The 143,633-nt window shown below is 36.4% G+C and overlaps 8 protein-coding genes, 1 long non-coding RNA gene, 2 other non-coding genes and 2 pseudogenes across 18 annotated transcripts; 5 read left to right on the top strand and 8 right to left on the bottom strand.

The window, feature by feature from the left end:
• Positions 1-9,394: 9,394 nt before the first annotated feature.
• Positions 9,395-15,334, top strand: LOC126700417 (F-box protein SKP2B). Of its 2 annotated transcripts, none has more exons than XM_050398572.1 (5): positions 9,395-9,584; positions 10,245-10,577; positions 13,180-13,531; positions 13,617-13,841; positions 14,698-14,821. In XM_050398572.1, exons 2-4 carry the CDS (start codon positions 10,318-10,320, stop codon positions 13,794-13,796), a joined length of 792 nt encoding a protein of 263 aa, XP_050254529.1. In that variant the 5' UTR covers positions 9,395-9,584; positions 10,245-10,317; the 3' UTR covers positions 13,797-13,841; positions 14,698-14,821. The 2 variants fall into 2 exon arrangements, with proteins under 2 accessions (XP_050254529.1, XP_050254528.1); XM_050398571.1 differs by having other exon boundaries at positions 9,398-9,584; positions 13,617-13,758; positions 14,698-15,334.
• A 1,894-nt stretch (positions 15,335-17,228) lies between these two features.
• On the bottom strand, positions 17,229-22,413 carry LOC126700416 (chaperone protein dnaJ 10-like). The gene is made up of 10 exons (XM_050398570.1): positions 22,211-22,413; positions 21,622-21,681; positions 21,417-21,499; positions 20,762-20,915; positions 20,136-20,265; positions 18,773-18,931; positions 18,482-18,660; positions 18,240-18,320; positions 17,698-17,835; positions 17,229-17,606 (listed from the first exon to the last, which is right to left on the bottom strand). Exons 1-10 carry the CDS (start codon positions 22,295-22,297, stop codon positions 17,526-17,528), a joined length of 1,152 nt encoding a protein of 383 aa, XP_050254527.1. The 5' UTR covers positions 22,298-22,413; the 3' UTR covers positions 17,229-17,525.
• Positions 22,414-27,073: 4,660 nt separating this feature from the next.
• TRNAQ-UUG (transfer RNA glutamine (anticodon UUG)) lies at positions 27,074-27,145 on the bottom strand. The gene has a single exon. It is a non-coding gene; the product is annotated as a tRNA-Gln (tRNA).
• Positions 27,146-30,316: 3,171 nt separating this feature from the next.
• Positions 30,317-40,586, bottom strand: LOC126700415 (putative DEAD-box ATP-dependent RNA helicase 29). Of its 2 annotated transcripts, none has more exons than XM_050398568.1 (11): positions 40,105-40,586; positions 38,327-39,488; positions 38,159-38,216; positions 36,990-37,094; positions 36,432-36,474; positions 34,626-34,702; positions 34,387-34,439; positions 33,416-33,497; positions 33,211-33,267; positions 31,985-32,123; positions 30,317-30,765 (listed from the first exon to the last, which is right to left on the bottom strand). In XM_050398568.1, exons 1-11 carry the CDS (start codon positions 40,478-40,480, stop codon positions 30,539-30,541), a joined length of 2,379 nt encoding a protein of 792 aa, XP_050254525.1. In that variant the 5' UTR covers positions 40,481-40,586; the 3' UTR covers positions 30,317-30,538. The 2 variants fall into 2 exon arrangements, with proteins under 2 accessions (XP_050254525.1, XP_050254526.1); XM_050398569.1 differs by having other exon boundaries at positions 34,626-34,699.
• Positions 40,587-43,028: 2,442 nt separating this feature from the next.
• On the bottom strand, positions 43,029-74,972 carry LOC126700411 (ras-related protein RABC1-like). Of its 2 annotated transcripts, XM_050398565.1 has the most exons (7): positions 74,956-74,972; positions 46,288-46,456; positions 46,118-46,186; positions 44,986-45,051; positions 44,619-44,740; positions 44,255-44,383; positions 43,029-43,297 (listed from the first exon to the last, which is right to left on the bottom strand). In XM_050398565.1, the coding sequence occupies exons 2-7, from the start codon at positions 46,436-46,438 to the stop codon at positions 43,184-43,186; spliced, it is 651 nt and encodes a 216-aa protein (XP_050254522.1). In that variant the 5' UTR covers positions 46,439-46,456; positions 74,956-74,972; the 3' UTR covers positions 43,029-43,183. The 2 variants fall into 2 exon arrangements, with proteins under 2 accessions (XP_050254522.1, XP_050254521.1); XM_050398564.1 differs by lacking the exon at positions 74,956-74,972 and having other exon boundaries at positions 46,288-46,748.
• Positions 48,195-48,964, top strand: LOC126700412 (biogenesis of lysosome-related organelles complex 1 subunit 2-like). Its single transcript, XM_050398567.1, has 2 exons — positions 48,195-48,471; positions 48,565-48,964. Exons 1-2 carry the CDS (start codon positions 48,376-48,378, stop codon positions 48,838-48,840), a joined length of 372 nt encoding a protein of 123 aa, XP_050254524.1. The 5' UTR covers positions 48,195-48,375; the 3' UTR covers positions 48,841-48,964.
• LOC126700409 (pentatricopeptide repeat-containing protein At3g29290-like) lies at positions 49,166-55,230 on the bottom strand. 5 transcript variants are annotated; one of them, XM_050398560.1, is made up of 5 exons: positions 55,071-55,230; positions 54,017-54,109; positions 53,658-53,752; positions 50,300-51,949; positions 49,166-49,778 (listed from the first exon to the last, which is right to left on the bottom strand). In XM_050398560.1, the coding sequence occupies exons 3-5, from the start codon at positions 53,667-53,669 to the stop codon at positions 49,551-49,553; spliced, it is 1,890 nt and encodes a 629-aa protein (XP_050254517.1). In that variant the 5' UTR covers positions 53,670-53,752; positions 54,017-54,109; positions 55,071-55,230; the 3' UTR covers positions 49,166-49,550. The 5 variants fall into 5 exon arrangements, with proteins under 5 accessions (XP_050254517.1, XP_050254516.1, XP_050254519.1 ...); XM_050398559.1 differs by having other exon boundaries at positions 54,017-54,106; XM_050398562.1 differs by lacking the exon at positions 53,658-53,752.
• Positions 66,744-74,909, bottom strand: LOC126700943 (uncharacterized). The gene is made up of 4 exons (XM_050399106.1): positions 74,759-74,909; positions 74,599-74,671; positions 67,044-67,803; positions 66,744-66,884 (listed from the first exon to the last, which is right to left on the bottom strand). The coding sequence occupies exons 1-4, from the start codon at positions 74,907-74,909 to the stop codon at positions 66,744-66,746; spliced, it is 1,125 nt and encodes a 374-aa protein (XP_050255063.1).
• Positions 74,973-82,741: 7,769 nt separating the features above from the next.
• Positions 82,742-83,515, top strand: LOC126700413 (biogenesis of lysosome-related organelles complex 1 subunit 2-like; annotated as a pseudogene).
• Positions 83,516-99,649: 16,134 nt separating this feature from the next.
• On the bottom strand, positions 99,650-102,331 carry LOC126700408 (pentatricopeptide repeat-containing protein At3g29290-like; annotated as a pseudogene).
• Positions 102,332-106,069: 3,738 nt separating this feature from the next.
• On the top strand, positions 106,070-107,691 carry LOC126700414 (uncharacterized). The gene is made up of 2 exons (XR_007647130.1): positions 106,070-106,473; positions 107,364-107,691. It is a non-coding gene; the product is annotated as an uncharacterized LOC126700414 (long non-coding RNA).
• Positions 106,643-106,788, top strand: LOC126701330 (small nucleolar RNA snoR111). Its single transcript, XR_007647307.1, has one exon. It is a non-coding gene; the product is annotated as a small nucleolar RNA snoR111 (small nucleolar RNA).
• A 21,642-nt stretch (positions 107,692-129,333) lies between the features above and the next one.
• On the bottom strand, positions 129,334-130,323 carry LOC126700942 (uncharacterized). The gene is made up of 2 exons (XM_050399104.1): positions 129,622-130,323; positions 129,334-129,462 (listed from the first exon to the last, which is right to left on the bottom strand). Exons 1-2 carry the CDS (start codon positions 130,321-130,323, stop codon positions 129,334-129,336), a joined length of 831 nt encoding a protein of 276 aa, XP_050255061.1.
• Positions 130,324-143,633: the final 13,310 nt, after the last annotated feature.

Genomic DNA, 143,633 nt, shown 5'->3' with positions numbered 1-143,633 from the left:
GGCCTCATGTAGTGATTTGCTCACATAGTACACCGGTCGCTGCACCCCATTATCATCCCGTATCAGTACCAGGCTTACGGCGTGGGGAGCTACGGCGATGTAGGCAAACAGCACCTCGTTTGCCTCCAGACTGGACATGATAGGTGGTCGGGACAAGTAGTCTTTAAGCTGTTGGAAAGCCTGAACGCAATCCTCCGACCACTTAAACTCTTTCCACTTGTTTATCAGGAGGTAAAAAGGCCGACATCGATCCGCCGATCACGATATGAACCGGTTTAAAGCCGCAATCATGCCAGTGAGCTTCTGCACCTCCTTCGGGTTCCGAGGAGTCTGTAGACTGTTAATGGCTTTGATTTGGTCGGGACTTACTTCTATTCGCCTATGGGTGACCATGTACCCTAGGAATTTCCCAGACCCGACCCCGAATGAACATTTGAAGGCATTCAGCCGCAACCGGTGCTCCCTTAAGATAGCGAAGACTGTTCCAAGGTCTTTTACGTGCTCGGACTCCCTTTTACTCTTCACAACCATATCGTCTATATACACCTCAATGATCTTGCCCAGTTGTGGCTCGAACATCCGAGTCATCATCCTTTGGTAGGTTGAGCCCGCGTTCTTTAGCCCGAATGGCATCACCTTATAATGATAATTTCCGATGGGCGTCATGAAGGCCGTTTTCTCTTGGTCCTCTAGCGCAAGGGGTATCTGATGATAGCCCTGGAAGGCGTCCAGGAAGCTCATTCGAGGGTGCCCCACGGTTGCATCCACCAATCAATCGATTTTGGGTAGAGGGAATGGGTCCTCGGGGCACGCTTTGTTCAGGTCCGTGAAGTCCACGCAGACCCTCCACTTCCCCGTCTTCTTCCTTACCACCACTGTGTTCGCTAACCATTCAGGATAAAAGACCTCTTTGATAGCCCCTGCTCTTTTCAACTTGGCCACCTTGTCTCTTACGGCACTAGCGTGTTCCTTTGAAGGGCGTCGGGGTGGTTGCTTCCTCGGAGTGGAAGAGGGGTTGACGTTCAGGTGGTGGCAGATGAGGCTGGGATCAACTCCAGGGGCATCGTAGGCGTCCCAAGCGAATACGTCGACATTTTCTCTGAGAAATCTGACCAGTTCCTCCTTTTCTTGAGAGGGCAATTCAGAGCCGACCTGAAAGAACTTCTCCGGGTCATTGCTGACAGCAACCTTATCTAAACCTTCACACCTTATCTCCTCGGCCAGCCCCTCGTCTTGCTTTTCCGAGGAGGTTGGTTGCTATAAGCTCTTTGGGACCGAGGACTCGTCCAAGGGCCGATGTAAAATGGCGGCCACCACACACTTCCTGGCCACGGCCTGATCTCCTCGGATCTCTTCCACTCGTCCTCTGGATGGGTATTTTACTTTTTGGTGAAGTGTGGAGGTCACGGCCTCTAGGCTGTGGATCCATGGCCTTGCAACTATCGCGGTGTAGGGTGAATAAGCGTCGACCACGATAAAATTCACCTCCACCACTTCCGCCCCAGTCTGTACGGGCAGTCGGATTTGCCCCTTTGGCGTAACAATCTTCCCCTCGAAGCTGAGAAGGGGGGAGTCATAAGCTGTCAAATCTTCCGGCTTCAAGTTCAGCCCCTTGTATAGGTCGGGGTACATTATCTCCACCGCACTTCCAGAGTCTACTAACACCCTTTTCACATCGAAACCCCCAATCCACAAGGTGACCACCAAGGCATCATCGTGAGGTTGGATTGTTCCTTTCTTATCCTCATCCGAGAATCCCAGTATCAAAGAGCTTCCCTTTTTTAACTTTTTGGGCTCCCTTTGCCTGCCCTCGGAGGGAAGGCGATCCACGGCTAATACCCTGGGGATGGGTGACCCAGTTCTTCCCGGTGCAGCGAGAATGACATGTATCGTCCCGGTGGGGGGTCTTAAAGACACGTCCCTTCGAGGTTCTTGTGTCGCTTGGCCGGGATGGCCGCTCGATGGGTGCAGCAGGTGACGTAGCTTTCCTTCTCAGACCAATTGATCCAGGTGATTCCACAGATTCCTGCAGTCCTCAGTAGTATGCCCGTGGTCCTGATGATAGTGGCAATACAAGTTCTGATTACGTCTGGCAGGGTCTCCAGCCATCTTTCCCGGCTATCTGAAATAGGGTTCATCCCTTACTTTCTCCAGTACTTGTTGTACCGGCTCTCTGAATACGGCATTCACTGTTTGCGAGTTACTCTGCCCAGCCTTTCACGGGAAATCTCTCCTCAGCTGACCAGGATTGTGACGTTCCGTCCTGAAATCATTTGCTTTAAGGGGGATAACCTTCTCCTTTCCCTTCCCTTGCAGCTGATCCTCCTCCACTCTTTTGTACTTGTCGATCCTATCCATTAGCTGTTGGACGTCAGTAACTGGTTTTCCGGTGAGGGATTTCCTTAAGCCATGCTCGGTGGGGAGGCCGCTTTTGAATGTGCTGATAGCAACATTATCATGGTTGTCATCTAAATCGTTATACACCTCCCAATACCTATCTGAGTATGCTTTCAGGGTTTCTCCTTCATGCATGGATAAGGACAGTAGCGAACTGAGAGGTCGGGGGACTCTGGTGTTTGTAATAAAACGGGAGCAAAAAGCTTGAGTGAGCTGCTTGTAGGAGCCTACGGAGTTTGTCTTCAGGCTGTTGAACCACCTCATTGCCATCGATCCCAAGCTGGATGGGAAGATCTTGCACATTAGGGCTTCGTTTTGCGAATAGATCGCCATTTTTTGGTTGAACTGACTCACGTGCTCTACCGGGTCTGTTCTGCCGGTATAGATGGCGAATACCGGTTGGTTGAAGCGTCTTGGCAGCTTAGCCCCTTCGATTCTGTTCGTGAAGGGTGACCTTGAGACCTGATCCAACGCCTTCTTCATGGCGTCTCTCCCCGAACCTTTGCTGGATGGGCTCTCATACTTCCGTACTGGGCGTGGTTCCTTTTCGTAAGAAAATGTCTCACTTGGGGGGGTCCTTGACCTTCGTCTGTAACTCATGTCCTCCGCATTAGAAGACTCACCTGAGTCAGAGGGAGATCGTCTTCGCTGTACACGTCTTAACTTCCTTTTTAAGTCATCTATCTCTCGCTGCATGGCCTAGTGACTATTTCGCCTCTGAGACACATGGCTTCCTGTCTGAGTGTGACTCTGGCTCGTCCGGATAGTACACTTCCCTCACGATTCCCCCTGCCGCCTGGGTTGGTTGGGTTATTTTGCCTCTAGGACTCGGCGGGTCGTGTCCTTTGGGAGTTAGCTTGGTGAGGATCCTCCTGATGCGGATCTAGTTCTGCCATGCTCGACCGTTGCACTAGCTGATGCCTTAGCTCTCCCCACAGACGGCGCCAATTGTAGTTGCACGATTTTCCTGGCCACAATAATTATTTGTAGAGGATGGGTCAAAGAGCTTAGCCTCAGTGAACTTGTTTGGTTTTATGCATGGACAGTATTGTTTGCCAAAAGAAAATAAAAACACCAGAATGGATCTTTCTCAAGCCTGATTTTATTTCTTTTTGTTCCTGATACAACTCTCCCGTCCCCTTCTTTGAGGGACTCCACTACATTATATATTTCTCCTCTTTTCATCTCAACCTTACACCTGTTGACCATCCAAGCATCCACTTGAGCACCTGTCCCATCAGACGCCCTCATCAGTCCCTTTGTGAGTTGCAGAGGCCAAGGCGGTACTGTTCAGGAGTCTTTTCCTCATTAATGCGGCCAAGAGGGTGGTTGGGGCGCAATTAATGTGGTGGTAGCCTTCCGTGAGATATTTTGGATTTAATTCATTTTATATGTTGGGAAGATGAGCTGAAATGGCTGGGGAAAGTTCCTCGTCTAGGCTTCGTGATGTCCGAGGAGGAGTTACTCCTCGGACAGGTTTCCTTGGCGCTATTGGGGTTGAGTAACGCTTTATATGAGGCTTCTCTTTGGACAGGACGCTCCTCGGACGGGCCTGAATTTGGAATAGCCCATCATTTTTGGGCCGGGCCCCACAATATTTTTTTTTCTACTCAATTTAATAATAATACTAAAAAAATTTGTCAAACCCATGGGTTCAACCCGACCCATGTGGGTTGGGTTGGGTTGGGTTGAACTTATATGATGGGTTGGGTCGGGTTGAATTTTTTTTGACCCACCATGGTGGGTTGGGTCAAAAAATCCCCTCAATCCGACCCAACTCGACCCATGCACACCCCTAAATATATCCGTAAAAAGTGATCAATATTTTTTCCTTCTTTGAATAAGGGAAGTTATTACCATAAATTTTGCCACAATTTTGCTATGCCGGCTATTCATGGATGGTGAAAATAAAATAGTGGGTCCTAGGGGTGTGCAGAAAACCACCGACCCACCAAACTCGACCTGACCCACCGGGTTGGGTCGGTTTTTAAGGCTTGGTGGGTTGGGTTGGGTTACCAAAAAAATTATTATAGTGAGTCGAGTTGGGTTTGGGTCATAAAATTACAAACCCGTCAAACCCGACCCGACCCACCCATATTTAATATATATTTAAAATATATTTTATATTTAATAATTTTTTTTAAAAAAAATCAATTGTAGGGCACTTTTATATATATATATATACATATATATTTAAATATATATTATATATTTAATAATTTGCATTTCCTTAATTCTTTCTACTAATACTAATTTAATATATATATATATATATAAAATATATTATATAATTAATAAATTTTTTTAAATAACCAATTTTTCCTATCCTATATAAAAGCCAATTAGTTCACACAAATTCTAATAAATTACTATTTTTGTTTAGTCATTAGTGTTGAGCCTTCAAGGAGTTACATTGATACTAATCTTTAGGTTTTTTTTATATTTTTTTTTCTACTCAATTTAATAATAAATAAAAAATTGTCAAACCCATGGGTTCAACCCGACCCACGTGGGTTGGGTTGAATTTATGTGATGGGTTGGATTGGGTTGAATTTTTTTTGACCCACCATGGTGGGTTGGGTCAAAAAATTCCCTCAACCCGACCCAACCCGACCCATGCACACCCCTAGTCACCTCTTATCATTAGAATTTGGATATAAAAAAAAAAAATATGAACTTTTGTTTTTGTCTAAATTGTATATTAGAATTTAGTTATTAAAAAATGAACTTAATTATGTTTGGACATTAGAATTTAGATACTAATTATGTTTTTGTTTTTAATTTTAAATTATATATATAAAAGAAATATTTTTTTTATAGAAAATATAAGAAATGAACTTAAGAATTCCTCTAACTAATAGTAGATTATATAACTCTTCGTACACACAATCATAATAAATATAAATATCTAATATTAAAATATCTAATTTCATATACAAACTAAATCATAATAAATATTTATTAATAACAATCATAATTATTAAATTTTATATTTAAATAATAAAAGAATCATAAAAATCATATTATATTAAGCTTTTCCGTGCATTGAATGCACATAGGTTACCCACTTGTTAAGTGGAAAAGGCAAATCCAAATTAGTTACCACTATTTTTTTTTTTTCTCTCTGGGTACAAAACTCACTACTATTTGAGAATACCAATTAAACAATTTAAACCAAAATAGGAAAATATTAAAGAAAAAAATGAATACGAATTCTAGAGCTTTCCTCCTAATAAATGTTGAAAGTTAAAGACAATACTCCCTACCCTAGTAGAGCCCCTTCTTCTTTTTTTTTTTTTTTTTAATACAAAATAGAATTTCTTCTCTAATCTAATTTAAGGGTTCATTTAGTTGAAGGGATAAAAAAGTGGGAGAATAGAAAATGGTGGGAGAATGGAAAAATGGAAGAATAGAAAAGATTTTAATTTCTCTCCTTTTTGTTTGGTTGTAATGAAAAATTTGAGGGATGGAAAAAGTGAGTTTGTATAAATTTACTCATACACCCTTGTTAAAAAATGATGGCCAATTAATACAAAAAAGTGACAAACAACCAAAAAAAAAAAAAAATGGCAATCACCCAATTTATTAAAAAATAAAAATTATGTCCCAAAAAAAAAAGTCTAGTTAAAAAAAAAAAAAAAAAAAAAAAAGAGGCAATGTGCCCACCCACAGCCTAGAAAATCAAAAAAAAAAAAAATGAAAAAGCAACGTTCAGGAAAGAAAGAAAAAAAAAAAAAAATTTGGACGTGGGCATTTTTGTCCATTAAGCAGCTCCATTTTCTCTTTTCAATTTTCTCTCCATTTTGGGGAGAACTTTTTGGTGGATCAAGGGAGAAAACACATGCGCCCCACCATTTATTTTCTTTCCTCCCCACCCAACCAAACACACTCAAAAAAGTTTTTCTTCCCATTTTTTCTCCAAAGTTTTCCATCTATCATATTTCACCTCCAAACAAACATACCTTGAATGTATATGTGTGTGTAAAGTTCCCTCCAGAAAACTTGAACCTTGGTCATTTTCCCCCACACCCCACAAACACTTACACTTGTGGAGTGACTATCGCACCAAAGGTGTGCGGTAGTACCCTAATAGAGCCTTTGACATTGTATTGTTACATAATTGTGATAAGTTTGATGACATTAATTAGTTCCTTTTCATAAACGAAAGGGCCAGTTTTCCATTTAAGCTCGAGACATAAAATTTTGTTTCATTTGACAACTAGTTGAGAGAATGTATTATGCATGAGATGAGAATAGGCAATTATTCCAGAGACAATTCACAATTGACAGGCATAGAGATTTAAAGTGAGGAATGCTTCAATTTTTCCTTTCGACAAATAGCAAATATGATGTGATTTATTGATATTATCATATGATGGTCCACCAAACCAATGTCCTAATACATATCCAAACAACTTGTCCATTCTTCCTACTTAGGCATATGTTTTGTCTGTCATTGTATCTGATGTATTGAGACGAAAGAAAATTAATAGGGAATTAAACGTGTCTAATACGTAAAAAAAAACTTGTGGGTTACTTAGTTGTCTTCCTAATTATAATTGGTCCCTCCAGCTCAAATGCTTGACCTTGATGTCTATAAAACCTAGCGGGGAAATAAATAAAAAATAAAATAAAATGTACGTAATGTCTAGCTTAAGCATTCACATTTAGCTAGCTAGCTAGAATATAATATAACATTAAACTTAATTAATTGTGCAGACACGGCTCTTGAACTGTAAAGATATATTAGGATGGTAAATTAACTAAGTTATTTATGAATAATTTTGTTTATATTCATTTATTTAGAAAACATGTCTCTTGTTATTACCACCGGCTTCTGTGCTTCATTCGTCTTCAAATCTGGTTCTACTTACTAAGTCAAACTCACTGTTTATCACTCTCTGGAAATGTATTGTTATTGTTAGAAGTATGTAATTAAATGATTAAATATACTATATTTCAATAGTTTAAACTTTTGGTATAATCGATAATTTAACATGATATCAAAGCAAAAATGTGAGTTTTTTAAATTAATTTCGCTAAACTTGTGAACGGGCTAAAGCAAAATGTTCTTATATATCACAGGCAGAAAATTATAATTTAAGTGTAGGTTTTATTTACCTCAATTGATAAGTTTTTATCATCAAACAAAGGATTTGAGATCAAATTTGACCTTAAAAAAAAAAAATTCATTAGTGGTAACTTGATAGTATAGAATAATAATTAGGAAGTGTAACTTATTTATTGTAATAATAATAACAACAATAATAATAATAATAATTATTATTATTATTATTTCATGTGGTAAAAACTGTCCCAATCAAACAAAAGTAAATTCCCCCACCCCCCGAAAAAAAAGAAAAAAAAAAAGAAAAAAAAAAGATTAAAGGTAAACTTTTAGCACTGCTTCATGGTACAATGAAGCTGGTGATAAAAGTTAAAAAAGAGGTGGAGTAGTAAACAGAAAGATTTGATAGTACGACCCAAATTCATTCAAAACAGAGAAAAAGCAAACAGTGCATTAATGACACGATCCAAAGGATAAAAAGCAAGTGGCACCACACAAAAAAAGTGGAGCATCCTTGAATTTTCATTTTTGTTGTTGTCATTTGATTGCTTTTTAAGATGCGGCTTCGGTTTTAAACAAAACAAATGGAACCTTCTAGTTCTACCACATACGCCTTTATTATTGAGTTTTTCAACTTATTCTCTTCCTTCGTCATACATCTTCCATTTTTTTTTTTTTTATTATGTTAGTTTAATATTTAAAGCGTTTGCTTCTTGTTTTTAGTAACCTTCTACAAACTTCGATTCCTTTTCTTTCTCTTTATTTATTTACTTACTTCTAGGTTTTTGCTTGCTTCTAGTTTGGTATTAGAAACTTTTTTTTTTATGTATCCTATTTTTCATAAACATTAGACACGTAGTTATTTTTACCACAAAATTACTCATGTATTTTATGTTATATATGAATAAAATTATTCGTGTGTATTAAATAAGATGATTTAATTTAAGTGGATAATTTTATAAGTTGCATCAAATTGAAAGAGATTATTTCAATTTGGAAGAAATTGTCTTTATAATGATTTTTTTTTTCATAATTATTGACACTAATATTAGAACATCATTTTTACTTAACAAAAAGAGAAGAACACTATTTTTTACATGCACGTGTTAATAATATTATTGTTTTGTTAACATAAATCCCAACATAATATTATTATTTTCTTTTCATCTTTAATATTATTATTTTGTTAACATAAAACCAAACATAATTTTTTTTTCATCTTTTCCCTCGAGCTAACTCAGCTGTTCAAATTGCATTAATTCTAAGATCACAAACTATTCCACATACTTTATTATGTGACTGATTGTGACTGATTTTTTATCACTTTTACATAGACTCATTATTTTTTTTTCACGAGTTTAGCTTACCTTTAGTACTTTTTTAATTAAAATCTCATTCTGTTTTAATAAGAAATTGTCACATCACCCACTAACTAAATAAAATATGAAGATTAAAATATACTACCACTTGTTATTGTATATTTAAAATAAAAGAAAATATCTAATTAAAAAAGTACTAGAAGTAAATTAAATCTTTTTTTCATGACTCATAGTCAACCACATAGAAAAGTTATGATAAAATGTGTGAAATAAGTCAATATTAAAAAAAAAAAATCTAATACCACAAATTATTACATAATTTTATCACAACTCTATAAGTGATCAGTACTTCACAACATTTTTTACATTAATTAAGTTGATAAGTTTTTAGTTCATGAGTCTATCCAAAATTTTTTTTTTATTATAAAATTTTCCTAAATTCTTATCAAACTCAAAGGCCACTTTAAGTGGGTCCAACTTCACGGAGGGTCACTAAATTACAGCCACGTGGCACCATACACGTCGCTAATCCTACCATCACGGCACACTCTTCAATCTCCCTCCATTTTTTCTTCTCTCTTTTTTATTTATTTATTAATATATATTTTTTCCTCTCCTTCTCTCACAGACAGTCTTGAAAGATTAAAAGGAAGAAAGTGTATATTTAAGAGAGAGAACTAATCGCTTCTTTCTCTCAAGTACTTGACCATCACACAAAATACCACACATCATCAAAAAAAAAGAAAAAAAAACTGAGCAAAAGTGCAAAAAATTTAGCTCACCTTGTCACCTTAACAAAGGTATATAATCAAACCCCAATTTTTTCATTGGCAGATTGTTCCTTTTGTTGTTGTAAATTTCTGTTATTGTTGTTGTTTTTTCTATTTTTAATCAAGTTGTTTGGTTATTAATTTTGTTAAGAATTTTTGGTTTGCTTCTCAGCCCTGAAGAGGTGAACTTTATCTTTTCTGTATGAAAAAGTTTTTGTTTTAATGTTTTGTTGATGATCATTTCTGTCTAAAAATTGAGCTTGACTTGAACGAATTCGGGATTATTTCTGAGTTTTGAGAAATGGGTATCTTTGTTTTTGTGTAAAAGAGGGCTCTTTGGCTTTCAAATTCATTGCTTTTCAACATTTTCTTCTCTGTTTGCCATTAATTTTCTCTGTTTTAGATAACTGTAGCAGGTAAAATGGTGAGTTTCAAGAAGAAAAAAAATAAAGGGTCTTTTGTAATATGCTTGTTTGTGTATAGGCTAATGGATTGCCAGGTGTTTGGTTGTAAATTGGATTCTTTTACTTTCCGTCAGTCACAGTTTCTTGTCGGTTTACGATATATACATATTTTTAATTCCTCTTGCAGAATTCAAGGTCTTGAAAAATTTTTTTTTTTTGCTTTTTTTTTTTTTTTTGCTTTGTATATGTGAGACTTATCCGTTTGCTCTCTTCTATTTGGTGACAGGACCGAGGAATTTTGCAGTACTTCTTACAGAGGTTGGAGTGAAAGGTGGTGCATCAGTTTTTATGCGAGTGTAATGGTGGGTAAAGACAACTTGAAGACTGAGGACTTGAACTTGTGCTTTGAGAAGCTTATGATGCTTGGAGGAAGTGGTTTTGGTAAAGGAGGAGGGAAAATGGAAGGTGGGGTTATCAATGAGTGGAAGGATATTCCTATGGAGCTCTTGTTGCAAATTTTATCTCTTGTGGATGATCAGACGGTGTTTGTGGCATTTGGAGTGTGTCGTGGCTGGAGAGATGCTATTTTCCTGGGCCTTACCCATCTGTCTCTCATATGGTATATCTTTGTTTTAAAAGTGTTTGTGATTTTTTCTTTTTCCCTGGGTTTTATATGCCATTCATACATGTGATCGATCCTGACTAGTCTGTTAAGGATCAATTGCTGACCCCAAAATTAAGACTTGGTTGTTGTTGTTGTATGCCATGTATAGACTGTGGATTTGTATGGTTTATTGTGTTGGCTTTCAAGTTAGAAGAGATTTTGATAGAATTTTAGTGTTAGCCAATTCCATCACAAAACTTTTGTTCAAATGTTTGGAATTGGTTCTGTATGATTAATTGTAAAAAGGTGTCAGTGTTGCTTTGAAGAAACTGAAGACTTGCTTAGACTTAAAAATAAAATAAAAAATTTATTGCTATTATGTGAGTGAGTATTTCCCCTGTTTAAATTCGACTTTTTTATATTTTCTCCTTTTAATTCTTTATGGATTTAACCAGGTGCCCTTAAAGGGGGAAGAGAATAGAGAAGGATATGATATCTATAAGAACTCAGTGCTGCGCAGTTCTGTTGTGGATTCATTAGCTTTTAAGTGTGTAAAGTCTTATAGCTCTGCACTTCGCTTAAATTTGTATATTATTCTTCTTCTTTTTTTGGTCTTATAATGTGTTACACGGGTGTTTGCAATTTCTATAGGTATCTTATGCTACATGGGGAATTTATGGCTTTTAAGATTAAAGCCATTACAATGAGATGCATTTCTCTTGTCACTATATGCTTTTTTGACAGCTTTGATGCAATGAGTTCCTGTGATGAGTATTATTATTTCATCCTTACAAAGTGAGAGAATTTTCTAAGTGATGGGCATCTCAAAGTAGGAAATAGCTATTAAAGTTCTAAAAATTTGTTTTTGAAGTGATAAAGATCACTTCATTATATTGCTTGATCATGTTGGAGACAATGGAACAGGCCAAGTCTTGCTTCTTTGGAGTTGGTAATCTTTTTCTTTCTTCTTCTTCCTCCCCCTCCACCCCCACCCCCACCCCAAGACTCAATTATATACCACTTTTAACTTTGCCCCTTAAAACCTCATGGAGAACATTGTTCCCCATTTTCTTCACCAACTTGCACGTGCTAAAGCAGCCTACTTTAGAGACATGTGAATGACTTCTTGAAACTAATAAGTTTGTTTTTTCTTTCTTTTGAGTTATGAAACTTTGGGAATGCTAATTTTTGAGTTTTCTAATGCTCTAAGATACTCTTCTTTGCACAGCCCATTGTAGGGCATGCTTTATCATTGCACAAATGTGATTATGCATTTATTTAAATTGATACTAATATATTGTGAATGATGACTGGATTGATCGTGTTTCCATTTCAACTCTTGTTACTGTACAAATTTTCTCGTTTCTGCTGAGTCATAAGGGGTGAATATCATGAACTGAGATGGAAACCTGAATTATGTAGTTGGGTCTGGTGTTTATTAATTGTATAGTTGTGCAACCTTTGAACTATCTCTTGGGATTTATGTGCATTTTGAGTAGAATCCTATTGTACTCCAAAAGATTACGTGTGTTAACTATATATTAATTTCCATTGTCTTTCCTTTTATTTATTATTTGGGATAATCTGGGTACATGTAGGATCAATTGCATTTTACCTTCACGTCTTCCTCTATAATGATGTACATGCATGTGTTCAGATGTAAAGGTACATGTGGAAGACACATGTGAAGAATGTATGAAGTCCTGTCATTGGTTCTTTCTTCAGATCTAAATTAACTTGCTGTCTTGAGAATTTTACAATTCCTTTCCTTCATGAGTTTCAAGATTGTTAGCTAGGGAATATGAGTTTCCTTCTTTGCACAACCTTCGTAAAAGACGAGTGATAGTGCTTGATTGGTGCTATATGTGTAAGAGATGTGGGGAGTCGGTGGATCATCTTCTACTTCATTGCTCTGTAGCTTGGGAGTTGTGGTCGTTGGTTTTCTGCTTGTTTGGCATTCAATGGGTTATGCCTCATTCTGTTCTTGAGTTGTTTGAGGCTTGGCAAGGAAAGTTTGCACGACATCGTCATATTGATGTTTGGAAGTTAGTGCCTCACTGCTTGATTTGGTGCATTTGGCGTGAAAGGAATGCTAGAAGTTTTGAGGGATGTGAACGCTCTTTGCTGGAGATTAAGTCTTTTTTCTTACACACACTCTTTGAATGGAGTGTGGTTTTTTCTTATTTTTCTTGTTCTTCTTTTTCTATTTTTCTTGACCGTTGTTCTTTTGTTTCTTAATTTGTGCCCCCATAGTACATCCCCAATGTACTCGGCTTGGCAATTTTTTTAATAATAATATTCTTACGTTATTTATCAAAAAAAAGATTGTTAGCTAGGGGAGAAAAAATATTTGAACTTTTGATGCTTTAAATAATTGAACCTTCTTAATATAGTTTACACTAGATGAGTTAACTTGATCATATATTTACTTTTCCTTTTCAATTGTCTGAAGTGAGATAACTGAGATATATAGTTCTTTTAGTTTCCATTTATAATATAGTACATAAACAATTGTTAATGATTATATCAAGACATTTTGGTCTTTAATTTCATGAACTAAGTAGTATGATTTCCTTGGATTACCTTGCCTACCGGTTGCCTTGAACTGTTTTTTCAGGTGCAACAAGAACATGAACAACTTGGTCCTATCTCTTGTTCCAAAGTTCACGAAATTGCAGTCTTTGACACTGCGCCAAGAGCAAAAACCACTGCTTGAGGATAATGCTGTTGAAACTATTGCAAATTGCTGTCATGATCTGCAGATCCTGGACCTCAGCAAAAGCTTCAAGCTTATTGACCGCTCACTATATGCCCTGGCTCATGGTTGCCCTAACCTTACGAAACTCAACATCAGTGGGTGTTCAGCATTCAGTGACGATGCTCTTGCATATCTAGTTAGGTTTTGCAGAAGGTTAAAATCATTAAATCTTTGTGGATGTGTCAGAGCTGCATCTGACAGTGCATTGCAGGTATAAATGAGTTACTAATTCATTGTTTGTAATTTAAGGCATAAGAAGTGAGATAATTCTATCAAGTTTACTATATTATATGCAGGCTATTGGACTTTACTGCAGTCAGTTGCAGATTTTAAATCTTGGATGGTGTGAGAATGCAAGTGACGTGGGAGTGATGAGCTTAGCACATGGATGCCCTGATCTCAGAAGTGTTGATTTGTGTGGCTGTGTCCTAATAACAGGTATTCATATCTATGGGCAACTAAATGAAGATATTTGAAATGTCAAAGATTATCAATTGTAAGCTGAGAGAATAAATATACAGGTATAATAGTTGGTTCTGGTGCTCAAATTTCACCAATTTTTTTAGTCTTCTATCCCGGTGTATCAGTATTATCTCAATACTATTTTCCTCATGGTTCCTTCTGAAGGTCAAGTCCATTTCTAAGGATTTTTAATATCTTTGTTCTTGAGAATGTTCCCATTATAACTGGTTTATTATCACCTGGTTCTCTCTTATCTCCAGCTGCCTGTAAACCAAGTCACTTGAAAATAGGTCTGCCTCAGTATACCAAAACTAACAAGGTGGAACCCTTCACTTTTGATTCACATGTTGTCTGTTTCATCAGTTCCAACTACCAGTTGTCGTTGCTAACCCATTGTAGATTTTTCTATGCGTAATAGGCCAACTAATTGCATGATCACTGTGTTCTTCAATTCTCATTATCTCTATAGCTCTAGTCATCTTCCTGATCTGCCGTACTCTCTGCCCTTGCTTCTGAATTCTCACAAGGCAGTGATTGCATTCTGAGTTTATGTATGCTGGCAATCAATGAAACTCTCTTTGGTCTACATGGTTTGGAGATTTTAAGGTCATAGTTGGGAAGTAAAAAATCAAGGCCGACTCTGGTGCATGTTAAAGCCTTCTAAGATGTTTTATGTTTACCTGTTTTTATTTGAAATAATGGAAGAATGTTAATGATTTAGTATTTGTATGAAATTTATGAACAAAACTGCATGTAAATGGTAGTATATTAATCTTCCTCACAACTATTGATTAGTGAGAAATTATGCATGTTTTAAGAGTTTTTATGCCTTTAAGTTAATAATAGCAATGGTAATCTATACTTGGATTGTCTTGATCGTAAAAATGTTGATCCATTCAATACTTATAATTGCAGACGATAGTGTGATTGCTCTTGCAAACAGTTGTCATCATCTGAGATCCCTTGGCTTATACTACTGTCAGAACATTACAGACAGAGCAATGTACTCATTGGCCCACAGCCGAGTGAATAACAAGACTACACTGTGGGAACCCATGAAAGGAATGAATGATGAGGAAGGGCTTAGAACACTTAACATCAGCCAGTGCACGGCACTCACTCCCCCCGCAGTTCAGGCAGTTTGCGATTCATTTCCGTCTCTTCACACTTGCTCAGGAAGGCACTCACTTATCATGAGTGGCTGTTTGAACTTGATGTCTGTGCATTGTGCCTGTGCAGTCCAAGCACACCGCACAGCCACCACTTTTCTTCACCCAGCTCATTGAACAAAGGTTTGAGATAAGAAGTCTACGGGAGCTGTCATGAAGGGCCCAAAGAAGAGTATATCCCCCTTGTATGTATGTATGTATGTATGTATGTATTAAATTTTAGAAAACTTTGGTTGCAAACGTGCAGCCGTTTCTTGTTGAAACCTAGTGACAATGAAAAATGCTTTGAACTTTATGTTTAGGCTTTTATATATGTGAACTCTGCAGCGTATGGACTTTGGGAAGTTAAGTTTGTTGTTGAAACTTAAAAGTTCTGTTGGTTATGGACCCTATGGTACTAATGTTAGGAATATTTATCTTACTACTAAATGTCCCACATTGCCAAAGCAGGAGTTGGAAGTTAGTACCTACCTTGCAAGTTAGAGTATTTCTTTTGGGATGGGTTTGGAGCCTACATCAAGGCCCTCATTGTTTAGCCCTACATTTGTTTTGAATAGATCTTTATTTTAAAGTGCAAATAGGGGAAAATTTCTTTGTTTCTTAGGGCCTAATTCACCCTAATTCACACTTATCACCTTTTTCAAATTACTTAACTACAAAAAAAGAAAAAGAAAAAGAAAAAAAATTCGATTATGGTATTGGCAATCTAGAATGGTCAGGCAGTTTGACCATAATATCCATCTTATTGGACTTCAAATGGAGGCTGATGGGAATCAGAGAAAGAATAGAGAATAGTAGCTTTCCCAGATAGTGGATTTATAATTTAATAATTCTCTAGCATTTGATCCGAGCAATGCACTTTAATGAACAATTGAGCTAGTAATTGGAACTAAAAAGTTGTCACTGGATTAAAATTTAAGTACAATTTTCCAGAAACTTAGGTATAAGAAATCTATGGTTGTTTTGTTTTGTTTTGTTTTTTTTCTCTAAGTAATAGGCATTCTAAAAAATAAAAAAATAAGTTTATTGATTTTATGACCAAAACTGAGCTACTATCCAACTTTGGAAGTGAAACATGATTTAAAAATGAAGTAAATAAAACCTTATTTACGAAGAAAAACATAGATTTCTTCAATTTGAAATTTACAGGTACATTACATGACTTTTATAAAAAAAATAAGAAATTTTTTTTTTTTTTTGGGGGGAGGGGTAATCAGCAAGTCGTACATGAAAGAGATTGAAACGAATGGGGACCTGGAAGTTCTACACCCAGAATTTAATTGTGAGGCTGATAAGGAGATGATATATGACAAAAGGAAGACCGAAGCATCCAAGAGAGAGAGAGAAAGATAGAGACAGAGAGAGTTTAAGAGAACACATCAGCTTAACAGTCAAAAAGGTATTCAATTGCTTACAGAAAAAGCTAACATACTGTTATACTATTCTTTATTGATGCGTCAGTTTTAATGTTCTATTAATATTGACCATTAAATTCTCCACCAATGAGAATCATAAAATAAAAAGTTATTACTTTTTTTTAGGTAAACCAAAAAAAAAAAAAAAAAAAAAGGTTATTACTTAAGCAAGCCACTTTGGCATCCTTTGTCAAAAGGATTTGAACTAGTTTGATCATTGTCGAAGGAAAGAATTATACAATTTCATCTAAATTAATCTAGAGATAAATATGAGAGAAGCACAAATGAGGGGGACATAAAAATGCTAAAATAGCTGAACTAAGGAGAAAAGCTGGTTATATCACCTATTTATTGTTAGTTTTGCTCTGGTCTAGCTTTGTAAACATAGTCACTATATAATTGGTCAGCCATGTTTATAAAGAGCCAAAGAGGTAACAAGGGTGCTCTGAGAAGCTGAATTCCAGTAATCAGTTTTGTAGAACTTTGGTTTGGGAATCTTGTAAAGCTGAGAAAAAAAAAAAAAAAAAAAACTTCTGTTTAGTAGCAACATTATTCCGAGGTTCATCAGATTTGGCCCAGTCCATAAATCGCTTTTGACATCAAGAATCTCCTACTCAGGTGCTTTTTGTGGTCGTAGCTAGTTTTGCATGGTCAATCAATATGTAATTTTCTTGTGTAAGAAATATTGATCTTCTAAGATATCCATTGATTTAGACAGCTTAAAGTGACTTTTAGTAGTGCAGCTACTGATGCATCTTGTTGCATTATTTGGTTGCAGCAGTGTTAGAGGTGGGAACATGCAATCAAAGCTTTCTCTTCCCATGTTTGCCTAACAAAAGATGAACAAGACTAAATAGGAATGTATCCCATTATCATAATACTGTTAATTTTGTAATAGACACAGTCACTTCTACATTGATGCACTTAAGCCACTTAAAAATCAGAGCATATCAAAATGGTGTCAATGATGCGCTCCAATTTAAATACATAATCACACAACTCAAATTCAAGGCTTACACCACTGTCTCCAATGGAACAAAACCCTCTAATCAACAAGCAGCCTTTTTGGTATATTCATGACTTGATACGAGAAAAATCTCAATACTTATCGACATGCACTCAAATTCATTTGTGGACCCTAATTACATGTCATGATTCATCATTTGCTTTTGTAGACAATTTCTTCATCATCCACATCAAATGCTGGGTTACAAAGGCATCTAAATAGTCTACCAATACCCTGTCAGATAAGCAAAATGAACCAATAACGATATATATCATTTATCTAATATAATAAATTAATCACTCTGTTGGAAAATTATCTAACATGCCTGAGTAAGTTGGGGGGTTCGATACGAAAGTGCTCTCGGTGAATCATCCTCAGAACTGGAATCTGAACTGCTTCCATCATCATCTGTGTCAGCAGCATCTTTCTTCTTTGATGTGCCTCCACTTTGTACATGCTTTCCCTGCCGAAAGCACCATCAATTAATAGACATTAACCAGAACATCTTTTCAGCATCATCATCATGATTGTAGCTGCTTTTTTTTTTTCCCCTTTTCCTTTCAAGGACCAAGTTGATCATTAACTTATTTCAATCCAAGATTTTAGCTTATTACTATGTGAGCATCATCTTATCATACATTATGACTGTATGCGAGTCATTTTACATTCTCATAATCTCATTATATCAAATGGATGAACATTCATCCCATGAATGATTTACAGCTTGTCCAATGAAGGTAGTATAAACATAAAAAAATTAATATATTCAAAACATTAAAAAATAAATAAGGCAAATGCAATTTATGAAATTATTTCACAAAAAATACAAACACAAGGTTCTTTGAAAAATTGTAATAATCATTTCACCTGAAATATATTCCCAAGAAGTTTCAAAGCCTTAGCACGAGCTTTAAGTTCTTCCTTCTTAACATGATTTTCCCTTAGCACCTGCAATGAAATTTAAATTCATATAAAGGACCTTAAGTAATTGAGATTTGTACTATTTCTTCAAGTGGTTAATATTTCACGAATTACTCTAACTTAGCAGGAAAGAACAGAAGTCGAACTTGAACAAGTGTTAGTTGATTGGAAGAAACATAGAAACTCACCATTTGGCACACATGTATTAGTGTTACTTCAATGTCTACTACATTCAATTTCCATAATGAATTCATCAGTGTGTCTTTATTCAGGCGTACATGTGATTCAACATCATTTTCAGGGGGAATACCATCCATTTTAAATTGGTGGCGGATGTCTTCTTGAAGTTGCAGTAACTGAAAAGCACCTGAGTATATTTTTACAATGCAATTAGGTAGCAAAGGCTCAAAAGTTCCAAGCAGAAATGTGGTTTTGGGAAGAGAGATAGAAGAGGGGGAGCACAGCTCATATTAACATACCTTTTGCTGCAGTTATCTGTGACTTCCAGAAATGTCCTTTATTCCGAACCCACTCTGCCAAAAATGGGACTCCTAGATAAATGGCTTTCTTTCCAAGCTCTTGTGCTGCTTGTCTAGAATATACGTGGCCAATAGTGTTTAATATATTAACTCCAGAAGCTGCATAGGAAGACAATAGAAATCGTTTAGCAACATCATGTATGTGCACCAGTGGCAGGCTCATGCATTAATATACTGTCAATAAAATTGTAGAATATAATTACAGACATTAATACATTGATCTGTGAAGTAGAAAGATAACTAGAGGGTTCTTAATGACTAATAGTTGCCTATAATCAATTCATACACTGCAGACTATTGGGTTCTCTAAATTGATAGAGAATCCACCTTTCATTCAGCTTGTGTAGGATTCTCATCCCAGAGAATATGTTTCTGTATTTGAGGCATAAATTATGGGTGATATTCAGCCTTAGAATGAAACATCATCTAGACTTCGTCTATATGAAGGTAGTCTTTTGCTTCAAGTGAATCTCAAGAGAGAGGTATAATTGAGGAAAATATTTTTGCACAAAAAAAACATAAGGAAAATTACTTACTTATACATAGATGTTGAACCAAAATATTTTAGGAACCAAGGTGAATCTAAGTTCCAAAAAATATTTTTATTGGGAGTTGAGACTGATTATCTTTCAATATAGAATGTCATATTCCCATTTTCCTTATCCATACTTTCTATTTTCTCTCATCAATTGTCAACTCTCACACTTGGCCAAGCCCTTACAATTTTAGTAACTTTTTAAGGAAATCCTGAAAGACAACATTATCATTATTTAGATTAAAGATTATCGAAAAAGAAAGAATTCAATAAAAATTATCAAAATTACCTGAAAAATATGTCTATACTATGTAAGCTCTTGTTTGGGGTAAATATTACCAAGCAAGAGAAACAAAAAAGGAAAAATAAATCCTGAAATACAACATTATTCATTTTCTCTAAATCAACAACATACTGTCTCTATATCATGAACAACTAAAGCAAGGTTAGAAAGTATTCTAATAAACAAAACAACCAAGACAAAATCATAATAGATAAAGTAGAAATAGCTACTAAAATTGAGAGCAAATGTGACTTTCAAATTTAATTTTGTCAAGATTGTAGAGTAATGCACAACATTAATTAGTCTACCATTCAATATTGGTCGTTAAATTTTGGAGTTAGAGATTCCTTGTACAGTTTAGGAACGAATAACTAACATAGTAAACCGCATAATATATAGGCAAAACACATAACCCTGTCACTATCAAGATTATGTTTGAATGCATAAAAATGTAATTAGAAGAGGCAGGAGGAAGCTTAACTAACCTGCCCCAGAAAGCCGTCTGGCTTCAGATTCTGCATGCCTTACGAATCCCCCTTTGTCTCCTTGAGCGTATTGATTAAGAAAGCTTTTTAGTGATCTTGCTAGCTTTTCTTCTCTTTCTTTCTGGATAGCCTACATTATGTAGTTGCACACCAAGAAGTTGCCAGTAAGGTCAGAGAAATGCATTATAGAAAAAAAATATGATTTGATTATTTTTTGGTGTACTAAAAAACATAAATAACAGTAGCATCCAATAGGATGATAATTTAAGCAATGTGTAAGTTAAAGCTACATCTGGCTGTAACTCATGAGAGTTGAAAATGGCCAAAGGATGTAAAGGTCATATCAGGAGGTAATTTAGCAGATGGTTGTAGCCAGCTAATGCTTTTGATTATATATAAATTTTTGTTTCAGAATTCTAACCACCAGAGCAACCATACATAAGACATTGAATGACATTTATCCGTGTACAATGTGAAAATTTCAAAAATATTCAGATAAAACATCTTGCTACAACTTCATTTTGAGTTTGGATAACTAGCATGGAGGAATATGCTAAACAGACTGTTAATTCGAAAAGAGTTTAATGCTGGCAGAACACAACAGATTTTGGATTAACAGAACTTGCCTTCAATTTATCGTGCATTTTCTCAGGATTGTCACTCTCACCCGCTAATTCAGAAGAAGCCATTGATGCCACAGCTAGATGTCCTATGTAGTCCTCAAATAACTCACTTCCAAAGAGTAGAGCAAAGACAGCCATGGGGTCAAGCATGGCTTCTCTGGAATGGAAAACAAAAAACTATTAGGAGTGTAGGGTAAAATCTTCGAGGAAGAACATTATGCAGAAAAGAATTCTTAATGATATTTCCACGTATCTTTTGAGTGTTAAGTTTGTGTCTCACAACTCGGTAGCTAAAGACAAATAAATGAACTAAGACCTTGTTCTGCTCTAAGTGCTTCGAACCACACTTTTTAATTTGCAACCATAATTAAGTTTATGACAATTCTATGCTATGTTTGACAGCTACATCTAGCGGGATGAGTTGTTTGGTCTGGACTCTGGTATGCAACACATTATGAAATAAACATTACAGAAATGAAGCTAAAATTTGTGTCAAAAAATTCATTCCATAAAACTAAAGTAGAAGAAATGTTATTGAAAATCAAATATTTTTCTGCTAATAGAGTCCTTATTGTTTTTTGATAGTAATGTGAAACTCAACAGAGCATTAATAGGACAACTCACAATAGCTCCATGAACACAAGCATAAAATGATTACCTAGATATGCAATTTTTTCCATTTTGATCATAAGCATCTCTTTGCACTGGATCACTCAAAACTTGATAAGCTTCACCTAATAACTGCAATCATAAAATGTAGAGTATGGACTATGATAAAAGAAAACATCAACAGTAACGCAATGAGCCGACTTTACTTGAATTTTGTTTACAGCAAAAAAATTAGTAAACAGCAATGGACTTACCTGAAATCTCTCAGCAGCCTGAGGGTCATTTGGATTTTTATCTGGATGAACTTGCCTTGCCTGTACCAGAATTAGCAGCTCTTATTCACTATATGATCTCAGATGCAAGGGGGGGGGGGGGGGGGGGGGGGGGGGGGGGGGGGGGGGGTGAACTACTAAATGAAACGCTAATAATGAAAATATTTTCAAGAAAGTCTAATTCCAAAATTTACATGATTATTTCATAAGACATGTAGGTATGTATGACCAATCAAAGAAACAACTATAACAGATGAAATAAGACAACCTCATTTAATAATCCATGTAGATCTAGCAGGGTGATCTAGGATCTAGCTTTACAAATATAACAAAGAACATAGTGAAATATGTCAAATAAAATCAATGGAAACACATCACTTCATTTCTTTGGTATGAAATATGGCACGTGAATTATTAGAAACCAAATTAATAAGGCAACTTCAAAACTCTGATAACATGAGAGAATCAATCAAACATTACACACACACACACACAGACATACATATATGTCCTAGTGAGTAGTGGCACACACATAACACAACACAGCACAAGATTGGGATGTAATCCAGACCTTAAGATAATAAGCCTTGCGAATTTGCTCCTCTGAAGCAGAGGGACTAACTCCAAGAACATCATAGTACTCGCTTTCCTTAACCATTAATTCTGTATCCTAGTCTCCTATATTCTTGGACTTGTTGAGCTTCTAGCTAGAATGCAATAAAGATTATAAAAACACAGAGAATATGAAGAAAAAGAAAGACAGGTTGCTAAGTTTTTGAACCCCACGAGCCTCACTAGTCTTTCCAGTTCTCAAAACTAATAAAATATTACCTGAAACTGCTTTTTCGCGGGAGGAAACACTTTTTTTTAATTGTCACTATGGTGGAGCTTATGATAATGCTTTTTTAGAAATTATAATTTAAACAAAATTTAGAGGTGTGACAATTAACCTCTATAGGCTCAAAAGTAACATATTAAATATAAGGTTTTAAGAAGTAATAAATTAAACCTTATAACAATTTAAACTCTCAATTCATATCAAAGCTCAAACACAATATCGTTCCACTTAGATGGATTAAGGTTTGATTCCCACCTCCCCCCCCCCCCCCCCTTAAAAAAAAAAGGTTTGATTAAAATTATAAAAAAATATTAAAAAAAAAAAAAAAACAAACTCAAGTTTTATTTGTTCCTTTTAAAACCGTATGATTTAGTTTGTTATTTTTTGAAATCTTAGTAATAGCTAGCAACAACTTACCACTTAGGATTAATTGTAAAAATATTGTGAACTTAACATTTCTTATATTTAAATGGTAATTTTTGAAACTATAAGATTTAATTTTGTTACATCCTTGAATTAATTTAAGATTTTTAATCTGTGATTTTCTCTATATTTTGTAAATTGCTTTCCAAGGTTGATGTTGGTTTTCTAAAGCTTCACTAAAAAAAAACAAAGTTGATGTGGGTGAGCTGGGTTTGGGCTTCTATATTATTGGTGGGGGGATCCATGTGGGGTTCTTTTTTGGTGTATCATGTGGTTTTCATTTTAGAGTGGGCTTTTTGAGGGTGGGGTCTATGGGAGATTTTTGTTGGGCTTGATTATGTACCCACCCTGTTTTTAGTAGGATATGTGGATTATGTCCAATTAAAATGTAGTGTGGCTGAAGATTGGGGTGTCAGTTTGTGATTGTGATTATTAATTTCTAGGTTAAATTATATTGTTGATACTTGAAATTTACCTAATGAGTGTTTCTAATCTTTAAAATTTGAAATGATCTTTATTAATTCTTAAAGTTTTAAATTAAGTGTTGTTCGTCTCTCTGTCAACTTTTGTTAGTCTCATTACTTAAATGTCTAATATGGTAATGGGATGACATTTTTTAATGGATAAAGTTTGGCTACAAATTTAGTTGTAGTATCTAAATTATAATTTCACTCAATATCTTTTTATTGGATTTTGGTAAATCTACCATTGGATTACATTTTTTTCTTATATCCCCCATACTTGCAAAATTTCTAAAAAATAAAAAATTAAGTAGTTATTTTATCAATAAATTATTTAAACTACAGACTTTTGTACTCTAAAATTATACATAAAAAATAAGTTTATAGATCATATAGTAAATAACAATTAATTGATACAAAATTTGACATTTGTTAAAAGGGACGTGTGTTAAGAGCATTAAAAACATGCAATGTAACGGTTAGATATTTAAAATATATAGTCATATTAATTTTTTTAAAGAAAGTTGTAACCTTAAACTACCATCAAGTTTGTAATTAAATTTTGTCTTTTTTTAATAACATGGCAACATATTCTATATTAAAAAAATTACACGAAAGCACATAAGAAGTTTGATCTGGCTTCTAGTTGATTTGCCAAACTAAATCAAACCAACTCAAGCTCAGTTTTAATCAATTCATTCCTTCCAAAATCCTCAAGGACAAACCTAGTGAAGGATTCGCCATTGCCATTGTATCCTATTCAGGGCCGGCTCTATAGGTGATGCAATTGATGCAATCGCCTAAGGCCCCAAAATAAAAGAAGGCCCCCACTTGTAAAAAAAAAAAATATATATATATATATATATATAATATATTTATCTATATATTTTAATTAAAAAAAAATTTTAAGCACTTATATTGGTCAATAAAATGCATTAAAAAAAGCCCTATTGTATCCTAAAATGCAAAAGATTAAAAAGGAAAAAATAAATATAGTCACCGATAGCTTTTCTGCCCCAGCAACCCCTCTTTGTACCCTTTTCTGCCATGATAATTGATAGAAGTAGGACACGTTTTTTCTTTAAAACTTAGCCATAGGCATAGGATGATAGGACTTAGAGCATTCACAGCAGTGTAGCTATAATGCTATATTGCTAAAATTTAGCTTCACAAACACAAAAAAAACCCCTGCAGCAGTGGAGCCATAGTTAAAAATTTTAGATGAATGGCTACAGTGCACATCTAAAAATAGATGTGCACTGTAGCTCAAAGCTAAAAAAAAAAAAAGTTTTTTATTACATCTCTCTCTTTCCTCTTTGATTAAAATAGTCCTCTCTCTCTCTCTCTCTCTCTCTCCGACTTCTCTTCATTCTTCTTTCTTCCTCAAAAAATTTTTTCTCTCCAGCTCACCGGCCTCCCTCATCCCTCAGCTCGCCGGCCGCCCTCATCCCTCAGCTCACCGGTCTTTTTTTTTCTCTCTAGCTCTCAGCTCGCCGGTAAATTTTCCTTTCCTCTCTAGCTCTCGCCGGCCTCCGTCATCTCCCTCATCCCTCAGCTCGTCGGCCAGCTCCCTCACCGCCGACCTGTTCCACCGACCCAGCTCGCCGACCCATGCCAAGCCCCATCGCCCAGTCTGCATCCCTCCGCCGGCCTCAACGTCACCGACCCAAGCCCCCAGCCGCCGATCCACGCCTCCGTCCAATCCTCTGATCAAACCCACGCCGCCCAGTCCTCCCCACTTCGCCGATCAACGCCTCCGCCCAGTCCTCCGATCAGACCCACGCCATTCTCTTTGCTGTGATTGAGTTTGTTTGTTTGTTTTTTTTTTTTTTTTTTTAATGTATTTTCATGTGGGAATGATGTTTGATTTTTGTTTTCTTCTATGGGTTTGATGGCTGTGGTGGTGGCGATGGTGGCTGTTGTGGCTATTGTTTGGTGGTACGGTGTTTGGTTTTTTTTTTTTTTTTTTTTGTGAGTTTGGTTGTGTCTGCTGGTGGTGGTGATAGTGGTGGTTGCGGGTGTGGCTGATGGTAGAGGTGGTTGTGCACGGTGCTGGGTTGTTTTTTTGGGTAGTGGGTTATATTATTTTATTGTAGGTGGTATATTATTTTATTGTAGAGATATATTATTTTATTGTGATGTTTATATTATTTTATTGTGTTGATAGCTAAAATAGATCCACTGCTGTAGTATATGTATAGGTATAATAGATAAAGTAACTTTTGGTGGAGCTAAAAAGCTAAATTTTTAGCTCCACTGCTGTGGATGCTCTTAGGAGTAGTGGAGTACAAGCTGTTGGTTTCTCACACTTTTTTTTTTTTATCTGACATTTTATTTATTATTATAAATTATTATACTAATTAATAATTTGATGTGTATCATATCAACATATTTGTATTATAGTGATACAAATTTATTAAACCATGTATTAAATTAATTTTTATTTGTGCAGGTTTAAACTTTAAAGTGGTCACAGTTTTAGAAAAATTGCAATAACTAGGTTCTGTTGTTCTATACTTTAAATTTTATTTTTAGTTAAATTATCATTTTTAATTATAAATTGTGTTTTATTTAATCTTGAAAGTTTACTCAAACATGATGTTTATTATGATATTGATGGCTTAGATTTATGTTTAGAACTAATAGTTTTAAAAGAAGTTGAGCAAATAGATGAAAATACTCCAATTAAAAAAAGACTAGATTCTTTTCCAAAAGCATATATTGCTTATAGAATATTACTAACAATACATGTTATGGTTGCATCTGTAGAAAGAAGTTTTTCAAAATTAAAATTAATAAAACCTTATTTAAGATCTACTATGTCACAAGAAAGATTATATGGATTAGCTATATTATCAATTGAAAAAGAAATGTTAGAGAAACTTAAATACAAAAACTTAATTAGTAATTTTGCATCTCAAAAAGCAAGAAAAATAGATTTTAAATAAAAAAAATCAATATATATATATTATTTGATTAATATTTAATTATAAAAAGGCCCCATTTAAAATTTTCTCTTAAGGCCCCAAAAGTTGTTAAGCTGGCCCTGATCCTATTGGCCATGCCACGACGGCAACAAAATCCAGTGATGCAGCCCCAAAGGAATTCTGAGGTTACAAAAATTATGAGACGATAAATTGACTAAAAAAAATAAGTAATCTTATGCCAATCGATTATGTCACAATAAGATTGAGTGAGTTAGTTATTATCCATTGCAAAAGAGATGAGAGCAAAGTCATTAATACAAAATTTTAATAATACTTTTGCCTCTCAAAAAGCAAGAGGAATGGTTTAAATAAAATAATATATATTTATAATATAAAAAGTTGAACAAATCTTATTTAATTGATATTTAAATATTTAAAAAAACTCCACTTTAAACTGTCTTAAACTTCAAACTATATTGGGTTGGCCCTGATGATCACAGATTGTTTCGTGGTGGTTGTACAGATCAACCACATCACTGATTCGAATCATACAAGCCTCACAAATATGTGAATAATAATGACATGCTTGACAAAAAAAAAGCACAACAAAAATACAAACTTATACAGATAAAAGTAAAACCAAAAACCTTAATTTACTCACTCAGATGACATTCATTTCATCAAACTGAGAAGGTTAGGACTTAGGAGGCATTAAGTTAGTACATGGATTTTACAGAGATAGAGAGAATTTTGATTAGAATAATAAATAATTTTTTTTTAAAAAAAGGTCCTACCGGGAGTCGAACCCAGGTCGCTGGATTCAAAGTCCAGAGTGCTAACCACTACACCATAGAACCACGATCTTGACAAAGGACCGACTTAAAATTATATATCTATTACCTCTGAAAAATGAGCTTCTCGCTGGTCCCCACTCGCATGGGAAAATGGTAAAAACAACGACTTTTGACTTTTCAACTGGTATTTTATTTTGAATAAGTCTTTTTTTTTTTTTTTTTTTTTTTTTTTTTTTTTTTTTTTTTTTTTTTTTAAGGAGGTATTTTGAATAAATCTAATACTACACATTTTGACATAACAAATGTCACAATTCGTAAATGTGGTGAGTTGTGATTGGTGGAAGGGTGATGGTGGGTCTACGTGGAGACACTCCTCTGCGAACCACAAATCACCACATTGGCAAATTGTGATTTATTGTGCCAAAATGTGTGGCAGTAAATTTATTCATTTATTTTGGCTGTGAAGTTGATCACAATTGTTTTCTTTGGTATTTATGACAAGTTCTTTTTTAATACATTTCCCTCCTATTCACATTTTATTTTCCACCCCCAATTTCCCTTAGTCAATATTTTAGTCTTCATCTTCTTTCGCTTTACCAATATTAAACCCACTTTCTTTTACTTTACCAATATCAAAGGGAAGAAGAGATGAAAAAAAAGCACAAATGCTCAATGAAGGATTAAGCAACTATTATACAAGGTACAATATTTCTATTTTATTAAATTCATATTTATCTTTTAAATATATTTGAATATGAGGTTACTCTCTATGTTTAATACATGTTGTATATCATAACACCAATGGATGAGAGTGGAGTTGCAAGTGAAACTCATTAAGTTGTTCAAAGAAGTGTTTTGACTTAAATGAAAGAGTTCAAGAAGTTACTATTATTTTATTTTATTTTATTTGTATCATTTTTTTATTCATTTATCCTAAAATATGATGTTGATTTTTTTTTAATCTTGCCTTAATATAGCACAAATGGATGCCAATTTAGTTGAAAGTGAAACTCATCAACTTGTTCCAATAAATTGCTTTGACTTAAATGAACCACCTCAAGAAGGTAATATTATTTTTATTTTATTTGTAATTCATATTTCATTTATCATAGAATATGATATTGATTTTTTTTTTTTTTTTGTTATTCTTGTTTAACTATAGCACAAATTGATGATGATTTGATTGCAAGTGAAATTCATGGAAGTGTTTCAAGGAATTGTGTTGAGTTAAATGAGTTTTCGAATGATGGAAAAAATAATAACGCTTGTGGAGAGAAAATAATTGATTGGAATGAATGTCCAATAGATGAAACGGAGGTTATTGAAGAATATGAGAATATGAATTCAATAGAAAATGGATTTGAGCCTTTTGTTGGTCAATGTTTTCTTAGCGAAGAAGAAGCTTTTAATTTCTATAAAAATTATGCAAATCGATGTGGTTTTACTATTCGAAAAGGTCGTTCTGAGAAAAAAAATGGAGAAATAGCAAGACGTGATTTCTTTTGTCATCGAGAAGGTAGACAACCACTAAAAATGGTAGATCCATCTAAGGAGCAACGAAATAGGAAGTCTTTAAAATGTGGATGCAAAGCTCATCTAACAATTGTATTGCGAAAGTCGATAGACATTATTCCAAGAAAATGGCATGTCACTATATTTGTTGTAGATCACAATCATGAATTGTTGTCCCCTTTGGGAGTGTGATTTCTACCAGCCAATCGAGTTATCACTGAAGATGATAAAAATTCTATTCTCCTATATAAAGAAGCTAGGCTTTTAGTTGGAGAAATAATACATATTATGGAACTAAAGAAAAATGTGAAACGTGGATATCTTCCTTTTATTTCAATGTGATATTCATAACCTTTACGTGAAAATGAGAAATATGCAAGCAACGAATAATACCATGGATCTCTTACAATTTTATGAAGCTGTTAAAGAAAAGAATTATAAGTTTCAATATGCATTTACAACTGAAGAAGAGAAAAGGTTGGAACATATTTTTTGGTCGCCTCATTGTATTGATTGGTACCAAAAATATGAAGATGTGGTTATTTTTTATACTACTTCAAGGTAAATGCTTGTGATATACCTTTTGGTAGTTTTGTTGGTGTCAATAATTATAGAAAAACAATTCTCTTTGGTTGTACACTTTTTCTAAATGAAAAGAGCTTGTGTTTTTCAATGGTTAATGAAGGTATGTTATTTTATCTTATAAATGTGTACAACTATTTTTCCATTTTATTTAATTAATTAGTAGAATAATATTAATATATTTCCTTTGAAATGTTTCCATATTCTAATAAATTTTGTTTGATTAATATAATTTTGCATATTTACTGAAGAAGCAACTCAAGGCAATTTTGACGAATCAAGATCCATGGATTACAAATACAATATCAAAAGAATTACCAATCACAAAACATGCCTTTTACATATGGAACAGTACCACTAAATTTAGCAGTTGATTTACATCAATTCTTCATAATCAATATTTAAATACTTCATCTCTTATGCACATTCCATATGCACAATATCCACACATTCACACTAGATTTCCACTTTTTAAGAATGTTCACATTTAAAACATTCTATACACACAATATCCACACTTTCACACTAAATTTCCACTTTTTATTAATGTTCACATTTAATACATTTTTAAGAATGTTCACATTTAACAGGAGACATTAAGTTTGCTGTGATGTGCCTTTAATGTGATGCATATTACGATAATGTGACATTAAAATTTTTGATTTATTTTATTTTTTCTAACATTACCATAATTTAAAAATATATCAAATCATTTTAATCTCATCACATTTTTAAACAATGTAATATTGTATTATTGTATTGAGATTACATTAATATAAGATTATAATAACGTAATATTACAGCGTAATGTAAAATCCTAACTTACCAAATAACCCCAATAACGTGTACAAACAACATACAGAATGAGTACACGACAATCAAAGCCCTGATCACTATAACCATTCTAGAGAAGAAGAGCCGCATCCAAAAACAAACTTGGTGCAGAGACAGTTGAGAAATTCAAAATAACTAATGCATTTTTACGAGGTAACTCGTGGTATTTCATAAGGATTTCTTTGAACTTTCTTAGGTTAAAGATAAAGATTTATTTAAGGCACCACGTATATAAGAGTTTCTGTCCAGGCAAAGCGTGAATAAAAAGAAGCCAAAATAACAGAGATGTTTCATCCAAGATGTGGGCAAAAGAAAGATGTGCACTTAGATAAATGCATTTTACTAATTATATTTAAAGGGTAGTTTTTGAGCCACAAGGTCAAAAATATAAACCTACAGAACATAAATTGGCTGTCAAAATTTTCCGGGCCCCTATCCAGGCTCTGCTTGCTATATGTGTATGTAAAATCATCATCTGAAAGCACTGTGATTTTCAAAACACACAAAATAATCACCCTCAGCAACTCTTTAGTTCCTCCCCTTTCCTCTTTTTCCTTTTCCTTTTCCATTTCCATTAAATTTCTTACCCTTACTAGATTTGCTCTTCATGAAGGAGATCTTGTTTGCCTTTTTCTGCCTCTCCTTCCGAACTTGTTCTAGATCTTTAATTTCTGAACGTACATGAGCATTAGGCACATGATGCTGCTTCTTGCCTCCTCTAAAGTTCCTATTATTTCCTTGTGATCTACGATCTCCTGAAAATAGAAGCAAGTTTAAGAAGAAAGGAATATATAAGACACATCAAATCATATCCTTTGACATTGAATGGAGGGACAACAAATTCCCGTTATAATCAATATTCACACACACACACACAAGTGATGAATTGTAGACAGACAATAACAGAGCAAATAGAATGGAAATTTTTCTTCATGTGATTATTTAGTAAGATTTACTAAAATCTTGGGTTTGTGTTTGTGTGCACTAACTAGTCCATGTATTTCTGCATTGTGTAGCCTCATCTCATTGAACAGTTGGGCTGAAGACTCAAGAAAGTACTCGTCAGTATATCAACTAGCATAAGACATTTAGCAGGACCATGTGATCCATAAGTTGGAGGTAGCACCAGTTAGAGAAAGAGTATAAAAAGCCAAGTGATGCAAAATGGGGATGTATGACAGAGACCAATGACTGCATTATGTCAATAATTACTTTCAGACTGGTTATATACAGTACATGCTCCATTTGATTATGAGAAAATTGAACAAAATGAGTTGCAAAATTTTCAAATTGTACTAATATACTGCAGTGTTTTATTCATTAAATGAAAAAAAAGAAGGGAAAAGAATCAAATGGCTTGAGGGAGAGAAGGGGGGAGGGGGGACCTGGGTCTATGAGAAATCAAAAAACATGCACAAAAGATGGAAGGGTGATAATACATTCTCACAATTCATTTCCTTGCACCTTGCTTTTTTTTTTTTTTTTAAGTAAATAAAAAATCTATTGAAAAAAAAAATGAAGATTTTATGTATACAGGTATAAACACAAACATTTCCCTACTATTTGTTTCAGGTTAAAAAGGAGGATTAATTTTAATTGTGATCATAAAAAGACAAAGAAAGACCAAGAAAAAGCCAAGCCAAGCAACCAAATATCCATAAGATGAAGCATAAAAGCACAAAAAGAGGGCCCATGTTGTGAGGAAGAAATGGTCTGAATGGAGAACAAGAGAATAACAAGTGCATCAGTATCATCAAATGGGGACCCAGGGGAAGAAAAACCCATTGAGAATTCTAATGCGATTCTTGCCTCTTTTTTTTTTTTTTTTTTGAAAACACAGACACAATCCGAAGCAATTATTAACTGCACATTACTGAAAACTGGACAAAACTCAGTAAACATTCAACCAACTTCAAGAGAGAGAGTCAGTGTAGATAAAGCAAGCAACAAGGAGCTTCCAATTCATTGAATTACCTGACATGCTTGTGGATCCCTCAGCGTTCCCTTCACTATTGGCTCCTCTAAGAGATACTTTATTGTGCGACTGTTGCTTCCATTTTTTGTATATCCCAGTTTTATTAGCTTTAACTTTAGCACCACTCTCTGTCTTTATCTACACCATAAACAAACAGAAAACATTCATTCTCTCAGATGGGAATATAAGCAATTACAATTTTTTTTTCTGAATATAACAATAAATGATTTATTTATAAACACATGTTACAGCATTAATATCAGACAGACAAATAGCATAAGACCCTAATAGTACTAGCTACTATATAATTGCATATTCTAAGATGCACCAAGAAGGATTCATCAACCTTGATATTTTACTTGTATGCCATTTGAGGGAATATTATATATGGAAGATAATTCAAAAATGAGAAAGGAGACTGAAACAGTCTTCTTTCTTTTGTGATCGTCACTAAACACATGACATGCAAAAATAACACATTTTCAATTTATGCCGACAGGTAAAAAAATGTTTAGGTATAAAAGCAGTGGAAGAGAAATCAAACGGCATTATTCAAATATATAGCCCTAGAGTTAACCTACATATGGCCATTCAAATGCTAAAATCACAAATTCTGTGTCTCGAAAAGTTCTATCAAGAATGACCAAAACATTCTTCCAGCAACTGCAAAAACAGTCACTGAATGGCCATGTAGGCAACTTCCATTCCTTGCAGAAGTAGGGTTTCTAAACATGACATGTTTCTCCACTGGCATGATCCGAAAATTCAGTTATTTATCCTTTTTATGAGGGATAGAACCATTGGCTTTTGTGGATGCTCAGAACAGTACTGTACTTTGTTACTTCATTATACATGTGTTAGACAGTTGACTAGTCCTTTGGTGCAAGAAACACAAGGAAAATTGAGATAATCCCAGTGGCAACATGGGGCAACAAGTTTGAAAGGAAGTAGGAAGGCATAGTATATCAAACTTAGGTCTAACTTAAGATCTGGCAACCATTTAATGCTTGCCCCAACAAATGAAGACTTATTTTGAACGAAATACTACCAGCAAGTTCAATACTATGAATTGAAAACAGAGCACGCACCATCTTATTCACCCTCACAAAAATCAGATGCATAATAATATACATGTTTCTTCTAAATGCCAAATATGTTATACACGTAGATAAGTAATTTGCCAATGGAGCCAAAAAAAAGGAAAATAATTTCAAAGAATAAATACCTTTCCACTAGCTGTAACACGATCACCATTGTTTAGCTTGATATACTTTTTACTCCTCTGCCACCAAACAGATTGATAAGGTTAAGAAGAAAAATAATTTAAATAAATATAATCTCTTTTTTTTTCTTTCTTTTTTTTTCTGAGAATCATATAATCAATATTTTGATAAGTATAAATATAATCAATATTTAACGGCTTAAAGTACCTTGTCCCAATGATACTGAGATTTCTGTTTCTTCATTCCCGCACCATCATCAGCAACTAGATCTAGGACAGCAGATTCCAACCTAAAATTATAAATGATGTCAATAGACAACCAATCAGTAAGAAAATACAGGACTCTATATCTAATCTCAAATAACACAATACATAATCATGTCAAATCAATTTATACAAAAAATTTCAGCTGTGAAATTGTAAAGTTCAATATTGCCCACACATGGGGAGGAGAGAGATGGGGTATAGAGATGAATGCAGAATTGATGAAGAAGGTGCTAAATGCAATTGCAAAACATAAAACAGTAAAGCCAATAGCATCACTTTAAATAAACAAGTACAGATATGAAGTTGTAAAGCTAAACATTGCCCACATACATGGGGAGGGGAGAGTGGAGCACATAATTGATGAAGCAGGTGCAATATGCAATTGCAAATATAGTAACGCTAATAGCTGGGCATATCTGCATATGTGGTAGATAAGTTCACTAGCATCTGCAGACAGTTGCATGCCAGAAATGACATAACATCAGTCATTAAATTTCCCCCGTGTGCATATGCATGTGTGTGTGTCATTGTTTTTCATACATTGTTGGTATTTTGAACCAAAAAAAAAACTTAGATATATCCAAGCATATACACAGACACAAGCTGCTCACTAAATGTTTTATAATAAGCAGCTCTCTAAATATGAAAATAAGAAAATGAAAATCATGTTTTATGTTTTCTCACATTAACGTTTTTCAAGTCACATGAAATAAGTCTTTAATCTAACCATATTCAGTTTCCAATTTTCAATTTTTCACTTCCAGGCTATTTAAGATTGATACTCTTTTTTTAAAATGGACAAGTAATAGATTTTATTGCAATGAAACTTAAGATTGATACACTCTGGGCTCATCACAATGGTAGATAAAAACTCATCATGCAAAATGAGCTCAGATAATATAAGAGATTTACCTATTTGATCCAAAGTCCTGGTTAGCTCTCACTGCAAGTCCTGCTTCCATATGCTGAGAATGACATGAGGTCACAAATCTAATGGTCAGCCACCTTCTCAATGTTAAGAGCCAATTTAAAGCTCACATTATAACACATTAGCATATTGTAACATAAAATTGGAACAAGCAATCAAGATGAGGAATATTAGGAGTTATTGCAAAGCTAACATTAGAAGATACAAAAGATGTATAACCTACATGATTTGTTGGTACCGAACTGATAAAGTACTCCTCATCTTTGAAGCTCTTTGCCTTTCTCTTAGACCCACAGACTTCTAACATCAAAGAGTATACATCAAAATATTTTCATTATATATGTGTGTGTGTGTGTGTGTGTGTGTAGCAAGAAACAGGTTTACTCAAAGATCTCTCACTACCATACACATCTTTTATTTATATTAAAAAAACATAAAAAAAAAAAAAAACCAATTCAATGAAATTGGTTTTTTGTTAGTGGTGAATTGCTATTCTTTCTTTCTTTTCTCCCTTTCTTTAACTTCATATCTTGCTCTACAAGGAAAAATGGGTAATAGCAAAATAACAACCCTAAACATCACCCAATTTACAATATATCCCATGAACGTTATAAGCAATCAACCCCCTAACTTCACTCAAAATTGCAAAGAGCCCTACTGTTATTAATATCCTTCATATTGAAATATTTAACACAAATATTTTTAATCTTGAAAGAATTTTTTTAGGGAAGCTAGGGGCTTTTTTATTGAAATTATCTTTTTGTTAAGTAGGGGGTTATTTGCAATATTGAATAAAGTTAGAGGGTTGATTGCTTAGTTTTAAAGTTTAGGAGGCACATGATAAATCAAGTGATAGTGTAAGATGAATTTTTTGTAATTTACCTAATAGAAATATGAAAGAAAATGGCTAAGTAAATCCGGACAATAAGGGGGAAAATAGAACTTGTCCTATTCAGTTTAATACTCTTTTTTTCCCCTTTTTATTTTTATTTTTTTAATATTCTTTCTTCAAAATAAATTCTTATATTAATTAATTATAAATGAAAAAAATTTCACCTAGAACCAATTAGTTCCAGCAGATTATTTACAAATCATTATCCAAGCTGAGTCTTAATAAGTTCAAAATTTGGAAAACTGATTCTCAAAGTTCAACCTCTAAAACAAGTATTGCACTTTGGTCTAAATATGTTCTGCATTGTTTCTCATTTCCGTATTTTGTTAACACAATGACCTTCGTGAGAAGCAGCAATCCTCCACATGGGGGAAGACTCCTCCTTGCCCCAAATAAAAATCTCCTATTTAAGGATCTTACAGGAAACCCATATTCTAAAAAGGTCAACTACTTCATCCAGTTGTCAAAAGCTAAAAAACACTTACAACCAACTGATTTACTCAAGCAGATTTTTAGCAGGACCTGCCTCACAGTATCATCACCAAAGCTTGGGGACCATACAAAGAGTCTTTGTAAGGCAGATACCTTGTAAATGCACTCCTCAATCTCTTTCATAAGACTCCTATAAAACTTTTGCCCTTGGAAAATTCTGCTGAATTAATAATGGTTGTGAACAAAATGAAAGATCTTAGTGCCCATTTGGGAGAGTGATTTAAAACTGCACTTTTTCTAAGTACAACTTTTTAAAACCAAACACCTTTTTCAAACAACCAATTTTGAAAATTTTGAAAAATGAGTTGTATCAAATGGGTTAATTCCATTAGCTGCATACCAGGGCCCCCCCTTTTTTTTAGGTAACTACATGCAGGGTTCCTAGAAGTGGATTCAAATTTTACAAGGAACAAGTAATCAAAGAAAGTTTTAAGAATCTGCTATGGCAGAAAAAATTTATTTTGATTTAGCAAAAGAAAAGATTCAAAGAGTGAAAAAAGGTCTAATTTGTAATTTATAAAAATATGATATATGTAGAAGGAAGCATGCGAAGATATAAAACATGTATACATATATTCACACAGATAGATGTATGTGTGTAGAGAGAAAGAGAGAGAGAGAGAGCAAACTATAAACACTGGATACCTTTTTTCTCCTCCTTGGAAGAAGTGATTTCAGGATCAAATTCCTGCAAATACAAAAAAACTTTACAGTTCAGAAAGACCAGGAAACTAGGGAAACTTTGTTAACAATTATTATTGATCAGTATGAAGCAAGCATATATCATAGACCTTTAAAAATTTTCAGCTGTCTCATCCAGTTAAGTGAAGTGTTTGGACCTACCATAAAGGTTCACAGGACCAGGCCTGAATTTTTTTTTTTTTCTCCAGTTTATCTTTCTGGCCAAGTGTGCATAGTAGAGACTCAAGCCCAACCATAAACATAAAAGGGAAATTTGAAAAATATTCATGACCAGAAAAATTGCCTACCAAAATATGATCACAATACATTATCACTACAACAGATTCTCTCTCTCTCTCTCTCTCTCTCATGTGAATGACTAATAATAGTCATGGCAGTAAAATTAACAAAGAAATATGTCATGAATAAGTAAGTTGATCAAGTGCTAACTGCTAAAGCCGTATCCCTATTTGCATCAAAAAGAAACTTCAAAAGCATAATTTACTACTTTGACAGATTTACCTCGTCCACATGATTGGTAGAATGTTTCTGATGTACCAAATTAATGATCTCTTCATGAATAGCTCTTTTTTTCTTCATTACATCAACCCATTGTCTAGAAGGACCCTGCAGTCAAGTCATAACCTTAATATAATAAATTCTAATTTTTAACATTGATAGAAAATGTGCAACCAAAAAAATGTGGAAGATGTACATAGAATATAAAAAAGGACCACATCATAACAAAAATAATTTTTAGCAATTCTTGATTTAGGAAAATTAAATAAGTGATAAGAAGAGAAAGGAAAAGATTGATTATATTGTTCAGTTGTTTGGTCATGTGGAGAAGATCGAAGGAAAATAAAGAGAAGAAAAGAAGATCTAGGAAAATTTTGTTCTTGCTACCAACTTTCTCCCCAAATCTAGCCTGATTATTAAAGAGAATTCCGGTGAGGCTAAGAGGAAAATTTCTGAATTATTCTCATCCCTCTTTCTTCTTCTTTTTTCCCTTCTCATTTACTGACCAGACAATGAAAAAGAAGAGAAATTAAAAACGAAAAAAATAAAAACCTTCTTTTTTTTTCCTTTCTCTAGTGTTGAACCAAACATAGCTAAGAAATTAAAGAGGTAACAACTCATTTTTTATGTACATTTATGCATTCTCAAAGATGATAAATGCAACTAACAAAATAACAACAGATAGAAGTCGTTCTCAAAGATGATAAAGATACTACAACTTCACAAAGTAAATCCGAGCTTTTACCAATTACTACATAAGCAATTTTGCAAATATACACACATTAATAAGATCAAGGGGCTAGAATTTGATCATTAATAGAACTATAATTTAAACTTTTTTTTTTTTTTTTTTATTGGCAAGTGAAGGACATGCCATTTGAATTAGAACTCATTGTCAAAACAATATTTTCCTTTTTAATTGGTAAGTCAGACATAAACCTGTGGATTTTTAACCTATGACTTCATCCTACCCCTTGCTTTTACAATGGGAGGAGGTGCCATTTGAGCTAGAGCTCATTGGCAAAACTTTATAGTAGAAATATGAACATTGAAAGCTTTCTAAATAAGATGAGGAGGATATGAAGGATGAAATTTTTCTATAAGAGATGAGAAGCATGTATTATTAATTAAAACAATCTTCCTCAGGCCAAATTGCATAAGTGGAGAGTTACCTGCAGACGCTTTGATTTAGCAGCTTCGCCTTCAGCTTCCAAAATGGTTTGCTTGGGTCTAGCATAAATCAAACATTTTTAACAGTTACAAATTTACAGCTTTAAACTATCAGGAAATCCTATATAAAGATGGACAGGAAGGAAGAAAGAAATCATTCAAGCACTCACCTGAACATTTTCAAGCGTTCAGAAAATGCCAATGCCATTAAGTCTCCACCTCCCAGCACGTTTCTGAATATTGGGTGCAATCCTTCCCGGGGTAAATCCTTTGCTCTTTTAATGGACTCCTTTGAAGGTAAGGGTTTTGTCTTGGAATACAAGCGAAAAGCATTTGTACATGTTTTCTGCATGGCATACAGGTCTGCTGAAGAATCAATTATTTCCCTAACTCTGTCTGAAACAAGATCAATAACTGTCTGAGGGAAACGCCCATAGATGGTTTCTCCATTTGCAACTGCTTGATCAATCTTGGATATTACTCCATCCATATCTCGCAAAACCTCCTCTTCTGAGGGTGCAGGTCTGACAGGTTTTGAGAGAAATAGATGAAGATCTAAAAGGTATGGCATATCCTCAGATGTCAAAAAAGAAAATGCAGTACCAGTCCGACCGGCTCTTGCAGCTCGTCCTACTCTATGGACAAAAATTTTAGGTTTTGGAGGAAAATCCCAGTTAATGACATTGTCAAGCAACGGAATGTCAATGCCCCTAGCAGCAACATCTGTCACAATCAGCAACATAGTCTTTCTTGCCCTAAACCTTGATATGTGAATTTTGCGAGCATCTTGATCCATATCACCATAACATACAGAAGGCTCGATTCCCTCTTCTCTAAACAAAGTATTGAGAAACTCCACATGATGTTTTGTGGACACAAATATCAATGTCTGCTGATCGGAAGTAATTTGCTCTCTTATCAAATACAATAATGCTGCATGTTTTTCTTCGTGTCGTACCGTGAAAAAGGCAAGCTTGAGGTCAGGGCTAATTTTAGTTTCCAAATCAAGTCGCACAAGCTGAGGGTCTCGCAGACCAGCCTTGGCAAACTCAGCAAGGGCACTAGGTAATGTGGCACTGAAAAGCAAAGTCTGGCGGTTCTCACTCAGCTGCACAAGAATCTGATGCAACTGCTCAGCGAAACCCATACCAAAAAGAGAATCCGCTTCATCAAAAACAACATATTCCACTGTACGCAATGACATGTCGTCAACCTCAGACAGATGATGCATGAGCCTGCCGGGAGTTGCAATTATGATATCAGGACTCTGTGATAATTCTTCAAATTGGCTCTCCATGCTATCACCACCAACTAGTAAACTAATACGAAGATCTGAAAAGAAAGCCCAAATTTTAAACAGGGCACTCTTTTTTGTACAATCAAGATAAGATACTATACTACTTCAATGTAAGAGAAAAAACAATAGACAAAATTTCACAATCATTCAAGGAACTAATGATGGTCGTAGTAAATATCACCCCAAATTACAGTTCCTCTTTCGACTTCTAGTTACAATTCTGCTCCTTTTTTTAAAATTTTTTTAGAGCAAAATACTATACTACCAAGACTTTTTAAAAATAACAAATTTGCTCCCTCAGCACAAACAACACTTAACAAGTCCCATATTTCGCCAAGAGCCTTGTAGCTCGTTAGGTTGGCACCTCCTGGTATTTCCAACGGAGACATCAGAGGGTTCAAATCCCCCATCCCCATTGTAACTATCGAATTATCAATCTTGATTGCACAGAGTCTCACAGTGACTACATTATCACAATTATTTGGGTTTCGCCCTAATTGTTAATCTAATGATAACAGAGAATCAGTTGGTTCTCACAATTTCTTATAATAGGAAATTATTTGCTACAAATCCAACAACAAAATATAAAGTAAACAAACCCTAAATTATTCAATTTTCAGAGCAATCAAAAACAAATTAGGATGAACAAACCGGTGAAGCGGCCGAGTTCCTGGGCGAACTTCAAGGTCTGGAGCGCCAAGTCTCTGGTGGGAGACAAGATGAGAGCCCTGACTCCGCCCTGGGGAACGTGTTGCCGGAGACGCTCGAGCATGGGGACGAGGAAGGCTGCGGTTTTGCCCGAACCGGTTCGGGCCATAGCAACGACATCGGAGCCGGAGAGAATGATAGGCATGGTCTTGCGCTGAATTGGGGTGGGGACTTTGTAGCCCTTGCGCTTGATTCCTCTGTAGACATCGGGACTGAGATTCAAGGACTCGAAGCCACCGGACTTGGCCTTCTTCTTCTGCTTCTCTATGCGTTTCTGCTCTGCCTTCGAGCTCCCCAGTACTCTCTCCAAACCACCCATTTTGGTTTTGGTTTTGGTTTTTTTTCACCCTTTGTGGGTTTAGGGTTTTGTGATTGGGGTAAGCTTTGCTTGGTTGTTTACCCTGGTGGGTACTAGGGTGCCGTTTGTGTTTAGTGTAAATCTTTTTTTCTTTTTTTTTGGGGAAAATGTTTTCCTAATTTTCAGGTGTTTGGAATAGTTGGAAAACTTTTAGGGTCCGTTTGGATGGAGGAGTGGAAAAATGGGAGGATAGAAAATTGTGGAAGAATGGAAAAGTGGGAGGATGGAAAATATTTATTTTTCCCTCTTGTATGTTTGGTTGGAGGGGTAGAAAAGTGGGAGGGTGGAAAACTCTTTTGTTTGGTTAGAGAGAAAAAGGGAAGGATGAAAAATGTAATTTATATAAATTGACTATTATACCCTTGTTGCATAACATGTAAGAAATAAATTTATTTATACTTATTACATAATATTAAATTTATCACATCATATATATAAATTTATATTATTATTTTTATTATTATAATGTAAAAATTAGATCAGGTCACATTTGAAAAAAAAAAAAAAAAAAAAAAAACGTTCAGGTCACGTTGAAGAAAAAAATGTTCAGGTCACGTGAAAAAAAAAAAAAAAAAAAAAAAAGAAGGAGAACGTTTCAGCTCTCGTTTAAAAAAAAAAAAAAAAAAAAAAAAAAAAAGAGGGCATTACCGTAAAACTGCACTAAGGCAGGTTTCCCCCCTTGCTTTTCCTCCCAATTTGGGAGGAAAAAATTTGTGGGCCCAGGGAGAAAATTTTCTCCCTAATTTTCCACTCCCCCTATTTTCTTCTCATTCCCAAACAGTGGAAAACTGAGTTTTCCACCCCATTTTCCCTCTTATATTTTCCATCCTCCCTATATTCCACCCATCCAAACAAAGCCTTAGAGAAATTGTATTTACTCTATGATAAAGATTAAAGTATTCTAAAAAAAATTAAGATTAAAGTATACAAAAAATAAAACAAAATGATTCACAATATGATTAATGCTTTGACTATCGTCCAAAAAAAAAAAAAAAAAACAATGTTTACTACTAACAACTCAGGTTGGGTCCAATTTTCAGTTATACTAGATCCATTCAGATGATGATACGTGTCAATTGTTGGACACAGATCATCATTTGGATGGGTCAAGCACAACTGGACATTAGATCCAATCTTTACCCTATTACTAATAATATTTAATTGTTTGGTTCTATAAATAAGTACAAAAAAAAAAAAAAAAAAAAAAAAACTACACATGAGTGAGTGATGATTATACATAAAATGAACTAATCTCAATCATTGACCAAACATAACTAATAAATTATGATTAGAAGATATTTCATGTATCGGATATATGTATCCTCTTTCTCAAAGTGTGTTGACGCATTGTAAGAAAGATGATGCATGTATCTGATTCATGAGATAATTATTGTAGTGATGATCCATTTGTTGGAGATCATTGTTCAAATGTTGGCACATTCATTCTCATCCCATCCCATTCATTGATTTGTTTTAATTATTAATTGCCCACACTTTTGAAATTGATAAAAGACTATAAAACAAGAAAAGGTAGGAGGTTGAAAAAAATTGGATATAAGAATAGGTGAGATCTAAATTTAGAAATTTATCAGACTTGTTTGGCAACCATTGTGGGCGACTTCAGCATCTAAAGACAATTTTTCTCAGAATTATTGAGGTGAAATATTGTAATTAATGCATAACAAAACTTGTATATGTTAAACTCATGTAAAAATGATGTTATCCTCGCCACTACTTACCATTTTTAACATTTGACCAAAAGTTGTCTCCAAGCAATTCTAAAGAGTTCAGCTCCAGTTCTTTAAACAATTATTTTTTTTAAAAGGAAAATTCTCTAAACAAATTGAAAAGAGAAACAACAGAGACTACTTAAGGACTAAGTTGGTTAGTTTTAAAATGTTTTAAGCAATTATAAAGAGTTCAGCTCCAGTTCTTTAAACAATTTTTTTTTTTTGAAGGAAAATTCTCTAAACAAATTGAAAAGAGAAACAACAGAGACTACTTAAGGACTAAGTTGGTTAGTTTTAAAATGCTTTAAACCTGTTTGGCATTAGTCCAATCCTCAAGATCGTTAGTATATTTTACCAGTAAATGTCTCTCAATGAAAATATTTTCGGCTAAAACAATCCGTCTTAACAAAAAGAGGAGGGGCATTAGACAAACTCTGCTACAACAAACGGACAACAAATTCTGACGAAGCACTCATTCTAAAAAAAAAAGAGTTCTGAGATTGTGCTGAACCGTATTATCAACTAGTTGTAAACAATCTTCCAATTTGTTGGCTTGTTGCTGTTGTTTAATAGTTATATCAGGTCCAACACAATGATAGAGGCATGACAGCAGCCCATAACTGCGAATGGAAACATCATCTTCCCTAAAGCAGAACTGGGGAAGATGATATAGCTCGGATTTTGAAGACTTAAATCAGAGCAAATGGCAGATTAAAGCATCTGCAAAAGGACTAAATATGCACTTGCTACTTTGAATGGGAGATGGGGTACATTAGAACTTCAAAAGGGAAGACAACGCACATCAAACATTACTATTTGAACTTCATATACGGTTTTCCACCAAATTGGATTAACATGTGAACAATTTATATCAAACTAGAGAAGTAAATGAAATGCTAATTGGGAGTGTGTGAGAGAAACACAATGAGTACAATCACCAAGAGCAACATCCGCTGGTTGATGCATCAGATTGTGGGGGTATCTCTTTGAAGATGTTCTTTTTCACTCCAGTTGAGCCCTCAGTCAAGAGACTAGGTGTATCCAAAATCTGCAGATCAACATGGTACCATTGCATCATCAACACAAGTCATGGATTATTTGTCAAGTTCAAGAAAATATTGACGTAATAAAACAAACTAACCAGTGAATATATTCTTTTTCATACATTATACAACCACTGTTATTCTGTTAAGAATTATCTCTTTCACCACCTTATGTTTATTTATACATACATACAAAATAAAAGTGGTGTCAGCAGGGCACCTGGGCAATGAAGGTTCAAGACTTTTAGCAGTATGCTTGAAAAAATAAACAAAAAAGAAAATTTATTGTCACTATGCCCAACTATTAAACATGCCAATGTTATGACATGTGTGCAAATCACTTTTTGTTATTTGTTGACATGCTAAGCCATCTTAAACAAATGTCTTCTGAACCAATACTCTTTTTGCTTAGACATCCTAACAAAAAACATGTCCCCAAATGTGCCGTGCTATATGCCTTAAAAAAAAAATGTTCTTTATATGCTTCCTCGAAACCCTTAGAAGTTAGAACCTTATTACTTATCTAATCATGAACTTAAACTAAATGGTGCATTTTGCTTCTGTGTTGTCCTCGCACCACTTCTAAAGGCTGATGTATAGGAGGCTTAGAGAATTATTGATGTCGAGTGCTGAGTTAAACTAAAAAAATCAGAAAATAATATCTACCCCAAGAGCTATGCTGACCGGGCACCACATGGGAATAAGCATGGATCCAAGATGATACTGCTACTATTAGAAAAAGTTTTATTATTAAACAGCATCTGGATGTGAACAAAGTATATTAAAAAATTATGATAACACCTATAGTCATTTCCAAGTTTCATAAAAGTATGGGATTAAGTTTTCCACCTGGATCCAAATCCATATTGAACTGGTAACCATCCTAGTAATCACAACTGGAAGTGCATTTGATAAAAACATAAAAACAATGTAGGGCAAAAGGATTTTAGTATTTTACATACCTTTAACACAAGCTCCTCAAAGCATTGTTCCACATTGACTCGAGTTTTTGCACTACACTCCAAATATAGGCATCCATATTCTCTAGCAAAGTCAATGCCCTCTTTTTTGCTGACAACCCTTTCACTTTCCTGAAAAGAAAGGTAACTTCAATATGCATGATACATTTGATTTAAGTAATTGAAACTTGAAAGAACATGACATCCCAAGAATCCTACAACTAATAAGCTCATAAGACAAGGCAAAGTTGAAAATAACTGAGTATAATAATATGATCACAATAAAAGTACTAGTTTATCAAGAAAAGGATGCTCTCGAGAGTCAAAATAGTTATAAGAGCAAGTTCGTTAAAGAATAAAGACATACCTTATCAACTTTGTTGCCAACAAGCATCTTGATGCAATCTTGATTTGTTGAGTACAAGTCAATCTCCTTAGCCCATATATCAGATAGATTTGTGAAAGTTTCTCGCCGTGTTACATCATACACTACAACAGAAAGATTTGTTAGCTTTAGCAATGCTAAGAACCAATGAAGGAGAAAATTTTCAAAACTCACACAACATTGATGATTCTTAAGGATACAAGTCAATCTGCAGAAGCAGATTCTATAACATCAAACACGATCTTTCAGATTCATTGATTCCCAAGCGACAACATAGCATGAATTTCTTATTAACCAAACAAAGAGAGAATAGATAACTGAGAGGAATAAAGGAGGTGAATCAACATACCCATTATTATCCCTTGAGCTCCTCTGTAATATGAGCCAGTCAGTGTTCTAAATCTTTCTTGTCCAGCTTCATGATACAAAAATAGAAAAATTATGTCAGAAACAACGCCCCAACAACTCTTTTCATAACTTCATGTGAACTTGGGAAAAAAAGCATGGGAACAAGATATGATAATAACATCCCGTCCTTACCAAGAAAGCATGTATAAGGGTTTATTTAGTAGTGTGTTTTAGGAAATGAATTACATTAACAATTGTAAGAACATTGAAGATACACTATGACCAGAAGAAATTGGAATTCATGACCCACTTATATCATAATTCTTTTAGTTGAAACTTCTCATATATGTAGAAAATGCAAAATTCTTAAATTAATTAATATTGTTTGTTTCTGAAAGGTGTGATCTACTCTACTATTGGAACCTTTACTGCAGAAGTTAAACAACAGCAGAAACAACAAAAAATTAGTTAGGGTCAGCCATATGTATTCTTTTCCGCTAATCTATTATATATAAAGTCATACTCTTGTTATTTCCTAAATTAACATGTCCTTTCTCAGTACACCAAACATTTTTTTTTCCATTCCCTCAACTTGAATCAACTCACTCTTTCTCAGTCGTGCATTAATCACTCTCCTCTAAACATGACCAACCATCACAAGCGACTCTCCAACATCATTTTTATTTCACTCTTTCTTGCTGCAGAAGTGTAAGTCAATCATAATGTACACGCACACCCAAACTCTTAAATCATTCACATGATTGGGATCTTTAAAACTAGATCATTATCCACAGAACCATTAACAAAGATCGGCCCAATATTTCCAAGATTTAAGTACTACAGATCACCAAATTCAATTGTATTGTGCATTGAAAATTTAAACATACCTCTGAAACTTAAACAGAAATTTCATTAATAAATCAATGCCAGTGATTAACGTTTTACTTACTAAACCAATAATTCATAAAAAATGATGATGCATGAATCCAAGGTTTTGTTCTTCCAACATGTATATATAGCATAGAAGAACAGAGACATCACATCACACCACATCAAATAATACTAAAACAGAGTCTTAAAACACATTAAACTTCTTTTTTTTTTTTTTAAGAGTTATATATAGAGTTACCAACCTGTGTCCCAAATTGCAAGCTTCAACTTCTTCCCACCAAGAGTAACATGTTTCACCTTAAAATCAACACCTATATAAAAAAAAAAAACAAACATATATGAATTTTTTTTAATAATAATAATTTTCTTTTTAAAAAAAGAGAGGAGTAGAGGGGGGAAATGATAAGCAGACCGATGGTAGGAGAGAGATCCTCGAAGGTATTGGAAGTGAAGCTCAAGAGAAGCGTGCTTTTCCCAACTCCAGAGTCTCCGATCAGCAACAACTTGAACAGGTAATCGAACTCCGCCATGGTCGAATTTGAAGAAGACGACGCCGTATCCATTGTTATAATATATATATATATATATATATATATATATATATATCAACTCAACCAATCACCACCACCATCAAAATAAAGAAGAACAAAGAATTTTGAGAAGGAATTGTTGATAGGGAAAAGAGAGAGGAATAAACAGAATTGGATCTGAGAATATTTATTTTATTTGGATGGTGGTGTGGTGTGGTGTGGTGTAGTGTAGTGTAGGGAAAGTAAAAGGATTGCAGAGAGAGAGAGAGAGAGAGAGAGAGAAGAAAACAGTGTAAAAGAAAGCAGAAAGGTCTACTTCTACTTGAAGCTACTAAAGTCTTCTTTTCCTCTCCTACTTCTTCTTTTTTCCACCGATTCATTGCTTTTTTTAAATAAGTTTTTATCCACTGCAGTGCGTCTGCAGTCTGCACTGTTTCTATCCAACCCACCATACCGACACCGACTAGACCCAACTTCTCAAATTGGTTTTTGTGGGGGTTAGGTTGAAATTTTATTTTAAATATCTTTAGGTTTGGATTGATTGGTTTTTCCAATCCATTTGACTCACCATAAACTTGAATTTCTTTTATTACTTTTTTTAATAATTAGTTTTTTAATGAATTTAGCAATTTGTAGTATTATTTATGCGAACTATGATATTATAATAATTTATTAAAAAAAAAGTCTTATGTAGTTGATGAAAGCCCACTTTATTATTAAGACATGATACAAGTGTAACCCACTCAACTCAGTACATATAGGGTTTTTTTTGTTGAATGAAAAAAGGGGGTCTCCGATGTGGGTTCATCGACCTCACACCACGTGACGACAATAAGTAATACCACATGTACCACATAAGCCTTGCTAAAATTATTGCTCGAACCACTCTTTTCTAAGTACATATGGATTGGATTGTATTAATTTCTACACGTGATAAGTTGGGTTGGGAATTTTCCAACCCAACCTAGGTATACTTACTAATTTTTATTAGGACTACGGGTGCCTGCTTGGCTTTGAATGCAAAGGCCTTTACCTCACTTGTGAACTAAACGAGGGTTAGGTTATTCATTTGTAATGAGCTCAACCAACTCGATTATATTAAAAAGGAAAAAATAATTATATATATATATATATATATATATTGATTTTTCTCTCTCTCTCTCTCTCTCTCTACAATTGTTGTGCCTCCGTCACTAACCCTCCGTTAATATTGTCTTTTGTCAAATAACTTTTAATTATTGCTATAATGGCAATTTTTTTTTTGATAAAGTATTATTCGACAAAAAATACTATTAAAAATAACTTGTTAGAACCATTTGGTCCATTCAATTATACATACATACACACATATATATATAGTTGTATAATTTATTTAAAATTCATACTTTTTTCTTTTTGAGAGAGATTTAAAATTCATACTTGTTTTATTACCATCTTAAAAATCTATCGGTCCTCTGTCATTTTAACTCATAACTATTTAAATCCATTTATCCATTCAAATTGACCCCTTATAATTGAGTAAAAATTCAATCATTTATTCCGGTCATAATGTATAGTGATCCAATAATAATAATAAATAAATGCGCACTTAATTAGTACTTCGAGAATACAATATCAATTAGCGTCTTCCGAAATTTCCAATGAATTTTTTTAAAGTTTCCAAAATAAATAGGATCCAATTATGATTCTCAAAAAGAGAAGAGGAAGAAAAAAAAAAAAAATAGCGAGCCAATTATACTCCATTGATTCAAGATAATAATAAGTAAATAAATGGTTGGTAATTGTGTTACTCATTATTGACTAGCCAACGAAGTAGGAAAGAAGAGCCATTCAGGTTTTCTCCCTTGTCCACTTTGGCTGTTCATTTCATTTTTCCATCAGTAATCCTCCCCAAACTCCAAACAATCATCGACATCAAGCTTCGTTTCTCTTCATCCCCCACAAAGCCACACAAACACAACGACACCCTCATGGCCCAGAAGGATGAGGCTGTTCATGACCAACTCGCCGACTCACTCAACGATCTCTTCACCAGCGTCTCCACCATGATCAAATCCCAGCTCCAAGTACTCTCTCTTTCTCCTTCTCTCTCTAATTACTCTTTTCTTTAATAAAATTTCTGGGATTTGTGTAATTTTGGGTTCTGATTTTGAAATAAGGGGACGAATAATGAGCTAGAAGTGTTGGAGAAAATGAATGAGAGAGTGGGTGAAGAATACAAAGGGATGGGTGGCGTGGCATCTGGGCTGAGGGTATTCGTGGAGCAGTTGAAGTCAAAGGGTGGTAACTTCGACCAATATGTGCAGCAGATTGATGCAATAGAGCAACAAGTGACTGAGTTTGAAGCTGTTGTGTCAATGCTCGATAAGCATGTTTCCCTTTTAGAATCCAAAGTTCTTTCTGTTTACCCTCATCCTCCACATCCCACTTCCTAATTTTCTACACTTGTTGTTGGGTCTATTTTATTATTCCAATCTTTGTTTTTTTAATGTTACTTTCTATTGATTTAATGTATCTCACGAGACAGTCTTATAAAGCGCTCTTCTCACATTTGATCAATTCTACACATACGTGACATCTATATTTTTGTAGAGTTAGCAAAAACACAAGTCAAAATAAGAGGTGTTTATGAGAATTCTGCACCAAGAAGATTTGAATCCCCATTCTCACCCACCAACTCATACTCAAGGGGCCCAATTGGAAGTTCCTTTAATTTTATCTGGCACTAAATTTGATAATGGCAATGAAATTTGAATGTACTTGAACCATAAAACTTAAGCTAAAATTTTATTTATGAAGCCTTTAAAAAGAAATCCATGTCTCCAAAACAACAAACTTGTCCGATATCACACACTTGTATCACAGTACTATGGGATAATTACTGCTTTCATTTTAAATTAAAAAAAAAAAAATCTATACAGTGAAAATCAAGAGGTGTTTCCAAAAAAAAAAAAACCCCAGAGGGAAACAGAGAAGAGACAGAACAGAAAACAATTACAGAGGGCAAAATTAGGCCTGTATTGTTGCTCTGTTATACATTCAACTTATACATCTTATCAATCTATATAATCACAATGTAGTTAGCCCAACTAATTTGTTGGTAATCTCTTTTTTTCTTTTTTTGAGGGAAAGTAATCTCTTTTTCTCATTTCATCTTTTGTCGATGACGTCCTCTGTAACCAAGAGACCAACTCCTTCTATGTCTAGCTGAATTTTTTGACAAGTTTTGAAGCATCATAGCACGTGTTTTACCATCTGGTTGAAGACCATGCTCACGCATTTTGGTGTACAGATTCTTTGCAGAATCAATCTTGCCCCTTAAGTACATTCCTTGAATGACAGCATTATAAAGAGATACATTTGGTGCAGCCCACTGCAAAGGAAACAAAAATCAGTACGCCAGCACACTCAGTTTCAAAGGTCCATTTCTCAACACACACACACACACACACACAAAAAAAAAAAAAAAAAAAAATCAAAGGTCCAAACAAATTATAAATGCAGTAGCATTAACAAAAAATTCACAGGTTTATAACCCAAAAGGATGAGCATTTATCACAATAAATGCAACATAGTGTGTCTTTAATAATTGCGCTGAAGAGGCACCACTCAACAAAATCATTTATGTCACAAGCTTTCTTCAAATGGACATTAGAGTGAAAAAAGAAAGAGACCCGGGGGGGGGGGGGGGGGGGGGGGGTGGGGGGTTGTGTGTGGGAAGAAGTGACTGCATTTTGGACAATTCAGCAATGTAAAATTTGTGGTTGATATGAAATTTTGAAAAGATAAAATATTTTCACCTCCCATTTTGTTTGTTAATTCCATATCACAATAAATTGAATTCAACTGAGATAAAGTTAAATGGCCAAAACATGTCAACAAAATAAAACTTACATTTAGGATTTCCTCCACTTCATCCCAGAGTGATCCCCATATGCAAGCTCTTAACAATGACAAATGAGTAAATGTGTCCGGATTGCATTTTTGGTGAACCATGTGCTCATACACTTGCAATGCAACTTTTGGCTTCCTTGCAATCTCACAAGCACTAATGACAAGATTATATGATGCAGTTGGAATTGAGAGCCCAAAAGCTTCCATTTGCCACAAAAGCTGCAGTGCTCTATCCCATGAACCAAGCTTTGAGCAAGACATTAAAGCAGTGTTGTACAAATGTAAATTCAATTGAGAGTCTTGATCTCTCTTAATGCTGTCAAAGAGCTGAAGAACATCGTCATGTCGATCTGCATTATATAGAGCACCAAGTAGAGCATTCCATGTGTATGCATCTGGTGAATGACCCAAAGATGTTGTGATATCATAAACCTCAAATGCTAGTTTGACCTCCCCAGCTTTCGCAAGAGAGTTAATTAATGCATTACAAGCAACTAGGTTTGGCTTCAAGCCAGCCTTCAACATATCTTGAAAGACACTAAGTGCCAAATTCCACTTTCCCTCCTTTGTGCACGCACTAATTATAGCTTGCTTTGTATCATTCCCCGGTTCAAATCCGTTCTGAACCATCTCACTGTAAGCATCAAGAGCCAGCTCATTTTGACTGCAATGAACAAAATTGCTAATTAATAGGCAATAAGTAACTCGTGTTGGACAGCAGCCATTTGCCTTCATACTTCTCCAGATCCTCTCAGTTTCAACACCATTGTTAACTTTACCACATACTGTTATCATAGTGTTATATGCAATTGCATCAAAATCCTTCTTCACTTCACATTCCCCTAGCATTTCCATAAGCATTTCAAGGGCAGTATCACTACCCTGAGAATTCGCAATTGCTTTAAGTACTAAGCTATAAGTGTGACCTGTAGTTATCTTCTTTGTCTTCAAAAACTCAAAGACTCTTAACCCATCATCAGGCTGCCCATTCCTAAAAAGGCATGATAAAAGAGAGTTACAGGCATGTAAACTAGGACAAAGACCTGATAATTCCATGGACCTAAATAATCCCAATGCACTTCTAACCTTATTGGTTCTGCTAAGCACCAAAAGTCGCTCTGATAACAACTCTTCATTTGTTTCCTCTAGAAAATGTACCCTACTTTCATTCGCAATCGTCATCCTGTTTGAAAATTTTGACTCAGTCTGGCTAACAGGCGTAGGACTAGGTTCAATATCCAAATCCTTGTGATTTGTGACATTTCCCCAAGGAGGCCAAATCTGCTCAACAAAAGATTCTTCAAATCCCTCATCTCCTTTAATCAATTTGTTTTCTTCCTCCTTTTCACAATCCACACCAACATCAACACTTGCAACCGTGTTCACAACAATGCGTGATTTGTCCACCCTCAACAAACTGATATTTGACGTCTTTGGTTGCCACGTGGAAATTATGCCCAGACCAGGCATTATGGCACCCTGAGTATTTGAATTTATAGCTGAATTAACATATACACAACAATGAAAATGCCGATTGTGGATTTTACAGAAGTAGATAGTTGGAATATATGGGTAATATCTGCAAGAAAACCAATTTGATAAAACCATAGCAGAATTCAAACTCCTCAGCATTTCACACATAACTGGGCCCTGAAAAAGGAAAACAAGGATATTAAATGGAGACTCTTTAACCAAGGGAAGCTACTTGAGATAACAGCTAACCTTTTAAAGCATAAGTTAAGGATAATTCAAGCCCTCAAGAAACGAAGAATCTATTATCCTGTCCCAATAAATTCCTATATTCTAAATGCTGCTGGCTCACAATCCACAACACATAAATTAGAAGAATATTTCATTAAGTTGTAGTTAAATTTTGGGAGGTAGAGGCCTAGCCCACTTTGGCTCATGACAATGCTTGTGAATATTATTGCAATTTTATGTATGGGCAATTCCTCCTTTTTTTTTTTTTTTGGGGGGGGGGGGGGGGGGGGTGTTTATAGTAAACTAATCAACTGTATTGAGGATTTGTATGAAAATATATATAATAATGATTTTAAAGGATGTAGAGGCTAATAAATTTATTTATAAAGGAATTTCTACCATTGGATGTGATTGAGAGAACATAACTAACATGCTTCATTTCTCCAGGGAATTTTTTTTTTTTTTTTTTCATGTCATATATAAAAATTACCTATCTACTATTAATACTTTAAAGTTACCTTGTCTCAATAGCTCTCTCATGGATAGCATATGTACAAGAGAACCATTAAAAAGTTTCATGAAGCTATAACCATCATATTCTCCTTTTTTCTTTTTCTTTTTTTGATTGGTAGATAGTGGGGGAGGGGTGAGGTGGAGTTCGAACCACCAGCATGAGATACACAAAGAATGCCATTATCGTTGGGCTATCACTTGAACCCCATGATATTCCCTTTTTCTATTCTAAGAAGCCATAGTTAATCAATAGCCGTAATATGAAAGACATGAATAGAAAATGACATGCGGTTAAACAAAATTAGGAACAACTCCAAATATGCATCAAAATTTGCAAATCAGCTTATCAAACCTTTTTTTTTTTTTTCCAATATCCATATCTATTATTTGACTACGTTCACATATATGAAAAGTACACATTCCATTAAAAGAAGATATTTTTAGTTGCATTAGGTACAAATAAGCTACAAAGCATGAACTTAGTAGTAGGAGATATGGACTTTCTTAATGCAATGGAACATAGCAAATATATCCATTCATATGTTGAAGTAATAAAATGATGTTATGAAACTTGAGTATTACTAACTATTTATTGATATTCTATGAAGACATCAAGTAGTAAGTTGTTTCTTTCAATTTTGTGCTTCTATGCTAGGACTAGAATCTCAATCTCTTAAAGGTCCACCTTCATCTCTTAATTGGTGTACAATTGCAACATGGTCATTTGATACAGACAGCTTCATTCAATTGGCTGGCTTTATCCATATGTTCATTAAAAAATAATACTAGGCTCACAAAATGTTAAATCTATGTCATTTTGAATCCAACATATAATGTGAACTGCTCAAGTGTGAATTGCATGTCTTATAGCACTTGTATGATACGATCAAGCCAAAGTTTAGTACGATTCAGAAAAGTGATTTGCATTACTTTAGTAGCATTGAACAGGTTTTTCCTTTTAAAAGAACCTATTGTGGCAAGCTACAACTTGACCTCACTGTGGTGTCTCTCATGTTGAATAGAAATCTTAGACCAAATTCTGCAACTATTATGTAGAAGGGAAATCCAGTATCACAAGCATATTTGTGTTATGAGATTTGAATAAAATGATCATATGTTTCTTTATGCTAAATAAAATGCTTACAAATGAGTTCATCTATGATCTTCACCCAAAATGGAACTTCAAGCAAGAGAAAACAACCATTATTTGCACAAGTACAGAGTACCTCCAGGAATTTCCTATAAAACCAAGTATCTATATTTATTCTGTTTATCAGCTGGGTTATGGAAACTACAATAACTCTCAAACCACATGGAAACTAAGTAAACCAAAGTACCAAACACAAACAACATTAGAACAAATTAAATAGAGGCATGACCAAAAGTTATCTGGACAAGATAGAAACCAATGTTACAAAGAGTGTTTTTAAAATATTTCAAAGAGCAGAAACCAAACATAACCTTTTGCAAGGTTTGGGAGAGGCGATTGATAGGCAAACTTACCCCAAATTTTGGAAGGGTTGGTTTTTGGATTGAGCCCACATTACATCAGTTGGGTAGTAGGGTACTTTCCATTTCAACAAGGTCCAACCTCTACTAAGTAACAAAAACAACGAAAGTTAAATATAAAATTATATACATACATACATACATACATACATATATATATATATATATATATATACTTGAAAATGTAGTGAAAAAGAAAATACGATCAATAACAATTAACCAAGGATCTATGACCTATTACCAAATGATTGATTGTGTTTTCAAATCGTATTATATTTGTGTTTATTCAAATATGCTCAACTTCTCCTTATTAATGATTAAGACGGGAAAATTAGGCCTTTCCAGGTAATGCAGTTCTACGCCCCATTTTGCATATTGCAAATGGTTGTATGTCAACCTAAAGATAAAAGAATATATTATGAACTCAGAATGTAGCAAACAATTAAGCAAAAATTTTCTTTTTTTTTACTAGAAAAATGACACGTCCTTTTTTCTGTTACTTCAAAGGGAACCTGTGAGGATTTACTCAAAACAATCAGCACAGTTTGATTCTCAATGAACATTCATTTACACTAGAAAGCATATCAATATAGCCTTCAAAATTTTAACAAGCACACAAACTGATAGTTAAAATTAATGAAACCATCTGGACCAACTTCATAAATACACCCAATTAGTTTCAAAGCTTGTAAGAGACAATTTCACAAACACCTTCCATGCAAAAAAAATAATAATAATAAAATAAAATAACTTAAAACAGACACCTACTGCCAAGCCCACAGGGCCGGCCCTTCCCTTAGGCGAGTTAGGCAATTGCCTAAGGCCCCCAAAATTTTAGAAAAGAACCGGGTAGTAGAAAATTTAGTTTCAAAAATGATGTGGCACATCCTTTTAACCAAAAAAACAAAAATTTTGGTAAATCCTATTAAACATTGGTTCTAAACAAAATCATTGACCAAAAAACAACCACATAAACTACAAATCCGGTCTAAGAGATTAACCACAAAACAATCACAAATAAATCCACTCAAAACCCTAAAAATTTTACCTTTCTCTCTAGTCTCCAGTCTCCACTGTTCAGTCTGTTCTCTCTCTGATTCTCTGCTCTCCGCCTCTCTCAAGTCTCAACTGCTCACCTCACCGTATCAGGTTCTGAGGTTCAGGAATCAGGTATAAAATTATAAATATTTGTTAAGAACTTAAGATAACTTTGTTTATTTGGGCCCTCCCTGTAACTTTGTTTATCACTTATCAGTTTATCATTATGGCTGCCTGGACCCTCCCTGGACTGGGCGTTAAGTTTGGGCCTTCAAGTTTTTTTTTTTTTTTTTTAAAAGCCTGCATTTTTTTTTTTTTTTTTTTTTTTGGGTTATAGATAGGATTTGTTTTGTGTGTGTTTTTTTTTTTTTTTTTTTTGGGTGGGTGGGTCTTATTAATAAGTCATGTGTTAGTGTTATGGCTGTGCTTAAATTTTTGTATAAATCAGGTTTTATTTCTTATTTGTTCTACACTTGAAAGTTATTTTTTATTTTAGTCTTTATAAATATAATGTTTGATTAGAAATGTCTACTAGAAAATATGCATCTGGATATGAAAAACTTAAAAAAAGAAAAAAAGAAGAAAAATTAATTAAGTCTCAAAAAGGATCAATGAACAAATTTTTTATTAGTAATAAACAAAATATAACACAAAATTTAGATGAAAATATCACAAATGAGCAAGAAATTCACCAAAATAATTTAGAAGAAAATGATGTTCAATTTTGCAATACAACAAATCTTGATAATGAACTTCAAAATAATTTAGAAGAAAATGAAAATAATGATAAAAAATATAATATAAAAAAATTAAATAAACATTAATTTAATTAATATATAAGTATAAAAAATGCCATATTTTTAGTTCTCGCCTTAGACCCCAAAATGTTTAGGGTTGCCCCTATTTCCCTCTCATCCTCTCTCTGCCTCAACCCACGTCACACCATGCTCCATGACTGATCACCAAGTTCTCCTTCTAAACCTCCACGGCCGAAGCTTTTCAAGCTCATCACCTCCAACCACGCACCATTGCCGAAACCCAGCCAAAATCAAATCACGACCACCACCATAACCAAAACCCAGCCAAAATCAAATCGCAACAAAAACCCAGAAGACCACCAAATCACAAATCAAATCACACCTACCAAAATCTAAGCACAAAACCCACAAAACAACCAAAATCACAAAATGAAAACACTGAAAGTGAACCCACCGTTTAAAAAACATGGCGAAAAACACATTTTAGTCCCTACATTTTCAGAAGATTCCCATTTTAGTCCCTACATTTTATTTTTACCGCTTTTAGTCCCTATCCTGAAAAACGCTTCCCGTTTTGGTCCCTACCGTTACTCATTTAACAGAAATATCCTACGTGGCAAACGGTCCAACAGTAAATGCTGACGTGTCTATTAAAACAATATTAAAAAAACCCACGTCAAATAAAAATAATATTAAAAAATGCCAGTCAACAATTTAATTTTTGAAAAAAGTTAAATCATATAAAAATAATATAAAAATTTCTAACCTAATTATTTTTTAAAAAAAGAAAAGAAATTAGTAATTAATTTTTTTTCCTTTTTTTGGAAGAACATGAAGAATGTTCCAGGAGATGTTTCCCATTCCTCTTTCTCTATTCACAGTTCTCCATCTCTCCCTTTATATCTCTCTTCTACGTCTCCCATTCCTCTTTCTCTATTCACAGCATGTTTCACTCATCTATCTCTTCTCATCTGACTAAGTTTTGGTTAGATCGAATCGGTGGTTGCTGGGTTTTAGTGGTGGTGTTTCGGTTGTGGAGTTGAATCGATGGTCGGCTTTGGTGGTGGGTTTTTTTCAGTGTTTGCTAGGTTTTAGTGGTGGCGTTTCGGTTGTGGAGTTGAATCGGTGGCCGACTTTGGTGGTGGGTTTTTTTCGGTGTTTGCTGGGTTTTAGTGGTGGCGTTTCGGTGGTGGGTTTCGATTGTGGAGTTGAATCGGTGGTCGGCTTTGATCCATTTGGTGGTGGCGTTTCGGTGGTGGGTTTCAGTTGTGGAGTTCAAATCGATGGCCGGCTTTGGTGGTGGGTTTTTTTTGGTGTTTGCTGGATCCATTTGGTGGTGGGTTTCGGTGCTTGCTAGGTCTGTTTGGTGGCTAGGTTTCGTTGGTAGTTGGGTTTTGGTGGTGGTTGGGTTCTGTTTGATGTGGTGGTGGTTGTGCCGGGTTTCGTTACGTTTTCTCTAAAGTCTTATTCAGGCTTCGTTGGGTTTGGTTGTGTATGGAGGCTGAAAATCTGGGTTTGAGTTTTGTGTTTTTTGTGTTTGGTTTCAAAGCATAAGAAAATCTTGTTGAATGTTTGTGTTTTGTAAATTTTTATGGGCATATCTTTTTATTTTGTAAATCTGAGTGATTTTATGGTTTTGGTTGCTAAGAAAATGCAAGAAAAGAAAAGTAAATTTTTAATTTTTAATTTTCTAGGCAAGCTTAGTTGGGGAAGAAAAATGAAGAACACCTTCTTCATGTTCTTCCAAAAAAAAAGGAAAAAAATTTAATTTAACTAATTTCTTTTATTTTTTTTTAAATAATTAGGTTAGAAATTTTTATATTATTTTTATCTGATTTGGCTTTTTTTCAAAAATTAAATTGCTAACGTGGCATTTTTAATATTATTTTAATAGACACGTCAGCATTTATTGTTGGACCGTTTGCCACGTAGGATATTTCTGTTAAATGAGTAACGGCAGGGACCAAAACGGGAAGCGTTTTTCAAGATAGAGACTAAAAGCGGTAAAAATAAAATGTAGGGACTAAAATGGGAATCGCCTGAAAATGTTGGGACTAAAATGTGCTTTTCGCCAAAAAACATATATTGGTTTTGTTATTATATTTTAGAAAAAGAATCATCTTGTTGAACTAATTTTAGATCTAAATTAATCAAACAAATACCACAAGCAAGAATGATAGACTGAAAGCAAAGCAAAAGAAATGGTATTTCCTAGAAAAGTGTTTTCAAAAAATAGAAAGGGTAAGTAAAATATAAAAACTATTTGCTTCATAATCTCAAATAAATAAATAAATAACCAAAAATCACACACCATAATCCGGTGAAGTCTCGTGAGCCACAATTTCACATAAGAGAATCATCTGAGTTGAGAGGAAGAGATTTTCATAGTTTTTGGCTCGGCAGCATAATCTTCGATTTCCTTTCTTGACGCGGCTTTCGCTCGCTCCTCTCCTGTCAACCTAGGCGATGTATAAAGAGAAATAAAAAGAAAAAGAATAAAGTATCGCGTAAAAAAGAAGAAAAGAAAAATGGTGAGAGAAGAAAGACGGACTGAAATCAAGTGCACTATTGTAGGTATTTTTTTACATTTTTTACTTTTTTTTTTTTTTACTTTTTAACTCTCATTTAATATATTTTATTTAATGGTTGAGATTGAAAGTTGTTTTTTCAACTTTTAATCTCAGCCATTAATTATAATTGCATCAGGGTATTGCACCTGAATCTGAAAAAGACAAAGAGACCTACACATACACATACACATATATAAGCACACATACACATACACATACACATACATAAGCACGCATAAACACGTACACATACACATAAACATACATAAATATAAACACGCATAAACACATAAACATAAACATATACATACATAAGCACACATACACATACATACACATACACATACATATACACACATATACATACACATACAAATACACATAAAAATACATACATATACACATAAATATACATATACATAAATATAAACACACATACACATAGACACGTATAAACTCACATAAACGTAAACATACATACACATAAACTTAAACGCACATAAAGGCTCGATTTAGCAAACCAAAATAACTAACGAAATTGTTTGAGGATTGGTGTTAGTTTGCAATTTTTACCAGTCTATATGAGGGTTTAATTTTTCTCAGTCTGTATGTGTATTTATATTTATGTTTATGTTTATGTGTGTGTGTTTATGTATATGTGTGTTTATGTTTGTTTGTTTTTGTTTATATTTGTTTATGCGTGTTTATGTGTATATGTGTTTATGTTTGTTTGTTTGTATTTGTGTTTGTGTTCATGTATGTTTATGTGTATGTGTGTTTATGTTTATGTTTATATTTATATTTATAAATATAAACATACACAAACATACACACATACATAAACATGCATAAATATAAATAAACATAAACATAAACACATATACAAATACACATAAACATAAACATACACATACACACACATAAACATACACATACACATACACACTCATACACATACATATACATAAACATACACACATACATAAATATAAATGAACATAAATATAAACACACATGCACATACACATAAACATAAACATACACATACACACACACACACACACACACACACATACACACTCATACACATACACATACATAAACACACATATACATACACATACATTTTTAGTTCTCGCCTTAAGCCCCAAAATGTCTAGGGCTGCCCCTACAAGCCCATACAAATTCTTGCATTTTATGTTCAAATAAAGCAGTAACACACATGACACACCCATTAGCATAGAAGAAGACTAGCAAATGGAACAGATAAGAATTAAAGGAGAGAGAAAAAAGAATGTTACTTACTACAAGAAGTTGACGTTGGGTTGCTTGCAACAATGGTTTTGGGGTTTGCTTTGGGCAAGGTGAAGGCTTGGGGTTGATGGAAAGGATGTGGTTTGAAACAGGGAGAAAGGACAGAAAAACCGAATAACTAACAACAATTTTTATGAACCTTGTAAGGATATTTTTTGGGCCTAACTTCGGTGCTCGTTGCTTAGTTCACAACTCCTTGACTCTCAATAGGCTCGTCTAATAAAACCGTGAAGGCCCGATTATATATGTGAAATTATCCATTACAATCACATGGTGACCCCTTTTTTATCCACAAAAGAAAAAGGAAAAAAAAAACTTTGTTGCTCAAGTGACTAACACATCTTGCCCCTGTTCATGTTTCCACGATTTAGCTTTGTCTTTTCTCTCTTATTTTTAGTAGGATTTAAAATATATATATATATATATATATATATATTTCGATAATGGATGATTAGGGGATTTGAACAGAGAATATATACTTTAAAAACACTCGAATGTGCAAATCAATTAAGTTATTAGACTCTTAACATAGTAATTAAGAATTATAAAAAACAATGAAAATTAAATGGCAACTTATGGTTTCCATTTATAATTTTTTGGAAGATAAGATGTTTGGACAAACAGCAATGATAGGCGTGTTCCAATTTTATAGCTATGATAGCATTTGTGATCACTTGTTAGAACCCCATGATATTCCCTTTTTCTATTCTAAGAAGCCATAGTTAATCAATAGTCGTAATATGAAAGACATGAATAGAAAATGACATGTGGTTAAACAAAATTAGGAATAACTCCAAATATGCATCAAAATTTGCAAATCAGCTTATCAAACTTTTTTTTTTCGTCCAATATCCATATCTATTATTTGACGATGTTCATATATATGAAAAATACACATTCCATTAAAAGAAGATATTTTTAGTTGCATTAGATACAAATAAGCTACAAAGCATGAACTTAGTAGTAAGAGATACGGACTTTCTTAATGCAATGGAATATAACAGATATATCCATTCATCTATTGAAGTAATAAAATGATGTTATGAAACTTGAGTATTACTTACTATTTATTGATATTCTATGAAGACATCAAGTAGTAAGTTGTTTCTTTTGATTTTGTGCTTCTATGCTAGGACTGGAATCTTAATCTCTTAAAGGTCCACCTTTATCTCTTAATTGGTGTGCAATTGCAACATGGTCATTTGGTAAACTCAGACAGCTTCATTCAATTGGCTGGCTTTATCCATATGTTCATTAAAAAATAATACTAGGCTCACAAAATGTTAAATCTATGTCATTTTGAGTCCAACATATAATGTGAACTGCTCAAGTGTGAATTGCACGTCTTATAGCACTTCTATGATACGATCAAGCCAAAGTTTAGTACGATTCAGAAAAATGATTTGCATTACTTTAGTAGCATTGAACAGGTTTTTCCTTTTAAAAGAACCTATTGTGGCAAGCTACAACTTGACCTCACTGTGGTGTCTCTCATGTTGAATAGAAATCTTAGACCAAATTATGCAACTATTATGTAGAAGGGAAATCCAGTATCACAAGCATATTTGTGTTCTGAGATTTGAATAAAATGATTATATGTTTCTTTATGCTAAATAAAATGCTAACAAATGAGTTCATCTATAATCTTCACCCAAAATGGAACTTCAAGAAAGAGAAAACAACCATTATTTGCACAAGTACGGAGTACCTCCAGGAATTTCCTATAAAACCAAGTATCTATATTTATTCTGTTTATCAGCTGGGTTATGGAAACTACAATAACTCTCAAACCACATGGAAACTAAGTAAACCAAAGTACCAAACACAAACAACATTAGAACAAATTAAATAGAGGCATGACCAAAAGTTATCTGGACAAGATAGAAACCAATGTTACAAAGAGTGTTTTTAAAATATTTCAAAGAGTAAAAAGCAAACATAACCTTTTGCAAGGTTTGGGAGAGGCAATTGATAGGCAAACTTACCCCAAATTTTGGAAGGGTTGATTTTTGGATTAAGCCCACATTACATCAGTTGGGTAGTAGGGCACTTTCCATTTCAACAAGGTCTAACCTCTACTAAGTAACAAAACATTGAAAGTTAAACAGAAAATTATATACATACATACATACACACACACACATATATATATATAATATTAGAAATAAAAAAGAAACATAGATTAAAATTCATCATACTTGAAAATGTAGTAAAAAAGAAAATATGATCAATAACAATTAACCAAGGATCTATGACCTATTACCAAATGATTTATTGTGTTTTCAGATCGTATTATATTTGTGTTTAGTCAAATATGCTCAACTTCTCATTATTAATGATTAAGACGGGAAAATTAGGCCTCGAAGTGGAAGATTCCAGGTAATGCATTTCTACGCCCCATTTTGCATATTGCAAATGGTTGTGTGTCAATCTAAAGATAAAAGAGTATATTATGAACTCAGAATGTAGCAAACAATTAAGAATTTTTTTTTTCTTTTTTTTACTAGAAAAATGACACGTCCTTTTTTCTGTTACTTCAAAGGGAACCTGTGATGAAATGACTCAAAACAATTAGCACAGTTTGATTCTCAATGAACATTCATTTACACTAGAAAGCATATCAATATAGCTTTCAAAATTTTAACATACACACAAACTGATAGTTAAAATTAATGAAACCATCTGGACCAACTTCATAAATACACCCAATTAGTTTCAAAGCTTGTAAGAGACAATTTCACAAACACCTTCCATGCCAAAAAAAAAAAAAAAAAATCAACTTTTAGACTAACTTAAAACAAACACCTATTGCCAAACCCATACAAATTCTTGCATTTTATGTTCAAATAAAGCAGTAACACATATGACACACCCATTAGCATAGAAGAAGACTAGCAAATGGAACAGACAAGAACTAAAGGAGAGAGAAAAAAGAATGTTACTTACTGCAAGAAGTTGACGTTAGGTTGCTTGCAACGATAGTTTTGGGGTTTGCTTTGGGCGAGGTGAAGGCTTGGGGTTGATGGAAATGATGTGGTTTGAAACAGGGAGAAAGGACAGAGAAACCGAATAACTAACAATGATTTTTATGAACCTTGTCGTAAGGATATTTTTTGGGCCTAACTTCGGTGCTCGTTGCTTAGTTCACAACTCCTTGACTCTCAATAGGCTCGCCTAATAAAACCGTGAAGGCCTGATTATATATGTGAAATTATCCATTACAATCACATGGTGACCCCTTTTTTATCCACAAAAGAAAAAGAAAAAGAAAACTTTGTTGCTCAAGTGACTGACACATCTTGCTCCTGTTCATGTTTCCATGATTTAGCTTTGTCTTTTCTCTCTTATTTTTGGTAGGATTTAAATATATATATATATATATATATATTTATATATATATCGATAATGGATGGATAGGGGATTTGAACAGAGGATATATGTTTTAAAAACACTCGGATGTGCAAATCGATTAAATTATTAGACTCTTAACATAGTAATTAAGAATTATAAAAAACAATGAAAATTAAACGGCAACTTATGGTTTCCATTTATAATTTTTTGGAAGGTAAGATGTTTGGACAAACAGTAATGATAGGCGTGTTCCAATTTTATAGCTATGATAGCAATTTGTGATCACTTGTTAGAATTTTTAAAAAAAAAAAAAAAAGATTTGGAGTTGTAAAGTTGGAGGTATCTAAAGAATAAGAGTAGATTTGGTTTAACTTTTTGAAATTGTGCTTTTGGAAAAAATGATGATTTTAAAAAGTGCGGTTAGAAATTTTATTTTTTTAAAAAGCAAAGCGTTTGGTAAAAACTGTCAAAAAATGCTTTTTGACAACACTTATCAAAATTGTTATTTGAAGTGTAAATTACTAAAAATGACAAAATATACTCAATCGAATCACTCTGTTTTGTAATGTGGATAGATAACTCATCAATTTAAGTCGCAAATTAGAGTGCAGCTATCTATAGGGAAACAATTTGATTCGTTAAGTGCAACCTCAACTCAATCAAGTTTTCACAGTAATATTAGGAGTTGTGCTTGTGGGAAAGAAAATGCTACTTATAAGGATTTGTCTTGACAAATTAGAAAAGTTACAATAGCACAAGAAATATTTGCTAAGAATCAATGCAATTTGAGTAGCCATTACGAAAAAGTCATTAAAATACAAGGGCTTGATGAGTCTATGCTTACATATGTATTTGGCTATGTAATTCAGGATGAGTAGCTAATTAAGTCATTCATGTTGAAATTTGCTAGAACCTATAGACGATAGTTGGAGTATTTCTTCAACCAAAAAAGTTGAAATTTGTTAGTAATGGTTCATTTGTATTAGGATATGAAGAAAACATTGTATTACTTTTGAAGATAGCTTTCATTGAAGTTTGAACTATATTGACTATCTAGATGGTTTGATTTGTTGAACTTAGCTTTATCTAATTTGGCTTGTTGAATTATTTTAGATGGTTATGTAATTTGTGTGTGTGTGGAGAAAGATATGGTTATGTAGATTGTCTAATTTTGAAGTTTTTTGGATGATTGATTAGTTGGCTTACATTATATTCATGTTATGAATGAAATATTTATTTCATATAATTATTTATAATTAATTAATTATAAATTATAAGGAATACTAATGATTTTATGTGCGAATTAAATAGTCCAAAACATTTTCAGCTCATTGTCCGTGTCACAACCAAAAGCTAAAAAAATAAGTCAGTTTTCTAAAAATAAGTCATTTTCAAAACGTAAAAAAAAAAAAAAAAAAAAAAGTTTCGCACTAAAACAAAGAGAAATGATATGTCTACAATATTTTTACAACAAATCATAAGTGGCAAATTGTTACTGGTTGTTATTTTGGAGCAAAAAAGTAATCTTAGCGTTAGTTTGAAATTTGAACCAATAACAACTAACCACATGTTATTTGTTGTAAAAATGTTGTAGACGTAGTATCTCTCCTAAAACAAATAGAGTGCAAGAGTATGTTTGAATGGTCTTATTTTCATTTTTCTTATTTTATTTAATATAAAAGTTATGTAAAAGTATAACTTAGAAAAAGTGAGGTCTTAAAAAGATTGTGTATTAATTAGTGGTAAATATAAACTAATATTTTAAGCAAAAACAAACAAACCTTACATAAAAATAGACTAAAATACATGTTTGACCCTTAAAGTTTGAGTTGTTTTTATTGGACTTTGTTTAGGTCCAGTGCATCCACTGCACTGAACCCGGTAAGATGAAGACACGTGTATAAAAATAGACACATGTTATCATCTCAACGAGTTCAATACTGTTGGACACTGGACTTAATCCTGACCCGTTTTTATTTTGGTTCTTGAAATTTGAGATTTTTCATTTTAAATTTTAGATCACCATGTTTGATTCAATTTTCAAAATTGCCCTTCCATCCATTTCCATGAGTGATATGATCATTAAATGCCAACAAAACTAATTTTTTGTTCTCTCTCTCTCTCTCTCTCTCTCTCTTAATAGCCAAATTAGTCATAGAGATCAAAGGAATGATCATTTTGAAATGTAATCAAAGTCAATGGACCAAAAGGAAAATCTCAAACTTAAGGGACTAAAACAAAAACAACCCCAAGTTTAAAGGTTAAAATTATAATTTAGTCATAAAATTCTAATTAAATTATGTTTTTCAATTAAATAAATTAATTACATTACAGTCTGCTCTTTTTTATATTTTGTATTTTAAATACATTTAATTAAATAAAAGATGACTCTCGTAAGTCTTAATTCTACCAAGTCACTATCTTTTGTATGCAACATATGGCTACACCCTCTTTGTACCAAGTGGCTAGCCTTTATCAAATGTAAATTACATAATTCTTTTATTGTTTGGGATTATTCAAATTAAAGCCTAACTTTTTAATTAAATCATTAACTCTTTAAATCGTTAATTACATCCTAAATGAGTCTCTATTAACTAAAAGTAACAAAATTCATATAAATTCTAACTAAATCTATCTCATCATAGGAAAAAAAAAAAAAAAAACCCTCATTCAATGTGAGACTATAAGATTCTTTTCATTGTATGAGAATTAGTTTTAGTCATTTAGTTATTATTATAAAAAATTTACAATAAAATTGCATATTACGTAAGGCCATGTCCAAATTATACTATATATCATATAGTTACTATATAATAAAATTTGTCAAGTGAACCCCTTCTATTTCTACTTATGTCATTGTGATGCATTATAAAACAATATTGGGCTTTTAAACCCTCTAATATGGACTAGAAACCGGTCTACATGCTTCCCATGAAATTTTTTTTTGGATGGGAACATGCTTCCCATGATTGCTTTCTTCTCCAGCACGGCAGCACCTGGGCTAATCGCCTAAACCATCATGATCATCATGACAAAGAACAACCATCATGATCTTGGGTTATAATTAGAAAAAAAGGCAGATTGGAATTTCAATTTTCATTTATTTTTTCTATGACCACGAAGGTCATCTTGGGTTTATATATATATATATATATATATTTTTTTTTTTTAAGTTGACTCTGTCTCTCTCTCTCTCTCTCTGTGTGTAATAAAAAAGCTGATTAATCAGTTAGTTACAAGGCGGAACTTCTTATTTATTTATAGTTGTTATTACAAGGAGCAGCATGCACATTTGGCTCCTAATTATCTTATTTTCGGTCAGCAGATCCAAGGTCCAAAGCCAACAAACACTATCATATCATATGTCATTGGCCATTCCAATAAAACATCTAATAATTCATTCAGGAAATAAATTTAAAAAAATGCTGTCAATTCAAAAGAAGCTAATTCAGCCAAAAAAAGAAAAAAGAAAAAGAAGAAGCTAAAATAGCAAACAGAAGAAACCTAATAATAAACAAAAAAAAAAAATAAATAAAAAGCAGCAACATTTGAAACTGATTTATAATATTAATGAAAATTAAAGTACATATATATAACTGTTATGCAGTTTGTCACGGTATTAATATCAAATATGATAATAATGCCCGAGGCTATTACATAAAATAGAGTACAAAAACATTTTAGACCCAATCAAACATGATATTGCTCAAGCTGAACATCCTTGGCCTTCAAAGGAACATACTCCCCTAGATAAACTTCAAGATGATCCGAGAGGGCTGACTTGTCTATATTTTCATGGTGGTAGGACTTGCAAACGAAATAGAGCACTGTCTGAACCACAAGCCCAAAAAGAAACAAAATGAAAAGCAATAACAAACATAGAACCCCAAAGCCTACCCTACTCACTATGCCCAATGATACACCATGCACAACTAGATTCTCAAATAAAATTTTTATGATTGCGAATGAAAAATTGAGCGTCAAAAATACCAAAACAGCCACAACCATCTTTCCCCGTATAAGTGCCTTGCTCTTAATCATGGCCCCAAATCCAAAAGTGTCTTCTAACACGGTCACAACGCTAGCCAATTGCCAAACTATGGTCATGTACACAAAACCCACAAAATACAAGATCCAAAAAACAATTGATATGGGAATAAAAGCCTTGGTTGACCTAAATCCAAGTATGCAAATAACGAGGATCACAAAAGCCAGAATCTGGTAAACGAAGAAGAATAGGTAAGAACACAAAAACGTGACCATAAGCCTCTTCCAAACCTTGGGGACAACACTCATAACCTTTTTGAAATCGACTTCACGGCCTGTGTAAATACATGCAATGGTGTAAACCACAGCTGAGGTAGAGAGGAGTGAAAGGATGAGGAGGATAGTGAAGTATGCAGCATTGAAAAGCCAAAAAATGGTCCATTCTGAAGAGAGAACATCGGAGACTTTGTTGTATGTAGGAGACCCAGCTCGGGTATAATCCAACACAATTTCGTTGTGGACGATCTTTGAGAATAAAACCTCAGATACTTGCATATGAACCAAGAAGATTACGGACAGAGGAAGGATTAAGACCAAGCTGATTTGGCCCAAGAGTTTCCCCCATGAGTGCATGATCTTGTAAGCTTCTTTGTAGATACCAAAGAGACCGAGAAATTGCATCTCTTCTTGTTCCCTATCCATGGTGCTAGCTAGAGCTTTCTTCAATGGATTATTTGATTTCTTGTTGGAGGGGATGAATAAACTAGAATAAGAGATGGAAATGAATTATGAAGAGAAGAGAATGGTACATAACATTGGAGCAGGGATATAGATTATAGAGAATTGACTTTGTCAATTGTGATACCAAACTACCCCTACTTTCCAAATGAACTAGCCATGGTCCACTTTTTATATTAATCATGGGAAAAAAAAAAAAAAAAAAAAGAATATATATATTATATAATTGCATTATGTGGTGCGGAGCCATTATTCTTAAATGAGTGGCCCCTCAAGTAAATAAATATGTTTCGTGTATATTCAATGAAAAATATAGGACAATGTGTGTGTGTGACAATTATCTTTTATCCACATCATTTGACCAATTAAAAACAGTAACTTGTTACATAAAACATCCACCCATCCATTATAAACAGATTTCACATATAGGCTAAGTAGGTTGATAAATCTTCTCTTCTAAAATTCGCATTACAATGTGTGATATATTTTTTTAAAAATAATGATAGTTGTACGTATATATGCTTTTTACTTTAGGTAAGTGTCCTTTCGATTAAGGTAAAATTATTGCATAAATGACCTCAAATACATCTATGTTTCTTCAGTTATATAGAAGAGCTTTTGTAATAGGTGAATGATCATTTGGCCAAGCCATTAAAACAATATCAGTGACGCTTCAATTTAGTGATGAAGCTAAAATTTGATTTTTAGAAGGGACAATTTATACAATGCACTAATAATTCACATAGGTGCAACTGGCGCATATGTAGGTATACACACAATTCATAACATGTTTAAATTGTAACAACTTTTCTATATATATTAGTAGCCAAAGTTGAGAGAAAATCTAATTAGTTTTTAATTGGATTCTCAATTTTAAGTCATGTGTCCTATTTAAATTTTAATTTTGTACTAAGTGAATTATTGAGTGTAAAAATCGAAGAGTCCAAATTCAATTAGCTAGATTCTAAATTGAATTTCAATCGGAGTCCAATTTTTCGCCACATGTCCATCAAATTTTTTAATTTTTTTGGCAAGTGAATTATTTGGTGCAAAAACTGAAGAATCTAAAATCAGTTAAATTCTAAATCATGTATATATATGTATGTATAATGAGAAACTATTACAAATTTTAGAAATGTATTGTTTATAAAAAGTGTAAGTTAATAATATGTATAATTTGAATATTTTCTAAAAAAAAGGGTATAATTTGAACCGTATAATTGTGATTATTTCTAATTGTATTTGTACATATATATGAGGCTATACACTAGTATATAATTAAAATCAAAGTTGAGAGAAAATTCAATTAGATCTAAATTGAATTCTAATGATTGTCTATTTTATGCCACGTGTTTTATCTAAGTTGTTTTTATTTTTTATTTTTTATTATTTATTTATAATTTTTGTTCTAGGTGAATTAATATTGTGCAAAAGATGAAGAGTCTAATATAAATAAACTATAAAAAACCCAATAAACAAAAAGAATGAGTAAACTCATGTGTATATCCAAAAAAATTAAATTAAATGAGAGAGAGAGAGAGTAGAACTCATCTATGACTATATATATAATTAAAGTCTATATTGTAAGGACTCGATTTGTAACGATCCCAAACTGGTATTGGGTTCGTATGTTGAAGGCCCAAACAATAAAATTTGTAAAGAGTAGGGTAAAATGTTAGGCCTTGGTTATTGGATAGTGGTTAGTCATGATGTTCATGATAATTGGACAAGGGTGAGCCGTGCTTGCCTAAAATGGTTTTCTCCTTAGCACGACCTGGGAGGTTCTAGTTCTTGGCCCTCCTCCCCTCTCTCTCTGGATTGCTTCCTTTTCCTTTTTATACTAGCCTTTACCCTCCCTCCAACGTCCACGTGTAGGTTCAGTTTTTTAGGGCTGATACTTGTCCTATCAGCCCATACCCAAAGTGATTGGGAGTGGTTGTAAAAGCTGAAAAGCATTACTCTGTTAGGTGCAAAGTACTTAATTGTAGTAATGGTAGCCTTTCCCTTGTCCTTTGTCGCCACACTGTTCAAGGGTCCTTTTCCCATCAATGCGGAGATGTTTAGCTTTTCCATGAACTGCTCCTATACCGTACTCGCCTTTTCTTCTAGGAGCGCTTTGGGATGCCGATGGCATAATCGTCCTCGACTATATCTCTAGGCCATTTGGACTTTCGTTGTATGTCCTCGGCAATGCCTTTCCTCGGCTCGGGCCTTTGGCCCTAATGTAAAGTGGGCTGGGGTCACAAATTCTCTGGCCCTACATATATATATATATATATATATATATAATCAAAGCCAAAGTTGAGAGATGATCTAATAAAATTGTAAATTGAATTTTAATTGTTGTCTAATTTTACACCACGTGTCTTATCTAAGTTATTTTTAAATTTTTGTTCTAGGTGATTAATGTTGCACAAAAGATGAAGATTCTAATATAAATAAACCATAAAAAAAGAACTCAATAAAAAAAGTAAATTCATGTGTATATCCAAAAAACCTAAAATTAAAAATGAGAGAGAGAGAGAGAGAGGGCAAAACTCATCTATAACTATATATATTGTGGAGAGATTTTTCACCCGCCACACAAGTTGTTTGTCAGCTTTGGGGAGCCAAGCCCGCATGGTTTTGTTCTTAAGGACAAGTATGGGAAGACTCTGGGTGCAATCCCACATAGGCAAGAGAAGCGCTCCACTCATGCTTGTGCCAAGCGCTTATAAGGCATGAGTGGGGCGTTTCTCTTGCTGATGTGGGACTGCACACAGAGTCTTCCCATACTCGTCCTTGAGAACAAAATCGTGTGGGCTTGGCTCCCTAAAGCGGACAAACAGCTTGTGCGGTGGGTGAAAAATCTCCCCACATATATATATATATATATATATATATATATATATATATTTATAGTCAAAGTTAGAGAAAATCCTTTTTTTTTTTTTTTTTTGAGAATCAAGAAAATCCAATTGGATTCCAATTGTTGTCTAATTTTACACCATGTTTCTTATCTCTTTCTTTCTTTTTTTTTTTTTTTTTCTTTTTAAAAAAAAAAAAAAAAAAAAAAAATAAATATATATATATATATATATATTTATATTGTTCTAGGTGAGTTAATGTTGTGTAAAAGACAAAGGGTCTAATATAAATAAACCATCAAAAACCCAATAAACACAAAAAAAAAAGAAAAAAAGAAGAAGAAGAAGAAGAAGAAGGAGAAACTCATGTGTATATAAAAAAACTAAAATAAAAAATTAAAAGAGAGAGAGAGAGAGATTAAAACTCGTTTATGACTTAAAAAATGTGTAACTCTTGCACCAATTATAATTTGAATCCATATATGTGTGTGATTGTAATTGTTTTTAATTGTGTCATGCATATGCATGAGTTCTATGCTAGTTTTGATATAGTGCACTTGAAAATTTAGAGTTTAATTGAAAACAAAGATAATTACTACCAAATTTTTGCTCATGTTGTAATTCTTTTGAAGATATGATTAATGATATTCATAAAGATTTGAATTTCTGTTATCAAATTTTTTTTTTTTGTATTTTTCTCTTTATTCAAAATTATTTATTTATTTATTTCTTTTCTTGCTAGTGTTTTCTTTTTATATGGTTTAAGTGGAGTAAAAGATATTGATAAAAATAAAATAAAAATCAAAGTATAATATTTTGGGGGATTATAATTCAAACATAACTAGTAGTTGATTTTTTCGGGTGCGGTTGGTGCAATTGTTCTTTATGGATAAAAAATTATCTTATAAGATTGTTTCATTAAATAGCTTTTTCTTATAGACCTTGAGTTTTGACCCTGGCTTTAACTGATGTAATATGTATACCCAATATATATATATATATATATATATATGGATTTTTCAGATCCTCTAGATTTCCTAAGGTATTCTACCAATAGATTTCTTTGAATTCTAACCACTCTTTTATAATTTAAGGATCTATATTTTGCTATGTCAGTATTTCACCAACAATACTCTTAAAATAATAAAATAATGTTGCAAACAAAACAATTAAAATTACTTGCATATAAACATTTGGTGTACTATGAATTATGGGGAAAAAAATATAAACATTTGTCTATATTACTTGCATTTAATAATTATAAAACTACCACCGCACACCCTTGATATGACTTTAGAATAGAATTTTTATATTGTATAAAAAAATTATAAATCCAATTATTGAACAATAATAATCCTTAAATTAGATGAGTCATGACTCATGAGTGAGCCTTAAAAGGCTTCAACTAGGCTATTTTTATTTTGGGCAGTTTCTCTCCATTACTAACAAATAGCTACCATATTTTTTACCCAAAAAAAAAAAAAGTCAAGATATTAAATTATATATATTTTCCAAAATTTGATGATATTGACCCCCAAGGTGAGGGCTGTTTTGGAATTAGAGGGGTTTTATAGTTCTCGAAAGACGGCAAAGACTAATTCAAACAAAGACTAATTCAACGGGTCGTGTTCTTCACGCCAATCAGCCAAATGTTTCCAAAGAGAAATAGAAATGAATTAAATGGTGTCTTTGGTTCAATAGAACAAAGTCAAACGTCCCTCTCCTGCTTCGTCTTTTTCCTAAGTAATTACGAGTCATCTTCCTTCGGCCCAATCTTGTCAAGTCAATACGCGCCTTCTTTGTTTACACTTTAGACTTTGTCTTATGGGTGGTAACAAAAACTATCACCCTGTAAAAATAAAAGTTAAATCCCTCGAGCTTCCATTTAAACCTTTCAACTAATATTACTTGTTTCTCCACCAAAAAATGAAAAGAAAAATAGAAAACCCTACTATTACTTCTTTAATAAGAAGTAAAGAAGAATATAATCATTGAAACTCTAAAAAAAAAAAAAAAACTTCTTTAATAAGAATAAAATTATTTACCATTATATTTAAGTAAGATATTAAGGCCCTGTTTAGATTAGGGGTGTTTTGAGTCATATGACTGGAAACTCATAACTAAGTTTGAGAATTATGTGGGACCCACATAATTTTGAGTGTTTGGCTTGATTTTCTCTCCATGTTTTCATCACTCAAACTCAGTTTGGATTGAGTGAGAGTGATGAAAACCGGAAAGACCAAATTGGTGTTTTCTGTTTCTGAGTTACATAACTTAGTGGCATTATGGTAAATTTTTGGACTTTGTGGGGCCCATAAATTGTGTTTTGTCAAATCAGACCCACTCACCAACGGCATTTTCTCATTCTTTCTTTCTTTCTTCTTCGGACCCACTCCAACGTTTTTTTTTTTTTTTCTTTGTCTTCTTTCTTTCCTTCTTCTTCAGACCCGGTCCATCGTTTTTTTATTTTATTTTTTATTTTTTTCTTTCCTTCTTCTTCATACCCACTTCTTTCATTCTTTCTTCTTCAGACCCAATCAACAGACCCACTCCAACGGTTTTTTTTTTTTTTTTTTTTTTGTTCTTCTTCTTCTTTCTTTTTCTTTCATTCTTTCTTCTTCAGACCCAACCCACAGGCCCACTCCAACATTTTTTTTTTTTTTTCAAACCCAATCCACAGACCCACTCCAACGTTTTTTTTTTTTTTTTTTCTTTTTTGTTCTTCGTCTTCTTCTTTTTTCTTTTTTCTTTTTTCTTTCTTTCTTCTTCAGACCCATTCCACCATTTTCATACATGCATAAATTTATACCCAGAAACAAAAACCCACACCTCATTTTCATTATTTTGATTTTCAATCTAAGGATTCTTAGGTTTGGGTTTGGGTTTGGGTTTGGGTTTTCTGTGTTTGTGGTTATGGCTTGAAGCTTGTTCGCTTGGATTTTTTGGTGGAGGTTGTGGTTTTGGTTGAGGGCTGTTGGTGGGTTTGAATTTTTCATTTATTCGGATTTTTTGGTGGAGGTTGTGGGTTTGTTTCTGGACTGTGTGTGCTGCATTGGGAGAAAATGTCTTGTGAGAGGTAAGAGAAATCCCCACGCAGGAACCAACCATAAGCAAACAGTGTGGTGTCAGTGGGTGGGCTCCACCATTTTGGCAAAAAGTAGGCTTAAATTTTGAGTTATATGACTGAGTTATGTTGCCAAACAAGAATTTTGGAGTTTTTGATAGAAAGTGGAAACTGAGTTATGAATTATAGGTTTTGAGTCTGAGTTATGAGTATTGAGTATTGAGTTATGAAAACTAAGTCATGGCTAAACCAAACAGGCCCGAAATATCCAGGACGGATCACTTCAGACATTTTTTTTCTTCTAAAAAATTATTCTTCAAGTTGTAACATTTATGTCAAAAACTTTGTAACTCAATTGACATTTACTAATATTTTCAATGGAAGTATTTAGGGTGTGAATCATTGAATCCCTTCGCCCCTATTATGTGCCTTGGTTTGTTAAAAAAAAAAAAAAAAAAAACTACTTTAGCTGTTAATAAAATTAGATAGTTACGATTGTTTATGTTAAGCATATACTACAAATAATTTTCTTTAAGCAGTTAGGCATATGAAGGTTAACTATTGAGTTTTAAGACAAAAGAAATTGAAAGCTCAAAAGGGTTTCGGCCCTTTTGGGCTTTGAAACGAGACCTAAATATCAAAACCCAAACCAACAAGTGAGCGAGTTGTAGTTGTAGAAGAGGGAAGACAAGGAAAGTGCACCATTGAATTGTCGTCAATTAAAATAGGGTTATCGAAGAGATGGAGGTAGAGTTGTTTCAAAGAAGTGAAATGCAAGTGAGCCAATGTTCTGGAAAGGATGCCATATATATATATAGCATGACATCACATCACACCACATCAAATAATACTAAAACAAAGTCTTAAAACACATTAAACATCTTTTTTTAAGAATTATATACAGAGTTACCAACCTGTGTCCCAAATTGCAAGCTTCAACTTCTTCCCACCAAGAGTAACATGTTTCACCTTAAAATCAACATCTATATAAAAAAACAAACATATATGAATTTTTTTTTATAATAATTTTTAAAAAAAGAGAGGAGTAGAGGGGGAAATGATAAGCAAACCGATGGTAGGAGATAGATCCTTGAAGGTATTGGAAGTGAAGCTCAAGAGGAGCGTGCTTTTCCCAACTCCAGAGTCTCCAATCAGCAACAACTTGAACAGGTAATCAAACTCCGCCATAGTCGAATTTGAAGAAGACGACGTCGTATCCATTGTTATAATATATATATATATATATATATATATTTATATAAATATAAATATCTACTCAACCAATCACCACCACCACCACCATCAAAATAAAGAAAAACAAAGAATTTTGAGAAGGAATTGTTGATAGGGAAAAGAGAGAGGAATAAACAGAATTGGTGTGGTGTGGTGTAGTGTAGGGAAAGTAAAAGGATTGCAGAGAGAGAGAGAGAGAGAGAGAGAGAGAGAGAGAGAGAGAGAGAGAGAGAGAGAGAGAGAGAGAGAGAGAAAAAAACACTGTAAAAGAAAGCAGAAAGGTCTACTTCTACTTGAAGCTACTAAGAGCCTGTTTGGCCAACAAAATTTGGTCACTCAATTTTCATCACTCATCACTCAAATTTTCACATCCGTTTGCCTTCATCATCCAATTTCTATCACTCCTACTTCTTTTTTCCACCGATTCATTGCTTTTTTAAAATAAGTTTTTATCCACTGCAGTCCGTGTGCAGTCTGCACTGTTTCTATCCAACCCACCAAATCGACTAGACCCAACTTCTCAAATTAGTTTTTCTGGGGGTTAGGTTGAAATTTTATTTTAAATTGGTTTTTTTTTTTTGTAGGTTAGGTTAAAATTTTATTTTAAACATCTTTAGGTTTGGATTGATTGGTTTTTCCAATCCATTTGACTCACCATAAATTTGAATTTCTTTTATTACTTTTTTTAATAATTAGTTTTTTTTAATGAATTTAGCAATTTGTAGTATAATTTATGTGAACTATGATATTATAATAATTTATTAAAAAAAAAAAGTCTAATATAATTGATGTAAGCCCACTTTGTTATTAAGACATGATACAAGTATAACCCACTCAACTTAGTACATATAGGTTTTTTTTTGCTGAATGAAAAAAGGGAGGTCTCCAATGTGGGCTCATTAACCCCACGCCACGTGATGGCAATGAATAATACCATGTGTACTACATAGGTCTTACCGGGACTATTGCTCGAACCGCTCCTCTCTGAGTACATATGGGTTGGATTGTATTAATTTCTACATGTGATAAGTTGGGTTGGGAATTTTCCAACCCAACCTAGGTATACTTACTAATTTTTATTAGGACCATGGGTGCCTGTCTGGCTTTGAATGCAGAGACCTTTACCTCACCCGTGAACTAAATGAGGGCTAGGTTATTCATTTGTAATGAGCTCGACCAACTCGGTTATATTAAAAAGGAAAAATAATTATATATATATATATATATATATTGATTTTAGTTCTCTCTCTCTCTCTCTGAGGATCAAGCCTTCCTCCACAATTGTTGTGCCTCTGTCACTAACCCTCCGTTAATATTGTCTTTTGTCAAATAACTTTTAATTATTGCTATAATGGCAATTTTTTTTTTGATAAAGTATTATTCGAAAAAAATACTATAAAAAATAACTTGTTATTCATTCAATACATACATATATATATATATATATATATATATAATTTATTTTAAATTTATACATGTTTTATTACCATCTTAAAAATCTATCGGTCCTCTGTCATTTTAACTCATAACTATTTAAATCCATTTATCCATTCAAATTGACCCCTTATAATTGAGTAAAAATTCACTCATTTATTCTGGTCATAATGTATAGTGATCCAATAATAAAAATAAATAAATGTGCACTTATTTAGTACTTTGAGAATACAATGTCATGGAATTTATTTCTCTTTTCCACTAAAAAAAATATTTATAATAACATGTTAACATATTTATAACTCAATTATCGTCTTCCGAAATTTCCAATGAATTTTTTTAAAGTTTCTAAAATAAATAGGATCCAATTATGATTCTCTAAAAGAAAAGAGGAAAAAAAAAAAAAAGCGAGCCAATTATACTCCATTGATTCAAGATAATAATAAGTAAACAAATAGGATCTTCTTTTAGACACTCTCCCTTGTAGGAGTTTTTTCTCTCTCGTCGTGGAGCGAGACTTTCCTCCCTTAGGTGTCAGAGCTTAAGGGTCTTTTCTTCTTTGTCTTCACGTTGCTGACACTAGTTTCTTCTCTCTGTTTTGCTCTTTTCGCCTTGTCATGGAGCATTCAATAGTTGATAGTCTTAAAAACTTACAGCTTACTAAAGAAGAAGAGGAGGATATTTTCATTTCTTCAAATAGCTCACCGGACTTGTTGGAGGAATGTGCTCTGAGTTTGTTTGGGAAATTATTGGTAAATCATAATCAAAATCAGAGAGCCCTAAAGAATACTCTGAGATCAACTTGGAAGATGGGTTCGGATCTTAGAATAGTTGAGGTCGGAAACAATGTTTTGCAGTTTAAGTTCAGCTCAATGTTTCAGTTAGAATGGGTGGAGCGAAATGGGCCGTGGAACTTTGAGAATAACCTCCTGCTTTTAAGTCGATGGAGGAGGGGCTTATCCTCAGCCAACTTGGTCTTCACTCATGCCCCTTTTTGGATTCAAGTCTGGGGCTTACCTTTTGAATATATGACTGAGGAAGCAGGGCTTGACATCGGCAGTAAGATAGGAAGAGTTATTGAGGTGGATAAACGGTCGTGGCAAGCTGACCAAGCAAAGTTTATGCGTGTAAGGATTGAATTACCAATTGAAAAGCCACTGAGAAGAGGTGGATATGTCTCCAACATGGATGGGGATAGATGTTGGGTGTCCTTTAAATATGAACGACTGCCAACATTTTGCTTTAGCTGTGGAAAAATAGGACATGATGAGAAGCATTGTAGAGTGGTGACTGAGAAGCAATCAATGGAAAAACAATATGGTGAATGGCTGAGGGTTGGAAGCCTGGCAAAAGGATTAAATGAGGGATTTAGAGAATTGGGGAGTGGCGGTGGTTTCAGGATCTCAGGCAGAGGTAGCTACGAATCAAAAAATGGAGATGATTTAGGGAAGACGGCTCAAGCCACGGCGGGGGAGATGGAGGCTTCTGTCCAAACTGAAGGTGAGAAGAGAAGCAGCTGGGGCGGATGGGTCAATCTCGAAGGGTGGGAAAGATTTGAAAAGTTGGAAAAGAAGGGACAAGTTGCTCGGTCAGAGAGGGGTGCAGCACGTCATCAGAGTGGATGTGACAATTTGAATGCTGAGAAACAGGAAGAAAGCAAGGGAAAGGAGACACGTAGCACTCAAAGACAAACCAAAAGTCATCTGGTTGGGGACTTGTCCGAAACTAAAGATGAAGAAAAGGCTTCATGGGTGGGCTCGGCCGGGGAGCCCAATTTGAAGGAAAAAGGGGTTTCTTGTCAACTTAAGCCCAAGATAGACATATTAGAGCAAAGAGAAGTCAGCTCACTTAAGCCCAAGATAACTAAGAAAAATAATACTGAAGAAGCAGGGTAGGCCGGCCCAAACAAAGGAAAGAGTGGAACGGGAAAGGGGAATTTAAAGAAGATGGCCAGGGAGGTAGGAAAGGCCCAAGGAGCTGGTTTAAAGTCTCTGGAGATAGTAGTAGGCTCCAAGAGGTGTGATGATACAGACACGCTTGCAGAAAGGGAAGGGCGACCCCAGAAGAGAAGTTGCGATGAGGAAGGTAAGAACAATGTTGTTTTTTGTGAAAATTTCTTTGAGGAAACGGCGATGGCTGCTAGGCAGCACCGCCAGGAGCAATGATTACAATGGGGTGGAACTGCCGGGGGCTTGGGAACCTTCGGACAGTTCGTGTGTTGGGCGAATTAGTCCAATGATGGAATCCCAAAATTATTTTTCTGTCAAAAACAAAAATTAAAAAGATAGCTATGGAAAAAATTATGGAAAAAATAAATTTTGTTAATGGGTTGATTGTGCCTAGGAAGGGCAGGGGAGGTGGTTTAGCGATGTTGTGGAAAAGAGAAGTTGCCTTGGAAATTATGGGTTATTCTAGAAATCACATTGATGCGATTATCTCAGAGCAGGACTCGGGATTTAAGTGGCGTATGACTGGTTTCTACGGAAATTCAGAAACTCACAGAAGGCAGGAATCTTGGGATGAGCTTGCTGCTCTGAATAGGAAATTTAAGCTTCCTTGGCTGTGTTATGGGGATTTTAATGAGATTCTGTCTAGGGAAGAGAAGATGAGAGGGGCTCCTCGGCCTCAAAGGCAAATGGATGGGTTTCGTGAGGTGGTTAACACTTGCGGTTTTAAAGACTTGGGGTATTGCGGTCCGGATTTTACATGGTACAACATGCAAGAAGGGAATAATCGCATTTATCTGAGGTTAGATAGAGCTTTGGCTACTAATGATTGGATTAGCTACTTTAGCGGCACTAGAGTCCTCCATTTGGTTGATTCGACGTCCGACCATTGTGCATTGTTGATTGTCGATTCCATAGCTATGTAGCCCTCCAGGAAGCGCAGGTTCCATTTCGAGGAAATGTGGACAAAAAAAAAGGAGTGTAAGGATATTATTAAGAACGCTTGGGAGGGGTGCTTGCACAGGGGCACTCCGGATAGCATTTCTTCAAGCCTTCAAAGCTGTGCTGCTGAGTTGGAGAAGTGGAATAAGGCAGTTTTTGGTTATGTGCCGAAGCAAATTCAGAGAAAAAGGAAAGCTCTTAATGAGTTAACCTTGCAAGATAGAGATGGAGTTATGGGGAAGGAGATAAATAGTTTAAGAAAGGAGATTAATGACCTTCTTGATTGTGAGGAAACTCTTTGGCACCAAAGATCAAGAGTTTTCTGGTATGGCCAAGGGGACCGAAATACGAAGTTCTTCCATTCAAAGGCCTTGCAAAGGAGAAAGAAAAACTCTATTAGTGGCATTTGGGACGAAAATGGGAATTGGTGTGATACAAAGGAGAGCATTGCGGCGACGGCTATTGCTTACTTTGAGGCTCTGTTTACTACTTCCAACCCTTGCCGGATTATGGAGGTCACTAACACAATACCCACCAAAGTGACTGACGAGATGAACCAGGGGCTGATCGCGGCATTTACAAGGGAAGAAGTCATAACCATGTTAAAGCAAATGCACCCTACAAAGGCTCCGGGCCCAGATGGTATGTCAGCAATTTTTTTTCAAAAATACTGGGATGTGGTGGGGAATGACATTACTTGCATGGTGCTGAATGTGCTTAATTATGATATTTCAATTGCTGATATAAATCGAACCAACATCACTTTAATCCCAAAAATTAATTGTCCATCGAAAATGTCTGATTTTAGGCCGATAAGTTTATGCAATGTAGTCTATAAACTGGTGTCTAAAGTTATTGCTAATCGCCTAAAAAGCATCCTTCCTCAGATTATATCGGAAAACCAAAGTGCCTTTCTGTCTGAGAGGCTCATCACTGATAATGTTTTAGTTGCCTATGAATTAATGCACTACCTAGAACATAAAAAGGAGGGGAAGGAAAATTTTATGGCGGTTAAGCTTGATATGAGTAAGGCCTATGATCGTGTTGAGTGGAAATTTATTGAAGATGTTATGGAAAAAATGGGATTCCATGAAAAATGGATCCAATTAATTATGAAATGCATAACTACTGTTTCTTATTCTGTGATTATTAATGGAGTGGTCCATGGTAGTATTTTCCCTACAAGGGGTCTCTACCAAGGGGATCCCTTATCTCCTTATCTATTTTTATTATGTGCAGATGGTTTTTCTTCTCTAATCAATGAGGCAGTAAGGAATCAAATGTTGAGCGGAATATCCATTTGCAGAGGATGTCCTATGGTTACTCATCTTTTCTTTGTGGATGATAGTCTCTTGTTCTGTAAAGCTTCTGAGCAAGAATGCCGCAAAATAATTGAGATCCTTGAGCTTTACGAAGTTGCATCTGGTCAGAAAATTAATGCGGAGAAATCATCTTTTATTTTTAGCCATAATACCCCTCAGGAAAGAAGGTGTAAAGTGTTGGACATCCTTGGTCCGATGCAAGACACAAAGCATGGGAAATATTTGGGGCTTCCATCCATCATTGGAATGTCCAAGATCGAAGTTTTTGCAGAAGTAAAGGAAAAGGTGGGAAGGAAGTTGGCGGGATGGAAAGAGAAGTTGTTGTCCATAGGAGGAAAGGAGATTTTGATAAAGGCTGTGGTGCAAGCGATGCCTACTTACACCATGAGTTGTTATCTAATCCCGAAAGGGTTGTGTGAAGAGATTGAAGGGATGATTAGAAACTTCTGGTGGGGGCAAAGAAAAGAAGAGAGGAAAATTGCTTGGGTGAGTTGGGAGAAGATGTGTAAAGCAAAATCAAATGGAGGCATGGGATTCCGTAACTTCCAAGCCTTCAATCTAGCAATGCTCGCGAAGCAGGGATGGAGACTTTTGTCTAACCCGGACTCCTTTTGTGCAAAAGTACTTAAAGCTAGATACTATCCGAGTGGAGATATCTTGAGCTCAAAACTGGGCTGCAGCCCTTCATACACATGGAGAAGCATTTTTAAAGGTCTTGAAGTGGTTCGGAATGGCTCTCGTTGGAGAGTTGGTAACGGAAGGCTAATCCACATTTTGGAGGACAAGTGGCTCCCCACTCCAACAACTTATAAGGTAATTTCTCCTCCTCGGCCTTTTGATGATTTTCCTATGGTTTCGGCGTTAATTGATGAGGACACAAAAAGATGGAAGGTCGACACTTTGAAATCTTTATTTCTTCCTTTTGAGGTTGAAACTATCCTCAATATTCCATTAAGCCATAATCTTCCTGAGGACAAAATAATTTGGGTGGGAAACAAAAAGGGAGTTTTTTCTATAAAAAGTGCGTACTATGTGGCTCTTTCTATGATAAATTCTTCTGGTAGTGGCGAGTGCTCTTACAGGGACCCTAGAACTCCCCTTTGGAAACGGATATGGCTTCTTAAAATCCCCCCAAAAATAATAATTTTCTCTTGGAAAGCTTGTGTTAATGCATTGCCAACTATGTCTAATTTAAGGAAGAGAGGGGTTAGCACGGATGGGCTATGTCCGGTGTGTGGCTTGGAGGATGAAACTATCCTGCATGCTCTGTGTAGCTGTAATGCCGTGAAGGAGGTTTGGAGATTGTGGAAAGATTGCCAAATTGATTTAGGTGCTAAGTCTTTAGATTTATCGGATATTGCTTTGAAGGTGTTAGCAGCTGGTAATCTTAAGGACTTAAAGATTTTATTTGTGGTGGCGTGGGCTATTAGAGATTTTATTTGTGGTGGCGTGGGCTATTTGGCATAACAGAAATCTGGGGGTGTTTGAGTCGGTCTGTCAGGGGGCTGAACAAATATAGAATTATGCAGTCAGTTTGATTTCTGACTTCAAGGAAGCTGGAAAATTTTGCTCTTTGGGCCCTAAGGCTGGTGAGGTGAGTTGGAGATAGCCACCTGATGGAGTGTTCAAAATCAACACTGACGGAGCGATGGGTGGAGTTGGCGCGCTGTCTAATATTGGAGTCATTATCAGGGACTACAGAGGCCAGGCAGCTACTACTCTCTGCCGTGTTCTTCCTGGCTGCTTCACAGTGGATGAGACTGAGGCTCTGGCAATTGAGGCAAGAATCCTTCTAGCTAGAGAAATGGACCTTCAACAGATCATCATTGAATCGGACTCTCTTGCTACTATGCAGTGCATTTTAGCTAAGGATTATAGTGGGGGGCTCTGTCACATTATTAATGGTATAGTGAACCTCCTCGATGGTTTTGCTCACTGGCAGATTCGGCACCTGAAAAGGGACTTTAATAGGGTGGCTCATGAGCTTGCCAAGTTTGCTCGATGTAATAATGTCCGTCACTTGTGGAGGGGTGTTTCTCCTCCTATAGTTAGGACACTGCTGCACTTGGACTGTATGTAACTTGGCTTGCTATTTATGCCTTGCTGTAACTTGTCTGCTTTTAAATGGAATTTTCCTCGTCAAAAAAAAAAAAAAAAAAGTAAATAAATGGTTGGTAATTGTGTTGCTCATTATTGGCTAGCCAACAAAGTAAGAAGAGCCCATTCAGGTTTTCTCCCTTGTCCACTTCGGCTGTTCATTTCATTTTTCCAACAGTAATCCTCCCCAAAACTCCAAGCAATCATCGACATCAAGGTTCGTTTCTCTTCATCCCCCACAAAACCACTCAAACACAACGACACCCTCATGGCCCAGAAGGATGAGGCTGTTCATGACCAACTCGCTGACTCACTCAACGATCTCTTCAACAGCATCTCCACCATGATCAAATCCCAGCTCCAAGTACTCTCTCTCTCTCTCTAATTACTCTTTTCTTTAATAAAATTTCTGGGATTTGTGTAATTTTGGGTTCTGATTTTGAAATAAGGGGACGAATAATGAGCTAGAAGTGTTGGAGAAAATGAATGAGAGTGGGTGAAGAATACAAAGGGATGGGTGGCGTGGCATCTGGGCTGAGGGTATTCGTGGAGCAGTTGAAGTCAAAGGGTGGTAACTTTGACCAATATGTGCAAAGCAGATTGATGCAATAGAGCAACAAGTGACTGAGTTTGAAGCTGTTGTGTCAATGCTCGATAAGCATGTTTCCCTTTTAGAATCCGAAGTTCTTTCTGTTTACCCTCATCCTCCACCCCCCACTTCCTAATTTTCTACACTTCTTGTTGGGTCTATTTTATTATTCCAATCTTTGTTTTTTAATGTCACTTTCTATTGATTTAATGTATTGAATTAAATGCGATATTAATGATCCAAAACGATAAATCTTGTTGCACATTTATATTGCATACTGTGAACACATTCTTTTTGAATTATATTTTTTTTAACGTTTTGTTTGTTTCGACATAAAAAAATTTCAAATGTAAAAATTTTACATGTAAATATTTTCAGGAAAAAATTTTCAAGTGTTTGGATTGACCTCAATACTAAAAAATGCAAATACAAACCAACAACCACCAACCACCACAAACCCAATCACCACAGTCACCACCAGCCACCTAAATCACAAATCGGAGAGAAAAAATCAACAAAAGCCAACCAGCCACTGCAGCCCGCCCAACCACCACGGCCCACAAACCCACCCAGCCACCCACCGCAACCCCTAAGCCATCCTAGAAACCCAGATCGTGAAGGAACAAAAAACCCACTCACTCTCAGAGATTCCAGATAAGAGATCTTAGCAGTGGCGTTTGTAGCTTTCAAAACCAGATCCAACCAACGAGCACTGGAGCAGCAGTGATAAGGCTCACCTCAGGCCTTTCACGGCGACTTCTCCAATGACAAAACAAACCGAAATCTGATGGTGGTGCCACCAAAATGGAGGTGAAGGGTGGCGAGGGGTGCCGGTAGAGTGGAGGTGGAGAGTGGCTGGTGGGTGTTGTTGCTGGGTTGGGCAGTCTAAGAGAGGATGAGTAAAGTATAAGAAAGGGAGAGAGAGTCGGGTGTGAGGTTGTGAGATTTTTGTAAAATATTTTACACTTGCTTTTTTGGTAAAATATTTTACAAGTTTTTACACACAAAGTTTTAGTTAAAGGAAAATATTTTACAACTGTAGGGGCCTTTTTTGTATGATATGGTATGTTGGGCTGCCTCTTGCGGTAATGGGCTGGGCTGCCTCCTGCGGTGATGAGCCCTAATGTTTCTGAGTAAGGGAGTTGGGGTCGGTCCAATTGTAACTCAACTTGGGCCGGTTTGTGCACAAACTTATGCCTTGTCTGCCAGGAGCAAATTTACGGCAACCAGAACTATTGCAGACGAGTTACGGCAGACAGATATAATAATAACTAAAACAGAGTACTTTGACTTATTTAAATAAACGGCTATGTATTCCCTGCTAATAAAGCATGATTACAGTCATAATGATATCAACCACAGAGAAAAAATGAAGAAAATAATACTGGCTAATTTAAATGGGCATAAATTAAGTTTTAAGCTTAGTCTGCCGCAGCAAAGCCAAAGAGGAGAGAACGCCTCTTCTCAATGCAAATAACCCCCCAAGAAAAGGATCCTGCCGTGGGGATTAATGGCTTTGAGGGAGTCGGACCTGAATGGTTGTTGCCCAAAAGAAAGAGTCCTTGTTTGCATTTTGGAAGAAGGTAAGATTTGGAGGGGGAGAGAGAGAAACCAATCTACGGGTGCATGCCCTATTGAACTAACTCCCATTTTTCTTAGTTTTCCTTTCTTTTCTTTTCTGTTTTCTTTCTTATCTTTTTTCTTTTCCTTTTGCTCTGTTTTTTTCTTCCACTCCGAAAATATACTCTGTTTTTCGATCCTTTATACAGGGCTCGGTAAGAGCCTTTTTATAGTGTCTGCCGTGGCTAGTGTTTTACCGTTTTGCCCCTTAACCACCTTTGTCTGGTCTGGATGTACTCGCCGACCACCAGGATTGTGCGACATCCACCTTCGCCAGACAGAGGTGGGTTTGTTTTATTCCTCTGTATACAGCCACGATATTAATGCTTTCTCTCTCTACTCTCAGAGCATGCACCCAACGGTTCCCCCTTAAACTTGCCTCTTTTGAGTGGTCTATCATCCCAGCAGGACGTACCTCCCAAAAGAGGCCTGGGTAGGAGCCGCAAATAGATCTTTTCCCCTCTCCTCACCACCAAACCATACCCCCTTTACCTCTTACCTCTGGCCCATGGCCCCACCATGTCCTATATTGGCTGGGTACAGGCTAGTGGTGCCTGGGCCTTACGCGTGCTTCCCTTTCAAATTTGTCCAAGAGTCTGCCTGCTGCTCATGCGTCTGCCGCGACCTGGAGACTCTCCGTCTGCGTTTCCTGGCCTTTCATGTGGGTTTTTCTTTGGTTTTTCGCTCCATTCAGGAGCTAGGCCTCGTATGATAGTGGGCTTTACATTTCTTTGGCCCACTTTTGATTTTCTTTATTGCCTGCCACGTTGAATTGTTATTCCTGCCGTAATAACTTAATCCTGTTGGACCTCTTTTTGGGCCAGCCGTTTATCCCTTTTCTCAGTGGCCCGTCATGGGTACTGTTTTGCTTTTACTCATGGGCTCCTATGTCCCTTTGGGCTTTTCCTTTGGGTATCCATGACCCGATTGCTTTCTTTGGGCTTTCTCGGCCAGTTTGCTAATTCCACACTCCCATGGGCTTTTTACTAACTTCATTGGTCTTCCTCAGCCCAATAACCTTATCCTTATCTTTGGGGTTCATAGGCCTGCCATAAACCCCTTACTCTCTTAGTTTGCATTGCTTTGGGCCTGCAGCAGCCCTTTCTCACTTTTCTACTTCATACTCTGCCCATGGAATGCTATTTCTTTCTTTCCTGGCTTCTTTAAGCCTGCTTGCTTCTTCAAGACCCATTTATTTATTTGTTGGGCCTATGATCCATTATTCCTGCCGCTTGGGCCTAATGGGTTTTTTGCTATTTACCTTGTCAATTCTTTGTAGCCCTCATTATTGGGCTTTTCTGTCTGCCTGGGCTTCCGCAAATGACCCTCAACATTTAGCCCCCTGAACATATGAAACGTTCCTGCGATTCATATGTGAATGAAAAGGCGTTTCTGCCCTTCTCTCATCTTTTTTTTTTTCTTCTTCTCTTTTTTTCGCGGGTCTTTTTTAAGCTGTGGACCCCTTCTTATACATACATATATTCTCCTTCCTGCAGCGAACAGGGTTGTCTCTTCGAATTTCCCAGTTTGGCAGTTATTTTCAAAACAGAGTCGCCGCTTCATTAATTCCATTCCCTTATGATGGCTGACCCGTCACCTCCTTTCATGCTGATATTAATGACCTGGGTATTTAAGGAAGAATCCTTCTGCACTTTAATCACAAACTCTTTCCTTTCCCAAAACACACACTCTCCGTCTCTTACTCTCCTTCTTCCTTTCAAACACCCATACCCATTTTCTCCGACTAAGCCTCCTTACCGTGTCTCTGGTGAAAAGTCAAGGTTCTTCCTGTTGCAAAAGGAAGGCGGTTGCTTCCGATTCTCCTGCCGTTCCTAAGGAGACGGAACGTTCTGATTTGGAGCGGTTCGCTAAAGAAGAGACGGAGCGTGACCCAGACAGCGAATGCGCTCCTTTAATCGACCCTTGGTATGAAATCAATCCTCACTTCCCAAAAATCCCTGGTGACTATGTACCACCGTTGCCGGGTCGTGTATTGATTACCCTTGTCCGGCGAGACCCCGTTGTTTCTTGGGCTCCTTTGGTATTTTCAATCCCCGATCTGTCTATTCGCCAAGGCTTTTCACTTCCTGTACCCCTTCAATTTGAATTTGGGTCCGGCACATCCTCGGGTTGGAAGAAATGGGTTGACAACGAGCTTTCTGACACGAGTTTTATGGGTTTGTTGCAGCGAGCCGGCGTTTTGAAGGCTATAGTCTCGTCTCGTTGCTTGTCGAATTTCCGGGACCTCTATAACCTCCGTCACTTGGTCCGACGATGGTGCACCACCACCCACACCTTCTTTTTCTTATGCGGCGAACTCACCGTGACTCTCGAAGATGTGGCTAACCAGTTGCTTTTGCCCATTCTCGGCGATACCGATCCTGCCGCCTTAGAGCTTTCTCCTGAGGAAGAGGCCATTGAGGTTGAACTGAGGAAAAGGATGACCGGAAACGCCAAGTTGTCCTATTGGGTGAGTTCTTCCTTTAAGTTTTCTGCTGCTGCCCGCCGTGCGGCTTTTATTACATTTTGGCTTTGCAAGTTTGTTTTTGGGTCCCACCCCCACTATGCCATAAAACCTTTGTACTTTCGTTTGGCTATAAAAATATCTGCTGGGGTGAGCCTGCCGCTGGCTCCTATGTTCTTGGGGCACTTGTATGTTCAACTAGATATCCTTCGTAATGATGAGAGCTAGGCTGGGACATGTCACATTGTCACTTCTTCCATTCACTGCACTATACTTCAGCAGTGGTTGTTTGAGCGTTGTGCTCAATACTTGACAAAATGTAGACCCGCTCGGTTTGCCAAAGAGAAGTACGAGAGTTGTCCGAGAGTGATCACCGATTTTTGTGGTAGGTTTGAATTTGATTTTCCGCTTGCTTTTTGTTGGTCTGGTTTGAAGCCGATTGGCTATTCTGTGGTTGAATCTTTTGATGAAGGTGTGGGTTTCTCTTGGAGAGCCTATAGAAATTTGGGTGCTGATTATACTTGTGCGGACTCTGTCATGGGTTCGTTTGTTGTTGGGACTACTACCCCATTGGTCAGCTTTGATGAAACTGGGATTACCTATCTTGCCGCTACCAATGCTAGATGATTACCTTACCTAGCCGATGAAGGCATTAGATTTGTTCACTATCCTACCAACCGGGTGAGAAGGCAGTTTGGACTGGATCAAGACATCCCCGATGACATTTCTTCCCTCATGGGAGCTCCTACTTCAATCCGTCCTTTCTTGCGGTAGACTGCCTTTAACTTTTGGAAGAAGCGTTTCAGCGCCGTTACAGTCCCTGGTTCGCTAAGGGAGGGTGTCTGCACTTTTCCCATGCACAGTTACTGGCATGCAGTGATGGATTCATTTGTGGCTGAGTTAGCGGGGAGTCGTGGCTTCTCCCTTATTCCCCCTGAAGGGCTAAGCATGGTTGTCTCGGTTAACCCTCGCCTGTTGCTTCCCTCTAAATCCGTTTTAGCGTATGCTAGAAAACAAAGCCGGTCAGCCATTTTTGAATGGAACGCAGAGAAGAAAGGATGGTTCTGGCACGCTGGTGACTATCCCCCTGGTTGGGAGAAAATAGTTAAGGTAATCAATCTCTCTGTACCGAGCAAGAAGGCGCCTGCCAAACCCAAGTCTGCCGACAAAACCAAGCTTGCCACACCACTGCCTCCTGCAGGTGCTCCGCTAGCTAGCAGGACTCGTGGTAGCAAAAGGAAAACTACTCCTCACCCCGTATCTGCCACTAAACGGAGGGTAAGTTATTTCTCCCTTGTTTCCTTTTTCGATAAAATTTCTTAATTTTCTTGCGGCTAACTCGCCAATTTCTTCTGCCTCTTTCCTTTTAGTCCAAGTATAAGGAAGACTCATCAGCTACCCGCCCCATTTTGCTCGATGAGCCTGGATTTGAGGTGAGTCCCTTTTCTCCACTTCTTTCTTCTTTCTTTTTCGCACGCATCCGCCACGGGTCTTTTGCCTCCCCCCCCCCCCCCTTTTTTTTTTTTTTTTTTACTTAGCAAAAAATTTTCTTTTTAGGAGGAGCCTGAGTCTCTATCCATATATCGCCCCATCGCCGAGGAGATTTCCGCCTCTATGGGTGTGCCTATGGAAGGCTTTTTTGATGGGGCCGAGGCAGTATTAGCAACGCCTGCTCCTCCTGCTGTACACAAGACTCCTGCCAAAACTCCCACCCTTTCTGCCGAGCCGGTACCTAGAGAGGGTACTCATGTCGAAGGGGTTGGTGAGACTACACCCTTACCTGCTGAGAGACCCACTCCTTCAGAGGGAGCCATTCCTCCTGCCGCTGTTCAAGCCAAAACTACTTCTCCCGTTCTGCCGCTAGTGATTTCGACTAGTGACCCTTTTGCAGCTATTTCCCAGGCTGCAAAGGGTAGTGCTTCACTTGTTGTTACTCCTTCCTCCATTCCCGGCTCTGCTACCTGTGGTCCTGATCCGGACTTATCTTCAGAGGGATCCGATGACATTTTTGAGGATCCTGATGATGCACTCGTGCTGAAAAAGAGAATTTCCGACTCTGATGAAGAGGGGAGTGCTTTGCCCGAGCCTGACTTCATGGGTATGTGTCTTCCTTTCCCCTTATCTCCTTTCTGCATTTGCATTTCATTTACATACTTATCTCCCCACTTGCAGAAACTTCTGAGGGGCCAGAAATTACAGCAGGCGTGGGAATGACTGCTCCTGCCGCACCTGTAGCGCCTATTCCTGCCGCACCTTCAGTACCTGTTTCAACCGTACCTACTACCCCTGTTTCTTCTGTGCCTGCAGTACCTGTTTCTGCTACACCTGTAACCCCCATTCCTGGTAATTTTGGCACTCTTTCTTTCTTTTCCTATTTCATCCTCTCTTTTTTTTCAAGTCTTTTCTTCCCGTGCCATTTTTTTCATTTTGCCTTGCATTCCCCTCCCTTTTTTTTTTGTTGTAGGCCCACTCCCTACTATCCCTTCTCAGTTTGAGGCGGGTAGTAGTTCTGCCACCGTCCCGGATAATGCTGCATCTTTCTTTATCCGTTTCGACCAGCCGGAGGTTAACGACCTTGGTCCGGTAGACTTCTGGGCTTTTGGTCCTCCTTACGTGGACTTTTATGGCTTCCGAGTCCCTGAGAACTGCGTCTCACACTTAGTGATACTCTACAGTCATCACAGCAATTTTATGCAGGAGTTTCGCCTTGGTCGCTCTTTTAGGGAGCATTTCTTGCAGATGCTGGGATGTGTGCTGAATGACATCGAGCATACCTTCATTGACTCTGTTTCTGCTGGGAGGATCCTGCAGTGGAGGGCCGTGATATAGGAGCTCATCAGTGTGGGTTTTGCTGTGGAGTTTATTCTTGAGCATCTACGTGAGATTGCCCGAGCCTTTTTCATGAGGAGAGTCTAGCCAGCTGTTGAGGCCATAAACGCTCGTATTGAGCTTTTGAAGAAAGAGGTGGCTGATCTGGAGGGTCGCCGTGAGCGTCTTCTTTCCGGCGTTGGTGGACCCAGTCGCTTTGGTGATCAGAGTCTCATTTCTGGACTTCATTGATGATAGCACCATTTCCTTTCCTTTTCTTTGTTTCTCTGTTTTTGTTATGTCATACATAACACTTTTATGTTTCCTGCCGTAGTTACTTGGCTTGTGTTTGCCACAGTTTGGGTTTGTAATAATGCTACATTTTGCTACTTTTTCTTTACTACTGCTATGATATAATGCTAATACTTCGTACTTTTTCATTGCATACTCATGAAAGCACGTTACAATTTCTCTTGTGACATAGTCACTTGGGGGAATAAAAGAAAAAGTTTAGTAAAGGAAATATAAACAAACAACTAAGGAAAGGGGGTCAACCACATAACTTTCTTCTTTAAGCAAAATAACGCTTCAGCCATTTTCCATTGATGGGGTCCATCAAGTCCCTGCCATCCATTTGAGTTAGGCGATAATACCCACTTTGATGCGCTTCTCTTATCACAAGGGGTCCCTCCCATTTTGGTGCAAACTTGGATGGTCCTGCTAGACCTCGCTTGACGTAGTCTGTCATTTTTAACACTAGTTGTCCTTCCGCAAACACTATTTCCTTGGTCATCTTGCCGTAGGCTTCAGTTATCTTCTGCCTGTATCTCCGGCTGCGTTCCTAGGCTTCTTCCCTTTTTTCATCAAGTTCTTCCAGGTCCTCAAACCTTTCTGCTGTGAAGACTTCTCATTCTTTTTCTTTTTCTCGCATCTGCATAACCCTTAGGGACGGTGTCATTATTTCTGCCGGACTCACTTTAACACTAGTTGTCCTTCCGCAAACACTCTTTCCTTGGTCATCCTGCCGTAGGCTTCAGTTATCTTCTGCCTGTATCTCCGGCTGCGTTCCTGGGCTTCTTCCCTCTTTTCATCAAGTTCTTTCAGGTCCTCAAACCTTTCTGCTATGAAGACTTCTCATTCTTTTTCTTTTTCTCGCATCTGCATAACCCTTAGGGACGGTGTCATTATTTCTGCCGGACTCACTACTTCAGTTCCGTAGACTAAGGAAAAGGGTGAAAAGCCTGTGGCTGACTTTGGTGATTTTCTGTATGCCTAGAGAGCATCCGGCAGGTGCATTGCCCATCCTCCCACGTACTCTTGGCTCATCTTGCTGATGATCTTTATGAGAATTTTGTTTGTTGCCTCTGCCTGCCCGTTCCCTTGAGGGTAATAGGGTGATGAAAAGTGGTGCTTGACTTGGTAGAACTCTAGCATTCTCCTTACATCATTGTTGACAAACGGTGTGCCATTGTCACTGATGATCTATTGGGGCACCCCAAACCTCACGATTATATTTTCTTTGATGAAGTTTGCCATTGCTCCCCCTGAAACCTTGCGGAGTGGTACTGCTTCCGCCAACTTAGTAAAATATTCTGTAGCTACCAATATCCATATGTACCCACGTGATGGCGGGTTGGCTGGCCCTACCAAATCTAGCCCCCAAGTGTGGAAGGGTCATGGGGTGACCATGCTGTGCAAGCCTTGTGGATGGGTATGAATTAAGTTGGCTTGTACCTGACAACTGTGACACTTCTTTACAAATTCTGCCACATCTTTCTTCATGGTTGGCCAGTAGTAGCCCATTTGCAGCAGGCACCTGTAAAGCTTTTTCTTCCCCTGATGTTCACCACATTCCCCGGAATGTACTTCTTTTATCATTTCTTTAGCCTCTTCAGGACCCAAACACCTCAGAGGGTCTCCATCATATCCTTTTTTGAAAAGACCGTGTTATGCAAGAAGTAATGTGTTGCCAACCTCTTAAGCTTGTACCTTTCACTGTGCCTTTGTGGCAGGACGCCTTCTGTTAGGTACTGCATGAAAGGGCTTCTCCAATCCTCCCTGTCTGTCGCAAGCTGGCAGGTCCCACATTGGGTTTGGACTTGATCTGCGTCTTTACCCATGCTTAGCCAATAGAAGCCTGCTCTCTGGAGTCTGCGGTAAAGATTGACTTCCCCGCAAGACCTGCAAGTCTTGTCGTGTATTTCCTTCAATTTTCTTTGGGCTTCTTCTGGCCCACGCATCTGGATAAAATCCCACCTGGCATCCTGTGGTACAACTTTTCTTTTACCAAGGCATAGTCTTTTAATATCTTCAATTCTGCTGCGTCGTCTCCCTTCACCAAGGTTTCCTTTATGGAGATTCGCCAATCCCCTTCGCCCTATTCCTCCCGGAACTTTTCCTTCAACACCTCAATGATGGATTCTTCCTTCTTGTTGACTTCTATGTTAGTGCTACTCCCTTTAAAGATTATTTGCGAACCCAATGCGGCTAACGCATCCGCAAACCGATTTTCGTTTCTCGGAGCATGTTCTATCTCAAAGGTTGAGAATTTCTCTTCCATTCTCTGGGCCATTGCTCTGTACGGAGCTAGGCTATGCTCTTTTAAGGAAAAACTTCATTTGGCCTGGCAGATGACCAAGTTCGAATCTCCCAGTACTTTCAAATGTTTGACTCCCATTTCGAGCGCTGTGGCAAGCCCAGTTAGATAGGCTTCATACTCCGCCGTGTTGTTTGAACAGGGGAATTCCAACTTAAATAACAGTGCCACTGCCATGTCTTCTTCATGATACAGAACTACTCCCACCCCTTCGAAATGGGTAGTAGAAGACCCATCAAATTTCATTACCCACTGTTCCCTGACTTCCTCTGCCATAGCTACTTCCCCTGGAACTTCATCATCCAGCGGGAATTCTTCCTCTCTTGGAAACTACGCCAATAAATCCGCTATAGCTTGACTTTTCACTACCCTAGGTGTCCTCATTCTTAAGTCGTATTGTGATAATTGTAGCAACCACTGGGATATCCTGCCGGAGAGAATCGACTGTTGTAACAAAGCTTTAATGGCATGTGACTTAGTCATCAACCATACTTCGTATGCCAAGAAATAGTGACGCAACCTCTGCGAAGCGTATACAATGGCTAGGCACGCTCTCTCTGCCCTTGGGTAATGAGTTTCTGCATCTTTTAAGGTGCGGTTGATATAGTATATTGGCTGTTCGGTACCACCTCCGTCTTCCTAAGCGATTAGTGCGCCAATGGCGTACGAGTTGGTGGCCAGATAGAGTAGCAGTGGTTTTTTATAAATAGGGGCCTGCACCGTGGGGAGGTTCATCATTATCTGCTGTAGCCTCTTGAAGGTCGTCTGCTGCACTTTCCCCCATTCAAAGCTTTGCCCCTTCTTAAGCAACTTGGTGAAAGCAGAGGTGATTGATGCCAACCCAGGGATGAATCTCTGGATATATGAGACTTTTCCTAAGAAGCTCTTCAGTTCTTTTACTGTGGTAAGAGGTCTCATAGTTGCTATGGCCGTGGCTTTGGCCGGATCCATGTTTATGCCTCTGCTGTGAACCAGGAAATCCAAAAATTTCCCAGAGGATACTCCGAATGCGCACTTGAGGGGATTCATTCTTAACTTAAAAGCTCTGCATCTTTCAAATACTCTTTTTAACACCCGAAAGTGTTCTTCCCTTTTCCTTGACTTAACCACTATGTCATCCACATAGTCTTCTAGCTCCTGGTGCATCATGTCGTGAAATATGGCCATCATTGCTCGTTGATAAGTTGCACCCGCATTTTTTAACCCGAAGGGCATCACAGTATAGTAGAAATTGCCCATGGGTGTTCTGAAGGCAGTTTTCTCTGCATCCTTTGGCGCCATCTTGATTTGATTGTACCCACTGAAACCATCCATGAATGAGAACATGACATTTCCTGCCGTAGAATCTATTAGTAAATCCATGTTTGGAAGTGGGAATTCGTCTTTTGGACAAGTTTTGTTGAGATTCCTGAAATCTACACAACATCTTATCTGCCCGTTCTTCTTCTTTACTGGTACTATGTTGGATAGCCAGCGGGGATGCTGGATAGGCTTGATGAATCCTGCGGCTAGCAACTTCTGTACTTCTTTGACTATTTACCCTTCTATTTCTGTGTGAAATATCCTGGCAGGCTGGGCCACCGGTTTGGCCTTTGAGTCCACATTTAACGTATGCGCAACAAGCCCGGGATCAAGCCCTGGCATTTCATTGTTATCCCAAGCAAAGACGTCTTTGAATTATTTCAACAGTAGTATGAGTTTTGACTTCTCCTTTTCTGTCAGGCTTGCACTAATTGAGATGGGCCTTAGTTCTTGCGAGTCAGACTTTAAGTCAACTTCTTCCAATTCTTCTTTTGCCATAACTTGGATGTCCCTTTCTGCCCTAACTGCCTCATCCTTTTCTTCTTCTTTTCCCAAACTTCTTTCAGCAACGCAACACGCCAAATTCTTGTGTTGCCCTTTTTGGGTGGGACCCACTTGCATCTCACCCGTGGGCCCCACGCACTTTCATAATTTATAGACAATCTTGCCATCAAGGCTTCGGACCCTGATGCACTGAGGTACTTCATCTGGCTCTGCGGCAGGCGCTTCTTTCCTTTTCTTCTTTCGCGCCAGTAGCTCTCTTAAATCTGGTTCTGGGTCATCTTGAACATCTTCCCACCTAGGCACAAAGGTGCCTCATGGCTTTGCAACCACATTTTCTCCAGATGGAGCCCATTGATCATAAAACATGGTTTCCACCAAGTGGGCTTCTGCCTGCTCGAACGGCGAAGGGTTCGTCGCTATGTGTATCATCCTGCCATTCAATCTTCCCTTCACACATTGGTGGTAGGTGGACGAGACTAGTCGGTGTTTGTGTAACCAAGGTCTTCCCAAAAGCACATGGTAAGATACTTCCGTTTTGACCACGTGGAAGCGAGCTAGAGAGGCTATAAGGCCTACTTTCAACCATAACTGAATGTGGCCTGCGGTATACTCTCCTCTTCCACCGAATCCCGTTACCTCCATCGGGCATCCTTGGATCTTTTTCTCTGAAATTCCTGCGGCTTGCAGGGTGCTCAATGGAATGAGGTTTACGGAAGCACCTGTATCCACTAAGGCCCTCTTGATAGGGATTTGATTTATAGATGCTGCTAAATAGAGAGGTCTCCTATGATCTGGGTGCCCCACTTCCATATCTTCACTGCTAAATATGATTTCTGTTGATTCCTGTAGGAGGGCCCTGTCTTCTGGTATCTCTGCTGATAGGTATTCTACCCCTGCTCCGGAGGCGATGCTTACCAAAGCCTCCATGGCTATTTTTCTTTCTTTTGTTGTAAGTCCCAACTGGTCAAATAGATTTTTGAACTTGGCACTCTGCTGAAGGGTGGTAATTGCCGCGGTAGGCAGGGCCAAGTTTTCTTCCTCGTCTTCTCCCGGATCTGCACATATCACTACTGCTGCTACACCCTTTCCCTTGTGGTTTGGGAGTGGGTTTCTCTAAACTTCATGCTGGGTCAGCTCTAATATGCCTTCTTTGATCTTGCGGTGCACCAGCCTGCGGAGCGTCCAGCATTCTGCGGTGGGGTGTTGTACATAGTTGTGCAAGCGGCAAAAGCGAGGATCCCTCATTTCTTCCTCCGTAGGCTCTCTAGAAACCTGGTTGGGTTTAAAGATCCCGTCCGATATCCATTTGTCAAGTAGTACATCCAGCTCCTTAGGAGTGCAGGGTAGGGGTGGGGGTGTATCATATTCCCTCCCCTCTGTTTTCCTTCTCTGGTTTCCAATGGACACCGCCATAGCCTGCGGTGCGTTCCTCTTATCTGAACTGAGTTTCACAAACTGAGCCGTCTTTCTAGCTTTCTGCAATAGCTGTGCAAACTGGGAAATCTCAAGATTCTCCAAGACAGCTCTGAACTCCCGAATCATGTTGGTCATGCACATTTCCACCAACGTCCTTTCTTCACAGTGGTCATAGCAATCAAGTGCTATGTCCCTGAACCGTTTGATGTACTCCATCAGATCCTCTCCATTCCTTTGCTTAGTTGCTTGCAGAGTTGCAAGCGTCATCGTTTCTTCCCCGTGAAAGTATTTAGTGCAAAATACGTCTACCATGTCATCCCAAGTTGGGATTAATCCTGATTTTAAGCCAATGTACCAGGTGTATGCCTGGTCGCACAGTGACTTTGAAAACTCCCGTAGACATAAGTCTTCGTCTGCTGCATAAGGGCTAAGGGTGTCAATAAATTTGCTAACATGCTCTACTACACTTCCCTTCCTGCCATCATACTGGGCAAAGGCCCTTGGTTCATACCTCTCCGGGTATGGCTTGTTGAGTACTTTTAGAGGATAGGGAGGTCTCTTTGTGTAAAACCTCTCCTTTGGTGTTCTGGCTCTCTCTTGCTCCAAGAGAGCCGCTACCTCAGCCACGATGATGAAACGCTGTCCTGCGTTCTGAGGGACACCTCCTGCCAGTGTCTCTTCTCTGTCTGCCACATGATCCGAGTCATGCTGGCTGCCTTTCTCTTTTGTTTTGTCTACCTTCAGTTGACGGATCTCTTCCATCATTTGTTGCTGCGAGTGCTGCAATGATTGCAATACTTCGACAAAGGTTTTGACATTGTCCATGGGGACTCTTGTCTAAGGTTGAGGATCAGCCCCCGTTCTGTTGGCACCTTCTGTTTGGTTAAGTTGCTCTTAGTGAGGCATCGTCGGCCTGGATTCTGCTTGTGAGGGTATGGCACTCATATTTTGTGTCATCCTGGACTTGGGTGGCATTGTTCGCGAGGGGCTCTGTTTTCTTTTCCTTTGCCCCTGTCTGCTTCCTAACTCCCCAGTGAAGTCGCCAATTTAATGTAGGGGCATTTTTTGTATGATATGGTATGTTGGGCTACCTCCTGCGGTAATGGGCTGGGTTGCCTCCTGCGGTGATGGGTTCTAGTGTTTCTGAGTAAAGGAGTTGGGGCCGGTCCAATTGTAACTCAACTTGGGCCGGTTTGTGCACAAACTTATGCCTTGTCTGCTAGGAGCAAATTTATGGCAAGCAGAACTGTTGCAAACGAGTTACGGCAAACAGATATAATAATAACTAAAACAGAGTACTTTGACTTATTTAAATAAATGGCTATGTATTCCCTGCTAATAAAGCATGATTACAGTCATAATGATATCAATCACAGAGAAAAAATGAAGAAAATAATACTGGCTAATTTAAATGGGCATAAATTAAGTTTTAAGCTTAGTCTGCCGTAGCAAAGCCAAAGAGGAGAGAACGCCTCTTCTCAATGCAAATAACCCCCTAGGAAAAGGATCCTGTCATGGGAATTAATGGCTTTGAGGGAGTCGAACCTGAATGGTTGTTGCCCAAAAGAAAGAGTTCTTGTTTGCGTTTTGGAAGAAGGTAAGATTTGGAGGGGGAGAGAGAGAAACCGATCTACGGGTGCATTCCCTATTGAACCAACTCCCCTTTTTCTTAGTTTTCCTTTCTTTTCTTTTTTGTTTTCTTTCTTATCTTTTTTCTTTTCCTTTTGCTCTGTTTTTTTTCTTCCACTCCGAAAATATACTATGTTTTTCGATCCCTTATACAGGGCACGGCAAGAGCCTTTTTATAGCGTCTGCCGTGGCTAGTGTTTTACTGTTTTGCCCCTTAACCACCTTTGTCTGGTCTGAATGTACTTGCTGACCACCAGGACTGTGCAACATCCACCCTCGCTAGACAGAGGCGGGTTTGTTTTATTCCTCTGTATACATCCACGATATTAATGCTTTCTCTCTCTACTCTCAGAGTATGCACTCAACGGTTCCCCCTCAAACTTGCCTCTTTTGGGTGGTCTATCATCCCAGCAGGACGTACCTCCCAAAAGAGGTTTGGGCAGGAGCCGCAATTAGATCTTTTCCCCTCTCCCCACCACCAAACCATACCCCCTTTACCTCTTACTCTGGCCCATGGCTCCACCATATCCTATATTGACTGGGTACAGGCTGGTGGTGCCTGGGCCTTGCGCGTGCTTCCCTTTCAAATTTGTCCAAGAGTCTGCCTGCTACTCATGCGTCTGCCGCGACTTGGAGACTCTCCATCTGCGTTTCCTGGCCTTTCATGTGGGTTTTCCTTTGGTTTTTCACTCCATTCAGGAGCTGGGTCTCGTATGATAATGGGCTTTACATTTCTTTAGCCCACTTTTGATTTTCTTTATTGCCTGCCACGTTGAATTGTTATTCCTGCCATAATAACTTAATCCTGCTGGACCTCTTTTTAGACCAGCCATTTATACCTTTTCTCAATGGCCCGTCATGGGCATTGTTTTGCTTTTACTCATGGGCTCCTATGTCCCTTTGGGCTTTTCCTTTGGGCATCCATGGCCTGATTTCTTTCTTTGGGTTTCCTCGGCCCGTTTGCTAATTCCACACTCCCATGGGCTTTTTACTAACTTCATTGGGTTTCCTTGGCCCAATAACCTTATCCTTATCTTTGGGGTTCATGGGCCTGCCATAAACCCCTTACTCTCTTAGTTTGCATTGCCTTGGGCCTGTGGCGGCCCTTTCTCACTTTTCTACTTCATACTCTGCCCATGGGATGCTATTTCTTTCTTTCCTGACTTCTTTGAGCCCGCTTGCTTCTTCAAGACCCATTTATTTATTTGTTGGGCCTGTGATCCATTATTCCTACCGCTTGGACTTAATGGGTTTTTTGCTATTTACCTTGTCAATTCTTTGTAGCCCTCATTATTGGGCTTTTCTGTCTGCTTGGGCTTCCGCAAATGGCCCTCAACAACAACTTTGACTATATTTTACATGCAATCAAACACTTGAAATTGGGAAAATATTTTACGAAAAATATTTTACATTGAAACAAACAGAACGTAAATAACTCGATTTCAATTAAAATTTGTGAAACAGTGTCATAATTTCACAATTTTAGGTAAACATGATTTTAGCCCCCGTATGGATAGTGTGTGTATGGTAAATGTGTAATAAAGAGAGTATGATAATAATTACTCTGATTCAAATGGCATGTGACCTTATCATCCAGCCTACAGACATATAGTTGGAAAGTATTTCACGAGACAGTCTTATAAAGAGCTCTTCTCACATTTGATCAATTCTACACATACATGACATCTATATTTGTTTTTGTAGAGTTAGCTAAAACACAAGTCAAAATAAGAGGTGTTTATGAGAAATCTTCACCAAGAAGATTTGAATCCCCATTCTCACCCACCAACCCATACTTAAGGGGCCCAATTGGAAGTTCCTTTAATTTTATCCGGCACTAAATTTGATACTGGCAATGAAATTTGAATGTACCTGAACTATAAAACTTAAGCTAAAATTTTATTTATGAAGCCTTTGAAAAGAAATCCATGTCTCCAAAACATCAAACTTCCACGATATCACACATTTGTATCACAATACTATGGGATAATTACTACTTTCATTTTAAATTAAAAAAAACTATACAGTGAAAATCAAGAGGTGTTTCCCAAAAAAAAAAAAAAACCTAAGAGGGAAACAGAGAAGATACAGAACAGAAAATAATTACAGAGGGCAAAGTTAGGCCTGTATTGTTGCTCTGATATACATTCAACTTATACAGCTTATCAATCTATATAATCACAATGTAGTTAGCCCAACTTATTTGTAGGTAATCTCTTTTTTCTCATTTCATCTTTTGCCGATGACGTTCTCTGTAACCAAGAGACCAACTCCTTCTATGTCTAGCTGAATTTTTTGACAAGTTTTGAAGCATCATAGCACGTGTTTTACCATCTGGCTGAAGACCATGCTCACGCATTTTGGTGTACAGATTCTTTGCAGAATCAATCTTGCCCCTTAAGTACATTCCTTGAATGACAGCATTATAAAGAGATAAATTTGGTGCAGCCCACTGCAAAGGAAACAAAAATCAATACGCGAGCACACTCAGTTTCAAAGGTCCATTTCTCAAAAAAAAAGAGTTTCAAAGGTTAAAACAAAGTATAAAGGCAGTAGCATTAACAAAAAATTCACAGGTTTATAACCCACAAGGATGAGCATTTGGCACAATAAATGCAACATAATGTGTGTGACTTTAACAATTGCGCTGAAGAGGCACCACTCAACAAAATCATTTATGTCACAAGCTCTCTTCAAATGGACATTAGAGTGAAAAAAGAAAGATAGAAGGGGGGGGGGGGGGAATGTAAAATTTGTGGTTGATATGAAATTTGGAAAGAGAAAATATTTTCACCTCCCATATTTGTTTGTTAATTCCATATCACAACAAATTAAAATTCAACTAAGATAAAGTAAATGGCCAAAACATGTCAACAAAATAAAACTCACATTTAGGATTTCCTCCACTTCATCCCAGAGGGATCCCCATATGCAAGCTCTTAACAATGACAGATGAGTAAATGTGTCCGGATTGCACTTTTGGTGAACCATGTGCTCATACACTTGCAATGCAACTTTTGGTTTCCTTGCAATCTCACAAGCACTAATGACAAGATTATATGATGCAGTTGGAATGGAGAGCCCAAAAGCTTCCATTTGCCACAAAAGCTGCAGCGCTCTATCCCATGAACCAAGCTTCGAGCAAGACATTAAAGCAGTGTTGTACAAATGTAAATTCAATTGAGAGCCTAGATCTCTCTTAATGCTGTCAAAGAGCTGAAGAACATCGTCGTGTCGATCTGCATTATATAGAGCACCAAGTATAGCATTCCATGTGTATGCATCTGGTGAATGACCCAAAGATGTTGTGATATCATAAACCTCAAATGCTAGTTTGACCTCCCCAGCTTCCGCAAGAGAGTTAATCAATGCATTACAAGCAATTAGGTTTGGCTTCAAGCCACCCTTCAACATATCTTGAAAGACAATAAGTGCCAAATTCCACTTTCCCTCCTTTGTGCACGCACTAATTATAGCTTGCTTTGTATCATTCCCTGGTTCAAATCCGTTCTGAACCATCTCACTGTAAGCATCAAGAGCCAGCTCATTTTGACTGCAATGAACAAAATTGCTAATTAATAGGCAATAAGTAACTCGTGTTGGACAGCAGCCATTTGCCTTCATACTTCTCCAGATCCTCTCAGTTTCAACACCATTGTTAACTTTACCACATACTGTTATCATAGTGTTATATGCAATTGCATCAAAATCCTTCTTCACTTCACATTCCCCTAGCATTTCCATAAGCATTTCAAGGGCAGTATCGCTACCCTGAGAATTCGCAATTGCTTTTAAGTACTAAGCTATAAGTGTGACCTGTAGTTATCTTCTTTGTCTTCAAAAACTCAAAGACTCTTAACCCATCATCAGGCTGCCCATTCCTAAAAAGGCATGATAAAAGAGAGTTACAGGCATGTAAACTAGGACAAAGACCTGATAATTCCATGGACCTAAATAATTCCAATGCACTTCTAATCTTATTGGTTCTGCTAAGCACCAAAAGTCGCTCTGATAACAACTCTTCATTTGTTTCCTCTAGAAAATGTACCCTACTTTCATTCGCAATCGTCATCCTGTTTGAAAATTTTGACTCAGTCTGGCTAACAGGTGTGGGACTATGTTCAATATCCAAATCCTTGTGATTTGCGACATTTCCCCAAGGAGGCCAAATCTGCTCAACAAAAGATTCTCCAAATCCCTCATCTTCTTCAGTCAATTTATTTTCTTCCTCCTTTTCACAATCCACACCAACATCAACACTCGCAACCATGTTCACAACAATGCGTGATTGATCCACCCTCAACAAACTGATATTTGGCGTCTTTGGTTGCCACATGGAAATTATGCCGAGACCAGGCATTATGGCACACCGACTATTTGAATTTATAGCTGAATTAACATATACACTACAATGAAAATGATGATTGTGGATTTTACAGAAGTAGCTAGTTGGAATATATGGGTAATATCGGCAAGAAAACCAATTTGATATAACTATAGCAGAATTCAAATTCCTCAGCATTTCACACATAACTGGGCCCTGAAAAAGGAAAACAAGGATATTAAATGGAGACTCTTTAACCAAGAGAAGGTACTTGAGATAACAGCTAACCTTTTAAAGCATAAGTTAAGGATAACTCAAGCCCTCAAGAAACAAAGAATATATTATCCTGTCCCAACAAAATTCCTATATTCTAAGTGCTGGCTCACAATCCACAACACATAAATTAGAAGAATATTTAATTAAATAGTAGATAAATTTTTGGGAGTTAGAGGCCTAGCCCACTCTGGCTCATGATAATGCTTGTGAATATTATTGCAATTTTATCTATGGGCAATTCCTCCTCTTTTTTTTTTTTTTTTGGGGGGGGGGGGGGGGGGGGGGTTGTTTATAGTAAACTAATCAACTGTACTGAGGATTTGTATGAAAATATATATAATAATGATTTTAGAGGATGTAGAGGCTAATAAATTTATTTATAAAGGAATTTCTACCATTGGATGTGATTGACAGAACATAACTAACATGCTTCATATCTCCAGAAAAAAAGAAGCCAATTAACTGTTTGTCTGATAGTAATTTTTTTTTTCATGTCATATATAAAAATTACCTATTTACTATTAATACTTTTAAAGTTACCTCGTCACAATAGCTCTCTCATGGATAGCATATGTACAAGAAAACCATTTAAGAAGTTTCATGAAGCTTAAACCATCATATTCTCCATTTTTCTTTTTCTTTTTTTGATTGGTAGATAGTGGGGGAGGGATGAGGTGGAGTTCGAACCACCAGCATGAGATACACAAAGAACCCCAAGATATTCTCCATTACCTTTGACCTATCACTTGAACCCTATGATATTCCCTTTTTCCATTCTAAGAAGCCACAGTTAATCAATAGCTATAATGTGAAAGACATGAATAGAAAATGACATGTGGTTAAACAAAATTAGGAACAACTCCAAATATGCATCAAAATTTGAAAATCAGCTTATCAAACCTTTTTTTTCCAATATCCGTATCTATTATTTGACTACGTTCACTTATATGAAAAGTACACATTTCATTAAAAGAAGATATTTTTAGTTGCATTAGATACAAAAAAGCTGCAAAGCATGAACTTAATAGCAGGAGATATGGACTTTCTTAATGCAATGAAACATAGCAGATATATCCATTCATATGTTGAAGTAATAAAATGATGTTATGAAACTTGAGTATTACTTACTATTTATTGATATTCTATGAAGACATCAAGTAGTAAGTTGTTTCTTTCGATTTTGTGCTTCTATGCTAGGACTAGAATCTCGATCTCTTAAAGGTCCACCTTCATCTCTTAATTGGTGTGCAATTGCAACATGGTCATTTGGTAAACTCAAGATAGCTTCATTCAATTGGTTGGCTTTATCTATATGTTTATTAAAAAATAATACTGGGCTCACAAAATGTTAAATCTATGGTCATTTTGTGTCCAACATATAATGTGAACTACTCAAGTGTGAATTGCATGTCTTATAGCACTTGTATGACACGATCGAGCCAAAGTTCAGTACTATTCAGAAAAGTGATTTGCATTACTTTAGTAGCATTGAATAGGTTTTTCCTTTTAAAAGAACCTACTGTGGCAAGCTACAACTTGACCTCACTGTAGTGTCTCTCATGTTGAATAGAAATCTTAGACCAAATTATGCAACTATTATGTGGAAGGGAAATCCAGTATCACAAGCATATTTTTGTTCTGAGATTTGAATAAAATGATCATATGTTTCTTTATGCTGAATAAAATGCTAACAAATGAGTTCATTTATAATCTTCACCCAAAATGGAACTTCAAGCAAGAGAAAACAACCATTATTTGCACAAGTACGAAGTACCTCTTGGAATTTCCTATAAAACCAAGTATTATTATTTATTCTGTTTATCAACTGGGTTATGGAAACTAAAATAACTCTCAAACTACATGGAAACTAAGTAAACCAAAGTACCAAACACAAACAACATTAGAACAAATTAAATAGAAGCATGAACAAAAGTTATCTGGACAAAGCAGAAACCAAAAATACAGAGAGTGTTCTTAAAATATTTCAAAGAGCAGAAGCCAATCATAACCTTTTGCAAGGTTTGGGAGAGGCAATTGAGAGGCAAACTTACTCCAAATTTTGGAAGGGTTGGTTTTTGGATTGAGCCCACATTACATCAGTTGGGTAGTAGGGCACTTTCCATTTCAACAAGGTCAAACCTCTACTAAGTAACAAAAACAATGAAAGTTAAACAGCAAATTGCACACACACACACATATATTAAAAATAAAAAAGAAACATAGATTAAAATTCATCATACTTGAAAATGTAGTGAAAAAGAAAATATGATCAATAACAATTAACCAAGGATCTATGACCTATTACCAAATGATTTATTGTGTTTAGTCAAATATGCTCAACTTCTACGCCCCATTTTGCATATTGCAAATGGTTGTATGTCAACCTAAAGATAAAAGAATATATTGAACTCAGAATGTAGCAAACAAATAAGAAAAAATTTTCTTTTTTTTACTAGAAAAATGACACGTCCTTTTTTCTATTAGTTCAAAGGGAACCTGTGAGGAAATGAGTCAAAACAATCATTACAGTTTGATTATCAATGAACATTCATTTACACTAGAAAGCATATCAATATAGCTTTTAAAATTTTAGCATACACACAAACTGATAGTTAAAATTAATGAAACCATCTGGACCAACTTCATAAATACACCCAATTAGTTTCAAAGCTTGTAAGAGACAATTTCACAAACACCTCCCATGCCAAAAAAAAAAAAAAAAAAAAAAAAAAACCCTTAAAACAGACACCTATTGCCAGGCCCATACAAATTTTTGCATTTTATGTTCAAATAAAGCAGTAACACACATGACACACCCATTAGCATAGAAGAAGACTAGCAAATGAAACAGACAAGAACTAAAGGAGAGAGAAAAAAGAATGTTACTTGTTGCAAGAAGTTGACGTTGGGTTGCTTGCAACGATGATTTTGGGGTTTGCTTTGGGTGAGGTGAAGGCTTGGGGTTGATGGAAAGGATGTGGTTTGAAAGAGGGAGACAGGACAGAAAAACCGAATAACTAACAACGATTTTTATGAACCTCGTAAGGATATTTTTTGGGCCCAACTTCGATGCTTGTTGCTTAGTTCACAACTCTTTGACTCTCAATAGGCTTGTAACTAGCTCTAATAAATCTATCAAAGGCCCAATTATATATGGATCCGGATCCTCTCCATTTCCCTTTGAAATTGAGAGGCTCCGGTACTCGGTGAGGATTTCCCATGGAGAGCATCAACGGTAAAAAACGTGCCACGTCATTTAAAACCCAAACCACACACTTAATTGCACACTTAACTGGGGTTAGACACTTAACCCATCTGAATATTTCAAACTTAACCCATCAGAATTTTTTTTCAAAATAACAATAAATATTAAAAAATTTAGTTAATTGTCACGTTTCAAAACAATGTTGAAAACTAGTATCTCGAGTGTCTAAAACTCGAGTTTTTAAGACTCGATTTGTAAGTGGATTAGCCAAAAGTGTGAAAAAAATCAAGCTGAAAATCGAGTTTTTAAAACTCGATTTCCGTTAATTGACTAAAAACGCCACTATAGGTTTATAAAACGTCACTATAGGGCTTAAAAACGCCACTATAGGACTCCCTAAACCTGTCCTTACAAAAAATTTTTTTAGGAAAACGCCGCTATAGGGATTTAAAACGTCACTGTAAGGATTAAAAACGCCACTATAGGTGTAATTTTTTTTTGCAGAAACTTGAGTTTTAAAGACTCGAGATTTATGTGGCATTTTTTCCCGTCAAGTTCTAATATGGATCTCAAGTTTCTAAAACTCGAGATGCTACTTTCCTTTATTGTTTCAAACATTGCCTAACTAACTATATACAATTCTTTTTCACTGCTATTTTACACATTACCTCCATCTGAGACCAAACCCATCTCAATATTTCAAACTCTCTTTCTCACTCTCTTCTCAATATTTCAAACCCACGGTTCAAAAAAACAAAAATAAAATTTCAAACCCATTTCTCACTTGCCTCGCCTTGTTGTCACGGTGTGAAACACAAACAAAAGAAACCCACTTCTCTCTCGCCTCGCCGTCACAGTGAGGATATCTACGATTTGATCAAGCTTTTAACTTAGCTCCTGGCTCAGTTCCTTGCTCACCACATAGATTGAAATCCCTAACCCATGAACTCAGCTCCTTGCTCTCATGCATTCAAGCTCGTGGGTCATGACTCATGAGGCATACAGGATTCAAGCTCGATCCCTCACCCATGAACTCAGCTCCTAGCTCACCTTAGACTATGGGTTTCCAAATTTCTACGTAAGTTTCTAGGTTTTTAAATTTCTTTGTAAACTGCCAATCTTCTTTTCTCGCCTCAAATTCGTTTTTAGGGTTAGGGTTTCAAATGGGTCTATTTAATTTTTATAAAGGTTTCTCATTTTTTTCTTGTTCTTAATTTTTTTCGGAATCAAAAGCCTCTGTTCTATTTTAAAAGAAATGAGAGATAGTTTGTATGCCTTTGCGTTGGATCCCTCTGCGTTATGGAGAACACCGAGGTAGAACAAAATCAACGGCCAAGATATTGTTTCAGTCGTCATTTTTTGGATTGGTGGTCTGATTGTTGCTCGTCCACATTTATTTATTTATATTATTACCAATCAAAAAAAAAAAAAAAAATTCTTTGTAAAGTTTTTAAATTTCTTTTCAGTTTATAGGTTTCTGGGCACTTTTGTTCTTCAATTGAAAGCTTATCAAGTTTTCTAAAATTGTCTCCTACAATTGCTGGGTTACTCTGCTTTCTCTTGGCAATGGTGCTTCTTTTGTAACATGTGTTGTGGTTGGAATCATAAGCATTTCAAGGGGCCAAAGAGTGGTTCGGGTACACAAGTCTACCTTTATTAGAGATGTTTGTTTTTTTACTTTTGGTTCTTGTGTTTTTGCTTGTTATATTGATTCAAAAGGAAATTGATTTGTGGAGTGCAATTGGTTTTTCTTCAATGTATGTTGTTTATGTGATAGCACAAGGGTGCAAATGCTTTTTAGTTTTGGAAGATCAGAGAGCACAAGGGTTTTTATTTTATAGCTATTTTCTTTAGTGGGTTTTTTTTAGTTTCAAGGATTTTAGTATTTTGCTAATACAAGTGTTGGATTGGCTGTGACTAGATTTTGCTAATACTATTTGTTGTTGTTTTTCATGATTTTGGTTGAAGAGGCAACGGAGCAGAGGCTACAGGAAGAGAGAGAAGATGCTGCTCATTTGCCTGGGGCAGTCTCTGGTGATAAGTGGGATGCTACTCTGCTTGATGCTTCTTTTGTTGGCTAAATAGGTGGGGGGAAAATGGGTCATTAGGTGGGTAGGTATTAGTGGGAAAATGCCATAATTTTGGTGTATGTTGGTAGGTTTTGGTAGAATGTTTGTGTTGGTATGTGTTGGCCTGAATTTGTGTTGGTATGTATTAGTGGAAAAAGGCCTGAATTTTGGTATAATTCTCACTGTAATTTGAGACTTTAGCAATGGAACATGGTTTTTTTAATTAATCTATGACTTGTATATCAATTTATTGCATTGTTGTGAAGTGTTTGTGCCTTGTGTGCACTCAACATCAAAGCAGTTTGAACAACACCTTAAAAGGCTTGTTTGTGATATTATTGGGAACCATAAGAAAGAAGCAGATTAACTCCTCAGCTGAATATGCAGGTTGACTATATAATATAACCAATGCACCAAGATGCAATCATAACAACCATTCACCATTATTATTTGTCACATTCACAGTAGTAGTTCTTAAAAGTTAAAAGTTATTAACAACCGTTCACCAATGCACCAGTTTTTAAAGTTAACAACCATTCACCAAGATGCAATCATAACAACCATTCACCAATGCACCGGTTTTTAAATAGTGCAGAAACACAAACACAAGCAATGCAGAAACTCAAACAGTGCAGAAACACAAACAGTGCAGAAACACAAACAGTAATTATGCAGAAATAGAAACACAAACGGTGCAGAAACACAAACACAAGCAGTGCAGAAGCACAAACAGGTACAAGCAGTGCAGAAACACAAACAGGTAATTATGCAGAAACACAAACAGTGTAGAAACAAAACTATGCAGAACACAAACAGTGTAGAAAACAATGCCTTGAAGTTCAATGTATCTTGCTAGAAAAATGTTTTGAAGCATTCCATGAAGCATTGAAGCCATGTATCTTGCTGTCAATAGGCTAATTTTCAGTATAAACGAAACACTGAATGTATTCTTTAGTTTTGACACTTAGTTTTCATGTTCATTTACAAAAAAACTTTTACATAGATTTAAAGTACAAACCAAGAAGAATGTAATAAAATATAGTTATTCTTTTATTGATATTGGTTTGAGAATGTAATAAAATGTAATTGATTGTGTGCCTTTTATTTCTAATTTCTTGTAATGCTTCAAATTGAACAATTTTGATGATGCCTATATGGTCAAAAATTGATGGAAGAGTTTGATCCAAAAATAAACAAAGCTTTGTTAAAATGTACACTTTGATTACAAGGCTATTATTTCACTCAAAAAGAACCTAAAAATATGCACATTCATGGAACCTAAAAATTACATTCACAAATTCTACAAGGATGCAAGTTGAAGCCGAAGTGTAATGAATAAGATTATGCCTAAGCAAAATACTTCCATTCAAAAAAATTTTTGAATCATACAAGTGGCTACTAAAGGTAAAGTGTTGAAGTTTGTTAAGAGCTTGATTGTTCAAGAAAGTAATGGCAAGAATTGGAGAATGGAAAGAATGAGATGTTGGTTACTTCGAGGGTAACCACCTCCAACAGAGTAAGAACAAGAAAGATAGAGAAAGGAGAGTAATTGAATTGATTCCAAACTTGTTTATTATCATCCCAAAATTGGGGGTTATATACAATTACAATCTCAGTAATACCAAATGTAACTACCACTAACAACTGCCTAACTAACTCTCACTATCTGATCACTTACTAAGCTTCACATCATGCACCTGCACTGCACATGCCTCAATATAGCCAAGTACACACACCCTTTATCACCACAATAGGCACACCTCATCACACTACTAGGCACCACCCACACACTACTAAGCACAACACACAGTACCTTAACAAAGTTTCTACATATATCCAAAACATATATTTTTCTACAAGATTTCACCAGAATGGTAGAACTTGTATAAAGAACTTATACAAGAATGAGAACATGTGGTCTACACTAACAAAAAACAATCTAAAATTTAGCACTAATCCCCCTCCACCTCCAGCAATTGCCTTTTCTTGCTCTTGGTGGTAGAACAATTAGCTCATAAGGACCGCCATTGTATAGCCATTCGTCAACGGTAGCAGCTTCCCATATTGGATATAGCATCCATTTAATCATGCCATTCAACCTAACAAAATAACAAAGAGTGATTTTAATGATAAACTGATAAACATATATCAAAATTTCAAACTAACAGCAGGCACAGGTGAAGCTATAAGATCACTATCACTACTAAATATGTAAATTTGGTGAGGGTTTAGCTTAGGAACTTCCATATTAAGAACTCAGCTAAAGGACCAAAATTAAAAGTGAAACTGTGAAATACAAAGCAGATCATATAGTCTGAATGTTCAAGAGATACTTTTAATTTCTTCGTAATCAATGACAAAATATAATAGCTACATAGCCCAAATTTGATGGGGGCAATCAGACAATGACAAATGTATTTTGCATTAAGGAGAAGCAAAGATAAGATATTCACCTGCTAAAAAAAAAAAGGCGCCGAAGCAAAATTACACTCCAATAACTGAAAAGGGGACCAAGGCAAGCTCCAAGGTATTTAGTGGCAAATGCAAGTGAAAATTTTTTGGCACGAATTTGATTTCAAGACAAGCCAATTAAATTCATAGTATGCTTAACTATTTAAAGCTTCTGTGCTGGACAAAAACAAGAAATCAAGGAAAGAAAAAAAAATTCAAAAAGTTACACAAGAAATTATTTATAGCAAAAAATGAAAAAAAAAATTAAAGGAGGAAATCTTTGGCAAAGAAATCAAGAAAGGAGGGAAAAAACTTTTTGATAAGCAAATAAGAGTGTGAGTAGCAATATAGCTCAGAAAACCAGTTGTGCATAACAAATCAAGAATTCTAAGCTCACAAACACTATACCTCATTACCTATCAAAAGCCACAGTTTTTATCTTTAAAATGAACTACAATAAACAAAATATATTATCTACTAGCAAAATACCCATCTGCATAGTCAATCCAAATTTAGAAAAGGAACAGATACCTAAAAAAATTTGGAAAAAAAAAGGGAGAAATTTCATAATGATTTTTAGCATACATCATGAGTTCATGACCAAGCAACATACTTTTTGGACTGATGTTAAAGACAACACCACATAACAACTACAGGCAGATACTTAATCAAAACACATTCGGCTGTACCCAAAAGCCCCAATTTTTCAAACCCAAAGTAGATCATCAAGCTTTATACTCAAAAGGAAACCCAGTCACTAAACAAAACTCTAAGGGATTCAGTCACTTCTAAAAGGCAAATAAAAAGAGAAACAAAAAGAAAAATAAAAGAGAAAAGACAATAAAGAGAAAGAGAGGAGGACCCGGCGGCCACCAGTGGTGGTGGCATCGACGATAGCACCTCCAGCGGTCGAAGGAGAGAGATAGGAACGTACTAGAACTTCGCTGGTAGTGGAGGTGTGGGACGCAGTGGCTACTAACTGTAGCCATGAGGAGATTGAGCAATGGTGTGAGAGTGTTTTTGAATTTTGGGTAAAGAACGATTTGAAGAAAGAGGGAGTTTTTTGTTTTATTGGGTAGCTAAAGGATTCGGTTGAGTTAAAAGAGCCTCTAGTTTAAGTGTAGTTAAGTATGGTTTGGGTTAAATGGGTTAAGTTATGACGTGGCACGTTTTTGAGCGTGGATCATTTAAAAAAAAAATCCCTGCCATGAACTGGAGCCTCTCCATTTCAAAGGGAAATGGAGAGGATCCGGATTCGGTTATATATGTGATATTATCCATTAAAATCATGTAGAGACCTTTTTTTTATCCAAAAATTCAAAAATCTTGTAGCTCAAGTGAGTGACTGACACCTCTTTGTTCATGTTTCCAAGATTTAGCTTTGTCTTTTCTCTCTTATTTTTACTAGGATTTAAAAAAAAAAAATATATATATATATATATATATAATTCGATAATGGATGGTTAGGAGATTTGAATAGAGGATATATGCTTTAAAAACACTCGGTTGTGCAAATCAGTTAAGTTATTAGACTCTTAACACAGTAATTAAGAATTATCAAAAAATAATGAAAATTAAATGGCAACTTGTGGTTTCCATTTATAATTTTTTGGAAGATAAGATGTTTGGACAAATAGCAATGACAGGTGTGTTCCAATTTTATAGCTATGATAGCATTTGTGATCACTTGTTAGAATTAAAAAAAAAAAAAAAAAAAAAAAAAAAAAGAAAAAAAGAAAGAAAGAAAGAAGATTTGGAGTTGTAAAGTTGGAGGTATCTAAAGAATAAGAGTGGGTTTGGTTTAGCTTTTTCAAACTTTTCTTTTTGAAAAAATGATGGTTTTAAAAAGTGCGGTTAGAAATTTGATTTTTTTTAAAAACAAAGCGTTTGGTAAAAACTGTCAAAAAATTCTTTTTGACAACACTTATCAAAATTGTTATTTGAAGTGTAAATTACTACAAATGACAAAATATACTCAATCGAATCACTCTGTTTTGTAATGTGGATAAATAACTCATCAATTTAAGTCGCAAATTAGAGTGCAGCTATCTATAGGGAAACAATTTGATTCGTTAAGTGCAACCTCAACTCAATCAAGTTTTCATAGTAACATTAGGAGTTGTGCTTGTGGGAAAGAAAATGCTACTTATAAGGATTTGTCTTGACAAATTAGAAAAGTTACAATAGCACAAGAAATATTTGCTAAGAATCAATACAATCTGAGTAGCCATTACGAGAAAGCCATTAAAATACAAGGGCTTGATGAGTCTATGCTTACAAATGTATTTGACTATGTAATTCAGGATGAGTAGCTAATTAAGTCATTCATGTTGAAATTTGCTAGAACCTATAGACGATAGTTGGAGTATTTCTTCAACCAAAATAGTTGAATTTTGTTAGTAATGGTTCATTTGTATTAGGATATGAAGAAAATATTGTATTACTTTTGAAGATAGCTTTCATTGAAGTTTGAACTATATTGACTATCTACATGGTTTGATTTGTTGAACTTAGCTTTATCTAATTTGGCTTGTTGAATTATTTTAGATGGTTATGTATTTTTTTTTTTTTTTTTTTTTTGGTGTGTTTGTGTGGAGAAAGATATGGTTATGTAGATTGTCTAATTTTGAAGTTTTTTTTTTTTTTTTTGAGAAACTAATTTTGAAGTATTTTGGATGATTGATTTGTTGGTTTACATTATATTCATGTTATGAATGAAATATTTATTTCATATAATTATTTGTAATTAATTAATTATAAATTATAAGGAATATTAATGATTTTATGTGCGAATTAAATAGTCAAAAAGATTTTCAGCTCATTGTCCGTGTCACAACCAAAAGCTAAAAAAATAAGTCATTTTAAAAAAAAAAAAAAAAAAAAAAAAAAAAAAAGTTTCCCACTAAAACAAATAGAGCGCAAGAGTATGTTTGAATGGTCTTATTTTCATTTTTCTTATTTTATTTAATATAAAAGTTGTGTAAAAGTATAACGTAGAATGTGAGGTCTTAAAAGATTGTGTATTAATTAGTGGTAAAAATAAACTAATATTTTAAGTAAAAACAAACAAACCTTACATAAAAATAGACTAAAATACATGTTTGACCCTTAAAGTTTGAGTTGTTTTTATAGGACTTTTTTCAAAAAAGTTTAGGTCTAGTGCATTCACTGCACTGGACCCAGTTAAATGAAGACACGTGTCTAAAAATGGATACCTATTATCATCTCAACGAGTCCAGTACTATTGGACACTGGACCTAATCCTGACCCGTTTTTATTTTGGTTCTTGAAATTTGAGATTTTTCATTTTAAATTTTAGTTCACCATGTTTGATTCAATTTTCAAAATTGCCCTTCCATCCATCTCCATGAGTGATATAATCATTAAATGCCAACAAAACTAATTTTTTGTTCTCTCTCTCTCTCTCTCTCTCTCTCTCTCAATAGCCAAATTAGTCATAGAGATCAAAGGAATGATCATTTTGAAAATGTAATCAAACTCAAATGACCAAAAGGAAAATCTTAAACTTAAGGGACTAAACAAAAACAACCCCAACTTTAAAGGTTAAAATTATAATTTAGTCATAAAATTCTAATTAAATTACGTTTTTCAATTAAAAAAATTAATTACATTACAGTCTGTTCTTTTTTATATTTTGTATTTTAAATACTTTTAATTAAATAAACGATGACTCTCGTAAGTCTTAATTGTGCTAAGTCACTATCTTTTGTATGCAACATGTGGCCACACCCTTTTTGTACCAAGTGGCTAGCTTTTATCAAATATAAATTACATAATTCTCTTATCATATGAGATGATTCAACTTAAAGCCTACCTTTTTGTGAGAGTGCCTTTTTTGGGACACTCAGGCCCAAGGATCCCGGGCCTAAATAAAAGGTTTGGTGAACCGGGCCTTGACTCACTGCAGCTAACAAGCTGTTTAAGAATCAAGTGATATGCAGGGGATGCTCCTGACAATAAAAGAAAATGACAAGCAAGGATATTTGTATTGAAGAATGCCAAAAAACAACAAGGTAAGTTCAAAAGGAAAAGAAGTAGGATTAGCAAAATGGTACAAAATAAATGCTAAGGGGATCCTGAGATTAATGAGGCATATTTCATTAATACATTGTCTATGAAATTACAGAGAGCTCACTAGGACGTGATACAAGGTTCAATCAAGTTCAAAAATTGCAGTCTTGAATGGCTACTTCAGCCTTCAAAACTTACAAAGTTTGATTCTCTTTGAATCCGAGTATGTGCAATAGTGGCTTTTTTCAGGATACCGGGAAGCAATGTTTGTTTTCCCTTTAACGTTTTCTTTCTCCTCACTACAGATTTACTGATAGCTTTCTTTTTGAAAATCTCCTCTTTTTCTTTCTGTTTTCGTTGCCCCTTCTTCGCAACCCATCCCTTCCTTTTATAATGGAGTTCTGGTCTTCCCAAGGAACCGTTGGTTCCCCTGTTTTGCTATCTTGCGAACAGAGCACATTCAATTCCTATCACTCGGTAAGTCCCATTTTCGTTTTTCTCATTCTTTCCTTCTTTCAGCTCTAATCTTTTGAAAGTTTCCTGGTCGATCACCTTCTTTGGGACGTGCTGAGGTATGCCCTTCTCGACATCCTCGTTTCTTTGGCAGTTTCCACTTTTCCCTTTTCTTTCCCATCTGGGTGGAATCCTGTTCTGTCAATTTGAAAGCCGCTTGTTATTATTCTTTTCTTTGTGCTTCCTTGTTCTGGTTCCCCGAGGTTCTCTTCTGTCTGTTGCTATGAGAGGTCGCTGGGTTCTACTGGCGCTTTTGCTTTTGTTTCTTATTTTCTTCTTCTGTCTTTTTCCTTCGAGCTGTCCCAGTCTTCCTTTGCCTTTGTGCTTGAAGGATCCGCGCCTCTTGATGGTTGCTGAGGATCTTGACCTTTTATCCCTTGCCGTGGCTTTCTCTCTCTCTTTTTTTTTTTTTTTAATCTTTTTGGATGCTCGACATCCTCGTTTCTTTGGCAGTTTCCACTTTTCCCTTTTCTTTCCCATCTGGGTGGAATCCCGTTCTGTCAATTTGAAAGCCGCTTGTTATTATTCTTTTCTTTGTGCTTCCTTGTTCTGGTTCCCCGAGGTTCTCTTCTGTCTGTTGCTATGAGAGGTCGCTGGGTTCTACTGGCGCTTTTGCTTTTGTTTCTTATTTTCTTCTTCTGTCTTTTTCCTTCGAGCTGTCCCAGTCTTCCTTTGCCTTTGTGCTTGAAGGATCCGCGCCTCTTGATGGTTGCTAAGGATCTTGACCTTTTATCCCTTGCCGTGGCTTTCTCTCTCTCTTTTTTTTTTTTTTTTAATCTTTTTGGATGCTTCTTCGTCTGGGCTTCAAGCTTCCTGGGCCTTTTATTCCTTCATGGTTCTCTTACATCTGTGACTTTGGACTTAGCTTGATTCTTCCTTTTGGGCCTAACTCATTCTTTTGGGCCTCTTTTATTAGGATCCTTTTTAGACCTCAACATTTAGCCCCCCGAGCTCGTGGGTTGCTTGAAGCCCACGCGTGAGTAATTCAGGTTTTCTAAGATTTTTCGTAGGATCCCCTCCCCTTTCTTTTTTTTTTTTTTTTTTTTTTTTTTTTTTTTTTTTTAACTTCTACTGGGTTCCATTCCCTTTTAATTGGGATCCCGACCCTTTTCTGTTGCTTTTGGTCACCTCCTTTTTATGTGTTGCGTTCCTTTATTCTTTTTGCAGTTTCCTCTTTGCACGGGACGTGCCAGTTGAGTATTTGAGTAAAAATTCCTCTACCCACTTTTCTCGTTTCCCATTACTTCTCATTAATAACTGCTGATTAATCCTTCCTTCAAATTAAATTTTTGGCAACTGGCGCGTCTTTCCATACATTGTCTTCCCCAACTGCTATTTGCGTCTTTATTATAGCCGTTTCACCTTATCACTTTGCTTCTCTGAGTCTTTCATTCTTGGGTTTCTCTTTCTTTTCCTTTTCTTCTCCGTTACTCCGGTCTTCCCCCTTTTCGCACTTTTAATCTCTTTTCTTCTCATTGTACGCATTGTTCTAATGGCTTCTTCTTCTTCCCGAAAGAGGAGAGAGCGTACTCCCAGTCCTTTTGAGGGCGAGGGCTCTTCTGGTTCTGCTCCGAGTGATTCTTGCAAGGTTATCGAACGTCTGGCCTTCCCTTTACGGGATCCTTGGTATTCTCCCAGTCCATTTTTCCCTCACATATCTCATGACGAGGCTCCTCCATCTCCTCATGCTTGGATGTTTTCTGGCCAAGCGGGTTTCGCCGGTTCTGCCCAGGTTCCTGACCCTAGAGAGATCTTTAACCTTCAGATTAGGCAAGGAGTTCGAGAGGCGGTGCCTATCTTCTTCGATTTTGTCCCGGGAAAAATCCAGGGCTGGCCTATCTGGGTAGACAAGGAACTGTCTGATGTTGAGTTTGTGGGTCGCTTGGAGCGCGCTGGTATCCTAAAGGCAGTGGTTATTTCCAGAAATCTTGAAGGTTTCAGAGACGCCAAAGGGCTTAGGCATCTGGTACGTCGTTGGTGCCCTTCCCTTCATACTTTTTTCTTTTCTGTTGGTGAATTGACGATTACCTTGGAGGATGTGGTGAATAACTTCCTCCTCCCGGTATTTGGTGATGAGAGCCCCTTTGATATTAATCTTTCTGGGGAGGATCTCATGGTGGAAGACAAATTGTTTGGTTATCTTGGTGGTCGTGCTGCCTTTTCTGGTGGTAAGCCGGCTAGAATGGGGAGATGGGTGATGACCCTCTCTCGTGAGGAAAATAAGGAAGTGAGGTGGGTCGGTTTTCTGGCTTTTTGGCTTAGCAAGTTCCTGTTTAGTGAGTTCCCTGGATATGGAGTTAAGTCCTCCTTTTTTCAGTTAGCGATCAAGTTGGCTCGAGGTACCCAATATCCTTTGAACCCTCTATTTCTGGGTCATGTTTACTCTCAATTGGACCAGCTTCATGGAGATGAGACTGAAGGTGATTCTTGTTATGTGATTACCTCATCTCTTCACTGTGCTATCCTTCAGATTTTCATGTGGGACCGTTCTGCAGCTACTTTGGCCAAGTGCAGGAATTTGAAATTTGTGAAGGATAAATTCCAAGGATCCCCTGACATAGTGAAGGGTCTTTGTGGCAATTCAACTGATGCTTTTCCCATTGTTTTTCGTTGGATTAGCTTGAAAGGTGGTGGCCTCAATCTTGTGGAGTTATTTGACCAAGCAGGGAACTTACATTGGAGATCCCTTCGTGAGTTTGGCTCTAGCTTTGCGTGTGATTCTGTATTGTCTTCTTTTTTGTCTTCTACAGGTAATACCTTTGACTTGCGCCGTGGTGATGAGGGCAGTCTGGCTTATCTTGCCTGCATTTGCCCCTCTTGGCTTCCTGTGCCTTCTTCGAGTGGCCCAAAATATACCCATTATTTAGCACACCGGGTGCTCCGACAGTTTGGTTTTGACCAGGATGTTCCTCCGGTTTTTAAGGACGTGGTGCCGTCCCTTCCTTCTTTGGATCCTTTCTTAAGGCTGCAGGCCTTTCCTTATTGGTCTTGGAGGAGCCCCCAATTTGCAGTGCCCAACTCCCAGAGAGGAGTCTTTGCTTCTAGTGGCTATACTAGTTATTGGAGAAGAGTACAGAAGTCTTTCATTGACTATGTTAGCTCTGGTATAGTTCGGGAAGCTCCGAATCCTAGTATTGTTTCTACTCCGACATCCAACAGGCGTTTATCCCTTCCTACTGCTGGGGTTGTTTCTGCTGCTGTAAGCAGCAAAACTGGATTCGCAGAATGGCATGCCTCCAAGGGAGGTTGGGTGACTTATGCACAGGATTTTCCTGAGACTTGGCTGGGTTATAGTCTCGTCATTGGTACTTCTCCTGGAGTGCCCATCAAGAAAGGTGCAGTGGAGACAATAGGTGCTATCTCCGCTCCGAGTAAAGGTAAGGATGTCAGGCCAGAAAAAATGAAAGCTGTTGATGTTGAGGAAAGCACAGAGGGTGCAAAGATAGGTCCTGAGACGAAAAGAAGAAAAATTGGGAAGTCTCAAACACACTTGGCATCTCCGGAAGGCAAGGATGTTGGGGAACCTTTGGCTTCAAGGACCCGGAAGAAGACCAAGGTAGAGTCTTCTTTTTCCCAGGTTCCTGTGACTACTTCAGTCCATGGTTCTCTAGGATCCTCTGGTTTTGTATCCCAGCCTCCTTTAGGACCCTCTGGGCGTACTTGTAGTAAACAAAAGACTTCTAGAGAATCTGTAGAGAGAGAGAGAAGGGCAAGACTTCTTTCCTTCTTCTCTCTTTTTCATTTGTTCACCTTGTTGCACTTATTTCTTCTTTGCTGATGAGTGGTGGTTTCCTTTGCAGTCCAAACGCAAGTCTAATTACAAGAAGGGCAAAAGCCAATCTTTTGGTGACGATGTGGTATGCGTGCCTTTTTTATTTATTTATTATTATTATTATTTATGTTCTCTCCCTTTTGCTCTAGCACTGTGTTGTTAGTATTACCCCGTTGTTTTCACTGGGCACTGTTTCTCCTCTTTTTCCTTTAGGTGGAGCTGTCTCCTCCTATGACCGGCAAAACTTTGGGAAAGGAGACTGTTACTACTCTTTTTGTTGCTCTTCCTATTACGGGGGAGGAGCCCCCCATTGGTGGTCTGGTTGAGGAAACCGGGCAACCGATGCAGGGTTCCCAGGATTCTTAGGATCCCAAAGCCTCTAAGATCCCTTCATCTCAAAGTCCCCATCTTGAGCGCACTCCTAGTCCCATCAGGACTGTGTTTCCTCAATCATTGTCAGATAAAGGTGCTTTGGGAGACACTCCTTTATCCAAACAAACAGGTGAGCCATGTTTCCTTGAAATAGCGTTACATCTCTATTTTTCTTTTCCAGTTTTTTTTTGAGTTCCTTCTTTCTTTTCCCTTTTAGGTCAAGCCAGTGAGAAGTCTGTTCCCAGTGTTGCCTCTTCCTTAGAATCAGAAAGTTCAGAAGGTGAGTGCGAGCTGCTCCACTGTGTTTCCTTTTCCTTTCTTTGCTTCCCTTTGCCTTTCTCCCTTTTTTTTTTTTAATGGCGAAGCCCCCTACATCTCTTCCTTCCTTTAACCATTTTGCCATTGGTTCTTCACCCTTTCTTCAACTTGCCTTATGTTCTCTCCCAGAATCTTCGAGGAAATCAGGGGATCAGGGAGAAGAGGCTCTGCCTCAGGAAGTCGGTACTGGTTTGTTCTTCTTTCTCTTCTCCTTTTTTTTTTTTTTTTTTTTTTTTTTTATATAAAAAAAAGAGACTAAATCTGTTCTTCCTTTTCTTTTTCTTTTTTGAATATTGATACAGGCTTTAAAGATTCTGAGCCTGTTATCCCTGAAGGAATTGTGAGACCCGTTCGAATAGTTGATCTTCAGCCAGAGCAAAAGGCTGCAAGTCCTCCAGTCTCTGCAAGTGGTGACACAACGATGGGGGACGCCTCGAGAGTGGCTGCCTCAGATCTTGATTCAAGGCTTTCCTCCTTCTTAGCTCGCTTTGACCTATTGGAATTTAACAATATTCCTACCAGCCATTTCCATGTCTTTGGGTCTTCTTATGGCAGCTTCCTGCGCTTCTCTGTTCCTACTGAAGGCCTGCCACTGCTAGAGAGTCTGCTCAAGAGTCATGGGGATTTCACCAGTGGCTTCAGGGGAGGCGTTTTTCTGGGTAATATTTTGTTGGAGTTGCTATGTGCTGTGCTGGTTTCCCTGAAGAATTCTTCTGTAGATTCTTTGTCTGAAGAAAAGCTTCTGGAGTGGAGAGGGGTGGTCCAAGACCTTCTGGAGGCCAAGTTCAATTTGTCCTTTTTGTTAGATCACTTGCGTCTGTTGACTCATATGCTGTTTCAGAGGCAATCAAGCAAGAGCATAGACATTGAGATAGCTACTGTTGAGGAAGCTTTGGCTCGTGCTCACAGGGTTTTACAAGATTTGAGGGTCAAGCGCCAGAGGATCCTTTCGGCTTCGATTGTACCTGTTATTCCTCCGGATGCCTCCCTGTTAGCCGGACTTATTCCTTAGCTTATTTTAGATTTATATAAACAATTTGGGGTTGTATAAGTTTTTTTTTTGAACATTGCTTTCCTCTTTCTTTCCTTGTGTTTCAAAACTGCTTCTAATTTCTTAGTATATGAATCTGTCTTTCTCTTTGATACATTGCCTTTTCTTTCCTTTTCTCTTTGATGCGTGACTTTTCTCTTTTCTTTCCCAAGTCCTGGACCATGGTTCCCACAGGCTTCACTGTAGGTTCTGGTCTAGGTACCTGGTGATCTATTATGCAAGTACTGAACTGGGTACACTGATATCTTTTGCCATATATATTTTTTTTTGATGCGGTCCCAGTTCATGGACTTTGACAGGTTCCCCTCTTTTGCCAAGTGCTAGGCTAGGTACCTTGGGCATTTTACCTTTTACCCATGATCCTAGACCTATGCACTTGGAACTGTCTGTGGGGTATCTAAAATTATTTGTAAGGTGAATCTTGGGCCATATGTGAAAGGGTATTACATACCTTTTTCTTTTTTCTTTGACTCAGGTATCCTTCTTTTAATCTATCCAAGCAAGGACTTTGCAGTACTTAGAGAAGGACTTAAATATTGAAGAAAAGGACTTCATTAAAATATGGTCACCTTTTAAGGAACAAAGAAAATCATTTAGTGCAGTATTGACCACAAAGTGTCAATCTATCATAGGTTCCTGAACAAAATCATTTTAGACTAGAATTCATGATAAAGGCTGAACGAAATAAAAAAGATAAAAATAAAAAAACACTTAGCAAATTGTGAAGCTAGTAAAAGGATCCTGATGTACCGGGATCCCCTCGTCCTTATGCATAGTACTGTTTCAGCCATTTCCCGTTTATGGGTTCTGTCAAGACTGTCCCATCTTCTTTGGTAAGGTAATAATACCCACTCTCATGAACTGCACTAATGATGTAGGGTCCTACCCACTTTGGGGTGAACTTGGAAGGCCCAGGCAGGTTCCTCCTCACGTGTTCTGCCATCCTTAGTACTAATTGCCCTTCAGTGAACATTCTTAGGCGTACTGCTTGTGCATATGCTCTAGTCATTCTTTGCTGGTACCTCTGGCTTCTTTTCTTGGCCAGCTCTCTTTCTTCTTCTACCCTTTCCAGATCTGCTAGCCTCCTTTCATTGTTTGTGTCCTCACTTTCTCCTTGGCTTTCCTCCAGAACTACCCTTGGTGTATGAATGACTAACTCCACGGGGCTGATGGCCTCTGTTCCATAGACTAGGGAGAATGGGGAGAATCCTGTGGCTGTCTTTAGAGAGCTCCTGCATGCCCAGAGTACATCTGCCAGATGATCATTCCATTTCCTCCATACTCATGCTTCATTTTCTTAAGGATCTTCAACATTACCCTATTAGTAGCTTCAGCTTGGCTGTTTCCTTGTGGGTAGTATGGGGTAAATCTCCCATGCTTGATGTGGTATGCTTCAGTTAACCCCTTCATATCTTTGTTTATGAATGGGGTTCCGTTGTCACCGATCAATCTTCTGGGGATCCCAAACCTTGTAATGATGTGGTTTCGAATGAAATTAGCTACGGCTTCTCCAGTGGCCTTTTTCAAAGGGATGGCCTCTACCCATTTTGTAAAGTACTCGGTGGCTGCCAGTATCCATATGTAATCGTTGGATGGAGGGTTTATGGGTCCTATGAGATCAAGCCCCCAAGTGTGAAAAGGCCATGGTGTCGTCATATCCTGTAGAACATTTGGGAAAGTGTGAATTACATCTCCCAGGACTTGGCAAGCATGACAGGTTTTGACCAGCTCCTCAGAGTCTCTTTTCATTGTTGGCCAGTAATATCCCAACAACAGTAATTGCTTATACAACCTTCTCTTTCCCGGGTGACTTCCATAATCTCCAGAATGTACTTCCCTGACTACTTCTCTAGCTTCTTTTGGTCCTAGACACCTTAGGGGATCTCCATGGTATCCCTTTTTGAATAAGATGTCGTTTTGCAGGAAATACCTGCCCGCTAGCCTCTTGAGCTTGTGGGCTAGTTTTTCGTCGGTTGGCAGGATCCCCTGAGCTAGGTATCCTATGAAAGGAACCCGCCAATCTTCTGCAATAAACACCACGTAGCTTTCTTCTTTATCTATTGCCAAATGACATTCCTGGCATTTCTCTTGTATAATTGCTGCTTCCTTGTCCATATTTGGCCAGTAATAGCCCATGCGCTGCATCCTTCTATATAGGCTGACCTTTTCTGCAATTCCACATGCTTGGGCCTGTAATTCTTCTAGCTTCGACTTTCCTTCCTTCTCGTTGATACATCTGGACAATATTCCTTCTGGCAGCCTTCTATACAATTCTCCTTCTATCTGAGTGTAATCCATTAGTTCTTTGATATTCCTTCTAGGCCCTGCCTCCTTCATCTTTTCTTTGACTTCGTTCCTCCAATCCCACTGTTTGGACTCTCCGGGATACGTCCCTTGGAGGATCCTTACAATAGAATGTTCCTGCCTTCCTATTTTTATCAGCGTATCTCTCCCATTAAATGGTATTTGGGATCCCAGGGTGGCGAGCGCATCAGCAAACCTATTTTCACTTCTTTGAGTGTACTCTATGCTAAAGGTCTGGAATTCCAGCTCCAGCCTTTGTGCCCAAGTTCTGTAGGCTGCTAAGCTTTGTTCCCGTAACGTGAAGTCACCTTTCACTTGGGAGACTACAAGATTGGAATCTCCCAACACTCTCATATGTTTCACTGCTATGCTGAGTGCTATAGTCAACCTGGTTAAGTATGCCTCATATTCGGCTGCATTATTAGAGCACGAGAAACCAAGCTTGAAAGACAAGGGTATGATATCCCCATTTTCACAACTTAGTACAATTCCTACCCTATTTGAAGTTGCTGTAGCTGACCCGTCAAACCTCATGGTCCATTTCTTCCCTGGGATCTCCATTACTGCTACCTCACCAAGGATTTCTTCGCTTAGCGGGCCTTCCTCCTTTCCTGGGAATTGAGCTAGCAAATCTGCTTTGGCCTGGCTTTTGACAGCCTTGGGAGTTCTCATGCCTATATCATATTGAGAGAGCAAAACTAGCCATTGTGCTATTCTTCCAGTGAGCAGGGGCTGGTGCAGGAGTGCCTTTATGGGGTAGGACTTGGTCACCAAAAGGATTTGGTGAGCTAAGAAGTACCTCTTTAGCCTTTGGGACGCATAAATGATCACTAGACAGACTTTCTCTATTCTGGGGTATCTGGTCTCGGTATCCTTGAGTGTCCTGCTCACATAATATATAGGCTGCTCGTTTCCTTGGTTGTCTTCTTGTGCCAGCAAAGCTCCTATTGCCTGGGAGTTTGATGCTAAGTATAGCAGCAGAGGTTGCCCACGTACTGGTGCCTGAAGGGTGGGCAGATGATTCATGATGCCTTGAATTTTTTGAAAAGCTTCCTGCTGCTCCGTTCTCCAGGTAAAATCATTCCCCTTTTTCAACAGCTTGGATAGACTTGCTGTAGCTGAGGCCAAACCAGGCACAAATCTCCTAATATAGGAGACCCTTCCCAAGAAGCTTTTGAGTTCCCTAACAGTAGTTAGTCTTCTCATTGTGGCGATAGCTGTGGCCTTGGCTGGATCCATACTTATGCCTTTGTGATGTACCAGGAACCCAAGGAACTTTTCAGCAGACACTCCAAAGGCGCATTTCATGGGGTTCATTCGTAACTTGTATTTCCTGCATCTTTGAAAGACTTGCTCAAGTACTTGGAAGTGTCCTGTTCTGGTCTTTGACTTGACCACAACGTCATCTACATAATCTTCCATCTCTTCATGCATCATGTCATGGAAAATGGCTGTCATGGTCCGCTGATACGTAGCCCTCGCATTTTTTAGGCCAAAGGGCATTACAGTGTAGTAAAAGTTCCCAATCGGAGTTCTGAATGCCGTCTTCTCTGCATCTTTGGCAGCCATGCGGATTTGGTTGTACCAACTATATCCATCCATAAATGACAACATTGAGCTTCTTGCAGCTGAATCTACAAGGAGGTCGATATTGGGCAAGGGGAATTCATCTTTAGGGCATGCCTTATGCAAGTTGCAAAAATTGACACAGCAATGGATCTGGCCATTTTTCTTCTTCACAGGTACAATGTTGGAAAGCCATTTTGGGTGTTGGATGGGTTTGATAAAACTAGCCGTTAGCAACTTTTTGACCTCTTGAACTATTTGAGCTTCTACCTCAATGTGGAAGACTCTAGCCGGTTGAACTACTGACCTCATCCTTGGGTTCACATTAAGAGAATGGACTACCAATCCTGGGTCTAAACCAGGCATCTCATCATAGGTCCATGCGAACACATCCCTGTATTTTTGAAGCAAGGTTATTAGTTGTTCCCTTTCTTGAGCCACCAATTGACTGCTAATGAAGACAGGCTTTCAGGATCCCGGTTCTGTTCCCAAGTCTATTTCCTTTAATTCTTCTTCGGGCTGAATCTGGGCCTCCTTAACTAGTTCTTCTGGAATTTCTTCTTGGGCCATCATGCAGCTTGGTGGTCTGGGACCTTCCTGCATAATGCATTTGGGTCTCGCGCACCTTCACAAACGATAGCTTAGTCTCCCTCCGGGCTCCCGTACCACCACACATTCTTGGGATCCTGAAGAGCTGGGCTCCCTTTTTTGTCTTTTTCTTTCCAGAAGGTCCCTCAGGTCACGGGTGCCCCTTCCTCCTTCTTCTTCTTCTAGGATGGGTGCCCCTGGGGTCCCTGGAGCGGGGCTCTCATCATCTAACTCGAATTCATCATAGAACATCGTTTCTGCAAAGTTTACTTCTCCCTGGCTGAAAGATTATGGTTGGCAGGGATCCTTATGGGCCTCCCGTTCAGTCTCCCTTTAATGCATTGATGGAAAGTGGATGGAATAAGGCGATGTTTATGAAGCCATCGGCGTCCTAGCAACACATGATAAGAGACTTCTGCATTAATCATATGGAACCTTGTCAGGGCTACTATTGGCCCTACCCTTAAGGCTAGCTGTACGTATCCTTCTGTTGATTCTACCGATCCTCCAAATCCTGTTATTTCCATGGGAGCCCCCAAGATCCTTCTGTCAACTAAGCCCACAGCTTCCAAGGTACTCAAGGCTATGAGATTAAGAGATGCTCCCGTGTCCACCAATGCTCTTCTGACTTGAACGCCGTTTGTGGTGGCCATTAGATAAAGAGGTCTACGGTGGTCTGGGTGCTCAACCTCCATGTCTTCATCAGTGAAGGTTATTGCATTGGTTGTCTCCAGGAAAGCTCGACTAGCATGTGACTCTGCTGTAAAGCATTCCATCCCTGAATCTGCTGCTATGCTCATGAGAGATTCTGTGGCCACTCTTCTTGCTTCTGGTCCGAATCCTAATTAATTGAATAGTGACCTGAACTTGGGATTCTTTTGGAGGGTCCTGACTATGCTTGGGTGGAAGGATCCTTCAGATTCTCCTGCTTCTGCCAGGTTCCCATGTATTACTACTGCTACCACTCCTTTCCCTTTGTGGTTAGGCAAGGGGTTCCTCTGCACTTCTGGCTCCTTCTGAGTGAGTTCCAGGGTTCCTTCCCTCAACTTTTTGTGGAAGAGTCTGCGAAGGGTCCAGTAATCCTTGGTGGAGTACTTGACATAATTATGGATTCTGCAAAATAAAGGGTTCTTCCTTTCTTCTTCAGTTGGTGGTCTGGACACAGTGAATGGCCTAACAACTCCATCTCCGATCCATTTATCCAAGACATGGCTTAATTCTTCAACTGTACATGGGATCACTAGTGGTTCCTCGAACACCTTCCCATCTGGTCTCTTCCTTTTTTCTCCTAGTGATGTTGTCATAGCTTGGGACACGAGCAGCCTTTTTGTCCTCATGGTTTGTGCCGTCCTTCTGGTTCTCTGTAGCAGGTCAGCAAACTGCATGATACATAGGTTTTCAAGGTTAAGCCTATAATAAAAAAGCATGTTGGCTACACAGGTTTCCACGAGCTCCTTCTCTTCGTGGTCCCCATAGCAGTCTAAGGACACGTCTTCAAATCTTTTAATGAACTGGACGGGATCCTCTCCAGGTCTCTGCCTCACCATTTGCAGGTTCTGGAAAGTGATCTTATCTTCACCAGGATAATATTTGGCACAGAATTTTTCCATCATCTCATCCCAGGTTTTGATGGACCCGGGTCTCAGCGTGGTGTACCAAGTATACGTCCTATCCACTAAGGATTTGGCGAATTCCCTTAGACATAATTCTCTGTCTCCTGCATAGGGGCCCATAGTATGGATAAACCTACTCACATGTTCCACAGCACTTCCATTTCTTCCATCGAAAGGATGGAACTTTGGGGGTTCGTACCCCTTAGGATATGGTTTGCCAAGAAGTTCTGGAGGGAACAGGGGATCCCAAGAGAATTGCTTGGGAATCCCCGATAGTTTTTCCCTTTCTTGCTTCAGGAGGGCATTGACATCTGCCAATGTTAGATACTGAGGGTTGGCTCTTCCTCCCACTGCTAACCCTCGTTCTGGCTGCGTTCCATCTTGGTGACCAGTAGGGGGAACATTGTCTCTGATTTCCTGTGTCCTGCCTTCTTTGAGAATACGAACTTCTTGCTCTAGATCCTTCAACATTGCTGTCATCCTGGCCATGAGGTCTGGTTCCTGTCTTATGTGTCTTTGTTCTGACACAACCTCCTGTTCTACCAGGGGTATCCCGCCTCCTTGCCTGGAAGCTACCTCATTTTCTCCTACGGGCTCAGAGGTCGTAGGTGGCATATTAGTTCCTTTGCTGTTTCTTTGTCTTGCAGGCATACTCTGTGAAGGGATTGCTTCTTCCCTCTTCTTTGCCCAGTCCCCAGCGGAGTCGCCAAAATGTGAGAGTGCCTTTTTTGGGACACTCAGGCCCAAGGATCCCGGGCCTAAATAAAAGGTTTGGTGAACCGGGCCTTGACTCACCGCAGCTAACAAGCTGTTTAAGAATCAAGTGATATGCAGGGGATGCTCCTGACAATAAAAGAAAATGACAAGCCAGGATATTTGTATTGAAGAATGCCAAAAAACAACAAGGTAAGTTCAAAAGGAAAAGAAGCAAGATTAGCAAAATGGTACAAAATAAATGCTAAGGGGATCCTGAGATTAATGAGGCATATTTCCTTAATACATTGTCTATGAAATTACAGAGAGCTCACTAGGACGTGATACAAGGTTCAATCAAGTTCAAAAATTGCAGTCTTGAATGGCTACTTCAACCTTCAAAACTTGCAAAGTTTGATTCTCTTTGAATCCGAGTATGTGCAATAGTGGCTTTTTTCAAGATACCGAGAAGCAACGTTTGTTTTCCCTTTAACGTTTTCTTTCTCCTCACCACAGATTTACTGATAGCTTTCTTTTTGAAAATCTCCTCTTTTTCTCTCTGTTTTCGCTACCCCTTCTTCGCAACCCATCCCTTCCTTTTATAATGGAGTTCTGGTCTTCCCGGGCAACCGTTGGTTCCCCTGTTTTGCTATCTTGCGAACAGAGCACGTTCAGTTCCTATCACTCGGTAAGTCCCATTTCCGTTTTTCTCATTCTTTCCTTCTTTCAGCTCTGATCTTTTGAAAGTTTCCTGGTCGATCACCTTCTTTGGGACGTGCTGAGGTATGCCCTTCTCGGCATCCCTGTTTCTTTGGCAGTTTCCACTTTTCCCTTTTCTTTCCCATCTGGGCGGAATCCTGTTCTGCCAATTTGAAAGCTGCTTGTTATTATTCTTTTCTTTGTGCTTCCCTGTTCTGGTTCCCCGAGGTTCTCTTCTGTCTGTTGCTATGAGAGGTCGCTGGGTTCCACTGGTGCTTTTGCTTTTTGTTTCTTATTTTCTTCTTCTGTCTTTTTCCTTCGAGCTGTCCCAGTCTTCCTTTGCCTTTGTGCTTGAAGGATCCGCGCCTCTTGATGGTTGCTGAGGATCTTGACCTTTTATCACATTGAATGAGGGTTTCTTTTTTTTTTTTTTTTTTTTTTTTTTCCTATGATGAGATATATTTTAGTTAGAATTTATGTGAATTTTGTTACTTTTAGACTTTTAGTTAATAGAGACCCATTTAGGAAGAAAAAAATAGAGACTCATTTAGGGTGTAAATTAAAACAATTTAAAGAGCTAATGATTTAGTTAAAAAGTGTTGAGGTCTAAAAAGGATCCTAATAAAAGAGGCCCAAAAGAATGAGTCAGGCCCAAAAGGAAGAATCAAGCTAAGTCCAAAGTTACAGATGTAAGAGAACCATGAAGGAATAAAAGGCCCAGGAAGCTTGAAGCCCAGACGAAGAAGCATCCAAAAAGATTAAAAAAAAAAAAAAAAAAAAAAAGAAACCCTCATTCAATGTGAGACTGTAAGATTCGTTTCATTGTATGAGAATTAGTTTTAGTCATTTAGTTATTATTACAAAAAATTTATAATAAAATTGCATATTACGTTAGGTCATGCCCTAATTATACTATATATAATATAGTTACCATATAATAAAATTTGTCAAGTGAACCCCTTCTATTTCTACTTATGTCATTGTGATGCATTATAAAACAATATTGGGCTTTTTCTCAAAAAAAAAAAAAAAAAACAATATTGGGCTTTTAAACCCTCTAATATGGGCTAGAAACCAGTCTACATGCTTCCCGTCATTTTTTTTTTTTTGGTGTGTGTGTGTGTGGATAGGAACATGCTTCTCATGATTGTTTTCTTCTCCAGCACGGCAGCACCTGGGCTAATCGCCTAAACCATCTTGATCATCATGACAAAGAACAGCCATCATGATCTTGGGTTACAATTAAAAAAAAAAAAAAAAAAAAAGGCAGATTGGAATTTCAATTTTCATTTATTTTTTCTATGACCACGAAGGTCATCTTGGGTTTATAATTTTTTTTTTTTTAAGTTGACTCTCTCTCTCTCTCTCTGTGTAATAAAAAAGCTGATTAATCAGTTAGTTACAAGGCAGAACTTTCTTATTTATTTATAATTGTTATTACAAGGAGCAACATGCACATTTGGCTCCTAATTATCTTATTTTCGGTCAGCAGACCCAAGGTCCAAAGCCAACAAACACTATCATATCATATGTCATTGGCCATTCCAATAAAACATCTAATAATTCATTCAGGAAATAAATTTAAAAAAATGCTGTCAATTCAAAAGAAGCTAATTCAGCAAAAAAAAAAGAAAAAGAAAAAGAAAAAAGAAGAAGCTAAAATGGCAAACAGAAGAAACCTAATAATAAACAAAAATAAAAAATAAAATAAAAAGAAGCAACATTTGAAACTGATTTATAATATTAATGGAAATTAAAGTATATATATTTCATTAAAGTACATATATACAGCTGTTATGCAGTTTGTCACGGTATCAATATCAAATATGATAATAATGCCCGACGCTATTACATAAAATAGAGTACAAAAACATTTTAGACCCAATCAAACATGATATTACTCGAGCTGAACATCCTTGGCCGTCAAAGGAACATACTCCCCTAGATAAACTTCAAGATGATCCTTGAGGGCTGACTTGTCTATATTTTCATGGTGGTAGGACTTGCAAACGAAATAGAGCACTGTCTGAACCACAAGCCCAAAAAGAAACAAATTGAAAAGCAATAACAAACATAGAACTCCATAGCCTACCCTACTCACTATGTTCAATGATACACCATGCATAACTAGATCCTTAAATAAACCTAGTATGGTTATGTGTGAAATAATGAGCATCAAAAATACCAAAGTAGCCACACCCATCTTTCCCTGTATAAGTGCCTTGCTCTTAATCATGGCCCGAAATCCAAAAGCGTCTTCTAACACGGTCACAACGCTAGCCAATTGCCAAACTATGGTTATATACACAAACCCCACAAGGTACAAGATCGAAAAAACAATGAATATGGCAATAGAAGCCATGGCTGACCAAATTCCAGCCCTATAAATAACGAAGATGATCACAGCAGCCAGAATGTTGTAAACGAGGAAGAATGCGTAAGAACACAAAAACGTGACCATAAGCCTCTTCCAAACCTTTGGGACAACACTCATAACCTTTTTGAAATCGACTTCACGGCCTGTGTAAGTACATGCGATGGTGTAAACCACAGCTGAGGTAGAGAGGAGTGAAAGGATGAGGAAGATAGTAAAGTATGCAGCTTTGAAAAGAAAAAAAGTGGTCCATTCTGAAGAGAGAACATCGGAGACTTTGTTGTATGTAGGAGACCCAGCTCGAGTATCCTCCAAGACAATTGTGTTGTGGTGGATCTTTGAGGTTAAAACCTCAGATACTTCCATATGACCCAGGAAGATTACGGACAGAGGAAGGATTAAGGTCAAGCTGATTTGGCCTAAGAGTCTCCTCCATGAGTACATGATCTTGTAAGCTTCTTTGTAGATACCAAAGAGACCGAGAAATTGCATCTCTTCTTGTTCCCTATCCATGGTGTGCTAGCTAGAGCTTTCTTCACTGGATTATTTGATTTCTTGTTGAAGGGGATGAATAAACTAGGAGAAGAGATGGAAATGAATTATGAAGAGAAGAGAATGGTATACAACGTTGGAGCAGGGATATTGATTATAGAGAATTGTCTTTGTCAATTTTGATACCAAACTACCCCTACTTTCCATTGAACTAGCCATGGTCCACTTTTTATATTAATCATGGGAAAAAAAAATATATATATAAATATATATATATATATATATATATATATTATATAATTGTATTATGTGGTGAGGAGCCATTATTCTTAAATGAGTGGCGCCTCAAGTAAATAAATACGTTTCTTGTATATTCAATGAAAAATATAGGACAATGTGTGTGTGACAATTATCTTTTATCCACATCATTTGACCCATTAAAAACAGTAACTTGTTACATAAAACATCCACCCATCCATTATAGACAGATTTCGCATATCGGCTAAGTAGGTTGATAATATCTTCTCTTCTAAAATTCGCATTACAATGTGTGATAATTTTTTTTAAAATAATGATAGTTGTACGTATATATGCTTTTTACTTTAGGTAAGCGTCCTTTCGATTAAGGTAAGATTATTGCATAAATGACCTCAAATACATCTATGTTTTTTCAGCTATATAGAAGAGCTTTTGTAATAGTTGAGTGATCATTTGGCCAAGCCATTAAAACAATATCAGTGACGCTTCAGTTCAGTGATGAAGCCAAAATTTGATTTTTAGAAGGGACAGAATTTATACAATGTACTAATAATTCACATAGGTGCATCCGGTGCATATGTGCGTATACACAATTCATAAAATGTGTAAATTGTAACAACTTTTCTATATATATTAGTAGCCAAAGTTGAGAGAAAATTTAATTAGTTTTTAATTGGATTTTCAATTTTAAGTCATGTGTCCTATTTAAATTTTAATTTTGTACTAAGTGAATTATTGAGTGTAAAAATCGAAAAGTCAAAATCCAATTAGCTAGATTCTAAATTGAATTTCAATTGGAGTCTAATTTTTCGCCACATGTCCTTCTAATTTTTTAATTTTTTTGGCAAGTGAATTATTTGGTGTAAAAACTGAAGAATCTAAAACCAATTAAATTCTAAATCATGTATAAATATGTATGTATAATGAGAAATCATTACAAATTTTAGAAATGTATTGTTTAAAAAAAGTGTAAGCTAATGCTATGTATAATTTAAACTGTAGGGCCCAATAATTCGTGGCTCTGGCCCATTTTTAACATTGGGGCCCAAGGCTCGAGCAGAGAAGGGGTATAGCCGAGGATCAGTAATAGAAGCCCAAACGGTCTTGAGACACAGCCGAGGATGACTCTATCCTCGGCATATCCGACGCCTCCCTGGAAGAGAGGGCAAAAACGGTATAAAAACAGTTTGGAAAAAATCTAAAATATCTATGTCAATAGAGGAGGAGACACTGGATAGTATAGCGACCAAGGACAAAAGGAAAGCTGTCATCACTGCCATTCAATACTCTGCACCTGACAGAGCCATGCTCTTCAATTTTTACAACCATCCCCAACCACTTTAGGCATGGGCTGATGGGACAAGTATCAACCTTGGAAAGTCGATCCTACATGTGGACGAAGGATAAGGAATACAGGTTAATATAAAAAGAGGAACAAACGATCTAAGAAAGGGGCTGGGAAAAATGGCCAAAAACCAGAGCCTCCCAATCCGCCTCTAGGAGAAAGACTCCTCGAAGCGAACACGATTTAATTCTATATGAACACCATGACTACCTACCATCCGGTGACCAGAGCCTAGCATTTCAAACCCACGCTCTACAAATGATACTGTCTGGGCCCTCTTTACGTACGAGCCCAATATTATCTTGGGGTCGTCACGGATCGAGCCCTTACAATTGGTGCCGTCTGTGGGGAGGGCTTGTGTCTTGGCACTAGTGGTGGGTTGAGGCAGTCCCTCACTTCATTTCTAGCAGTCGGATGTAGTGTTCTAGCGTAAAGTTTCACTAGGGGCTACGTTTCTTCACTGGGGGCTGCGCTTCGTAGCGTCAGCAGCGTGGATGGTTCTAGGGGCTCGGCCGAGGAGCTAATCCCCCTAAACCAAGGTCCCACGCCATAACTGAGGGGTTAATTCCACCAACTACTTATCAAAATCAAGTTTTGGACAGAACCAAGGTATTACATGGTCCTCGGACTCAAACCTATGGGGAAACCAACTACTTATCAAAATCAAGTTTTGGACAGAACCAAGGTATTGCATGGTCCTCGGACTCAAACCTATGGGGAAACCAACTACTTATCAAAATCAAGTTTTGGACAGAACCAAGGTATTGCAGGGTCCTCGAACTCAAACCTATGGGAAAACCAACTACTTATCAAAATCAAGTTTTGGACAGAACCAAGGTATTGCATGGTCCTCGGACTCAAACCTATGGGGAAACTAACTACTTATCAAATTCAAGTTTTGGACAGAACCAAGGTATTGCATGGTCCTCAGACTCAAACCTATGGGGAAACTAACTACTTATCAAATTCAAGTTTCGGACAGAACCAAGGTATTGCATGGTCCTCGGACTCAAACCTATGGGGAAACCAATTACTTATTAAAATCAAGTTTTGGACAGAACCAAGGTATTGCATGGTCCTCAGACTCAAACTTATGGGGAAACCAACTATTTATCAAAATCAAGTTTTGGACAGAACCAAGGTATTGCAGGGTCCTCGGACTCAAACCTATGGGGAAACCAACTACTTATCAAAATCAAGTTTTGGACAGAACCAAGGTATTGCATGGTCCTCGGACTCAAACTTATGGGGAAACCAACTACTTATCAAAATCAAGTTTTGGACAGAACCAAGGTATTGCATGGTCCTCGGACTCAAACTTATGGGAAAACCAACTACTTATCAAAATCAAGTTTTGGACAGAACTAAGGTATTGCATGGTCCTTGAACTCAAACCTATGGGGAAATCAACTACTTATCAAATTCAAGTTTTAGATAGAACCAAGGTATTGCAGGGTCCTCAGACTCAAACCTATGGGGAAACCAACTATTTATCAAAATCAAGTTTTGGACAGAACCAAGGTATTGCATGGTCCTCGGACTCAAACCTATAGGGAAACCAATTACTTATCAAAATCAAGTTTTGGATAGAACCAAGGTATTGCATGGTCCTCGGACTCAAACCTATGGGGAAACCAACTACTTATCAAAATCAAGTTTTGGATAGAACCAAGGTATTGCCTAGTCCTCAGACTCAAACCTTTGGGAAAGTCAGCTACTTAAGAAGAATTCTAAGCCACTCAGTCCTCGGACCAAACACCAGAAAAGGTTAAGGCTATGAAAGTTATTAGGAAGATGGCGAAACGCCTTATTATTCAGCGACCTGCAGGGGCTAGTCATTTTGGGTCATATATCCTTGGATGATTATTTCCTACACAGCATCGGGCATTCCGTCATCATCTCATTCAAGTTCGGGGTATACAACCCATTTTCAGTAAGGATTTCTGCCCTAAGTATCATTTGTTCAAACCAATATTCTTACACCAGCTAGCTTCAATAAGCACAAAGCGAGATCTTTTTATTAGCTGGGGTGTCGGCCTTAAGCATCGCTCAGTGTATAAAAATAAAAAAAGAAGTCACTGGGTAGTACGTCTATTCACGGCATAACCATTTCAGAAATAAGAGATAGAACATATGAAATAAAGCAATAACGACTTTTATTAATATAAAGAGGTATTACAATGTACAATGAAGGGCTTAAACAAGCCTATACAGAAGGCGAATTACAAAAATAATATAAAAAAAAAACGACAACGAAAAACAACAAGACAAATAAACAGTCAGAGGTCTTTTTAAGCTCGGCTCCGAAGTCTTTCCAAACTCTGCCCCAATAGCACCCATATTGAGAGGAGGACCTCCCTTGGTGGAAGAAGAGAGTAAGAGAAGAAGAGAAAGAAGGAGGAGAAGAAGAGAAAAAAGGAGGAGAAGAAGAGGAAGAAGGAAAAGCACCAGGATGGATCTGGTGATGGAAAATAAGAAGAAGGGGAGGCAAAAGAAGGCACCAGTAAAGGAAGAGAAGAAGAAGCAGGGGTACTTTGTCCCTGCGTCAGTCCTGACTCCTAACACACTGGTGTCGTGTTAGCTATGCTCATGAGAGAGTGGCTGGTACTGATGATGGATGACCCTAGCTTAGTCGCACCAAGAGCTTGACGCGATGAGCCCCTGCTTCAGATTTTGACTGAGAGGATGAGAGGTATCTTGAGTCTCTGCCATCCTTGTCCTGACTGAGCCATCTTAAGCTTCGGAGAGACATAGTGCTTCTGAGAATGGGGTGATCTTTTCATCCCCACTTCTATTTTCAAATGTGTCACACTATAAGATGTGATTATACTGAGAAGAAAGACTTAGAGCACAACTTAAAGGTTGAGGCTTTAGGGAGGTTAAGAAGTCTGCACGCAAAGGGAATACCCTCTCGTTTGGCTTCTTATATGGAACATGAATTCAGTGGCATTTAAATCCACACGTATCTCCAAGAAGATCTGTAAGTAAGGTAGCGTCCGTTTAACTCCTCAATATCATCGGTAACTATCAGTTTTGATTGACCTCGTAAAAGAAATTTATTAAAAATGCGCCTCGTACACTGAAACGACGGGAGCGCATCGTGTGTAAATCTAGAAGAATTTCTCGTAACCCGGCGCAGTTCCTAAACAGATGAGGAGACGCCAGCATTAATGAAGGGTAGAGCTCAACGAACCATAATAAGAGCTTGACATCATCAAAATCCTCCTCTCCGACCAAGAGGTCGGATAACAGGATTTTGAGGGGCTATTGTGGGGTCCAATAATTCGTGGCCCTGGCCCATTTTTAATATTGGGGCCCAAGGCTCGAGTTGAGAAGGGGTATAGTCGAGGATAGGTAATAGAAGCCCAAACGGTCTTGAGACATAGCCGATGATGACTCTATCCTCGGCATATCCGACGCCTCCCTAGAAGAGAGGGCAAAAACGGTATAAGAACAATTTGGAAAAAATCTAAAATATCTATGTCAATAGAGGAGGAGACGCTGGATAGTATAGCGACCAAAGATAAAAGGAAAGCTGCCATCACTGCCATTCAATACTCTGCACCTGACAGAGCCATGCTCTTCAACTTTTACAACCACCCCCAACCACTTTGGGCATGAGCTGATGGGACAAGTATCAGCCTTGGAAAGTCGATCCTACACGTGGACGAAGGATAAGGAATACAGGTTAATATAAAAAGAGGAACAAACGATCTAAGAAAGGGGCTGGGAAAAATGGCCAAATACCAGAGCCTCCCAGTCCGCCTCTAGGAGAAAGACTCCTTGAAGCGAACACGATTTAATTCTATATGAACACCATGACTAACTACCGTTCGGTGACCAAAGCCTAGCCTTTCAAACCCACGCTCTACAAATGATACTGTTTGGGCCCTCTTTATGTACGAGCCCAATATTATCTTGGGGTCGTCACGGATCGAGCCCTTACGTAAACATTTTCTAAAAAAAGGGTATAATTTGAACCGTATAATTGTGATTATTTCTAATTGTGCCCATACATATATATGAAGCTATACACTAGTATATAATTAAAATCAAAGTTGAGGGAAAATCTAATTAGATTCTAAATTAAATTCTAATGGTTGTATATTTTATGCCATGTGTTTTATCTAAGTTTTTTTTTTTTTTTTTTTTTTTTTTTTTTTTTTTTTTTGTTCTAGGTGAATTAATATTATGCAAAAGATTAAGTGTCTAATATAAAAAAACTATAAAAAAACCCAATAAACAAAAATGAGTAAACTTATGTGTATATCCAAAAAAAATTAAATTAAAATGAGAGAGAGAGAGAGTAGAACTCATCTATGACTATATATATAATTAAAGTCAATCTATATATATATATATATATATATAGAGAGAGAGAGAGAGAGAGAGAGTAGAACTCATCTATCACTATATATATAATTAAAGTCAATCTATATATATACATAATTAGAGCCAGAGGTGAGAGATAATCTAATAAAATTCTAAATTGAATTTTAATTGTTGTCTAATTTTACATCACATGTCTTATCTAAGTTATTTTAAAATTTTTGTTCTAGGTGATTAATGTGTGCGCAAAAGATGAAGATTCTAATATAAATAAACCATAAAAAAAAAACCCAATAAAAAAGTAAATTCATGTGTATATCCAAAAAAACTAAAATTAAAAATTAAAGAGAGAGAGAGAGAGAGAGAGAGAGAGAGAGAGAGAGAGGGAAAAACTCATCTATAACTATATATATATATTTATAATCAAAGTTAGAGAAAATCCTTTTTTTTTTTTTTTTTTTTTTTGAGAATCAAGAAAATCCAATTAGATTCCAATTGTTGTCTAATTTCACACCATGTTTCTTATCTTTTTTTTTTTTTTTTTTTTTGGTTCTAGGTGAGTAAATGTTGTGTAAAAGACAAAGGGTCTAATCTAAATAAAACATCAAAAACCCAATAAACAAAAGAAGAAGAAGAAGAAGAAGAAGAAGAAGAAGAAGAATAAGAAGGAGAAACTCATGTGTATATAAAAAAACTAAAATAAAAAATTAAAAGAGAGAGAGAGAGAGAGAGAGAGAGAGAGAGAGAGAGAGAGAGAGAGAGAGAGATTAAAACTCGTTTATGACTTAAAAAATGTGTAACTCTTGTACCAATTATAATTTGAATCCATATATGTTTATAATTGTAATTGTTTTTAATTGTGTCGTGCATATGCACAAGTTTTATGCTAGTTTTGATATAATGCACTTGAAAATTTAGAGTTTAATTGAAAAATAATTCTAATGCTTTTTAGATAATTACTACCAAATTTTTGCTCATGTTGTAATTCTTTTGAAGATACGATTATGATATTCATATAGATTTGAATTTCTATTATCAATTTTTTTTTTTGTATTTTTTCTCTTTATTTAATTTTTTTCTTTTCTTTTCTTGATTTTTTTTTTCTTTTTGTACCGTTTAAGCATTAAAAGAGATCGATAAAAGTAAAATAAAAATCGAAGTATAAGATTTTGGGGGATTATAATTCAAATATAAGTAGTAGTTGATTTTTTTTTTCGAGTGAGGCTGGTAAAATTGTTCTTTATGGATAAAAATTTATCTTATTAGACCGTTTCATTAAATAGCTTCTCCTTATAAACCTTGAGTTTTGACCTTGGCTTTAATCGGTGTAATATGTATACCCAATATATATATATATATATATATATGGATTCTTCAGATCCTCCAGATTTCCTAAAGTACTCTATCAATAGATTTCTTTGAATTCTAACTACTCTCTTATAATTTAAAGATCTATATTTTGTTATGTCAGTATTTCACTAACAATACTCTTAAAATAATAAAATAATATTACAAACAAAACAATTAAGATTACTTGCATATAAACATTTGGTGTACTATGAATTATGGGGGAAAAAAATATAAACATTTGTCTATATTACTTGCATTTAATAATTATAAAACTACCATCGCATATTCTTGATGCGACGTTAGTGTAGAATTTCTATATTGTATAAAAAAATTATAAATCCAATTATTGAACAATAATAATCCTTAAATTAGATGAGTCGTGACTCATGAGTGAGCCTTAAAAGGCTTCAACTAGGCTATTTTTATTTTGGGCAGTTTCTCTCTATTACTAACAAATAGCTACCATATTTTTTAGCCACAAAAAAATAAAATAAAAAGGTCAAGATATTAAATTATATATATTTTCCAAAATTTGATGATATTGACCCTCAAGGTGAGGGCTGTTTTGGAATTAGGGGGGTTTTATAGTTCTCACACGGCAAAGACTAATTCAAGCAAAGACTAATTCAACGGGTCGTGTTCTTCACGCCTATCAGCCAAATGTTTCCAAAGAGAAAGAGAAATGAATTAAATGGCGTCTTTGGTTCAATCGAAAAAAGTCAAACGTTATATTTTCCAAAATTTGATGATATTGACCCTCAAGGTGAGGGCTGTTTTGGAATTAGAGGGGTTTTATAGTTCTCGAAACACGGCAAAGACTAATTCAACAGGTCGTGTTCTTCACGCCAATCAGCCAAATGTTTTTTAAGAGAAAGAGAAAGAGAAATGAATTAAATGGCGTCTTTGGTTCAATCGAAATACGTCAAACGTCCCTCTCCTGCTTCGTTTTTTCCTAAGTAATTACGAGTCGTCTTCCTTCGGCCCAATCTTGTCAAGTCAATACTTCTTTTTGGTAAGAAAGGGAGATAATAAGATTAACAACAAACAAGTCTATTACAACAAAAGTCAGCCTCATCAAGGGCTAGCAAGCTAACCACCACAGGCGGTGGTTCAACAAAAACAACAAAACGCGCCTTCTCAGTCTACACTTTAGACTCTGTCTTATAGGTGGTAACTAATAACTATCACCCTGTAAAAATAAAAGTTAAATCCCTCACGCTTCCATTTAAACCTTTCAACTAATATTACTTGTTTCTCCACCAAAAAATGAAAAGAAAAAAAGAAAACCCTACTATTAATTCTTTAATAAGAAGTAAAGAAGAATAGAATTATTGAAACTCTTAAAAAAAAAAAAAAAACTTCTTTAATAAGAATAAAATTATTTACAATTATGTTTAAGTAAGATATTAAATATTCAAGACGGATCACTTAACACATTTTTTTTCTTCTAAAAAATTATTTTTCAAGTTGTAACATTTATGTCAAAAACTTTGTAACTCAATTGACATTTACTAATATTTTCAATGAAAGTATTTAGGGCGTGAATCCCTTTGCCCTTAATATGTGCCTTGGTTTGTTAAAAAAAAAAAAAAAACTACTTTGGCTGTTAATAAAATTAGAAAGTTATGATTGTTTATGTTAAGCATATACTACAAATAATTTTCTTTAAGCAGTTGGTTTGGGTTTTGATATTTAGGTCTCGTTTCAGGACAAAAGAAATTGATAGCTCAAATGGGTTTCGATCCTTTTGGGCTTTGAAACGAGACCTAAATATCAAAACCCAAACCAACAAGTGAGTGAGTTGTAATTGTAGAAGAGGGAAAACTAGGAAAGTACACCATTGAATTGCCGTCAATTAAAATGGGATTATCAGAGAGATGGAGGTAGAGCTGTTTCAAACAAGTGAAATGCAAGTGAGCTGATGTTCTAGAAAGGATGGCGAGCATAAAAGTCACAGGTAATATGACATTAAACTATTATGTTTTATTTACAAGATATTTGAAAGTAAAAACATTAACATACAAAATGAACTTATTAGCACTTTTGAGTCTGTATTGCTTGGTTATGGACAAAGCTAATCGGATTTATGCCCAGGCTAAAAGATTGACATTGAGAAATAAGGGAAAAATTATGGTTTTTGTGATTGTAATTTTTTTTGATAATGTGATTAACCCTTTGGGAGAGTTAGAAATATGAGAAATAGTAGGGCACCATTGAAGGACTGAAATACCAAAGAAGGAAACGTATGGGCGGCTGTACTTTATGCTCAAGGGGTTCAATTGAATCCCCTGACTTGAATTTTTTTTTTAATTTATATAAAATTTTTTTTATTAGTATAATTTACTTCTGAAGATATGTTTGTACACTTTGACTTAAATCTTGCACACCCTAACCACATATCAGCTCAGCCCAAAATAAAAAAACAACAAAGATCACAGATCTCTCTAAGAGTAAAAAGAGAATGTTTGTAAGTCGTAGGTGTCTCTTTTTATTATAAATTTATATTATATGTGTGTGAGTGTGCGTATAATATTGATTGTGTGTGTTATTTTTTATTTTTTATTATGTTATTTGTGTGAATTATGATGTATGTAAATGTGTGTTATGTACTACAAATATAATATAACTTTATATAATTCAATAATTAGAAAATACGGAGGATTTGTTATATGTGTGTATATTATTATCATGTTATAATAACTTTTTGTTATAAAATTAGTGATTCAAGAACCAAAATAGTAACATTAGTAATTGTTTAAGCATTTTATTAGTTATGTAGATACTTAGTGTATTATTTATGTATGAATAAAGGTGGTTATGTGGGCCAATTTAATATAGTGACAATGGGTTGAGTTTTGTTATTTAATTTGAAATATTTTTTTATAAAAATAATGACAAATAGATAATGACAACTTTATAAAAATTAAAAATGTTATACAAACTTAATAAAATAAAATGGTCACACTTACCAACATTAACAATAAATAATGACAATTGATAATAAACTATATTGTAATGATTTTAAAATATAAAAACTCAGAAGAAAATTGTAAAACTTCATATATTTGCATTTTTTTTTTGTCGATAACTCAATATATTAAAATTCTTTTTTTTATTAAATTTTTTTTGGTTCAAGTTTCTTAATGACCCCCTGAACAAAATTCCTAGAGCCGCCATTTACATAGGCAAAGGATTTTTTTGGTTGCTATCTATTCGTCTCCGCCAGCCCATGCCAAAAAGCCCCACAGTTAGCCCCTTTTATGTTTACAATTCTCTGTTCCTTTCACTTTTTAAATTTTATTTCACGTGACATAATCGATTAAGCCCTATAATTAAAATGAGAAATGATATGTCCACAACATTTTTACAACAAATCCTAAGTGGCAAATTGTTACTAGTTGTTATTGTTAGGGCAAAAAAGTAATTTTAGTGTTAAGTTCAAATTTGAACCAATAATAACTAACTACCTGTGATTTGTTGTAAAAATGTTGTGGATGTAGCATCTCTCAATTAAAATTTGGGGGTCTAAACTATTGCCTAGTTTAATTAGGTAATTTCTCAAGTTGAATATAATATTGCATTTGAATTTAATTGGATAACCTGATATATTTAACCTGAGGTATTGTAAGTGAGTTTTATCCCAAAATTTAGTGTTTTGTCATCCTTAGGGTTTTTATTTTTTATTTTTAACTTTTATGTTATAATTCAGAACAGTTAAGGTGTGAAGAGTTGATTAGGGGGAAAGAAAAGCTTTTAATTGAAACCAATACAACAATACCCCAATTAAAAATTTTAAGAACTCCTAGTCGTTCTCTAGGGATCATTTCCAAAAATTCCTCCTCGAAATTATTTGGGTTCAAAGAGCCAAGGATTGACGGACGACGGTACTCTATGCATTGTCAGAAAAGTAAACAAAGCTTAGAGTAAATTGTTATGTCATTTTCTTACTTTTCCCTTTCTTGAAAAACTGAAGACGCGCGAGCTTTCTACTGAAGTTGGTGGAAATTTTGTGGAAACAGCATAACTATTACACAGGTCTTTGCTGTCAGGAAAGTAAGAAAAATTGAGCAGAAAATGCACCGAAAGTGTAGTACTTTTTTATACTTAACAGCTAATGCTTTGCACCTATTTTGAGGTCTTTGAGCTTTCTCAGAAAGAAAAAATATTTTGAGGTCTTTGAGGTCGCAAGTCACAACCATTTAGAAAATTTCAAAAAAAATTGCAAAAATATTCAAAAAATTAAAAAACATTATTTTGGCATTATTTCCATCCAAACCGGAAAGAGATTGGCTGAGAAAGAGAAAACAAAAATTTAGTCCCGAATTCCGTTCCTTCTCGGCCTGCGCAAGAAAATTCCAATAAAAATAGCAAAAAAATTCAAAAACATCATTCCAGAATTATTTCTATCGAAACCGGGATGAGATGGGCCAAGAAAGAGTGAAAAAAATTTTAGTTCCGAATTCCGTTCCTACTCGACCCGAGCTAGAAAATTAAAAAAATTGCAAAAAAATTTGAAAAAATTTAAAAAAATCATTCCAGCATTATTTCTATCCAAATCGGGATGAGGTAGGATGAGAAAAAGAGAAATAAAATTTAGTCTTGAATTCCATTCCTAGTTGACCCGGGCTAGAAAATTGAAAAAAAAAATAGCAAAAAAATTAAAAAATTAAAAAACATCATTATGGCATTATTTCTATCGAAACCGGGATTTGATAGGCCAAGAAAAAGTGAAAAAAATTTTAGTCCCGAATTCCGTTCCTACCCGACCCGGGCTAGAAAATTAAAAAAAAAATATAGCAAAAAAATTCAAAACATTAAAAAAACATCATTCCGGCATTATTTCCAACCAAACTGGGATGAGATAGTCCGAGAAAGAGAGAAAAAAATTTTAGTTTCGAATTCCATTCCTACCTGACCTGGGCTAGAAAATTCCCAAAAATTTTAGTCCCGAATTCCGTTCATAACCGACCCGGGCTAGAAAATTTCAAAAAAAATAGTAAAAAAATTCAAAAAATATAAAAATGTCAATCCGGTATTATTTCTATCCACCGGGATGAGATAGGCTGAAAAAGAGAGGAAAAAAATTTTATTCCCGCATTCTGTTCCTACTCGACCCAAGCTAGAAAATTCAAAAAAATTGCAAAAAAATTAACAAACACCATTCTGGCATTATTTCTATCGAAACCAGGATGAGATAGGCCGAGAAAGAGAGAAAAAATTTTTAGTCCCAAATTCCATTCCTACCTGACTCGGGCAAGAAAATTCCAAAAAAATAGCAAAAAAAAATTCAAAAAATTAAAAAAATTTCGGCATTTTTTCAATCCAAACCAGGATGAGATTGGCCAAGAAAGAGAGAAAAAAATTTTAGTCCCGAATTCTGTTGCCACTCGATCCGGGCAAAAAAATAAAAAAAATGGCAAAAAAATTGAAAAAATTAAAAAACATCTTTCTAGCATTATTTCTATCCAAACCGAGATGAGATAGGTCAAGATAGAGTGACATTTCAGTTAACAAAATTTACACAAATAAAATCATGCAAAATTGTGTAAAAATACATAAAATTATTATAATAATCGTGTAAATTTAGCCTAGCTCTATTAATTTGTTATTCTTTTTTTATTATCATTGCTTTACGTATGTTGAGAATGAAATAAATGATTGGATGATAGTTATTGTGTGTGTGAAGAAATATAAAAAATTAAGGAAAAAATATTTTAATTTAATGAAATGTAGTGTAAAAAAGATAATCTGATATAAGATATTTAAAAAAATGAGTATATTAAATAAAAAAGTAACTTCTTGTATTAAAATAGACATAAATTTTTGATCATACTAATGCAAATGCTCTAACATCTACTTCTCAATTGATTATTAGACAAATCCATTTAATTTCATTATGCATAATAGATTTTAATTAGGATTGAATTTTAATTTTAAAAAACTTATTTTGATGAAACAAAAAAAATGCACTGGGAAAATAATTTAATTTTGTTATATGGTCAAATATTATTATATGAAAAAATTTTTCAATTTTTTTAACGTTATTATG

The sequence above is a fragment of the Quercus robur genome, chromosome 9 (assembly GCF_932294415.1).
Source record: "Quercus robur chromosome 9, dhQueRobu3.1, whole genome shotgun sequence".
NCBI lineage: Eukaryota > Viridiplantae > Streptophyta > Magnoliopsida > Fagales > Fagaceae > Quercus > Quercus robur.
The sequence above is the reverse complement of the archived record's forward strand: the minus strand, read 5'-3'. Positions and strand labels throughout refer to the sequence as shown.

What these genes read in the sequence shown, in the direction of transcription:
- LOC126700409 (XM_050398560.1), bottom strand. An exon ending in AAGTGGAGGAAATCCTAAAT is followed by an intron (nt 49,779 to 50,299) that starts GTAAGTTTTATT and finishes TTTCCTTTGCAG; the next exon opens with TGGGCTGCACCAAATGTATC.
- LOC126700417 (XM_050398571.1), top strand. Translation starts at nt 10,318, where the DNA reads ATGGTGGGTAAAGACAACTTGAAGACTGAGGACTTGAACTTGTGCTTT. An exon ending in CATCTGACAGTGCATTGCAG is followed by an intron (nt 13,532 to 13,616) that starts GTATAAATGAGT and finishes TATTATATGCAG; the next exon opens with GCTATTGGACTTTACTGCAG. An exon ending in TGGCTGTGTCCTAATAACAG is followed by an intron (nt 13,759 to 14,697) that starts GTATTCATATCT and finishes TTATAATTGCAG; the next exon opens with ACGATAGTGTGATTGCTCTT.
- LOC126700416 (XM_050398570.1), bottom strand. Translation starts at nt 22,297, where the DNA reads ATGGTTAAGGAAAGCGAGTACTATGATGTTCTTGGAGTTAGTCCCTCT. An exon ending in GCAAGGCTTATTATCTTAAG is followed by an intron (nt 21,682 to 22,210) that starts GTCTGGATTACA and finishes ATTCTGGTACAG; the next exon opens with GCAAGGCAAGTTCATCCAGA. An exon ending in GAACCCCCCAACTTACTCAG is followed by an intron (nt 17,607 to 17,697) that starts GCATGTTAGATA and finishes CTTATCTGACAG; the next exon opens with GGTATTGGTAGACTATTTAG.
- LOC126700412 (XM_050398567.1), top strand. Translation starts at nt 48,376, where the DNA reads ATGGCCCAGAAGGATGAGGCTGTTCATGACCAACTCGCCGACTCACTC. An exon ending in TGATCAAATCCCAGCTCCAA is followed by an intron (nt 48,472 to 48,564) that starts GTACTCTCTCTT and finishes TTTTGAAATAAG; the next exon opens with GGGACGAATAATGAGCTAGA.
- LOC126700415 (XM_050398568.1), bottom strand. Translation starts at nt 40,480, where the DNA reads ATGGGTGGTTTGGAGAGAGTACTGGGGAGCTCGAAGGCAGAGCAGAAA. An exon ending in GGAACTCGGCCGCTTCACCG is followed by an intron (nt 39,489 to 40,104) that starts GTTTGTTCATCC and finishes CTTTCTTTTCAG; the next exon opens with ATCTTCGTATTAGTTTACTA. An exon ending in GTTCGGTACCAACAAATCAT is followed by an intron (nt 34,440 to 34,625) that starts GTAGGTTATACA and finishes TGTCATTCTCAG; the next exon opens with CATATGGAAGCAGGACTTGC.
- LOC126700943 (XM_050399106.1), bottom strand. Translation starts at nt 74,909, where the DNA reads ATGGATACGACGTCGTCTTCTTCAAATTCGACTATGGCGGAGTTTGAT. An exon ending in GGATCTATCTCCTACCATCG is followed by an intron (nt 74,672 to 74,758) that starts GTTTGCTTATCA and finishes TTTTTTATATAG; the next exon opens with ATGTTGATTTTAAGGTGAAA. An exon ending in AGATGGTTGTGGCTGTTTTG is followed by an intron (nt 66,885 to 67,043) that starts GTATTTTTGACG and finishes CTTGTGGTTCAG; the next exon opens with ACAGTGCTCTATTTCGTTTG.
- LOC126700942 (XM_050399104.1), bottom strand. Translation starts at nt 130,323, where the DNA reads ATGGATAGGGAACAAGAAGAGATGCAATTTCTCGGTCTCTTTGGTATC. An exon ending in AGATGGGTGTGGCTACTTTG is followed by an intron (nt 129,463 to 129,621) that starts GTATTTTTGATG and finishes CTTGTGGTTCAG; the next exon opens with ACAGTGCTCTATTTCGTTTG.
- LOC126700411 (XM_050398565.1), bottom strand. Translation starts at nt 46,438, where the DNA reads ATGGATACGGCGTCGTCTTCTTCAAATTCGACCATGGCGGAGTTCGAT. An exon ending in GGATCTCTCTCCTACCATCG is followed by an intron (nt 46,187 to 46,287) that starts GTCTGCTTATCA and finishes TTTTTTATATAG; the next exon opens with GTGTTGATTTTAAGGTGAAA. An exon ending in AGCTCAAGGGATAATAATGG is followed by an intron (nt 44,741 to 44,985) that starts GTATGTTGATTC and finishes TTTCTGTTGTAG; the next exon opens with TGTATGATGTAACACGGCGA.